Source organism: Bombyx mandarina, chromosome 11, assembly GCF_030267445.1.
Source record: "Bombyx mandarina strain Sakado chromosome 11, ASM3026744v2".
Taxonomy (NCBI): domain Eukaryota; kingdom Metazoa; phylum Arthropoda; class Insecta; order Lepidoptera; family Bombycidae; genus Bombyx; species Bombyx mandarina.
The window spans coordinates 19,579,978-19,724,156 of NC_143218.1; the positions used below are offsets into that span (position 1 = coordinate 19,579,978).

The 144,179-nt window shown below is 38.4% G+C and overlaps 1 protein-coding gene across 1 annotated transcript; it reads left to right on the top strand.

The window, feature by feature from the left end:
* Nucleotides 1–19,564: 19,564 nt before the first annotated feature.
* Nucleotides 19,565–79,263, top strand: LOC114251740 (uncharacterized). The gene is made up of 2 exons (XM_089731156.1): nt 19,565–19,689; nt 76,810–79,263. The coding sequence occupies exons 1-2, from the start codon at nt 19,612–19,614 to the stop codon at nt 77,710–77,712; spliced, it is 981 nt and encodes a 326-aa protein (XP_089587282.1). The 5' UTR covers nt 19,565–19,611; the 3' UTR covers nt 77,713–79,263.
* The last annotated feature ends 64,916 nt before the right edge of the window (nt 79,264–144,179 follow it).

Here is a 144,179-nt window from a genome sequence, read left to right on the forward strand (position 1 = left end):
TTTTTGTACTCGTCAAACCTTCAGTTTGGTTATCTCTTTAGGCTGTGTTGGAAGAGATTTCATTTTAAAATAATTTTAATTGTTATTAAAATTCTTAACGATTGTTATTGTGCACATTCATTTAAATAAATAAAAATGTACATGAAAAAATTTCAAGTAAAAAATTTCCAAATTCAAAATTCCTTAGCATACAAACACAACAATCAATACTCTTTGTAATCTCATTCACGTAGATCAACATCTACACAAAGGCTCTATTCACACGCGTAACTTTAATTTAAAGGTCGCAATTAACCCACACTTAACGAATTAATTAAATTAAACCCATAATAATTGACAGGTACGAATAATTGATAAATGTAGGGTTAACACTTAGACTGAGGCTATTTATTTTTATTCAAAATAATTCTGAAGATAGGTAGTGGATATGCCGCAAGATAGCATTACAGTTCTGGGGTCATTGATCGGGCGAGAGTGTTTTCTTTAACTTTTAGGTGGGCTCGTTGATCTAGTGGTTAGTGAACTGACACACCGCGGAGTTAGTTTCTGGACGAGGTCGGTACCTTTGTTGAAACTATCTGGAATGCTTGTTAATTTGTCGACTTTCGGTCCCCAAGATCCCCAGGATAAACAGGAGAAAATACTATCTTGAAGCCATTGAATCTGGAAGACTTGCTTGTTTCTTTATGATAATAAATCTACTTTTTTTTGCTTAGATGGTTGGACGAGCTCACAGCCCACCTGATGTTAAGTGGTTAGTGGAGCCTATGGACATCTACAACGTAAATGTGCCACCCACCTTGAGATATAAGTTCTAGGGTCTCAGTATAGTTACAACGGCTGCCCCACCCTTCAAACCGAAACGCATCACTGCTTCACGGCAGAAATAGACAGGGTGGTGGTACCTACCCGCGCGGACTCACAAGAGGTCCTACCACCAGTAACGTAACTTCACGTAAAGTAGGTATTTCTAGGCTGCTGAGTTCATTTATCCGATAGACTTGGTTCTTCATCACCTGTGCGAAATCCGTAGTGCACAGATCTGTACTACGTCGGTGTCTAGCTCAAGATACTCGAAGGATTTGCGATGGGTGGCGGATAGTTTTCAATGGCGGCGTCAGATCTTCTTCTATATGACATTAGTTACCCGTAAACATCTAATCCAAGTCTAAGTTTATGTTACAGCTAACCTGCTTTTGAAGCGGAGATGCTTGGTAGTGTTGTGAAGAAAATATGTAGCAAAAAGTGTCTCAACACATGTGGGGTCACAGCTCCTGATCAGCACTACCCAAAGTAGAAGTTTGATGGAGTAGGAAAGGAAGTTAAAAGTAATAAGTAACCGCTTAGATGTGTAGGGCATAGCATAGTACAATCCGATCTCTTCCCGTAGATATTGTAAAGGGCTAGTAGTAGCACATTGAAATTCGGCATTGGCATTAACTGGCAGGTGGGCACATTGTAAGCCCGCAGAAGTAGCTAGAATCTACTACTCACTACGCAGTGATGCATTTCAGTTAGTAAGCTAAGGAAACATGAGCTAATCGTTATACAACTGAGATCGCGACCATATGGTACAAAGTGTAGCGTTGTGATACTTGTGGGTTCCGGTAGCTTTGCACCAGCTGAACCAAGAGAACATTCATCCGTCTCAGACAAAAACTACTTGGAGTGGATGACGATAAGGTATACGGAGGAACTAAGGTCGTAAGCTCATGTCATATGGTTAGTATCCGGACAGACTTATTTTATCCAGTATTTGTATACTAAATCCTAGCTATGAACTATCAGGTGAAGGATAACATCATGTAATAAAAATCAAACCCGCAAAATTATTATTTGTGTAATTATTGGTGGTAGGACCTCTTGAGAGTCCGCACGGGTAGGTACCACCACCCTATCTATTTCTGCCGTGAAGCAGTAATACGTTTCGGTTTGAACGGTGGGGTAGCCGTTGTAACTATACTGAGACCTTAGAACTTATATCTCGAGGTGGGTAGCGCATTTACGCTGTAGATGTCTATGGGCTCCAGTAATCACTTAACACCAGGTGAGCTGTGAGTCCGTCCAACCATCTAAACAATGAAAAAAAAACCGATATCAGTAGACTTAAAAGTCCTCTGTTGTGCATTATCTTAAGTGATGATTACCTTTAAATGCACAGACTGCACATCCAGGAATGATAATAAGCTGTGTGTATATTCTATTTAATTTTCATAACATTAACATTTACTAATAACATTAGCAGCCCTGCATCGGATTGATGACTCGTCCAAACTCAGAGGTCATATGACGTTGCGAAATGTAATGAGTCTTATGTAATTTGGTTCTGTTATCATTTTTTTACAAGCTTGTTTACTCAATTTCTTTAACGAGCCGTTCTTTGTTGACATGTGTTATGAATCCATTTTTATAACCCACAAATGATGCTGAGAGTGTGTTAAATTTTCCAAATACTTTTTATTTCACTCAATTATTTTGTTTTTCTTACTGCTGATAGATAGCCTTGAGAGGTTATTTCAGCTAGTAAGAGGCTATTTCAGCTTAACCTTGACGTGTAGGTGAGCTCAAGGGACTCAAACCAGAGTGTCGCTAACACTGGTCCTAGCAAGAGCAGTACTTTGTAGAATCTACCACCGGATCGGAAGCGCGACCCACTGAGAAGATCCAGCGAGAAACTCAGTGGGCTGTGTCTATGGGTTAATCTCAATTGTTAGATCAACTCATGGACTCAGGGTCCGGTCTTTAAACTGTTGGTGATACATACTAGCGCGAACTCATAATATGCCTTACTTTCAGTCATTACGTAAATTGTATTTTTTTATTCCATGTCATTTTTCAATATCTAATTTCTTCATCATGGAAGTGATTCGAGACCATGAATGTTTTATAATTGATACTGGTCGTATTAGAAGGCAGGTACAGTTGCATCATTCGATATGAGTATGCCGGGCGTCTTACTTATTAGGCTTCGGAAAATAATATGAGATTGCTATTTCCATACATTTTTAAATCCAAGGACTTTTTGAAATCAAAAATACAAGTTTAACTTATTGATTTATACATATATTTAATTGTGAATCTAATTGTTCAAAAATCATCTTCTAAGCAATAAATAGAGAAAGGTCATCAAAACACCGTCGTCAATCAATGTTGTAATTTTAATCCGAAAATAATTAACCGACCACAATTTAAAACACCATACTTAATGGCTACCATAACGAATCAGAACAATAAAACATTAGAGCCGTCATAACAATAATTAAAATTAATTTACTATAAATTACGTGAGGCACCTTCGGAGGTTTCCGACGCCGTTCGACAGTTTCCGTGAGCGGTGGGCTTCCTTCAGGCGGTGCCACAAACTTTGATTGATGATTGCTTAAAAATTTCTTGTGGATTTTTTTATCTTTTTACAGTCGACTGTAATCACTCGTTATTAAAAATCTCCAGACGGGTTTTCTTTAAAATATTATATTATTCAAGGATTTTCTGTGAATAAGTGACGAGATTGGTCACCATTTCTTTTTTCTTGTGAGACAAAATGTTAATTGCTTTATTCGGGATTCCTTCAAACATTAAAATTTAAAGCAAAAATTTATATTTACAATAATATTACCCCCCTTACACCTGTTCGTGAATTTCAATGTAACATAGTCTTTCGTGGTCCAAATATTTTTAAAAGCGTTCTATCAAAGGAAAGTTAGCGCTTTAAAACCGAAAAGCTATGAATAATCGTAGATATGAAGAAAATGACACTTCGGTTTCCAATTATCCAATGTAGTTTAGAATCTTGTTACTCTGAGCACAAATAAGGTCACAGCCTATCTGACTGTAAGCGTTACCTAAAACAAATGTATACCTAACGTGAAAGCCATACAAATTGAAAATCTCTATTGTATTAGAAATAAAATTGAAATGGAGTTACTTCGCGGCAGAAATAGATAACATTGACGGAGAATTTCGAAGATATCGTACTCCTACTGCATAGGCTGAACTGATTACAATCTCACGAGCTCCTCTAGTTTTGGGAGAGAAAATTCATCCAAATTAGGGACATTTTAAACTTAACACTGGCCATACAAACTACCGAGATATACATTTTATATAAGCTAGTTAGATTACAACAAAACATTATTTGTTGTTAAAATTATATTTGTTTAATTATTATTAATGAATTTTTTGAAAAATGTATTAATCCACCAAATCGTTTTCTTGTTCTCATTTATAAGTTAACATTTCGATATCTAAGAATCAGTTTTATAATCCGTTCATCAGTAAAGCTACACTGTTCAAATGAAATCATCACTGGGAGCGAAATTCTTTAAAATACATTTACATATGCATAGAATACATTTAAACTTCGATTCATGCAACCTGACCTAAACTTTAATATGAGAGGGTAAAGTCGAATTTAGGTTGTATCGGGATCTCATATGTTGGTCGTTAGCTAGTCAATATTTCACAAAACTGGTGCATATAATCGTACGTTGCCAATTGGTCAACGACCTCAGATTTTAACGGTCTGTTTTTGTTTAAGAAAGGAATTCTTAATAAGTTATTATTGTTTTAGATTTATTATGACGCCGGGACGTCAACAATGCGTTTTACACGCCGCGTTTGTAACGCCCGTTTGTAACGCTCTTATTGTGACTAAAGTGATATTTGGAGCATGCAAATTTTAGAAGCACCGTAAAAACTATAACATCCTTGGTATTTTATTGTTCTATTGCTTTTTAAACAAAAATAAATTGAAGCGTAAGTGCTAAACCCATAAATCATGTAAGTTTATAAGCAATTTTAGGTAACATATAGATAATATCAATCTTCTTCTGTTAATCTGCATTCTAGATATGATAAAACTATTACTTGTTTATAAAGATTTCCAAATGCTATTAGAAAAATGAAATTAATGTCGAAAGTATCAAATTCCAAATAAAATTAAATTAAATTTACTTCATAACGCTACTTTATACTAGTTCTAAATAAGACGCGACGGCTCGACCTAATGACCCGATCTTTTTCTTCTGTTTGATGTTCACAAAGAAACGAGATCTGTCTGATCTTCGACGACCGAAGCGTGTCTTTCTTTTGTGCATTTTTTATCGAATGACTACAAGTAATCAAAGACATGACTTTTAGGGAAATTAAAGAGAATAATATCAAAACCACATACTGATTAATTGAGTTATGTTAAAGGACTCCAAATTAGATTCAGGAGTGATACGTAGTATTTTGAGCCCTAATAACACTAAAGTTAATTTTAACAAAGCCACCTTAAAAGTTATAACTAGGTATTACAGTACTTTACGAGTATACGATGATCCTCAATACTGACGAAAATAAAACACAAAACACAAAAACGCTTCCACGACATCTAAAGCTTTGCGAGCTCGTCAACATTTCCAATTAAATCCTCCCCGGGTACACTGCGGACCGAAATAACTGACGCGTGAAATTAATTAACGAAAATTCAAACAAACCAAAATACATTTCACTTTGCGAACAACGGGTTTGAGAATTACAGGGCTGTACCCAGCTAGAAGTCACAAGGGTTAAATATCACCTTTCCTTAAAATAGCATTTGTTGCGTATCCTGGATGACGACCTTGACGACGCTTCCCTGTCACTGGCTACTACATGACTTAGACCTTATGTGTGACGACAATAAACGATGATATTGCTCTGTGACGTCTCTCAACTAAGGTAGCCTCAAGTCACTAGCTGGTATACATATATAAATTGGGAAATAAAAGGATTATCGAAATAAATAAACAAATAAAATATCCGTCTCCAAATTAGGATTCCATATGTTATGGGTATCAAAGATTAACATACATTAAAATATATACATAGATAGATAATAAACACCAAGAAAAACAAAACAGAGAAAACAAAACTGTTCATCATACGAATGTTCGGTCGAAGCGAGAATCGAACCCACGACCCTTGGCGCAACGCTAACAACTGAAATAAAAGCTGCAAACGAATAATTTTGCTCACTTGGCGGGCTCGTTGCTAACTGTGAGCTCCGGGTTCAATTTCCAATCAGAGCTGGTATTCTAATTAATGACATCAGGTAGTCGGAGTCGGGATGTGCTTGTTGTTATGCCACATGTGTATCTTGTGCCGGTAGCAAAGGAAACAATCGTATTATGGGAGCCTTGACTCTGCAACGATACGTATGGTAAAAAATAATAATTCTACCATAATACTATAAAAAAATGTTACGAACGAAAAATACATATATAAACATCGTCTCCAATCTAGACCAGAATATGTACAATTTGAAAACGATTACGTGTTATATTAGCTGCATCTACATTACACCCAAAAAGACACTGATGTATTTTCCCAAACGCACCAAGAGGAGTACGACTTGAAGCTGCATAGAAATTTTTTTTCGTTAAAATTATAATAACAATAAGTACCTACATAATATGCTATGTAAATCCAAATTTGGGATAATACCGTTGTCTGTTCCGAGTGTGGCTCTGCGCGGGCGCGCTCATTGATTCTGTAATTTCAAAAGGCCTGTAATACGATGTGTAATTACGTTTTGATACGGCCGCGAGGTAATGTTCGCCTGTCAGCGCTCTGCCCCTTCGATGTATTCGATGCCAACAACTTCCCTCACACATCGGCGGCTGCGATTTATTTCATCGAGCTTTTTAAAACGAGGAACAAATATTATTAACTCATCACTGTCGATGAACAGACGGGCTCTTGTTGATCCACTATTCACCGGCTACCGGAAACCAAGAACAGTACCTAACTACGTTCGTTAAGGCCGCCACCCACCTCGAGACATAAACTAAAAGTCTCCATAGCATTGGATGCATCTATCTACCCTTCCTCTAAAAATAGACCCACCTTCTGTTTCTTGCAAGGTAAAATTTCGTGCCTGCTCACACGCCTTATAAACTGCAACTATTATTCAACCAATATTAATACGAGATGGTAATAATGTGTATAAGTAGTGTAGCGTATATTGAGGTTCCGGACTCTATATTTTAGAGCACGCTTACGACAATATTTGTAAAAACCTATACAACCCGCGTATAATTAAATGATTGACTTAATTTGTCTGATGAGTACTGCGATGTCGGATTTTCAAACGAGACTATGATCAATTGCTTTTGCTAAATTAAAGTAATAGCAAATAATAATTAAAATCATTATGTAGCTTAATTTATATGGAAAAAAATATACTATTGGAAATCATTTATTGAGTAAATTAAGTTTCCTACCATAAATCCATGACCTCAAAACAGGAGTAACTTAAAAGATACGCGGTTTAATTGTCTTTCAGTGTTCACAGCCAATTACAGATAGCGATCGTGTAATATGTTATCCTTTAAGACGAAATGTTAAAAAAATATTTTATAATTTAAACGTTAACTATAAACATGAAGCCAGTTATAAAAGTTAATGGCATCGGCGCATCGATTACCTCAATCGATGGCTGCTATTTACTTATTTATTTAACGATCAATTTGATTGAGATGTCAAAGTGTTTTATAATACTCAAAAAGGTAAAGCTATTTTTCTTTGTCAAGGCGTTTAATGTACTTCGTATTTTTCAAGGTAAACAAATTTGACATTTAAAAATAAAATGTTATTTATTTTCTATCGGTTGTATTTTTTTAGAACTAATACATAAGTACCTATTAATGTATAATGGAATTATAGAAAGAAGGAAATGTTACACATAAAAATATTCAAAAGTACACATGTGGTCTCTAACCAAGAAACCTGTAAAGTACTCGAATCGTGAAAAGTGTAAAACAAAACGAGATATTAACCCGTAAAAGTGACTTTATCCATGCAGATAAACTATCTACCAGTTTAGTTTTAGAGTAAATATAAAGGTACATATGTGTGTATTTGCGAAAATTGTCCGCGTGTCTGAGAAATAGCTCTAAGCGCTTTCACAGATTAATATTCTGTTTATTCAATCTACAATTTTAATTTATGCGTTTGTGGTCGCGGAAGACAATACCCGAAAATGAGAACGATCATGTTGACTCACCGCGGACGTCTGTCTCTCTACGAGGCTCTGACAGCGGTGCCCAACTAAGTTTAAAATCCCAACAGACTTTGGAATATTAGATCTAAATTCAATACACACAAATGAGAATGGAAGCTGGTACCCGGCACTGCCGATGCTTCATTTGAAGAATGGCCGTGAGCCGTCAGGTCCGTTTACCTTGTAGACTATTTGAAACTAAAACATACCTAAACGGATCGCGTGTTTGTAAGCCGTCTTCTTTTCAGAACAGCGTGAGTACTTAACACAATGCTTATAAATATACATATATGTACCAGCATACATATATGTATATTTATAAGCATTATGTTAATTATGTAGCTGTAAGAATTATCATCTCATCCCTGGACTTTTGTAAGTGCTTAACACTGAATCGATTGCAAACTTATCTGCCAACAATTTAAAAAAAACAGTGCTGTAAATTTTAAACATGGTGAATCAAAAAGAACTAATTGCATAGTTTACCTAATTTAATAAATATGTAATAATAATAAATAATAGTTTATTTAAATAAAAAACACAACACATCGCAAAATGTATTTTTCAATTCTCACGAACCGTTACCGACATTCTCGATTGCGTGATATGTGACAATTGTATTGAGACGGACTTCCCATCTGCCAGACTAAAGTAAAAACACAGAGTATTCAATTAATTCCAATACTATCAACAAAAATTCCTATCCTTTTAAAAACACATTCTCTGACTGACTTAAAAATTACCTTTTAAAAGCCCTTTCGTATGAACAGTCCCGTCACAAGAAAGTTTATTAGATAAGCATAAATTAATAAATTACTCTTTCATCTGCCGCTCACATGAAATTAACTTGACAAATAAAAACACTTTGTAGCATTCTTAAGTTAAATGCAATTAGTATTGCCTTATATAGATCAAGCAACCTTCGCAGGTCGGGCCTTAGCGATGGGAGCTCGCATCAAGCGACTTAACTTAAATAATGCTTTCATTAGATTTTATTTGAATTCAACGTAATGGTTTTGTTAAACATTCTGCAGAAAGGCTGCACGTGAATTTACGTGCTAATTAGTTATTTATTAAAAAGAATAGGCGCGATATTATTTTATTAGTAAATTGATAAACACTCGTTAGTTTTTTAAAGTCTATGAACAAGAAAACTGTAAATCTCAAACCATGGAACTTCTAGAACAATAACAATTTCTGAATATTAAAACAGGATTACCATCACGAAGTGGTACATTCTTGAAGTACAGAACAAAAAACTGCTCCACATCGTCTTAACGAGACTTCGCATGAACGAAACCAGCTTACCATTTAGCTATTAAAGCATTTACCATTTACGGGTCCGTCGTCCCGTACGTCTGGTTGTCAACCTCCGGACATATTGTCGTGGACATTACCTATTTATTGATAGCGTACATTCGTTTTTTGTAGTCAATAAAAAAGTATGTAGGAATTGATAGCATGTCGCTTAGGGCGAGCGCACGCTGTGCTGACTTCAGTGACTTATATGTTTTAGTCAATTATCTGGTTAAAGCCTTATTTGGTTTGTTGTTCAACATGAGTTTCACGCTCGTAGCCGTATGGGCTCCGTAAGTGAATTGTGACTATACTGCCTAATTATCCCACTTAACATCACGAATGACTGTTGTGATGAAAGTGACTCTCATTGGTAAGGTGAGTTGCTAAGTTTCTTGTCTAAGCATTTGAAAAGTAAATTTTTCTTTAAAACTAAAAATTACCAAGAAAAAAGTAAATTATGTATTAACTAATAAAAAAATGACTTTGAGGATACTTTACTGTACATTACAATAACACAAAAAAGGGTCATATTATAAAAGAAATAATAGGGTTCATCTTATCGATAAAACTGATTTCTTCCAGACAGAGGTTATAAGATTAAAACACAGATTATATCATTATTCTACATTGAAGCTGCGAGCATGAAGTCCACCTTACTTCAAATTCATTTTCAATTCAACGAATGAATGTGTCCGTCACATCGACCGGCTTGTTTGTCAACATTGTATGAATTATTATAGTTTGTAACCATCCTTCGGCTATAACTCACTCAACTATTATCCTGATAAATGTGTCATGGGAAACCGTGAAAAATAATACAATTTATTACTTAATGTCTTAAATGCCTCTGTCTTGTTGGTTGTTAAGGTTTGACTGATGTACGGTAGCCACCGGCCGTCCGGTCGTCTCATTAGACTATGCGATGTGAATAATTAATTGTTTTCATAAAATAGAATATCAATTCAATAGACACGAATAAGTTGACGGAGACAATACTTGTACTTTATTAGCCAGACTGATCCAAGCCGCTAGCATATTAATATAAAAATAACAAAATTTAATATTTGCCAGTAACAATTTTATAATGGTTATAGTTTAACAGATATAAATACAAAATATCCTTGAAAACCGTTAACGATTTATGAATATCTAATGGCAATTTTACAGTGACTCAATTCATTAGACGTTCTAAAGCAATTAAAAATTAATATAATTATAAATTGTATTTTCTTATAAATTGCGAAATAGCACAATCAACTAAAGCACGAGTATTACAGTAAAGGTGTTAAACTACAGTACAAAACGAGAAAGTTTCCATCTGGTCACATGTCCATCACAATGTAAAGCCATTCGACTCTACATAACCATGTAGAGCTAGCACTGCGATTGGATAAAGAGCCTATATTATTATTTTAATGTTTCTCAATTTGTATATAAGGAGTTAATATTCAAGGAAGCATGCTTTCACTTGAGTTACATGACGACCTATCGTGAGTACTTACTGGTGGTAAAACATTTTAATAATAAACAACGGTTTTTTGTGATTGATCACCTGGACCTCCAACTAGCTATGTTGCATATCCGTTTTAAGTTATTTAATTTAAAAATTCATTAATTATGCAAACCTCAGAATAATAAAAGCTCTTTTAATATTTGGAAACAATAATAGTTCTTATGCGTAACACTCGGGGCCAAATGTCTACGTGAACTTCCCAGAGACTGGACGCTACAAATTAGACACTGCCGACTTGTGTTTTTAGATCTTATAAAAGTAATTTTAATTAAATAAATAGTCTATGTATAAGCCGCGGTATAACATTGTTAATAGCACGGACGATTACTGTGAGTATTAAGTAAAAAAAAAGAAAAAATAATATAATATTCATAGCTTAGGTAGGTACTTGGTATTGATATTCGTCATACTCCATTCAACAAACATTAGATACAGTGTAACACCAAATAGTAAAACTAACCAAAGAGTGTGTTTTTCGAAGAAAAATGTATTTATCTTTTTGAATTCGATAAAAATGTAAAAGTCAAGTTACTTTCCTTATATTCACTGAACATATAGTCGTAAATCGAGCAGCACATGCAAAGCGGTGGCTATTCCGCGTCGCTCCAACTACAGCCTCTTCCATATATGAGATCGAATACGTTTTGTCGACGCTGCGTCGCTATTCCTTGCCAATTCTGCGCCGTCTTTGTCACATTCTGCTTCAGTATAAATTAAAAGAGATTTCTGCTCAACTCAATATCCGAAACACACTTTCAAAACTCTGATTACTATTGATATCTAGTTGTGCTCCGAAATCAATTATAATGACCTGACGGATTGACTCGGCGGTGCAGAAGTTAGTGGCTGTGATTGTTGCGTCGAGGGTCGTGGGTTTGATTCCGACATTAGACAAATATTCCCGTGACTAACAGCTTTGTTTGCTCTTTGTTCTTTGGTGTTTATAATTTATATATGCATATATATTTAAAAGTATAAAAATATGTATGTTAGTCTCTGATACCCATAACACAGGGAATGTTAATTTGGGGCCGGATGACCGTGCGTTATTTGTTTCCAGTTATTTTTATTATTATTATTATATCCTAACATTGGGTGTTAATTGCGTTTTTTTAAAACACCCATTTTTAATATATCTAGACAGAAAACAATTTACTCAGTGTTATTAACAAATCTGTGTTTTTAATGTTAAAATGTTTCTGTTCACAAAAGACTGAGGGCAGTCTTATTTCTGAAAGGACTAGGAAATCATAAAATAAAACAAAATGTACTAACGGTCGTTGTACAACGCAAGCGACGGTACAACGATACAACGACTGAAAACATAAGAATAATTACATTATATCATTACAATAATAAACAATTATTACACAATAAGAAAAGTCAAATATGGTACGACATATTTTCAAATGTTGACGATTTAAATAAACGGAGTATAATTTTTTCTAATGAAATGACTGAAGACCACATCTCAATTGATTGTAATATACATAAATGTGTAGTTTAACAAATAACAGTCACATGAAAATAATATAAGTACAAATCGCTATCTCCTCTGCATTGGGCCACTCTCAAAACACAGAGCGCACGTCAGACACACATCTTTCACCGCGTCGTAAATTGCGTATTGTTTAGTTCAATCACAACGGTATTAGTACCAAGTCACTTCCTTATTTTCTACTGAATTTCTCTTTTCATTGCTTAGTGTGAATGCAACCTTTTCTATAACACAAGATTGGACTAAAATTATAATTTTGATTCTTCAATATGAGATCACAGTTACACACGGGGCATTGTTATTTTATGTCGATCATGTAGCATGTAGCTATTGACAACGAGGCTAATGACTTCATTGAATGAGTCACGTCGGATAGTAAAATTTAATCAGCAAAATTAGAGATGTACTCGAGATGTACTTTAAAGTGCTGGATAGCTACAGCTCTATTATACAGACTTTATATTTTGATCTCAGGTTTTAACCTGTAAGGTTTCTTGTTGTGATGTCTTTATGCTCTGGTAGCTTTTTACTGTCGCTTAGGACGTCTGCCTACTTACACTTAATACATATAATCCTTTAATTACTTTACTACACGTTGAATGCTTACAGACAAGTATATAATACATCGCATTTAATTATAGTACTTAACAACATTAATGATTTTCTCTGAACGACTCATGCAATTTGGATGTTGAGGCCGCGCACGCATCAGAAACAGGTCCCACCTCCGGCCACGAGTTCGGATTACGGTGTAACAAACGGATGATAAATAACAACAATTTGTTTTATTTACGAAAATCTGATTTTATAAAAATCAATTCCTGAAATTGACGAAATATTTAACGGGCCTTTTTTCAAGTTATTTCGTTACTATAATTATGATAAGTTGTTTTATTTTATTAAGATATTTTTTACGTTAAATATATTTCGTAAGCTTTTGATAAAGTAGTCTATGATCTTAAAAGTGTCAGCTATGTATTGTGTATATATAAATGTACTATGTATTGTCAAAATTCGACTTCACTGATGAACACAGTACAAGTACATAATAACAAAGCTTTTGAGACGTTTAAAAGCTTGTGAGATGATAGGGCAACTACTTAAAAACATATCATTCCGTAAAAGTAGACAAGAGCCGTTAAAAAATCCAATATCATTTTATACAAACAAACCAAAAAATTAAGACGATATTTCATTAAAAGTCGAATTTCGAAAATTAAAAAACAAACCAACAATATTTATTTCAATCGATTTATATTCTCGTCCTTAATTTGTACGGGGATCGATTCAAGCTGTCACGATTGCGATTATTAATCGATATGATATTATCTGTGCAGACGATCATTCGGTACCCAAAATGAACCAACGGATGATTTATCAAAGTCTACCGTTGTGTTTGCAATATTTTTTAACTTAGCCGAAGGTTAAGGGCTAGGCTAAATTGATACAGTAAGTAAAGATTTAGATGTTTTACTTGAATACTGGACAGTTTGCAGAGAACTTTACCTTCGGCGAACAAAGAGTCAGATAACTCAAAAATCCAACAACACTATAACTTTACGATGATGAAATATCATTCCGCTGAACGCATAAAAATTTACAAATGTGTATTTGTTTATTTATTTAGACACACCAACAGCAATACACACAAAACATTCAAGCTTAAAATTAACATGTATATAATTAAGTACTGGTATGTAAGCCAATGTTGCAGTGTTGACCATGGGAACCCTCCTGCTCTGACCAAGTTCTGACCCTGGGTGGTGATCGGACGATGGGTGTGCAAGGTGAAGTCGTTTGGTGTCGTAGGGCCCTAAAAATATCCTTGGGCCCGCGGTCTACTCCCAGCATCTGGAGAAAAAAAGATTATGCCATTCACGTAGAGACCCCAAGGCTATATTATATATTAAGACACTTAGCATCAGGTGAACTATCTGTGAACCACTCAACCAACCATAAAAAATGTGCTGTGTAAATGATGGTTCACCTAATGTAAAGGGATAAAAATATCAATTTTCGGCATAGTTGTGTGACTCAATTTAATGTTAAATAAAAATATCTGTTACGAAAATTCGTATTACACTTGTTTCAATACAACATCGACTATAAACAACTAGAAGTTAACGTAATTTGAATAAAAAACCTAATTCTGTCAACACAAAGCACCTGTCAACAATCAAGATCACCGTCAATCTATTTACCACCCAGCTCTCCACCCAATTAGCTGCGAACATGTAAAATTTCAATTTGGCCCGTTGTTGCGGTCACGTAAATAATACCCCGAAATGTGGATGCAATTCATTACATGTCAAAACGTCATCCGCTCGTCGACGGGCAACATGCAAGATTATTCGTACTCTCTACTCTCTGGGAGAACATTCAACTACGTCACTTGTTGTCGGCTGTGTTGCCTGTAGGGCTGCGAAAAACACGACGCGTATTTCTGGCGACACTAAAAAACGAAAACTTTGATTAATGTCGTATCATACTGAAATTATTTATTATTAAAACAAATATTCTAATTTCAGTCACTCGTGCCATTTATTTGTTTCTGTAAAACGATTTGACCATATACTTTCCTTTTCATACAATTACGTGTCTAGAAAACATTTATTTAGTATAAATTATGTAAAATAATGACTATTGTTTGAGATATTGGTATTGTTTTTAATCAAAGAGTTGTTAAATTTGTTTTAGAAAAGTGTGTGGTATCTATTTAGTACATTTTCCTATTTACGAATATAAAAACGCTTTATGTTGTCTAGTGAGGCCGCCGGAGTGAGCGCATGCGTCATGCATGACGGCACATCGCGTTGTTGTTAGTTAGTCGCCACTGGTCGTCAACAGCCCAGTTAGTGCTGAGAATAAAAAAAAATAAGAACAAATCAGCCCAGTTTTCGTCAGCCCTACCTTAGTGCACTCAATCCTTCATCGGGAACCTTTGAGCGGATTGTTAAAAAAGTGATATGTTAACAGAGGCCGGTCACGCCACCTCGTTAGCCCATCGCAACATATTATTAAAGAACGTTTATTTAATTTTATGTATTTCAACGAAATATTTTTGAGAAATGAACGATTCTGCTTAACAAAATACACAAAACGCACACGCACATTTTTGAGGTCGTCGTTGCCTAAAGTTTGCATAAGGTGGCGGTGCACTCATGTAGACTGCTCTATTTTTATATATGAAACACGAACTTATCGGGTGTTCACGAATGACTTCAACGACGGAAGAGTAAAATTTTTTAATAAAAAAAATTGCTCAAATGGGTAAGCGCTTAATGTCCTATCTGATGTTAATTGGCTACCGGAGCTTAGAGATAGCATTAAACTTTCCTACGGTTTTAAATGGAATTTATTCTTGAAGGGGAAACTCAAGAAATATATTTGTAGATCGCCGTACGTATGTTATTTCTTATCTTTGGTGAAGTAGTTTTGAACTTTTGGTGAGAATTAAAGATATTTTACAAATCATTAGTCGAAATCTTTAAAAATTGCTTAATATAAATCCGTCAAGCAACAATTCAAAAATACATTCCTAATTGAAGATAACACTTGAGGTTTAAGCATTAAATTTTACCAACTTCAGAACGGCTGTTCGCATTTTCTGTTAATCAATTGTCAACTTTATGTAACGTTCTTGAGAGTTTTATAGAGTTGGACATATGACCTTATTTTTTTGTAATGTATAAATTAATAGAACATTTTAAGTATCAATTTGTGCATGTCACTAAATAAATAAAGGTGTATTTACATTAGTTCTGTTGTTAGAGTCGTGATGATTGGCCGTGTGATGTAACTAGTTATGAATGTTTGTTTATACACGTGTAGATTTTGAATTAATGTGGGTTTTTTTTTTTAACAGTAAGCCAGTTTAAAGATAGCTGCGTAGGCTTAGTTAGAATATAGTTCTTATAAAACCAATTTTAAGTATATATTTACTTTGAGGGCAAATGATATCCTGATCCGCCTATTGTTGAGCGATTACCGGACTAACAGCACGCAATACTTCGCTGGGTAGGGAAATTCAAACCGCTAACCTTGCCCCACGAAGATTACCCACTAGGTGGTAGGTACCCTTTAACATTTCTCGGCCCTTTCAACCCATGTATTTCATATTTCCACTGGAGGAGGACTATTGGAGCGGATGTCGCAATCATTCTCAACCTCTCGGCACAAAAAGTAGGTAGTTTAGTATGAATTTGCCTTTATACCACGACAAGTAGGCATAAATAAATTACTGAAACGTAAGCTTGCCTCAGGACTGAAAGGCCAATAGCCTAATAAAGACTGGGCGTCTTACCTACGTTTCTCTACGAACATTGTTGCAAAATCTATAAAGAAATCATCTCAACAGGATGGCATGATCCATTCTATTGACACTACAATCAAACAGGAATGCTTACATAGAGAACATTTGATTTTTCGTGCGTCAATTGGTACTCGAATCACGCAATCACACTTCAGATGCTGTTTAGAGCACACGAAATTTTTATAGGCATTACTACTATGATAACTCACTCGATACTCGATTGAGTATTATTTTCGCGCCGCGTTTGGGTTTTCGCTATACAAAATATGTAATATGCGATTACTAAGTCAAGTGTACTTTTCTTCATTTGTTGTTTAAATAAGTAAATGAACTCATGAATCACCTGACATTAAGTAGTTTTCAAACCCCATATGTATAACAGTATACGCAAAATATTTTAATGTCATGATTGATGCACACGCTGAAACACGTTCTTATCTCGCAGGCAGGTCTCCAATGAAATACGTAAGTAACAAGTGCTCACGAATAACCACCATGATGAAAGAACAATATTGTGTAATGAAATTCGAACCTGCAAAAACTGTAATTTACGCATTAACTTATGGTAGGGCGTTTTGTAATCCCACTGTAGTAAATATCACCACCACCACCACCCTGCCAATTTCTGTTGTGATGTGCGTTTCAGTTTTAAGTTTGGAGCAACCGTTTTACTATGGAACTGAACTCAAAGTGGGAGGCGGTATTTACGTCAATAGACTCCGGTTACCACTTAACCCCTGGTGAACCGTGAGCCCGTTCACTAATTTGATCAGTAAAAAAAATTACGAATAAGTTTGAAGCGTTTAAATTCAACTACCACTCACATTTTAGTTCACATGGTACTGGTAGCACATGCTATGTTAACACAAACATTGCCATTAAGACATCTTGTAAGACTGTTATTTTAATACAACACTTTAAGTTTGATTTGATTTACATTCAAGGCTCTCCAAGAGCACATGCAAAGACTGCGTGTTTAGCTCTACATGAGCCCCGGGTTCGTTTATGAAATGTAAAATTATATTTTTACAGAAATATTCCAAAAAAATATTCTATTTCAATAGCTTCTACCGCGTGGATATTTTTGTTAGGTTATCCAATGGTACGAATCTAATTTTGCCGTTTGAAAGATGTAAACGCGAGATTATCTAGTGAATGTGGTTACAGAGGTTCCGATTTTGCTGGACTTTGCCTTGATAAAATAGGTCCGTTAGATGAGCATCAAATATGTGGTGGAAACATGGTTACAGCTACCTGGCTGGTTCCACCTTGCAACATGACTGAGTGGCACGTAAAATGGCACCGGGGTCACTCATCACGGGTCGATTTCTTTTGAGATGCAACAATCTTCGGTACATTAGAAGTATTTTTCATATATTTCCATTTTACAATGAAGCTTTTTTTTTTTATTGCTTAGATGGGTGGACGAAAAATTACATTTGTTTCTATAAGGTTACACTTTACATTGACGGAGCCAAAACTCTTACAACTCTTACAAGGGGGCGTCAATTGTGAGCAGTTTTTAGTGGAATCTGTATACCCTTACAAGAATGTACCACAGGGTGACCTATTTATCCCGTATGGCTTACAACACTCGTAATGACTATTAAAACCGACAGACCGATTAAGATAGTTCCGCACGTTTTAAAGATATGTTAACCACTTAACAACAGGTAGTCTATGTGTCCGTCGCTTATATTTGAAAATTATTGAAAAGGTACATGCAACTCTTTAAAGATAAAGAACAACTTTTCAACACACGAAATTGTTCTTCCATATCAAATTTAAAATTCTAGAAATTTGTTTTAAGTAATAGATTTTGTTAAAATCGTGTCGACATACGAAATGTCAAGTGAGGAACAACTGCTAATACATTTTTGATTGTGATTCTAGACAAAATAAATAAAGCATTCAGAGCTAAGAATTCAAAGGTGATTCTTTTGAATCCATTCTAATTTAGATTCTATATTTATTTTGCTAATTCAATCGAGATTAATTTTAATTTACGCAATATTTTTATTAAATATTTTGAATCAAAAATACACAATGCGGTCGACATGTAGGGTCCAGTAAGGAGTCAGGAGCTGCAGGCGCTTCCACTCGACCATTTGATAATATTCTGGCTATATACATATTAGCGGACAAGCTTACGGCTCGCTTGGTGTTAAGCTCGTACCGGAACTCATAATCCCAACAATGATCCCGTCTCCGACGCTTAGACGTGATGCATAAATCTTAATTGTTTCAAATTTCGATTAGGTATGAATCTTTCAAAGTGGAATGCATTACTGCTGTGCTGCGGAAACGCATCAGACACAGACATCAGTAACAGTAATGCACAAAACACGCAATGTACGTTAAACACTAAGAATTCGTGTAATTTGTCGTCTTCATTTTCGTTACTTTAAAACCATTGATTTTTCGATGAATTTAAAAGTTGAATCCCGCTTATTAATCGATACAGCATTCAGTTTTGATAAGAGCATTAATTTAAATGTGCTCTTGCGGTAGGTAGGCTATAACGCTGTGTCTGGGTTATAATATATGGCTGTTCGTCGCCGGCAGGTGTTACTATAAAAAGGTTGAAATGATAATAAGTTCTCTGGTTATGTTCACACCGGGTATTAGAAGTGTTCTAATTAAACTCATTGCTTCTGAAGGTAGACTAGGACGTGGTGCCCCTGATGGTAGATGGTAACGGTTACTCATAAAGATCAGCAATACCAAGAGCGCAACAATAGGCTACCCACTCTTGCCAGTTTTCCAAACCGGATCTGAAGAAGAGCGTATCATAGCGTTCAGGAAACGCTATAGAGAAGAGTTCACAGCACGGTCGGAAACTATGTGGTCCCAAATGTAAATCCCAAAATATGTATGTAAATTCTTATAATTTAAAATGTAAATTAAAGTGCATATTTCAAAATAATTGTAATGCTTAATAATAATATTTTTAATAATTACAGATGAATCAACAATGCAAAGTGTGTGGAGAGCCCGCGGCAGGCTTTCATTTTGGAGCTTTCACGTGTGAAGGATGCAAGGTGAGAGCTTTAATATTTTATATCTTTTTTCAATGCATTATTCAGTTCATTTATAAATATTATTAAAAAATAAATGTAATAAATCCTTGAATTTATTTAAATATTCCATTGTCTTGCAACTACAATGAGACTTAGACTCTGTCAATTATTGTAATTACACATTTATTTTTATTACATTTAACTGAGCTGAATATCATCACTCGATGTTTCGGTATACAGCTGTATCGACTATTGTACTAAGGAGAGTGTTCTTAAAATATTTTATAATCTTATCTCAACGCGTCACATGATCGATGAGGACCCGATTAACATATATACGTGTGAACATAGCGATTGCAATAGGATATTGACTTATTTAATGTTGTTAAAAAAATACAAGTGTGCTCATTTGCGATATTTCAATCACAGTAGTAAACAGTAACAGTAGTAGTAACATAAAGAGTGTTGAACATTCATTTTGAGCTTAAAAATATATTTTTAGCACATCATAATTATTTTATTATTTACTGGAATAATTAGACATATTCTATCACAATACATAGTATTCTGAATAATGTCGATATTTAACATTACCAGACCGTGTATAAGAAAATATACCTATTATTTGTTCAATAAGCCATAACAAGTTATTTTTTGTTGTTAACATTAACTACAATATTGTGGACTCATAAAATGAGACGGACAAGCATATTACATTTCTCCCATGAAAGACGTTTAAGATCTCCATGGAGGCTAACTGATGACTATACAGTTAGGTAATGAGCGTCAGGGAGGAGAGGGCCGCGCCGCGGCGATGGGCGCATCGTATGCAATTTGGGCGTCAGAATCAATTTGCGACTTTTTTGTCGCACTGCGATGTCGGTCCATTAAATTTGCTGGCCTCGCGCTACGTAGGGGTGGTACCGTAGCCCATTATTTGTTTGTGAGAAAATTATAAAAAAATTGAAACGTAGGATTTAATGATTTTAAAGTCTTGTTGTAGTTGCAGACAAGGGGCCTGGCTCTGCCTCTGGCATTGCTGACGTCCATGGGCAATACCAAGGTTATCGATACGAATGAATACCATATCGATACTGGTTATTTGATATTTTGACTTCTGTTTTCAAATAAAGTGAATTTGAAAGTGTTAAAGCAGGAATTGATTATAAATTATCAATCTTTCATTAAAAATAAGTCAAATAAGAAAACTAAAGAGAAAGGTAGTGGTAGGACGTCTTGGAAGTCCGCACCGGTAGGTACCACCGCCCTGTCTATTTCTGCCCTGAAGCAGTGATGGGTTTCGGTTTGAAGGGCGGGGCAGCTGTTGTACTGTTAAAAGTGAAACCTTACAAATAATTTCCCAAAGGTGGGTGGCGGCATTTACGTTGTAGATGTCAATGGGCACCGGTAACCACCTAACACCAGATGAACCGTGAGCTCGTGCATCCTACTAAACAATTAAAAAAATTACAATTACGGTAATTATTTACACAACTTCAGATAATAATCCGAAAATGTCGTATGTAGCTAATAAAATGTGCCATCACAATGAACTTAATGAATCCGACAAGTACATTACGCCCTCTTTTATTTATATTCTGGCATCCCTGACAGCTTGTACCCATGAAGCGTTCTTTAGTCGTAGCAGTCGGACGACGGAATATGTAAAGAAACGAAATTCACTTTGTTTCACGATGTCGTACGGAATTACAGTAATTAAGAGAATTTCGTACGATTTTGAGACTTGCTCGAACATATACTTTTTGGGTCGTTGTAGTGTGAAATTACCGGGAGTAAGTACTGTGAATCGGGTTGATATAGACGGCGATAAGTCCGTCGCTCTCTGAGAGGTTTGAGGTGCAAGTTTCAACTGCATTGCGCTTGTGACTGTACCATATTTTAAACGAATCCTGCTTCACGACATCAATACTCAGTACAGTCCCTTCGTGACGAAGACGTCGTCGTGGGCTAATGGATAAGACGTCCGGTGCATTCGTGTTAAGCGATGCGCCGGTGTTTGAATCTCAGGCGGGTACCAATTTTTCTAATGAAATACGTACTCAACAAATGTTCACGATTGACTTCCACGGTGAAGGAATAACATCGCGTAACAAAAATGAAACCCGCAAAATTATAATTTGCATAATTACTGGTAGTTAGGACCTCTTGTGAGTCCGTGCGGGTGGGTACCACCACCCTGTCTATTTCTGCCGTGAAGCAGTAATGCGTTTCGGTTTGAAGAGTAGGGCAGCCGTTGTAACTATACTTGAAACTTTAGAACTTATATCTCAAGGTGGGTGGCGCATTTACGTTGTGGATGTCTATGGGCTCTAGTAACCACTTAATACCAGGTGGGCTGTGAGCTCGTCCACCCATCTAAGTAATAAAAAATTAAAAAAGACGGTGACATTTTACAATTGGTTCTATAGTGTCAGTAGAAAAAGAGCACCACCTGAGTTTTTCCCATGTGTATCGTAAAAACGACTATGGAATTTACCCAAGAGCCTGAGTTAGCGCACGAGTCCTGACAAAACTGAAATAGGCACCGAGCTACCAGCAATCACTGAACAACCAGCATGTCTACGCATTCTGAACTAGGCGGAACATACGAAAGTAATTCTTATTTCCATGATAACGAGAGCCCCCGCCGCGAGACCCCGCCTGTCCCGGTCATCGTTACAGTATTCATTGACTCTCGTATAAATTGTCATTTGTTATAAATCTACGTATGAGACTTAACAACAAGTTATTAATGTGTGAGATAACACGTGTGGTGCAGGAGCTTGGGATCGTAGCTTGAAGCGCGGTCTGATGCTCCGTGATGTTACAGGCGAGCACTCTGATGTTTTATCCGTGTAGATATAGTGCGACTAGATGAGGCCGTTGATATAAGGCCATTACTAAAACTCGCAAACTATTGTACATATATCTGCTATTGCGATTACATGTGCGCAGTAACAAGAGTAACGAAGACTTACGAAATTTTACAGATTAAATACATACTTTGGAGGAGTATTCACGGAAGATTTCAGATAATAATATGTCTTAAATAGTCCCACATAATAATATGTTGAACTATTTTTTACTGTAAAATAAAATTCACGATCTACCTGATGAGAAGTTGTGATCGCCACCCTTCTATTGTTTTTTTTATTGCCCTTGTAGGCAGACGAGCATACGGCCCACCTGATGGTGAGTGGTTACCATGGCCCATGGATTTTGGCAATGCCAGGAGTAGAGCCAAGCCGCTGCCCACTTCAGATCGTTTCAATATTCTGCTTTAAAAGAGAGAGAAAAAGATAACAGAAAAGTATCCGAGCTCCTTGACTACACAAAACAAGGCGTAGAAAATAGGAATTTATGTGACTGCATGTCGTAAAACATAATTATCGATCCAGAATATAAATCAAGAGATTATTAGTGGGCCCACAATGAGAGCCTTGTCGTCGTAGCTTTACGGTCGATGCGACAAGAACTGTTAGGAACCCGATCAATGAACTATACGAATTGTCCTACTTTAAGTGTACTTTTACTGTATTATATGTTTTCGATGGTGTAATGTGTGATGAAAATCGAGTCCTTAAGTCACAAGTTTCTTCAATAGCAAATGTTAGCGACTATAAACTATTAGTTATAACAGATGTACGAACGACTTGTGAGCGTTGATGAACCGTTAATGCACCACATTGATTCTGCAAAGCACTGCTCTTGCCAGTGCTAGCAACACTCCCGGTATTAGCCCCGTGAGTTCACCTATACGTCCAAGATAAGCTGAAATGCCTCTCAAGGCTATTAGCATAGGTAAGGGAAAAATATATAACTATATAATTACAGAATATTAACTGAACCGACAGGTAGACCCGTGCGACCACGTCGCCGTGGTCTCTCGCATGGAGACCTTCACAATACAATTAATACATATAATAAAATATCGCGTTTTCATTAAACACGTTAATAATGAAATATAAAAAAAAAAATTTTTTGTCGTATAATACTTTTTTAAATTAACGAAGGTCATAATTAAATGCGATGTCTCAATTTGCAAATTAAGCTGTTTTTAAATATATTGCGTCTAAGTCATTAATGCAAAAACTTAAATTTATTTTGTATTACTAAATTATTCATTTCGAATATTTTTGTTTTGTAAAAAATGTATTTCTATAGTAAATACGAACAGATAAGTACCTGCAAGAGATTACTCGAAGCGTAACGCCGTCTGTGGTGGCAAGCACATCCTTCACTAGTTTGAGATTTACTGTTCGTTGCTGCGTGTTCTAGTTTCAACTTATTTTGTTCTCATTAAAATCAATTTTTAATACTTATCTCTAAATTGTATATTTTTGTCTCAAGAATGCAAAGGTCAATCGAGAGTCCGAGGTATCATTGAAACATTAAAAATTGAGCTTTTTTAGCTAATAAAGTTTTGTCCAGTTATTATTAACTTTTGATCGTGCATATAATGTTGTGATCGTATAGTAGCTAGCACCGCGCTACCTATATCAGCCGCGAATCTTCATGTGTTTCAGTATGAATGGTAGTGTGTGTTGCGTGAGCTCCACGAAGCACTTAACATCAGGGGTGCACTGAGACCGTAGGTTCACTTTTTTGCCCTTATAGGCAGACTTGCGTACGGCCTACCTGATGGTGAGTGTTTATCGTCGCCCATGGACTTCAGAATGCCAGGGACAGAGCCAAGCCGCTGCTTACCGTTAAGTACTCTCCACAAGCCTTCTTTGAAGAATAATATGTCGTAGCGCTCGGGAAACACCGTGGAGGGGAACTCATTCCAAAGCCGGATGGTAAGTTTACGACATAAAGAATCGACTGAGTATTGTTGCATCACATGTCCGGGCGAAGTTATTTGTCGCCTGCCGCGCCTGCACATTCCTGTTGCTGTTCCAAATAGTTCTTGTCCAGTAAGTACCCCGACGGGCGGACGACGTTGCAACTCACTTAAAAACCAGATAGCCAACTAAATTATGGATTGCCCGCAAACTGAGATCTAATTTACTTACCAACATTTACCGAAACTGATTACACGATTAACATAATTAAGTATTTATTCAAATCAGTAAAACAAACATACCTAGTTCTGAGACGCGTGGGCGTTTCATTAATATGTTAATATCTCCCTTATTTTAGAGTTTCATATTTCGTTAAATTTATTATTATTTCATATTTCATTACTATTTTAATTTAGTACTGTTACAAAGGGCGGTACATGATATTAGGTATTTTTATTATCGATTTGATTTTCAGAGATAATTACTTAATTTTATTAGAAAATTAAAATGTGAATTTTAAAAACACGTACGATATCAGCGCTTATACACCGGGCTAATGATATTCTGTCTGCAGATAAAAAATACAGCTATCTTTTTACAAAAAAAAACAGAGCGCGAGTTTCCAAAATAGTTCTAAATGACATTTGAATGCTAAATGCAGATGGGCTCATTCTAAAATTACTCGAACCAGTTATTGAATACTAGTGTCACGCTAGGTGTCATCGCCTTGTTTAATTCTGCCTTAGAACAGTAATGCGTTTCAGTTTGGGCAGTCGTTGATTGTAAAACTGAGATCTTAGAGCTATTGTCTCAAGGTGAGTGGTGGCATTTACGTTGTAGATGTCTATGGGCTCCGCTAATCTAACTAGGTGGGCCGTGAGCTCGTCAATCCATCCAAGCAATAAAAATAATTGTTTCAAATTAGAAGACGCTCTTTAATATTACGTTGTCACGTTGTACACATTGTTTATTTGTTAATTCAAAACATTGCCGTGCATTCGGTATTTAGCAAATTTACGTAACAGAGAAAAACAAAGCAATAGATGTGTTTTCTTACTATAACACCACTCCGACATTTAAGCCCATGACCCTATCCATGATAGAAGACCAGCGCGCCATAAAAGTGTTCAGTCAATCATCTAGTTCGGCGGTACGACGCCGGATCACCAAGCTTGACATCATTTAACTTGCTTTACTAATTAACCGTAGGTGTTTTATATTTGGTAGTTACAAGTTGCGAGCGACGATTTACGACACTTATAAAAACTTAATTTGGGTGAAGAGTACACATAAATTATAATTACAGTGAACTTACAAACGTTTCATCGGAGTTACGAGCTTAGCTTGGAATTCTGTAGAGATGTTAGTTAGGCGTGATATATGGGCGCAGCCGACACGGAATAAATTTAACGTTTTCTAATTAATATCGTGGACTTTTTTGTGTTCATTAATTCTAAATTGTACGTATCTAGGCGTTATTATGTGCGTTAGTGAAATTCACGAAAATTTTATTGCGTCTTTAGCGGTCTCTGTAATTAGCGTCAACATTAGTTGTGGGGCGTCATGTGAGCCCGCACTGCCTGCTTACGTAACCTAGGGGTGATACGTTTCGGCTTGAAGGGTGGGACAGAGATATGGAGACTTCACCCTAATTAGCTGAATGTCGATTTTCTTTAGCAAAACTGAGCTTAAAGAAATGTATTCTGTATTTCCACATAACACATGTTATACGTGTGTTTATTAACATATTTTTTTAAATTTTAATAACTTTACATTTAGGTTAAGCTGTGAACATAAGTTTATTGACACACAAACTAGTATGAAATGATACATATTAATTTCATATGTAAAACACGGCACGTGTTCTGAATTGTAATTTCGAAGGGCCGTTATCAATATTCATTTAATTCGAATAGACATTCAGAACGATACTTTGATTAATTAATCGATTTTACGAAAATTACAACTATTGCTATGAATATTTTTTCCAAATACCTCGTTTCTCCGCAGATTTGGAAGTGAAGAGCATCACAGACTTATAATATCTTTTGAAATGAAATATGTTTTGATCGATGGGACAGCTAACAGAATCGTTTTTAGAAAAATAAACTTCGACCACATGTTTCAAGATGGATGTTTGCCTTTATACACTGGTGTAAAAGCGCTCTGTTAAGCACTTAATATGAGGCGGGCTGTGAGCTTGTTCACGGATTTGATCCAGCAAACGCTAAAATTTAAAATAACGCATCAATAGTGTTGATTGTGTGAGCAGTTTACGTCCATTATAATGCCAGGCAATAAATTAAGTTCAAATATCCGTTGTTTTTCTCGAAATGTAATTGTAATATGGCTAGGCTTAGAACGAGTAGAATAAATTTCTCCGGGGTCGAGTGGTGTGGTGGTCATCTGAGCGGACATCTGAGCGTTCAGTGGGTCCGCTCGAAGAGGTTTCAAGAAGAAGCCCGGGTTTGGGCGAGTTCTCCTCAAGTCTGATGGATGGCGTTAATTAATAATGATCTCTCGAGTACAACTAACGTTTCAGTGTTACGATAACGATTAATAGTTTTCGATAAGATAAGTGCAATTAATTTGTTAACAGATACGATGATGTCTTCGAAATTGCTTTCCATTCGAGTCTAACGCTATTAATAATGTCAATATGTCGCCAACAGGTTACCGACTGTTACAGCAACACTTGTAAATCTAATTAGCATTAAGAACATTTCGACTTTTAAAGAGTGACTCGTTTATTATTATTTTGTTAAGAGGATCGCACACGACAATACTTTTATTATTTCATACCTAATGTTGTGTGTTAGTCTTATTGCAGTTTTCATGAACTCGGGTAACCACTTAAAGTCATTGGGGCGTGAGTCTGCCGGTCTCACAATTCACGACTCATATCGCGCTCCTCTTAACACATTCATAATTTCCTACTTCGTTAAATTATTTTTGGAATTTCAAAGCAACGATCAGTACAGCATTAAATAAAAATTAACTTAATTTATACACGCGGCGTCGGTCGCCGTATGTATTTTAATGACTTTTAATGCACGTACGCCACATGAATTATTCATTTAACCATTTTGGCACACGAACATACATGCATACTCGTTTTCCGTTATATTTGTACTTTACATCGGTTTTGTACATAGAAATTATTGTTTTAATGTGTTCTGAGCAAACAATGTCATTGACACTTTGTTTGTAGAAATCATTTAGTTTAGTAGGCTTTTGCATCAATAGGTCTTCGAGTGCGGTCGGGTCGAACCCGCCAAGCAGATCGTTTGCGTACTGAGGAAGATTTAAAGCTGTTAGCAGTTTAGTCTGGTACCATATGAACTGGTACATACGTATACACCTAACTAGTTTTCACACCGTTCACTCAATGTTAAGCCGTACTTCTAAATCTCAATGGCTTCGTATAATAACGATCCAACCCTTCACACTAGAATGCACAATTGGTTAGCGCCTGATATTTGGCCAGACGATAGCTAATATTTGACAGCACCAATCCCGTCCCGGGACAGCTCAATCATTGAAAGGGAGAAAGTAGAAATGAAGGAAGACCGCGAGGTTTAATTAACCGTTAAAAGTGTCGAATTATTATACATACCTAGTTTTAAAGATCAATCCGAAAGCGTGTCTCAGCTCATCACATCCGACATCACTGTATTGATCTGAAGCGGTGCACATAGTTCACGCGAGCCAACGGTGAAAGTTCACACGCTCAATAAATAACATAGAAACGGTGTCCGTCGGTCAGTCCAGTGCTTACCACGAACTTTCATTTCCATTGTGTCACTCGATGGGTGGACAGGGCGATATCGATTTTGATTATCGATTATACTGCTATGCTATTTTGTGTGTCGTGATCTTATTTATATTTTTCTTATAGAAAATTTTATCGGGATTATGTAGTACGTTTTTCTCTTTAGCGTGTAGCGATCTAGAGCTCAATTTGATAAGTTCTAATATGGATATGAGGAATAAAATTTTACTCGTTCGAGATCATAGAACCTGCGAACCTAGAACTGAATAATCGATTTTATAAGCTTAAGTATGCAGGTTAGATTTCAAGCGAATACCGGAAACCAAGGACGCGGTTATTAATGCGATATATTGAAATAACATTTTTTCGGAATTTTAGACCAGCATTCACGATTACGTTATGGCAAAAAAAAATGGTTTAATAATGATGACATTTCGTGCAAACTCAGATCTTAACATAGCTCAGGCGCCAACAGCCACTCGAGTGTCTCCAAACACATTTCATACTCGCGAACTGTCAAATTGGTACACGAACTAAATGTTAATAACAGGAAAACGAAAGCAAAACCGCGGCTGCAAGCATATCTAGATGATCGAGCGTCTTCTGTAACGGGAGTCCTGATCATTAAGTCCATTGTTCGATGTCAAAGAGACTCTACCCGCGCGCGGCCGCGAGCTACGTTCCATACGACATACAAACATTTAGTTAGACGGAACGACGCGAATGATGGGAATATGTTACAATAATAGCTTCCATATCTTCCATGTTATATTTTCGCCATGCAGCACTGCTAGTTTTCAGCCTGAACGGTTAGAAAAACTTTATGTAGCTGTAACTAGTGTATCATTTGCTGTATCGTCTATGAACTACGGTAGGAGCCTCGTTGAGTCCGCCGCATTGCCGGAATATTTGAGGAACATTGACCATAAATACCCTAAGATCTCATGGTACATATAAAAATCGTCAGCCGATTCTACACCATTCATTACGTACGCTGAGATGTTTAATTACGTCTCAGCTATTTAATATGTTTCAAGTTTCTGGCTTAATGCAATGTCTTTAGTTAAATCTATACTAATATTATAAAGAGGAAAGATTTGTTTGTTTGTTTGTTTGTTTCGAATAGGCTCCGAAACTACTGGACCGATTTGAAAAATTCTTTTTCCATTAGAAGCCGACATTGTCCCTGATGAACATAGGATACTTTTTTTAATTTTTTCTAATTTTTTTTTTTGGTTTAATGTGTGTTTTCATGTTTCCGAAGCGAAGCGAGGGCGGGTCGCTAGTCATAATATATTTTTTAAAATATGACTAATATTTATTTTAATGTCAATCAAATCAAATACAAAAATATGAGAATAGATTCGATAGTCGGCACCTTAGATCCATACGTCTAGCCAATCAGTATCCTTGTTAAAAATTATAATCAATTCTATCACTTTTGTTGCTTCGATGTGTCACTTGTTGAAAATTAATGAAATGTTAAAATTGATTTGTATAAGTAATGCAAGGGTTCTTCATATTATGCGGTTACGCTACCTACTTGGTTTAAGATTTAAACTTCTAACAAGACCTTATTAGAATTTAAATAACTGGTGGTAGTAGGTGGTGGTATGACCACTTGTGAGTCCGCACGGGTAGGTACTACCACCCTGCCTATTTTTGCCGTAAAGCAGTAATGCGGTTCGGCTTGAAGGGTGGGGCAGCCGTTGTAACTATACTGAGACCTTAGAGCTTATATCTCAAGGTGGGTGGCGCATTTACGTTGTAGAGTCTATGGGCTTCAGTAACCACTTAACACCAGGTGGGCTGTGAGCTCGTCCACCCATCCAAGTAATAAAAAAAAATTAATTAAATAACTAAAACTACAAGCTTTCCATTTAGAAAATGAAATTTAATGAATGAATGAATGATTGATTTATTTATTTCAGACAACAACAACAAGTCCATATGTGTTAATGATGATGTCAAAAACTGTAAATCGATCAGATAATGTGAGATCGGCTGCAGCTCGGATGGCGACCTGTTGGTGAGCTGAGTGACGCGGCGCAACCTAGGAGTACTTGTTTTGTTTCTTTCTGTCATGTTAAAAACCAACTATCAATTATAAAGACGATATGTTTTCACTATTTCTAAATTACGTCGTGTTTATTATTAAAGATGGCAATCATATTAATTTTCAAAAATAGTTTAAAAACCTATTTTAATTTTAAGAGTCCCCAGCTCTCATCTATTGGGATTACGAAGCTTGTACGTTCAAATAAACACTTAATCAGGAGAGATGTAAAGAGAAATAATTACAGGAATTAAAAAAATATATAGGTAAATACAGTTTACGTAATCAAAAAATACAGAACCCTAAAACTACTACGCGCATGAAAATCAGTGAGTGTATGTATGACATTTGACGCCCACGCGTGATCTTTGTAAATCATGTGAGGTAAACGCACACATTCAAATCAAATCATCCGTGACCACTATAATATTATTATGAAGCTATTTTAAACGTCGAATTTTATTATTGCCTCTCGAGCCATCCAGTATGCCAACCAGCTTTTTTTTATTGCTTAGATGGGTGGACGAGCTCACAGCCCACCTGGTGTTAAGTGGTTACTGGAGCCCATAGACATCCACAACGTAAATGCGCCACCCACTTTGAGATATAAGCTCTAAGGTCTCAGTATAGTTACAACGGCTGCCCCACCCTTCAAACCGAAACGCATTACTGCTTCACGGCAGAAATAGGCAGGGTGGTGGTACCCAGCCGCGCGGATTCACAAGAAGTCCTACCACCAGTAATTATGCAAATTATTATTTTGCGGGTTTCATTTTTATTACACGATATTATTCCTTCCTCGTGGAAGTCAATCGTGACGTGAGTCATTTGTTGAGTACGTATTTCATTAGAAAAATTGGTACCCGCCTGCGGGATTCGAACACCGGTGCATCGCTTCAACACGAATGCACCGGACGTCTTATCCGTTAGGCCACGACGACAAAGTCGATTATATGCAACACTCTTCAGCTGAAAGACACGATTACTTCGTGGTAGAAATGGTCGGTGCTGCCTGTGGAGGTTAAGAACTGACCGTCATGTCATAAGTAGTTAGGTAAATTAATATTTTGTTATTGTTTCTTCATCGGGCAAGTTATTTGTGAGTACGTACTAATTTACCTAACTTACATATTTCGAAAGAAATTTCTAGCTACTTATATTGCCCTTGTACGAAGACGAGGATACGGCTCAGTTGATTGTCATTGGTTACCGTCGTATGGACGTCAGCAATGCCAGGGACAGAGCCAAGCCGCTGCCTACCGTTAAGTACTCTCCACACTCTTTTGAAGAAGGATATGTCATAGCGCTCCGGAAACACCGTAGAGGGGAGCTCATTCCAAAGCTGGATGGTACGTAACAAAAAAGACTGAATGAACGCAGTGGCTCCAGATAGTATGGATGAACTCTGCTCTTAAAAAACATAAAGATTTTAAAGAAAAGAAAATAAAAACAGTTTTTTTTAATTCTGTGTACAGTAAGATAGCTTTTTTAGCAACACGATGTTATAACCTTTATTTAGGTACTCAGATATAATGTACATACTTAATATAATAATAATATATGTGTTGTACGTTCTACTTGAGATATTATATGTGATTAGTTCGCGGCACAAATAGGTCTCCTGCCCATTGCAGCGGTGAGCACGCCCTGCCATCATCACAGGAACTAATGCTACTCTCGACGTCGGTGGTCCCTCCACCTCCACCTCCGGTGACTCGTGTTTTCGAATCGACATGATAACGGATTTGTTTTATGAATATTATTATTGTTTGTTGTTTGAAAGCTCTGTTTTTATTGTTTTAAAATCTTCTGTTTTATGCTTATGACATATGTAGTTTTATTGTTTGTACTATATAGTAATATCGTTGTGAATTAATGTGATGAAAATAGTATCACTGTTTTATTTAGTCATAATGTCGACCGTTGAATAAGCTTACAATTCATCCCGTATGAAGTGGTTACCAAGCCTATAGGCATCGCTACGTGAACGGCATCAACTACCTTGAGACATGAGGTCTAAAGTCTCAATTGATGACGTCTACTTTATATCATTATCACGAATTAAGGACGTCTTCATAAAGTGACGGTCCCATTCTTGAATAGGAACGCATAACTGCTCCAATAAGCAGGGACGCCTGATCACGTATTGCTTGTTTGCAGTTCACAAAACACGTTGTTGGATCGTTCTATCGTCGTAGCGGGCTGTGTAAAATTAACATATAAATAAAATATAAATCACTAAAATCGACAGTAAAACATTAAATTCCCTCAAACGTCTGATTAATGAAAATTATTAATCCAGTCATTATCATTCATCATCATTATTCATTGGGTGTCAATTTGTTTCATTTCATTTGCTTGAGGATCAATTGCCTGATTGGTATTTTGTACATATTGTAACGCGCTGGGGTTCAGGATTAATAAAAAATCTACCGAAGTACAAGTTAATACTGTATTAGCACTTAGAATACTTAAAACACTTCACAAACACTTTAAAATTCTCGATTCGCTTCTTCCGCTTCGCTTCCGGTGATTAGCAATAGGCAGCGGCTTGGCTCTGCTCCTGGCATTGCTGAAGTCCATGGGCGACGGTAACCACTTACCATCAGGTGGGCCGTACGCTCGTCTGCCTACAAAGGCAATAAAAAGAAAATCCTTCGCTACTTCGCTTCGAGTAGTTCCGATTACTAACTGACTGCGTGCCATCTCCGCAACGCTTTTAGAGTCGAGACGAAATCCCTAGAATCGTCGAAAATATTCCACAAAAGTCGAGTATTGTGTGTTTCCGCTATCTGACAATAGATGGCGTTGTACTTCTCGAGCGTTCTAGATCCTTTGATATTCGTTCGACTATTCGGCGATAGATGGCGTTACTCTTACCGGCGTAACAATATATTGCATTGGTCATAGGTATTGATGTAAAATGTTATAGTTACTCATATCTACACATATATTTATTTCTTCGTATGGTATATTATATATGTACTTACGTATGTATATACTAATTGCAATCGGTATACATACCGCGTATAAGTTCACTCCTTAGATGATTCTTGTCCTCCTGATTATTAGGTATGTAGAAGAGATCGCTCTCGGTGGTAAGAGTGCCCTTTGAACTTTTTGCATTGAATGATTTTGTATTTCTTTCATTATTTAATATTGACGTACAATAAAGCAACCTCTATTCTATTCTTCTCTAAAATCGATTCTTTAATGTGCGAACCGAATCAATTTTTATATTTACTTTTATGACATATTTCACCTACAGTCTAAGTAAATAATTAATGAACAAAATTGTCATTCAACATGATAAATCATTTGAAAATTGGCAAAAATCTGTGAATATTCTTTAAAATACAATTAACAAAACTGTGTTACTTTAGGCAAAATTTATCGCATTTATGTGATAATAAGACGTATTCATTAAGACATTCTTTCGGAGTTTTATCTTAATATTGAAGTCAGAAATATGTTGGATGCGGAACCCAACCAGTCCGACAATATGTCAGGTACGAAAAGGAAGGCACATCCTCTCTTGTGATTAAAGTGTTCAAATATATGCCAGTAAAAGGTTAATGTGCCAAAACTATTCTCAAGAACGGTGTTTGGTGTCGTAGCCGTTGACAAACACAATGTCATAGACATGCTGAAGGTCACCGGCCACAATTTCTTACGGAAAGCTAATAAAAAGAACGTTATCGTTTTCATTCGAAAGTAAATTATTAATTTAATATAATAACCTCAATAAGGCGAATGTTAAATGATGTTTATATTAACCTTTCGCGTGCGAGACTCGCAAAAAGCGAATTGATATTCTAACGACGCTTCTTACGACATTGCACTGTGTTAGCTAATTTTAGTACTCGACAATATGTGGTTTACACTTTAGCAGAATAATGGAGACGAGAGCTCACTACATTATGATGAGATACAATATACTAACAATGGTAGATTTAAAGTATCAGGAGCACTAAAAGCGGTTGCTTCCAAACAATCGGCATTAAATAATTTAGGTTTCCAAATACTGAGGGAAGTTTCGAGAGAATCAGAATAAAAGAAAAAGAAAAATGCTTGTTTCCAAACTCAAAATAGAGACAGTATTAAAAAACATAAGAATGACTTTCTACTAATACAAATATTGTATTATTTACAAATTTAATATTAATTAGTTCATCATCATCATCATCATTCTCCTGCCCTTCTCCCAGTCACCTGGGGTCGATGCAACATATTTTCTCCTTCCATACTCCTCTATCAAATATTATACCATTTCTTCGCTCACTCCCGTTACGCATGTCGTTCTTTGTTTTTTCACTATTTTTTCTTTAATACTAGTTAGTTATTTTAAGTATATAGTTAGTTACATGCTTTAGGTTTTTATTTACCGTTGCTATTGATTGTCTATGGAATTGGTTGATTAGGAAGTTGAAAACGATAGTAGACTTCATATTTGATGGAACTGTGGAAACTCGTTTCTTATTAATGTAATGTGACTTATGATAAGATAAAAAATTCAATTAAGTATAGTTAAATAGTAATCACCGTCATTTACAGATTAGCTATGGTAATATTGAAATTAATACGAATACCAATTTATTCCGAAACTAAATAATTCTCTTAAATTTTCACATCAAATTAAACTAGTAATCGTTTTGGAAAAATCAACAAGATATAAAATATAATCAGTATCAGTGATATATTATCATAACAGTTGTACCGTATTTATGTAAACACTCGTAAAACTAATTGCTTTTAGTTGGGTGTAGTGGTCGACGGCCACCAGGCGGTTCGGGTCCACGGCTCCCTCCACTGACTACTTGCACTATTCTTTCATATCATAGGAAACAATGTTGATTTTAATTCAAAAATATGTTCTAACTTCGTGATACCGTGACAATAAGACACACAGAAAATGAAACGGGAGAGTTACATAATAATACTTTTTCTAATCATCTCAAATCTTATCGTTATGTGTTGGTTGTATTATTGTATTGATGGTAGTTTTATTAATTCATAATATTTAAGCAGACACGCTTATACTTTAACGATATCATTATACTTACAATTAAACTTGAGACCAGCCGTAATGTTACAGTCAGCAAGCACATACATACAAGTGAACGTTGAATATCTTTAGGGAAAATATTCTAATAGAGTTGAACCTGTGACCTCTGACACACTAAGATGTGACTTGGTCCGCGAATACGTTTCTAGATATTAATGAGAGTATCTTCGAGATACGAAGATTGGGCTTATAATAGATTTTCGAACTAGTACGATCATAAATTAATAGATAATAATTATACGTTTTAATTTATAAATACATAGTAATATATCTACCGTTTTCATGGCGCGGTGGAATCACTTCGTGACAATTTAAACTTAGAGCTGACTGTAGGAGAATTGAAAAGAGGATATGGCATTCCCGTTGAATTGATTTGGCTAGAAGTGGTTTTTTTTATTTATTTTTTTATTGCCTAGGTGTGTGGACGAGCTCACAGCCCACCTGGTGTTAAGTGGTTACTGGAACCCATAGACATCTACAACGTAAATACGCCACACACCTTGAGATATAAGTTCTAAGGTCTCAGTATAGTTACAACGGCTGCCCCACCCTTCAAGCCGAAACGCATTACAGCTTCACGGCAGAAATAGGCGGGGCGGTGGTACCTACCCGTGCGGACTCACAAGAGGTCCTACCACCAATAATTACGCAAATTATAATTTTACGGGTTTGATTTTTATTACACGATGTTATTCCTTCACCGTGGAAGTCAATCGTGAACATTTGTTAAGTACGTATTTTATTAGAAAAATTGGTACCCGCCCGCGGGATTCGAACACCGGTGCATCGCTATATACGAATGCAGCGGACGTCTTATCCTTTAGGATACGACGACTTCAAAATATTATGGTGTATTGTAGCTGCGTGGTAGTAGGCACGGTGTATTATGCTACCTGCTATTCTAACCAGTGCAGAGATCCACTGAAACGCTCTGGGCACAATTAAACCTGCAAATGCAGATAAAGGTACTGCTGTGGCTTTTTAAATTTAGGAGTCCTCAATAGAGCGAAGCGGTACTTTATGTGTGGACATAGATTTGTGTTTACGAAACATTACCCGCCTCGCATAAAACAGATATGGGAGATATCTGGACCGTGGCTCCCAAAAACTATCTACTTCTATTTGATTCAGTACAGAAGAAGGCTGATCGGATTGTCGATAATCTCGTCCACACGGACTTTTTAGATCCTCGGCGACTTTGGTTCTCCCTGAGATTTATACCATATTGTCAGCAACAATCGTAGCAGAGTTATTCCATTCTATCTGGTATCACTTCATTCGCGCTGGTTTTCAGGAGATTTTTTCCGCCACATATCTCTTTTCTTCAAATAAACTCATTTTTTATTTCCGTATTTTCTAAGTGCAATGAAATGTCCTTTTTCTAATGACATTTTGAGGAGAGTTTTTAGCGGTAGGCATGTGAACATGAACACGAACAATCAGAGCAAAAGATGAGACAGTCTGCCGGGCGTGCCGTCACGGTTAACCCGTGACTCTAATGAGTCACATATCTACTTTATCGGAATATAATTTGGAAATCATCGAAATATTTCTAATCTAATTTTATTTCTGTTAATATTTATACTTGCAATCAAAATTAATTTTGTTAATTAACAACAAGAAACCAGTGACTAATGTGTACATATTATTTATAATTATAAATTGCGTGTTCACCATACATCTCATATCAATTGATAGGAAATAAATTAAGTAGGTTTATAGGAGTCAAATTTATTTAAAATTTAAATATTACTTTATTAGATTTAAAAAAAATGGCATTGAGCTACGGCTTAGCCCTGTGTTACGGATGCTGGAAATACAAATGAGAACCAGTCCACTCCGACACTGAAACTGAAAGAAAACCTGTCTCAACAGGAACCTTCTAATATTGTCCGGCCTCTGGTTTAACGCTGTACTACTCTTCTAATATTTGAAGGGCATTTTGTCTGTATATAGGCTTCGTCTTACACTGGCGGTTTCTCCTTACAAAGGTTAACGGAGACCAAAAACATCACAATGAGACGTGACGTTGAGCTCTGTTTGGTGTTCTCGATTAGTAGACTAAACCAAAACTAGTTTTACGGTTTAATCTCGCAATTTCGTCGGAATTTTTATTATATTAATTAATCTTAATGATAATACCAACTGTTTTAGAAATATTTTCAAAGCGAACTGTGACAGAAATAGGCAAAGCAGTAGTGCTAACTGGGAAATACTCATACAGAAACGGTTCCGTGATTTAAAATGACAAATACTAACGTACTAAAGGACAAATCAACCGTATAAAAACAGTAACTTAACTATTGCACTTCAGTAAAATAAGAACTTTACATACATACATACTAGATACTAAATACATATCTACCAAATAGCATTCATATAAAGACACAGGGGTAGATATAGATAATAAAATATGCCATCGACTTCTAAAATCTTCTAAAGGTACATTTAGGTAAATGATCGTTTTATCTCCATACAGACACCGGCGCGTGCGTACGTACGTATATACCACTATTTCTATGTGTGTAGCATTTGATATCAGCTGTCTACATTATTACAAGATAAATAGGAATAGGATGGAAGTCATTTTATGATAACACACATCAATGTTATATTTATTAACGACTATTCATGTATTATTTAAAACAATAAGGTTCCATTACAGATGTATTCGCTCCATTAGCTAGACTATTTGACTGTCATTATTTAAATTTAATTGTAAGTGTGGGGCTTTTTAAGTAATAATAGATTGCGTTGTAATATATTTATTGCCATACGATTTTACTGTAAATTTAGATCCTTGATAAAATAATTTTTGTGTAAGTCGAATTGTGTTTAGGAGTGTATTATGTTCTGAACAGACTCACCGTACGTACACCAATGATACACTGTAATATTGTAGATAAATTAACTGAATTATTTTGCAGATTATACTATTTTAAGAAAATCAAAAATGTAAATTCTCATCTTCACACAAACTAAACACATAACAAAAAAAAAACGAATAAGATAAAAGCCAACCTGTCAATAACATTATCATCGACATTGTTTTGAGTCGCTTAACGTATTCAAATGGCACATAATTCTGACACTCCAGAACTAAACGTACATAAATTAATCATTTACAATCAAACGACCATAAAATTTTTGAAGAAAGCAAAATCTCATCGGTATTATCGTTTTATCTAAACGACGCTTGAGGCGGGTGGTCCGATTAGAGCCAGGGGACTGTCTTGTCCGGACCTCGTTTACATATTCCACTATATCGCGCATAAATTGTCATTACGACAATGATTCGGTGCGCCGTATCGATATCTGGTCTCGATTCTATCGATTCTTATACTCGGTCGGACGCCTCGTAACTATCGTGCATTGGGACATCTATTTATGCGTAATTTACTTTTTTCAAAGGTTCGAGTGGAGGCATCGCTTTACTCGTTCGTCCGTCACTTTATTGAAGTTTATCGGTTTATAGGAGGACATTAACAGCGCAGGTTATGGGTCACGGCGCACGGCATACTAACTTTGAATCAGACTCTTGTTACCCGTATAGTCGTTTAAAATTAATATTACAATGTGTATTAAAATTTATTCAACTTTTATTCTCTTCGTATTTTTATATAGACCACATTTACTGAACACACGTCGGTGGCTAGCTTCTGTTGAACAGGATAAGAAATAATCTTAAGAGTATCGAATAATAGTCGTCTCGATAAAAATAGCACCTTTGACGACATTCTCATAGAGTTGACAATGATGTCAAAGCACAAATACTTCTACGATATTGAGATGATAATGTCCTGAAACTAATATTATCTAATAGGAAATCAATATTATCTCATAGATTGTTTATGACGTGCGCAATGTAGAGCATATTGTATGTCAGCATCGCGATAGAGGATCTGAAGGCACCTGCGCTACAATGCTACCCGCCTCAGGTTTCGATTCCTTCCTTATATTCTTCTTAATAAAGTTTTTATGGCTTTCTAATTTTTTTGTTTTTACTTTTTTCGCCATCCACAACTACCGTGGTTCTGAAATACGTATAAAAATAAAAGTTTATACAATTGGTACTATTGATTTCAAAATAGCCTAATGAAGAAACCAAACCAGAGATTTTGACGTGTATGCAAAAATTTCAATCAAAAACTTTAATTAATATTATAAAAAAAAATCTCATACGGACTCTGGGCTCTGTAGCACAAATACCTACTATCATTTTAGAGATATACATAATTTTTGGCAAGTTGCACCTACTCAAGAATTAAGCTTTACCTTGAATTATCAATTGTTTTCGTTAAAAATTTAGTAGATACTACTACATTTTGGATTTATGCTTATTTATTGCCTCTATAGGTAAACGAGCATATGGTCCACCTGATGGTAAGTGGTCACCTTCGCCCATGGACATCAGTAATACCAGGGACTCAATTAAGTCACTGCCCACGAAAGTATAAGCCAGCAACCCAACAAGCAGCACAGCACCATTGGATGGAGTATTTCGTTGTCGAGACATCCCTACGAACGTTTTGTACATCAAAATGCAAACTAGGCGCTTCGGTGACTTTCAAGTAAAAACTATGTCTGATACTCAGTACATTGACCCATTAATCCACTTAACAACTTACATAATGTCACCGCAACCAGAATAACAAATGAGAATTTATTTATTTGTAACACGGCATGTGTGATCGTCGTCTTTAATTATCACACTTGCAGCTCGTGCTTCGGGATATTGCATCGTCTTAACACTTAGTTTTACAGTTCACTTTTATTTGTATGAATGGTTACTTAAGATGTTTTAATGTTAGCTGCTCTGTACCTTTTTAAGTTTAGTGAGTATTATTTGAATCGAATGTCACGTAAATTGTTTTCGTATCATTTGTTTAATGTCAATTTCGATATGGTCTATTTTCCTTCTCATTTATTCTCACTTATGCCCTTTTGGTTTATGATGATAAAAGTTCAGTTAAATTGTGGCGTTTATGTGTATCTGCTTGTTGAATCATCAATGTTAAAGTTAGACGCTAGAGGTGCGTGTTAAGTTTAGTGAATCGATAGACCAAGATACAATCAAAACATACTTAAATAAGTAAATTATGGTTATTTTTCTTTCCTTTCCTACATGTGCGCATTTAAGAATGCAAATGGTTGGAATTAGTCTATTTTTGATGTCCATAAATTTCCATATTGTTAATAGTAGAATGAAACGCTGTTTTCAAAATTTGTATTTGCTGGACTAATTAAGATTGTAAAATATGGAGCAGTTATGTTAATCTTGTTTTGTATGTAACGATAAGAATCATGAATTTGTAGGACTAGTATCTGCTTCACTATTAATTATTTGTCTGGCTCCATTATTAAGTTTCACGAGCGTATTTGTACTTATTGTATTCTGTAGCACTTAATTTTATAGTAGTTTCTTTTTATTACCCTTGTTGGCAGACGAGTATACGGCCCACCTGATGGTGAGTGGTTACCGTCACCCATGGACTTCAGCAATGCCAGGGGCAGAGCCAAGCCGCTGCCTACCGTTAAGTACTCTCCACAAGTCTCTTTTGAAGAAGGATATGTCATAGCGCTCGAGAAACACCGTAGAGGGGAACTCATTGCAAAGTCGGATGGTGCGTGGCAAAAAAGATATTTGTAAACGCACTGTGGAGAGCGCAGGGGTTCTAGGTAGTATGGAAGAACTCTACTCCGGTGGCTGGCGGTGCGATGGTAAAAACGAGATGATGATATCGTCTCAAACAATTTCTCAGAGCACTCACCATGGAACATAGGGTACAAAATACAGAAAGAACGCAAATCCCTCCGCAGACCCAGAGGTTCCAAATGATCTGTGAGAATGGGATTATCTCTCTCTCTCCTCTGTATAGAGTCACATGGAAGTAGCTGGTATTTGGGAGCCCCAGCTTAGAGGCCAGACTTGTGCTTTATAAAGTCTTTGTACAGGCGTGAAGTAGTTTCGCTCTGTTTCACCAAAATCAACTTAAACTTTAATTTAAACAATTTTACGACTTTGTGCTTATTTCATTGCCATTTTGATAAGTACACACATTATCTAATAAAGTTACTTTAAGCAGCTTTACGACAAGTGGTAATCCTTATTCAGTTCTGACAGTGATCCGCTTAAATAAACAAATTTCACCACCCTGTCATAGCTACATGAATGATGCATGATCTAATTACCCCAAGCAGTATTCAAAACTCGTTCAGTATGCACAAGTAGTGTAGTAACGACATTGATCCGATCCAAGCATGAAAAATCGCAACTTGATTCAATTATAAAATCGATCACATCCGAATACGATTTAAAACCAATGTCTCGATTTTGCACAACCGTATGAATCGATTACGAGTCCAATCACACGTCCTATTGTTTGGTCGTGTAACAACTTAACGGGGTTGGAGTTTTGACATTCTTACATTTTTATGTCAATATCAAACTTATGGTTTCAATTAACTAGTTTACTTGTCCTTATCCCGGGCGGCCATGGCGGGTCTTGAGTAGAATAGAAATTAAAGTTATGTCGAGCAATTTCTAGATACTCTTCGACCGATGATGAGTGTCACCCCACATGCTAGTCTTTAAGTTACGTTAATACGTTTTCCAAGTAACGCGCAATACATACATAGGGACGATAAATAAAATACATTTTTATATAAAATCCATTAGTGTCCATATATCATTTATTTGGACCTGTGGTAATAATTAAATAAAATTTTGCAAAGTATACGAATGTATATTAAAGTAAACGACTAGAGCTCATTGAATAAAAACCTCGATTAGCTTTTAACCAATGTAAGCCAATATATACCATTATTATGTACTGAATTATTGAAGACTTGCGCGATTGAATTGAGAAGGACAGCGTTGGGAGCGAGCCGGGACGTCCGCTACAACTTGTAGCGCGATTCGTACTTTGTAGAGTTGCTAGAATACTTGCTAATAGTTGATACTGATTCTGTTTTGTACGCTATATAAATTGTCGTATAATAAGAGCTACGAATATTTAAATATATCTATAAGCGGTTCATAGTAGTTTGAAGTCGTCGTGGCCTAAAGGATAAGACGTCCGGTGCATTCGTATCTAGCGATGCACCGGTGTTCGAATCCCGCAGGCGGGTACCAATTTTTCTAATGAAATACGTACTCAAAAAATGTTCACGATTGACTTCCACGGTGAAGGAATAACATCGTGTTATAAAAAACAAACCCGCAAAATTATAATTTGCGTAATTACTGGTGGTAGGACCTCTTGTGTGTCCGCACGGGTAGGTACCACTGCCCCGCCTATTTCTGCCGTGAAGCAGTAATGCGTTTCGGTTTGAAGGGTGGGGCAGCCGTTGTGACTATACTGAGACCTTAGAACTATATCTCAAGGTGTGTGGCGCATTTACGTTGTAGATGTCTATGGGCTCCAGTAACCACTTTACACCAGGTGGGCTGTGAGCTCGTCCACACATCTAAGCAATAAAAAAAAAGTAGTGTACAATTAAATGTATGTAGTTGAGTTTTGCAATTCAGCAGATGATATTTTTTTTTTATTACTTAGACTGGTGGACGAGCTCACAGCCCATCTGGTGTTAAGTGGTTACTGGAGCCCATAGACATCTACAGTGTAAAAGTGCCACCCACCTTGAGATATAAGTTATAAGGTCTCAGGTATAGTTACAAGGCTTGCCCTACCCTTTAAACCGAAACGCATTACTGCTTCACGGCAGAAATAGGCAGGGTGGTGGTAGCTACCCGCGCAGACTCACAAGTGGTCTTATCTCCAGTAAATCAAAGTATCTAACATAACTCTATCTCGGCGTGACTCTGAAAGCACAGTTAAGTCTTAAGCGGTGTGTGCTTAAATCACTAAATCATCGGACCTAATACTCGTTTACATCGCAGATACAAAACAACCCCAGAGTACGTTGAAGCCAGCGCCGTACTCACTGATAGCCTTTTGTCTTGGCCGTGGCCACTCGTCACACACTTTTTTTTTTTTTTTTTATTGCTTAGATGGTTGGACGAGCTCACAGCCCACCTGGTGTTAAGTGGTAACTGGAGCCCATAGACATCCACAACGTAAATGCGCCACCCACCTTGAGATACAAGTTCTAAGGTCTCATTTATAGTAACGACGGCTGCCCCACCCTTCAAACCGAAACGCATTACTGCTTCACGGCAGAAATAGGCATTTTATTGTTATATCCTCAAGATCACGATTAACGTAAAATCTGCACTAAAAGATCGTGATTCTTTTATTGAAAAAATACGTTTTTTTTTAAACTTATTGAAATGCTTCAGCTGTAGTTTAAAAGATCAAAAATCACATCGTGTAATTTTAAATGAAGGCTGGCGAGATGATCACCATAATGTACAGTCGAGCGTCGGGCCGGTGCAGCGGTGCAGCGGCTGTGGATGAGAAGATCGTATCTGATCTCGCATTTCACGAGCGTCTCCCGTTCTCGGAGAGCAACGGTTTATTTTGATTTTAAGAAAGTTGTACAGAGATGTTTTTTCGTGAACTGCGCAAGATCTGTGATAGTTTTCATTAAAATCTAAAAGTGTGCATCAAGCGTTTGCTATTTGGCATAATTATACTATTCACTAGTACTTGCTACTTCAAATACTTATTGTATTAGTTCACATTTTGTAAAACACTAATCTATGACAAAGATAGATGAAAGATAAATAATAAAGATACTTAAGCGAAAACGGTTTAGATCTAATTTACAGTACACGCGTCGTTCGTATTTACTATGGTCAAATAAATTTTATCATCTCTATAGAGTTCAAACACGTGTCGGTCGATCTGTGATCAAATTCAATTGGGCACCGGAACCGGCGCGACGTTAAATTTGTCAAACGATATCCGAGCGTCTAGTGCGTGTTGGCACGGCTGTCGGTATCGTGGGTTCGAATTAATCGATTGTTTGTATAACGAAAGATTTTTCTGTGTAAATGGGTGAAAAAGCTCACTGTCTACATGTTGTTAGGTGGTTCCTGGAACCCGTAGACATCATAACGTGATTACTGTCCACAGGGTAGAACAGTTCTAAAATATGGTGAAGGCGACTGAATGTCTGAAGGTATGCGGTACTTACGTTCTAATGTTTATCAGTCGAGAGTTGGTGTACCGAATCACAGCAGTTAAAAGTAACTGCCTGAAAGATTTTGATCTGATTTTGGAATGGTGAAATTATTTAGATCCAGAAGCAATGGTGACCACTTACGATTATGGTCACGTCCTTACCGTTCCATCAGATCCAAAAACTCTTGCATTAGACGCCCTAAGCTCTCACGATAGGAGCAGGCTTAGGGACCCCGGTAACCGTACTCGTCGAACTCGACAAAGAGTTCGACGTGCAACCTAACCCATGCACCAGCCCGCTGAGTTTCTCGCCGGATCTTCTCAGCGAGTCGCAATTCCGACCCTTCGGTAGATTCATTCGCGAAGCAATTGCTCTTGAGTTGTTAAGTCTCCATCGGAGGCGCTCGGGCAGCTGATAGCAAATCCCACCACTCCTGGATAAGCCTTTGCTCGTCCACCTGTCCTGGCGAAACTGGAAGGGCCTGTGGGCCACCAGTGATGCCTAGTTCATAAAAAAAAACGATTATAGCTGTGTCTAGTGGAATATCCAAAGTTCTATTAGAAAGCTCAGCTAAGAAGCACGAGCTCGTATTACTTGCACAAACACGTCGCACGTGTGTTTACTATTTACACCACTTTATAAACCGTTATAGTTTGCAAATACCCCGGTGTAGACAATGGGTCTACGTGTCTACGTGTCTCGTGATCTTAATTATTCATGTTATTGACTTAACGCATATTTTGTGGAATCGAAGTCAACTTAACTGCTGTTAGCATCGCTTGTTGTCTGTGGACATCAATTTTATTAATAAATATTATAAATTGTGAATGGAAATTGCATTCTACATTTTCCGTGTACTAATTCTATTAATTAGATACTAACTTGCTTAGTAATAGTCCAATTTTATACAACTCTATCTAAATATAGAAAATATGTGAATATAAGAGATGTCAGCCGCTGAGAAAAACAGCGGTGCCAATACAAAGTAAAGCTCAAAACATTATGATGTTACGTAACACTTACATTAATACCCTTTTCTGAACTTCTAACCCGAAGGTGAACAAGCAACGCGACCTTTCTACTTGAAATAAAAAGATCGACGGGCCGCCCGTGCGGGGGTCGCGGCGGGGTGCAGCGGGGGGGAGCGGTGGACTCTGCGCGAAATGCCAAATCAATCACACATTCGTCACACGTTTGTTTTGTAACGTTTAACTTGTTATACTGATATTCAAATCATAAGGTGTCTGGCTATTTCGGCCTGTGCTAAGAAAAGACATCAACGCGTGCACATTGTATACGTACATATTTTAGTTGGCATAGTCAATCCGAATTGTTTTCACGAGTGCTCATGACTAGCCAGTTGTGCTGACATTATTAAAGCGCGCCGATAAGTGGACCACCAATGAATTAATTTAAAACAAAGTTTCACTAAATTTCCCCGATGAATGAGTTCGTCGACTATCGAGAAGATGTCCGTTATTAATAACTAAAATATTGAACTAATTAATCATAATAGTTTGTTGGATCCGTTGTGACTGCTCCGACAGAACGTTTAATGTTGCCGCCGGCTTCGACCCGCGACGCGAGCTTTACAAACATTAATGACTCAATCAATTCTTTATTGGGCGTCATTAAAAGAAATTATTTCGCGTGTTCTATGATTATAAATATTTCAATATTAATCAAAAACTCAAATTAAATAATTATAAATATTTCTTATAATTAGGTAAAAGTCAGTATCGGCGAGATTAAAGCAAACTAGGTACTATATCGGAATCAAAAGTCGATGTATATAACCAGTTAAACCATTATTGAGTGGAGCGGCATGTGTGTACAAGTGTTTGATTTATTTCTCTGTACTCTGTGGTACTTTAAGGTATATACATGTATGTAATATATGTATATTATATAGTATTCTTTGATTATTGATGAGCGACCACCATCATCCACCCTAGCACTAGCACTCTCAACAGGATTGCTTCAGTAGTTGTCGTGACACATCCTTTGTACCAAGCACTTAGTAACGGATGCCGCAGCCGACGGAGACCCCGTGGTGAAGTGTCCCACTAATCACGAGATCATGATTGTATTGTAAAGCTGCTCATAGCCTTCATCGTGCTTGCTCGTTCGGTGGCTTTACGGCAGGAACAAGCGGACTGCGGCTCATACCCGCGCCAGCTCGCAATGCACCCAATCACAAATTGAATATGATGGGTGACAGGTAGTCAGTCAACTAGTGACAGTCGTTGGCTAGTTACCCGGGCCGGGTGACCGGGCGACTGTATGTCAGGAAGCAAAAAATTTGTGTTTAATTAAACGTTTTTTGGTGTTCACAGTTAATGTTAATGAGATCGATGTTAATTATTTAATCTACTTCGTTATTGCAGTAATAATTTTAATGTATAATGCTTTGTATTAATTGTTGATATTCGTAAACCGGTGTTTGAATTGTGAGTCTGTTTCTTCTGTTCTTGTCAAATTTGTCCAGACAGAGAGAGCAGTGCGGAGACTGGAGGTGAGCGTAATGCGCTTTTATAGAGCCCCCCTAAACCTACATCAGGGTGGCGAGTCCGCTGGCATTCTTCGTTTAAATTTCTCTCTCTGCACGGAATGTACTCTCTTTTCACTTCATCGCTCTTATTTTATATTCGCCATTAGTGATTTTGTGAGATGCAATCATTTGATTTTCATGTTAGTACAAGACCAATTGCTCGAGCTGTATGACGCGGACAGATTCCATCTCCAAGATTCTTCTCCATCCTTTACCGTTCAATATAAAAAAAAGTATAAAGAATATTTTGCAAACTTATTTTTTAGATGTCTTCCTTTGTATGTATTAAAACCCTAATCTTTAAACAAATTTAGCTTTTAAACTTGCGTGGCTCCAGCGCTCGGAGTGGTTGTTAAAGTCTGCAATAAATAAGGCTCACACATGTACCTTATCAAAAATTTCATACCGTTATATCTTCGGTGTATAACTAACCGAATCGGCGAGTGGATCCCACGACCCCGGACGCATATCACCGCGCTGTACAACTATATTTCCTAATTCAGCCCAATGTGAAATCTATCCAGTTTGAAATAACACCTATAATCGACTCAGCAAAAAACCGCATCCATTGAGAACCGTAGTCTAGCACTGGAATAACACAACACCTACGTCGAAGTTTGTGTGTAGTGAATGAGAGTAGATTGCAGTTTAATTTAAAACGTATTTAGTGAAGATAAGGTGTGGTTTCGGTTGTGTGTAGTTTTGAGTGTGAGTGCATTGACCAATATTAGTAGTGTACTGGAAGATGGGAGGTCGCGGTCGAGTCGACAGGTGACGCGTCGCGATGCGCCTCTGTTGCGCGTGTGTGTGTGAATGTCAGAGTTTATTTATTAGTCTGTGCGCACAATGAGTACAAATATCTTTAATTTAAATAGTAAAGTACCAGTACCTCATAGGCGGGTCAAATATTCGTGACGAAGATCTACGAATGCTCGCACTTTAAACTTTATTAGTCATTTATTGACAACATCAATGGCAAGAACTAAAGCTTGCGGATCGGTATTCTTCAAATTTAAATATAAACACAGTTTCGCTCGATCCAAATGCTATGAATTTTAATTAACGTAATAAATTTATTTTACAGTCCATTTTAAATATTTTAATAACACTAACTTATCAGTAAGACTAGCTGTCATGTTTCAATAAAATAATAATTTGCGAAATTTCACTATTCAAGATTATAATCTGAACGTAAAAAGTAACACTAATTTTTCACGAGGTGCTAATTGTGATCTTGATGAATTTAATTAAAGTTCAATGATATCAAACGAATACCGGTCCACTCCGACATGATAACGTGAGCGCGGTGCTCCTCATTATTTAAGATCAATATTTAAATCATATTGTCATTCTGCTGTTATCCTACTCTGCAAACTGAAATATAAGGTTTTAATATGTCAGAAGTAGACAGTATAGTGGAATCGAGCCACTGAGGCCAACACATATTAGGCTGTAAGAGCACATCTGGATGAATAGTAACTGGGAACAAGCCACGTACGGTCGTCAGACCCCAAATTAGGATTCTCTGTGTTATACGAACCAGAGTCTGACATGCACACTTATATTCGTTTAAATATAGACATGTATAGATAATAAATACTCAGACGAAGAGCAAACAAACCTGTTCATCACACGAATGTTTTCCCGATGTGGGAATCGAACCCACAAACAACCTTCAGTGCAACGGTCAGGGCCGCTAACCACCGCACTCAACCCTTTTCAAAGCACAACACTTCCCAAAAAAGGCTCCCATCTCAGGTTCTTGCTATGTCTAGTCATTTTGACGTACACGACATACTCTGAATTAATAAGAAACAATGCTACCAACCCATAACTCGGTGTACCCTAAGCTCGGCGTGTGACAGTGCGCACGAGTGGACCGAGCTGCAGGTGGATGTGTGCTGGTGTGCGTGAGGTCAATGTATTCGTACAGCGTGCGGGTGTGTGCGCATGTAGATTGTGTCTTGTTTTATTCTAATGTTGTGCACGGAGACGAAGATCTTTGCATTTCATTCATTTGACGTAGGATTTTATCACTTTACTTCGACAAATGCAAGACATACTCACAAGCATTCATATCAATTACATAGTTTGAGCATATTCTGTTTTCGTTAATGGGTACAATGTGATGTCCTAATTGTTGTCCGACTAATATAAATCTATACACTTTTCAGTGAAATAACTTCCTTAAATTTTATTTTATTGTCAGATCACACCCACTCAAATTTAATTCCGCGAAATATGATCACGAGCGCTAACGTTAACAAATAGTCGATTTGCAATGCTTAGAACTTATTAACGGTATTAATGGGTATCTTTAGGCACCGCTAGAGTAACGTCCTTATGAAAGGTACTCAATAATAATTTCGCGATGTAAGAAAAGCATACCATCTTACAATAAGCACGGCGCCTTCAATGAGTCTCCTGTGACGTTACAAAACACGTTACACTGTGGGATGAGGCTCATATAAGACAATTAAGTTTTGTTCTCAACTTTGACAGCCTTAATTAGAGGAAAAAATCCCCTGAAAAAAAGAGAAGAGTATTTTACAAAAACAATAATAGCAGCATTTCCCAAATGTCAAATAATACCGTGTGAATAAGTTACTGTATCGTATACAAACCATTTCATCTAAATAACAAAATGTCACATTGTGAAACAACAATTGCAAGTAAAGTGACACACTGTAAGTCTTGTAACATCTCAATATAAAACGCAAACTAACAGTAACGATTACTTTGTGTTTTTTGCGCAACCAGTTGTTATAGATCTGTTCTCGCCTTTACGTCGGCTCTATTATTGAGATCTGAAGTGAGGAGGGTGATTCTTAGAATAGTTTCGCGAGCACACATTTTTGAATCTCACATACTTCAATTTTATTTTGGTTTCGGAAAATCATAATGAAAACTACAATATACCTATATATATTTTTATGTAATAATATGCAGATGAAAAAGAACCATTACACATGTTAGGTTACATAGAGGGATCTCTAAACCTCAGTTAAGCACCAGACCGTTCCATGAGACTAAAGGTAAGATCACTCGTTGTCTGTGCCATTACAATAATAATATCTAATATTATTGTGGGCTTCATGATGCGTGCTAATGTAAAAATCAGTAATTTCCTTTCTTTATTACCTTTTTAAATTTTTTTGAGTAAGTGACAGAGATATATTGAACTAATGCTAGGTCCTACTAGCTGGGTGATGGTAGACCGCGTTCCCCCGACCGCTCTGGGGGAAGGTGTAACGCGGCGCCATCAAAGCGGGCTCTCGGCCCGCTGAACGAGGGAACCGGTAGTCGTGTCGCTGGCGGCCACCGGTCCGGCGTCCGTGTGACGGTGGGATGGATGTAATGTGCTCTGCGTCAACCCTGTCCCGCCGTTTCAATAGCCCCGACTGGGCTCCGGCCCGGTCCGAGGTAGGGCGCCGGCTGTGAGCGGCAGGAGTTTTTAGTGAGGTTCAACTCCCACATACCCCACCTGCCACGCGGGTGGGGATCCGGCGATTTTCTCCTGTGGAAAAAAAAAAAAAAAAAATGTCCTACTAGCTGTTGTAGTAGTAATTTAGTTGAAACAGTGTTGGGTGAAACAGTGTAAATCGTAAATGTTTTTCGTTTATGTACGTACGTAAACCATGTTTCAAAACAACTCTACAGAGTAGGAGAATCATCGAAAAAAGAGGGGAACCGCATATCATTATAATATCAAAGAGAACAGTAGAAAAGAAACAATTATTGTCAAACTGATTCTTGAGGAATCGACCTCGTGATACAATTGTTAATAATCAGTAACATTGAACAAATAACAGTGATCCGTACGTAACGGTGTTAAGCTACGTTTTTGTACAACACTTTCACTTGTAAGTTCCCACGATCGTCTGTCATTAAAGCTTTTTTGTTTTCGCGCTTTATGATTGCTTCGAACTTTTCGGAGTTGTAGCGGATAGTATTAATTGGAGCAATTGATGTTATTACGAGTTGTAAAATGTTTTTGTAATTGTTGTTTTATTATTAAGTAGTCGATAGACAAACGAAACGGCAATACGATTTGTGAAATAACGAACGGGAGATGATTTTGTAATTTTATGTCTTGGATTATGGTTTGCTAATCGGGTATACGATGACTCTATGCTGTAAACGAGAAGCATACATAACAATCAGAATTTAACAAACCAAGAGTACAGGATGCAGCTTCATAAAGCACGCTCGAGTATCGCGTTCATACACATCACTCAAGGACACGAAACCTCAAACCCTGCAGGACCTGCTATCCTGCGAGTATCCGCCTGCTGCTGACACACTACTGTCGTGCTCTTTGTACACAAATACGAAAGTACTTACGACAAACCATAGCCATCACAAACGTGAATGTCACCACCTTCATTGAGACGTGAGGTCTATTTTCAATTGCAAAGTATAACGGCCGTCCTTTCCTTTAATCCACATTACTTCTGGAAGCAAAATCAGGCGGGAAATATGTTTAATGTACGTAAATGAGCGTAACTTTTGTGATTTATTTGTTTTGTGTTCAGAAAGATCCAACGATCAGAACAACTTTTGAGGAAGGGGGGAAGAAGCCCAATTTTAGAGGAAGAGGAAGAGGTAGACCTAAGAAAAATTGATGGATTGCGTGAAAGACGATATGTGTAAGAGAGAGTGAGTGAAGAAATGGTGAGAGAAAGAGTCAGGAGTACGGAAGGACAGAACATGTTGCGCCGACCTCAGGTGACTGGAGAAGGGCAGAAGAATGACGATGAAGTCCAACGATTAGAAAATGATAAAATATATCAAGTGATCAATTTCTCAAGTAAAACTAAATATATTAAAATAAAAACGAATGCACATAAATCTATATGCAAATAAATAATAAACATCTTACAACAAATTAATTTCCATCATTTAGCAAAATACATATTAGAAATTTTAGATTATACATTATCGTTACCTTTAATTTGTTCATTTCGCCTTTTCGCAATTACAAATATTATTAAAACACAACAAATTGTTCACAACGATTGCACTCCCCTAAATATTTGAAATCATTCACAATAATTCAACTATGCTAACATTAAATAAATAGGAAAAAAGTAAATGAACCAAAATTAAAGCTTAATAAAAAGCAAGCAAGAAAACAATAAAAACAGTTAATAGTGACTTGAATCAAACTCAAAGACAACAAACTATAAAAAACTAGATAGTCGAATAATAATAGAAATGTCGATGAATATTTTGCTACCATCGATTCAACTATATAGAGTTGTTGCAATGCTCACGACGGGGGCAAGCGTTTGACCAGAGACGACCTAGAGACTGCTCTACAAGATTTCATCGCACCATCAGCGTACTCGACGAATGGCTTCACTGAGCCCTGATGTTGCCGATATCCATGAGCATAGGTAAGTATGCCAAAAGAGGGGAAGCACACGAGTCGGGTTTTAAAAATTTATAATTGTAAATATCACCCGAAATCCCTAAATATAACCGGAAAAACAGCCTGTAACTATTTTAGAGAACTTATCTACCTAACAATGCATCTACAACATTGCGGACATGAAGCCTTTATATCGAAACAACAGCAGAGGTGTCGCATATATTTAATTAAATAGATAAATGTATAGATGACAAGGGTTCATTTATTTTACTTAAAACTTCTAGAAAAGTAAACATTGATGTCAATTTGAAAGGTCATATTATTATTTAATCGTGGACACACGCTTGCCTGTCGTTAACTTTTATAAAAACCCGTCGGCTCTAAAAAGGGGAACACCGAAAAAAAGTAAACGTTAAACGAACGGTAACCGTCGCTGTACCGACGGATACATGTTATAATTGTGTATCGAACGACCGCTAATACATTGTAATTACACCATACACGGTCATTAATGCTGTGCTTTATAATTTAGTTTAATATACTACTAATAGAGAGATAGAGCCATGGGAACTTTGGTAAAGCACCGGCTTGCCAACCAACAGTTGCTCTTTTTCTATACCGGATTTTGTTGATCAACTTAAACATTTTTGGCCCATAGCTTAGACGTTAGACATTTATAGTACTTATATATAACACGTACATTTTATTGGTTAAATTTTATGACATGATATTATGCTCTTGTCGTAGAATTATTAAAAAAAGTGAAAAAATCCGTCTAATATGTATATCAGACTACAACCGCTCCTAAAGTTGGACCTTTTAGACACCGGGCCATGGCATTCATCCGGCAGGCCATCAGTTTTATTTTCCTGAATTACTTTGTCAATATTGGCCTAGAAAATTTACTCCAAAAAACATACAAGATAATTATAATCCCCCACACAGATACAGATATTCACACACAATCAATCCCAAGAAATTTCATCACGTAGACTCGACATTTAAATTATTAGGCTTCCGACTCAAAAAGTATATAATTATGCCCGACAAAAATATCATTAACACTAGACAATGATCGTCAGATTAAAATGAGGATGCTGTCATTATAATGATGTTTAATCATTAAATACGATCGGGTGGCGACGTCATATATAATTTATCATTAGTGTATCTCGGTGGAGATAGAATCTGTGAAATGTAATGGGTGTTGGTAGCGGCTACTGAAATATTCGATGCCTTGAGCGATTCGTGATTTGTGAGACGTTTTAATAATATCATGACCAGCTACACGACCGACGTGAGCAGAATTACGTCTTCCATTTAGTGTTTTGGTGTTATGCCTTTTCCACCTCATGTCAATTGTTTAACGTGATACTTGGGGTCGACATTTCGAGCGATGTCCAGTTTCGGAGTCATCTGGAAGGCAAAGCCAAGTTGGCGTCCAAAATGCTGGGAGTCCTCAACAGAGCGAAGCGGTACTTCACGCCTGGACAAAGGCTTTTGCTTTATAAAGCACAAGTCCGGCCTCGCGTGGAGTACTGTTCCCATCTCTGGGCCGGGGCCCCCCTAATACCAGCTTCTTCCATTTGACTCCATACAGAGGAGGGCCGTTCGGATTGTCGATAATCCCATTCTCACGGATCGTTTGGAACCTCTGGGTCTGCGGAGGGACTTCGGTTCCCTCTGTATTTTGTACCGTTGTTCCATGGGGAGTGCTCTGAGGAATTGTTCGAGATGATACCAACGTCTCGTTTTTACCAAAAAAAACCTGACCCAAAATAGAATCTTGAATCATTAAAATGAGGTCCCAAAAGTTTTGAAAGTGTACCTAGACCTACACTTTAAGACTATTCAGCTAAGCTTCGTCTATGACATTGACAAATGTCACAAAGTTGTCAACCGTGAGCACTCGTGAATCGCAACTTCACATTCTGTACAGATGAGTTCATGGCTACCACACTTATTTGGATGAGTTGCAGAAAAGTAAAGATATGTAATACATTGTCGAAGCTGTTGATTCTGCTCGCGAAGCTATGTCGAGTCCATGGACCGCTACCCAGAATAGCACGCCGCCCCGCACTACAGCGCAGACATTTTACATTAACAATTATAGTTTTTCGCAATTAACAAGGAATACTTGACAAGCCATAATGATGCTAAATGTGCATAACTAATAATAGCTATTTTAAAATCCATTTCGTTAAGAGCTAACTTAAACGATAACGTCGAACGTTCATCTATCATCATAATATCAATTTTATTATCTCAGTTTAATTATTTATTGATGATTTTAATATCAGCTGTTGATCTTACATAAAATTGTTGGATCGCTTTGATGTGCCGCCTTTATAATGGGCAGATAAACTAACATTAAAGTGTGTAGTAACTTTACATTTCGTAGTCGTCCAATGGAGCCCTGACGCCCGAACTCTACCCAACAGTATTCACTTACAAAGCGGCTTTGAGCGTACTGGACCGATCTTGTTGTGAGGATTTAACGTTGTAGAACAAACAAGCGGCCGGGGCCAGTCGGCGGCACGCTGCGACTCTAGTCACATCATAATGTGTCAGTGTTATGGTTTTTTTTTATGATTGAAAGATTACTGGTGGCCCGAAGGCCTTTCCAGTTTCACCAGGACAGGTGGGCGAGCAAAGGCTCAGCCAGGAGGGGTGGGATTTGCTAACAGCTGCCCAGTTATAGTAACGGGTACCTCGTAACTATTTAGTTTCGTAGAGCAATCTCGAGGTAGTATTTTTTCCAAGTAGGTTCCAGGATGCTCGTCAAAACTAGCGTCGCGTATAAACCTCCATCCTATTGGTGATTAACACTGTTCAGCCTCCCTGTTCCCCGAACACCAATAGTGACTTCAGTGCTTTGTAGGATGGCTTGGAAGATATGAGAATTATACCCAATTACTGTACGGAAAATAAAAATGCACACCAATAGGGAGCGCTAAATTAGACCGAAAAAGTGTTTTTAATTATGAAGTGTTCCCAAATACGGTAGTAAGTAAAGTAAATAAATTGTATGTTACGAAATAAAACACAGCAGATTTGAAAAGACGATTTGACGATACAGGTTCGGCGCGGAGCAGTGAGGTGGGTTTTAATTTCAAATCATCATTCGTAAAACATCAGGTAAATTTGAATGTTAATGTGAATATGCTGAAGGAACAAAAAATAAACTAATATTATTTAGTTGTATTGAATCACATGTTTCATTACGGTAAGTGGTCCCGGCGGTTGTTACTTTATAATATCCAATTAACGATAAGACACGCTCGAATTTCAATAGACGAACTGACAAGCCGAAAAATCATAATAAATGTTTTATATTTTATACGTTGGAAACTATTACTTGCGGACGTATTGTGGGCTAAGCTATGAGCGATGAACAGGAATATCCAAATCAGTTATGCACAAGCAAATACGTAAAGTAATGTCGCAAGGAGCATTTTTTCCGCATCTGCTCCTGCCTATAATTATTGATATTAATCTCGAACAACAGATATATATTTGACATTCCGAAATAATGTCATAAAAAATTAAATGACACCTCACAGATAACTTATATAAAATTAAAAAAAATAAGATTTTCGAGAATCGTTCCAAAAAGTAGGTTGAAATGCATAGGCATTGTTGTGTGGTCAACAATAACTCGAAAAGGTTTTATTTATTGAAACGTTTGGTTTAAAGATTGGAAAGTAGATAGAGCTTAAATAGACATTGGATCGCTTTCGCTTATGACTTAGGCGCACTCGCTGAAGTTCGTAGGTAGCCCGCACTCGGCGCGCATGATTGATATTAAATTCGTAACGAATTGTAAAGTGATTTTCTGACAGCCAATATTTATTAGAAAGAATTCACTTGGATGTGTTTTTCAATTTTTCCCATTATTACAACCGATGGTTAATTAATATTGCTATATTATCTTTGCAATTTCAATTTATTAATTCAAGAACATCAGTACAAATATTTTTTTAGGATATATGTCACGTTTTTAGTTTTTATAAATTGAAATGATTTATAATAGATATTACGTCACGTCAACGACAATCACAAGTAATGTTTTATCTTTTTTTATGTTATTGCTTAGATGTTAATATCATGTATATTATTATCTTATCGATTACTATACTGAGCTGGGCGGAGTACTGTCGTACTGGAGGAGTGTGACCCACGACGTACAGTACTGGGGAGGTAGGAAGCATCGGCTTGACGTGAAGCGAAATTAATGCAAACATACATTTTCATAAATAACATATTTTAAATAAACAAACATAAATAAGCATAATAATAAGCATTTTTAAGCAAACATAAATAACATATTTTTTTATCATTAATTGACCACGATCTCGTTCGTTTGCGCAATACACTAACTCTTATGCAAACAACCGTGAATGAAGTGTACCGCAATAAGTTCGCACGTTACCGAATGACCGTGCGGCTGTTGCGAAACCTGCAGTTTTATTTTCTTTATACCTCGAATAGAACTTTAAATTAATATTTTTATAATAAGGTACTTCGTTCCTATCCGATGTCCCACGACACCACACATTTTTTTTTATAAGTGACAAATCTGTTTATACAATACAACTGAGACTCTAGCCTCTATCGTCATGTCACGTGGATCTGTGTCTGTGGGCCCCGGCACCGAACACTTCAATAAACGTACAACTCGTTCACCCATCCAGAGAAATCAAAACGAGTTTGTTGTTCAAATGTTTTAATTCCGTATCAGTTATACACATATCTAGTTAATAGTATAAGTAAGTACATCTTTGAATGAGTAAGAAAGTATATAAGTATTATCTATGTACAGATTCATTACGACCTGTGCATACTCTGCTTGACTGCCTTTTTGTATTACATATTAATATTATTTAAAAAGTCACACAAGTGTCGCCCCGCTAAAGTGTCCTTTCTTGATAAATGTCAGCATAATAATATGTATATCGACCTTTATCTGGATCTACTAATATGTATATGTAATATATCTGAATCATAATCTCGACTCCGTTCGTTTCGTTGATAATGTAAAGTTTTTTTTTTTTTTTTTTGTTGCCCTTGTAGGCAGACGAGCATACGGCCCACCTGATGGTGAGTGGTTACCGTCGCCCATGGACTTCAGCAATGCCAGGGGCAGAGCCAAACCGCTGCCTACCGTTTAATACTCTCCATAAGTCTCGTTTGAAGAAGGACATGTCATAGCGCTCGGGAAACACCGTGGAGGGGAGCTCATTCCATAGCCGGATGGTACGTGGCAAAAAAGACCTCTGGAAACGCACTGTGGATGACCGCAGTGGCTCCAGGTAGTATGGATGAACTCTACTCCGGTGGCGGGCGGTGCGATGGTAAAAACGAGATGCCGGTATCATCTCGAACAATTCCTCAGAGCACTCCCCATGGAACATACGGTACAAAATACAGAGGGAACCGAAGTCCCTCTGCAGACCCAGAGGCTCCAAACGATCCGTGAGAATGGGATTATCGACAATCCGAACGGCCCTCCTCTGTATGGAGTCAAATGGAAGAAGCTGGTATTTGGGAGCCCCGGCCCAGAGATGGGAGCAGTACTCCACGCGAGGCCGGACTTGTGCTTTATAAAGCAAAAGCCTTTGTCCAGGCGTGAAGTACCGCTTCGCTCTGTTGAGGACTCCCAGCATTTTGGACGCCAACTTGGCTTTGCCTTCCAAATGACTCCGAAACTGGACATCGCTCGAAATGTCGACCCCAAGTATCCCAATACTCTCGGAAGGTTGCAGGGATACTCCTTGGAATTGCGGCGCCATGACAAAGGGGTCCTTCTTCGCAGTGAACGCGCAAACTTGTGTCTTTAACGGGTTGAATTGAACCAAGTTCAATTCAACCCATTTGGAAAACTCTAAGTGATTGTTCATGTAATGAGGACAGTCTTGTGGCCTCAATTGTCGTTACAATAAATTCAATTTCAATTGTTATCCATTAAAAGGAAACTTTGATAAACTACTAGTTTTAAGAACAAATAAATCTATTTGAATACTGGTTAATTGACGTTATTACCAAAACGTAATTGCTATGAATAGAGTCGTGTTGTTGCTAAGCAGCGGCCGCGGGTGAACGCTACTCGTCTTCTGCGCCTCGAGCCATACTTTCGAACTTAAACTCCTTTTAATTTTAAAATGACTTACGGCATATTAATTGTACGTAAGTAGTTATGTCCGCCCGTGACTTGTTATTTATAGTTTTTTGTGTGAGAAAGAAGAAAGGTGTAATATTTTTCTGTGTTGAGCTCTAGATATTTCTGTATCACACCAAGTAAGCAAGAATATTGATCAGTCGTGCTATGTCCTCTAGCTACTCTATTAAGTATAAGGCTAATATTAAGCTGCTAGGCTTGTCGACCAGCACTCCGTTGAACCATGAGGCACAGCTTTATTTATTTCCAAAGGTAAAATAACTTGAAGATAATCCGTAATTCCAGGAGGATACAGGGACAGTTTGAAAACATCGTACTTACCTTCCACATCTCCCCGCTATCAATAAAAACACAAAGAACCAACTTAAACTGAAATAGACTTACAAATTATTCAACTCTACGATAATAATCAAAATTATGATCCAATTACTTTGAAATGATAAAAGTGACGTCGAGTAGAATAAAAGTGATTTTGTGGGCAGAAGTGAAATAATCTAATTAAATATCTAAATCGGGCGAGGCTCGATGGGCACCGTTATCTCGGACTGAATATCTAGCGTTACTGTGGGCTGTGGCGCGCTCAGAGCAGAGCTAATGCAGAGGCGACACTTACGAGCGACGTGATGGCGAATACGATGCTGTCAAGCTCAAACAGGGTTCGTCGTGTCGTCGAAGAGTTTTCATGATTGTCAGCTTATCGAGAAGATATTAACATTATTAATGACAAGAACGATGTTTGGGCGATAATTACATAGTTGCTTAGGTAAGCAGCTATTAGGTGATATTTTGTACAAATATTGTCGCACAGATATGTACCGTCCTGCCTATTTCTGCCACGATATAATTTTGCGTTCTAGTTGGAAAACCATCATCCATCATCCATCATCAGTCAACATCTACTATTGAACTAAGACTTCTATCTCATATCTCGAGTTGGAGACAATATACATATTTGTTGGGTTACATAACCACTCAATACCTCGTTAAGCCACGTGCGCAATAATAAATAAAAATACGCTATCTCTCTTCGCTCCGCTCACGACTGTGACAGCGCACTAGGTTGGCATGGAGTAACCTTTAACAAACTTTAGATAACGCTTTACTTATGGTGTGCTTATGGTGTCGATTAATGACCTCAACTGTGCACCGGTATTTTTATGGGACGTACTTTTGTGTATCTGTATGTACGAGTGTATGTATATAGTTGGCCCATTGCTCTCGAACGCTGTGTCGTAATATACGCGTTCGTACATTTTACATTTTGTGTGTGTATTTGTAATATTGAGAGCTTGAGACTTTGATCTCATATCACAAACTAGATGGTGGCTTCACATGGTGATGCGGAACGTTTTTCAGACGAAGTTTGTGAAGAGCGAGTGCTCTGACCGCTACGTACCGCCGAGGACTATGTCTGCTGCGGAGTAGGGGCAAAACCCCACATAGATTGCATTACTGAAGTTCATAAGCGAAGATGATCACTCATCATAAGGTGGGCAGTATGCTCATGTTGTTTGATAGTCTCTCATTCTGGAAGCGACCTCTAATATACATTAGTTACTGTGAAACAACTTCAACTTCGTCGAATTAGGCCGTAGCCGTAAAGTTAATCTAGTCTAGAATAGTCGTTATACACATATTTCGGAAAGTTAAAAAATAATAGTAGGTCTTCAGAATATAATAATAAAATGATTCTAGAATTAAAATGAGTAAAACATTGGAGACATTGTCGAACAGTGCATAGGATGAGTTCAGATCCAACAATTATTGTAATTCCAAAATAAATAGAAATCAAATACAGGAATGACCTGTATTTACATATTACACTTGATTGAGTGAGAGGTCAGTGCGAGAGGTGATCGCCCTCGGTCTCCCGACCCGACCCCACAATAAACCCACAAATTCCATTACCTCCTGATAAGGCACGATAAATTTGTAGTATTGAACTCAGAGCCGTAAATCTCCCATACTCTTAATAATACAAAAGCCGATGTTTACTTTCTCAATGACAAATTGTCGTGAAGCTAATTTCGATTCTATACAACTTGAGATTAGGAGTTTAAATATTATTAATTTCATATTATACATATGTTTTGTTTAACGGTTAAAAAAAGCTTTACAATTCAAATTCTCATTTGCTTAAACAGTCAGTCAGATCAGTCTAAATCTGTTTTCTATTATCTATTTCTTTAATCAATTATATTTTTGTTTTTAAATCCATCAATTTCAATATACATATAATAAAATCTAGGAAATCAATATTCTGCAGTTTGCCCAGTAGTCTGTTCATTGAAGGAAAGTAATAAAAATAGGAATGCTTAATTAAACTAAGTTAAAACTAAATGACAGTAATAGAAAATAAACCAGCGGTTTTGGGTATTATTTTTTGCCTTACAGAGTTACAGAGTTTCGTTAGGTTTGTGTTGTTATAATTTTTATAGGAAACAATAATTTTAAGAAAGATGTAGTCGTCGTGGCCTAACGGATAAGACGTCCGGTGCATTCGTGTTGAGCGATGCACCGGTGTTCGAATCCCGCAGGCGGGTACCAATTTTTCAAATGAAATACGTACTCAACAAATGTTCACGATTGACTTCCACGGTGAAGGAATAACATCGTGTAATAAAAATGAAACCCGCAAAATTATAATTTGCGTAATTACTGGTGGTAGGACCTCTTGTGAGTCCGCGCGGGTGGGTACCACCACCCTGCCTATTTCTGCCGTGAAGCAGTAATGCGTTTCGGTTTGAAGGGTGGGGCAGCCGTCGTTACTATACTTGAGACCTTAGAACTTGTATCTCAAGGTGGGTGGCGCATTTACGTTGTGGATGTCTATGGGCTCCAGTAACCACTTAACATCAGGTGGGCTGTGAGCTCGTCCACCCATCTAAGCAATAAAAAAAAAAAAAAAAAAAAAAAAAGATTAACTGACTTTCTGTCACGTTTTTACCTTGAGGCCACGAAACCGATTGTGGGGCGCCTCCCAGAGCACTCTCTGTAGCGCCGTCGATTTACTGGCAGAGAATTCGTTAGACACTTGGTCCACCACTGTACTTTTGTGTATAAAAATAATGAAATAAAAAACAGCATGGAAACAGTTTGAACTTTGAGAAAAAATACAATCTACATTTGATTCCAGTGCTCGAGTACGCTATATAAGCGTAGTAGACACGGATAAAACTGCGGGTGGCAAGCTAGTACAGAATAAGAAATTTAAGCTATTATTAATTGTTGGTGCTGCTGGTAGATAATAAAGAAGTTATTTAGTAAGTAATGTGTAATTGAAAGAGATATTTTACTACTTTAAAATTTATGTTATTTCTTGATAAAGCACATGAAATAAGTAATATTATTGTTTCTTGGTATATTAAATTAGGCAAAATACCAAAACTAGGTCTCTATAAGCTTAAATGAAAAAATACGCATTTTTCTGCTTTTGGGCTGTGTACATTTCCCATAGTGTCACTCGACCAGTCTACAATGACCTAACAATAAAAATGGCCACCACAAGTGTATTACGAAATAAAAGGTCCGTGACACAAGTCACTGACGCACGCGATAATAGATTTTATCGTAATCGGTATTATATCGATAATGTTATACGATTTCTCGATTTATTATTGTGATTCAAGATTACAGTTACTCTGTGGAGATACTAATGTATTCGATTTTGGGAATGTTATTAATTTGGTAATGTGGTTTTAGAATCGATTAGATACGTCTTTGTTATCGTATGCCGCATCTGTCGATAATGCGTTTGGAGAAACTGAAAATAAAATTTGAGTTTTTATTAACTCAATGATTACTTTAAGCCTTAAATATTGTTTGTGCGTACATGTGTACTTCATCATATTGTTTTTTTTTGTAATCTTGTTTTATGAATAGGTATTTTATACTTCAACTTATTTGGAGAAAATCTAGAATTGTTACGAATTTCAAATAATACAAAGAACACTCACTTTATCGCTTCTTCGCTTCTAATAACGAATTCAGAGACGAATAGAGTTCTTAATTATTCTACATACCTACATCGTTATTATTATTTTTTTATATAGAGAAATGAAATTCCCAAACATAAATATTGTACTTTTCATTTATTCGCATCCGTCACAATAATATGTATCGCTGTGAATTATGACTTGTACCACATAGCTACAGATATTTTATCGACTCGTGCCGGTCGCAGATAAAACGTATATAAATATAAAATGTGAAGGCATAAAGGAGCTGAATTAATTAACAGAGTTCTGTTGGTCGCGCTCCACCATTTCACTGACACACGACAAATTCTTTAATGTTATCTGCTTATACAATACGGAACCAAGAATACAACTACGGTAAAAAAATAATTATATCACTGTGAATGAAATTAATTTTAATTATAAATAAAAATAACTTAATCATTGATAAACGATTTTTGAGTAAAAAAAATTGTAACCGACTCTGCATGTTAAAAATATGTTACACGATAATTTTGTTTACATCTGGAATAACACACGCCTGTAAGCACTTCTGATGATTGATTGATAGACCTGTATTTTATTGTATAAATTATAACTATACAAGCAACAGTAATTTTAAATACATATGTAACATGTATATATCTTTTTTATGAAATTAATGATAGATCGCCTTTATCTGACAATATACGTTTGCACAAAACCCGCGACATCTTACAGTTACCCTATTTTTAGAATTTAAAATTCCAAATTTATATTATATTTATAAAACAATAAATTTTGTACACCCAAATTAAATACATATACATACGTTTAGTTTACAAAATAAGAATACTACACAATGCTAGTACACACAGGAAGGCAATACCCTCCGTATGTATAGTAAGTGATATTAAGAAACCTTAGATCTGTAAATTACTAACTACTCTTTCAAGAAAGGACCGGGAAAAGTTCAATGATATGTAATCATGATTCAATGATCACACTTGATAACAATATTCTCGTTGACCGATTTCAGCCACGGCGACCACCTCAACTCCGTTTCTAATTGCCTCGGTGTGCTCGTGTGTGGCTAACATAGCCACTGATGCTATTCCTAAACTGTAGTGCACATTGCGGATAGGTGAGTCCAGCAATATAATAGTTGTTAGAGATAACACAAGGCGGGCGTACTCTCAGTTCATTGCGTCGAAATCTATTTCAGAGGAGCGTTTCCCCTCAAGTTTTTTTACTTTGGTTTTCACCAAAGATTTCCATTTCCGTCGTCAATCGGCTGTTTGCTCCCATTCAGAAGGCTCAATGTCGCACTTCTTTATGTGATTAAGCACATCTTGTCAGTGTCTTTTGACCGTTGATATTTAAGCACATCACTTTTGTCTTTCTCACACTAATCTTCGGATCAAAACTACAGCAGGATTTGTGAAAAGCGGTCATAAGTTACTGCAAGCATTCTGGGAAATAGGTCACGAAGCATAAATCATATGCATAGATAATCTTTCTGATCAGTGCGTGAGACACATTCGTACGAGTCTTGAGTATGGGTACATTAAAAAGTTTACCATCATTTCGGAAATGGATACGGATTCCTTCAGGGGCTGTCTATAATAGTTCCTAGCTAACTTTTTTTTTATTTTATTTTATTGCTTAGATGGGTGGACGAGCTCACAGCCCACCTGGTGTTAAGTGGTTACTGGAGCCCATAGACATCCACAACGTAAATGCGCCACCCACCTTGAGATACAACTTCTAAAGTTTCCCGTATAGTTACAACGGCTGCCCCACCCTTCAAACCGAAACGCATTACTGCTTCACGGCAGAAATAGGCAGGGTGGTGGTACCCACCCGCGCGGACTCACAAGAGGTCCTAACTAACTAAATTAAATATACTTTATTTTAATACAACGAATGAATGTTTGGTGTGCACGGTATGACAGCGTCCCTCCCACGCGCCGCGCTCTCGTCACACTCGCGTTCATTATGTTTATGGCTGTTTATTCTCTGGTGCGCCGACATCAGTCCGGAGCACACGGATGGCAACATTTAGGTTATTCTACTAATTTGCATTTATCAGCAATAAAAGCTTACTACGGATCACCCGTTGATGATATCACCGTATCAACATGATTTTTTGACAGCTGATTTAATTAGTTTCACTGGAATAAAATAAAATATCGAATCGATTTACGGCCCACCTGGTAGTAAATAGTTACCGCTGCGCACAAACGCCTCGAAAACGACTCTGAACTTATGTGGGCTGATAGAAAATCAAGAACCACAACCGTACCGTAGCAATACAAACTCTTAATCATCTACAGCAATAAGGCTTCGAGGTGCTTGGAGTTACCAATTGTCTCTTTTAAAATAATACTTAAAGTATTTTAGGGTGTATAGCGGTGTCCCAATCTTGCAGTAGTCCATGGGCGAAAATGAATGTGACTTTATTTGAGTTTCAGTTTTTGTTTATTTACTGCATCGCATTACTTATTGCTCACGACCTATCTGATGCTAAGTGGTTCCCGGAACCTATATCCATACATTAGGTGCATTTTGTGTAGTATCTTTCGTATCGCTTTAATCGCTCAAAAGGCCTGGCCTCGCGTCACCGTGAGTGCGCAACACTAACATTTCAACCGAATTAGATAAATGAAAGTATCGACTATAAACCAACAAAGCCACACTTTAAATACCTGAATCGATCATACAATAAAGACGTACTACGAGTACTACAACACATTGTCTGGTGTCGGTGCTGGCGGCTGACGACAGATCCGTCGTTCCGTGGGTACAGTGACACGTACGAGCACGACACTGCTGCGTCTCATTACATATCAGAACTTCTTGTTTTTTCCTACCTATGCTGATAGCCTTGAGAGGCTATTTCAGCGTAGCCCTAGTAGGTGAGCTCACGGGGTTCAAACCTTGCCTAGGACGTTGCTAACACGAACCCTAGCAAGAGCCGTGCTGCGCAGAATCTACCACCGGATCGCAAACGCGACACACTGAGAAGATCCGGCGAGAAACTCAGTGGCCTGTGTCTGTGAGTTAATTTACTCGTCTAGCCCGAGGTATGTACCTAAAAGCACCGTTAGTGGATCGGGAGGAACCAAAATGACGTGTTTTGGGCTACCCGACCCGGACGACAAAACTGTCATAGTTTCAATTTAGGAGCGTATTTTAATCCTACAATTTTAGCGACTAGTAACATAGTTTTGTGCCACAATTTCAGACTATCAGTGCTATATTTTTAATAAAATTGTATAATTTTTCATTTTTGCAGAACTGTATTATCTTTATAAAGGTCTAATACCGAAGCTGTCTAGTATTGGCATTAACATCTAGTCGCAACTGTAATGTTGGTTACGCTATGAATAGTTAAATATTTCGTTTTACGCCGGAAACTGGAAACACGGGGCTTGTAATGATTATTAAAATTTATTTGCGAACTGTTCGTTTTCACGCGAGGCCAAACATTGTAAGCTTTCCACATGTGATGCCAAAAATTGTATCAAAATAACATATTTAGAATAAAAGAGCATGCTAGCTCACGGTACGAATGCTTATGCCATCAAATCTGAATCGCAACTGACTGAGAAGATCCGGTAAGAGATTTAGCGACTTGTGGTTTGGCTACTGCCGCTTGGGGGTTGCTGCTGCTTGAGCCAGGATAAGGGCTGTAGTTATCAGCAACGATAAGGAAGTAGTCGTATCGTCTCGCTGACCTGAGTAGCGTTCTGAAGTGGTCCTACGTGGATCCTACGTGCGGGACGGGCCTGCCACATGCGCATTAGTCATGACATGCGATTTTTTTTAAAGTGTCGCTTTACCACGAAGGGACAGTTTAGTAGGTAACGCATATTCATGTGAAACCCGAAGGTTATGGTCATCCAAGATGACTCCCAAGTAGTTGAGTTCCTGACCCAGGCTGCAACTTGTCGAAGAGTGGAATCGGCCGGGAGGAGGTGATATCCCTGTGGCTCAAACGAAAGGAAATTCCTCTCGATCCTCTCTTTGGAAGATCACCGTCATTCTTTTTGGTGGGTTAACTTTGATGACTTAGTATGATATAATGTCACAACATTCACCGAATTACAATCGTTATTTTCTTTGCATTTCTCTTATTAAATGTAAAACTGACAAGGGACACTTAAAACATTTTATAACTCGATACTACCTCTACGATATGTACTCTACATAATTATGTTAATACCAATTCGTATCTAAAATCTATGAGAATCAAAGAGTCGATTCACTTTTGTGTATACAGAGAGCCTAGCCAGGTTAATGACTCGGTTTAACTGTTTTAGAACATAAAACACAGGTCACGATAAGATTACAAATTTAATTAAGAACTGAACCGTATTATTAAACAAAATATGGATTAGTTTAAAAATCGTTTTTTTATTTTGCAATTCAATAAAGTCCGCCTTCGAAATATTAATTGAAGTCATTAATTTTATTAAATTAAATGGTCATTGAACTTCACGTTATAAATATTAAATTAGTAATTAAAATATAGGATATTTTGTTAATTAATATGCTCTTTGTTTGATCTTAGATTATGTATGTTGAGTGACATAATTTTAAGTTGTTTTAGTGGTGCGCATACCCAATGTCTGTTCAATAACTAACAAACCGCATAAACGCAATGCAATGCAATGGTACACTGTGACACAGAAGAGTTTTCGCACGCTAAACGATTCCTTTGAAGTGTGTAATAAAAACAACTCGTCAAAAACGGATATATTCAAATTCCCACACGTCATTAATATAAATGTTTTGACATGAGCGGTGCAGGTGATTCGTCACTGTGTGGCTTGTGTGGCTCGTGTGGCTCAGTTCTTACTGAAGCTCTGTCGCTTCGCTAGTTGTTCGCCCGTCAATGCTCAGAGTCATTGCAATTTAAATATTTATAAAAAGAGAGAGCTAATTAGATATCTACTGTAAATATGTTTATACCATTATTTAGGTGTGATAAATACAGGATTAAATTATAAATATATCCATGTCAATACTCATACTCCGTGTCAATCCCTACAACGACAAGATAAAAAATGCAATTTTCAGGTTAATATGTAATATTGTTTGATATTCGTTACCAAGTAACAAAGAAACTTTAAAGTCTAGATTTCATTTTAAATAGTCACAGTAGGAAATCATACAACACAAGCTCTTCGGGCCCCCGCGTGTGTGCCTCTATTGTTCAAACACGAGGCTAGTACAGTAGATAGTGCGAGAGTGGGTTAGAAATAATGCGTAGCTTCCTGAGTGTATCGTTTTTCTGCTCTAGTGCGAATAAACTCACACTAACTGTTATTTTACTCAGAAACGTTTGATCTAAAGCCGGCGCAGGACTTCACAGAAACACACAAAATAAGGAAATACAAAACTAAAACGTCACTTAGAGATCTGTATTGAGATCAATTTGACGTTGACTAACAGTTTCGAGAGCTCGTGAGTCATCGTAGATGTTGATTCCGGTAGTATACCTGATTTGTTTCCACTCTGCGGGCTGTACGTTGTACTTTTCCTTACCTCTTCGCTGGTAGCCTAAGGGGCTATTCCAGGGTAGGTGAGCTTACGGGCTCAACCTGAAATAATTTGCTAGCACTAGCCCTAGCAAAAACAGTGCTTCGCAGAATCTACCACCGGATTGGAAACACGACCCACTGAGAAGATCCGGCGAGAAACTCAGTGGGCTGTGTCTATGGGTTAGTTCGTTAGGACGGCGACCGGTGCTTGAGAGGCCTAAAAGCACCGAGAATGAATCCCGGGGATTTGTACGTGAGCACACGCGGGTAGGTATCACTATACTAACCGTTTTTACCACGAGTCGGTAACGGATTCCGGTTTGAGAAGTGGACATCGTCAGCCTGTATCTCTCCACTGCTGGATGTAGGCCTTTCCCATTGTCCGCCACAATAAACGGTCCTCCGCCTTCCGCACCAAGTCTTTTCCAGCATATCGCCGTAAATCATCAGTCCACCGGGCAGGGCGCTCCCAACGCTGCGCTTAGAATTGAAGTGGAAATGAGAAGTGGACACCAGTTTTTTAATATAATTGAAACTAAGACTTCATGTCTCAAGGTGGGTAGCGGTCCCAGCAGTGTATTGTCTATGGAACCCGCCCATTAGTAAGCATTTAACAATAGTTGGGCCGTGAGCTCGTCTGGAGACCGTCGGTAAAGCAAAGCAGTTAAGATTTTGGGTCTCGCCTCAAGTGGATAACTGATAATTTATCTATTCCGTGGACGGAACTAATATTGTTTATTTTAAAAAACTTATGTTAACAACTTATGTTCTTTTGATGAGTTAGTTCAACGATGGCAGTCCGTTATTATTGTCAATGGCATGGCCGTCGTTTTTAAATACACTTTTTTGTCCATCAGCTCAAGCTAATAAAATTTCCCCCAAATGAGTTCACGACCTATTTGCTAAGCCACCTGCTTTGAATAAACAACAGGTTTCCAAAATCCGCTCATCATAATTCATAAAAAAACATTCAATTCATAAAACCACACACATATTAACATGAAGCAGTGAATTTTCACATAAATTCTGACACATTCCTCGCGGAACACCACGCCCTGATAGCGATCTCACAAAAATACTATAATAAACCTCTACGTTGCGAGCACACGTGTGATGGTCGGGGGTCAGGCCCGTGGGCGGGGGTCATGCGCCGACGGATTCTAGCAACCTACTTACTGTACATCTATGTATGTACTAATCGCAATTCATTAGTATTGTGACAAATACACTGTGGTGCGGTGGACGACTTCGAGCAAACGCGTCGTCACTGCCTGCGTCTATTCGTTGCTGTACAGCAGAAAGGACTGGAAGCGGCAATATTGTCTGTCTGTAATAAGCATTTGCTTTAATCATGTTCTTTGTTTTAAACAAATGTTATTCGAGCATCAGAATTTACAATTGCTCTATGAGGAAAAAGAACAAGTTGTTTAAAAAAACTTTCTATTCCTTTATGCATTCTACTTTCCAGCTATTCCTTCAGTCGTGATATCCACTCATCTTCTTTAATTGGCGGTCCTAATATAGATTGAATAAATTGCGGTCTGTTTGTCTATCAGTTTCCAGTTTATAGCGGCTAAATTTATTTAGTTGTATTTTCTGAGAACACGTAAAGGTTAATAGATTAATAGATAAATTTTTATACTCAATTTGAGCTTTTATTTAGTATTTATTTCGTTCAAATCTATCGAAAAAAGAACCAATTTAAAAATACTTATACAGACACGGGCACACGATCGTAAAAAAAAACTTGTATAAAAATATGCCTCATAAAATCGAATTCCCATATGCATCTAAATTAGATTAGAAATGCGGCGAATCTTTGATTTGATTCATTAACCACTAAGTAGCTTATCAGATTCTCGATCTATCGTTATACATATTATACTCTTGTATAACGCTAACTCGGAATTCCTCGAGTTTTCTTTTACATTTCACAGCGTATTCTCCCTATTCTAGGAATGTTATAAATTTTGAAGACCACTGCTAAACACCAAAACTTGGGAGTGTTTTACTAAAAAGTACTAACTCTTATTTTTATTGTTATATCATTTGAAAATACCGTGTGACTTCTGGCACAAGAACCACTTCGGATGGTGCCGCGTCCCGCCGCCGATCTGGGCCGCATATACAGCGCGTTTATCTTCTTATGTCAGTCTCGCACCTCTCTGGAGTGCTTCAATGAATATTCAAATAAACATAATAAATTACATGTGCACAGCGAGTACAGACACACCAGAACATTACTATCTGTAAACGTCCATCTTGTTACGCAATCGTGTAATAAATTTTATGTAATCACTTGAAATAATCAGATTCCATACATTAGTACAGAGAGCGGACCGGAGCTTGTGCAATTGTCGTTTTGGACTCGTTACATATAGGTAGGGCTTGCAAAAACTGAGCCCTGCATAAATGGATCTCTAAGCCGAATATTGCCTCAGTCGTATTCTGCACACACACCTCAGAGTCACAGATTCAAAACTAGAAATGCTGGTTTATAGGGCATGCTTGGCAGAAGGTTCATTAAACAACAAGACAGACCATAATCGTTAAGGGTATATGAAGTTAAAGCTCTCGTGTGATGTTCAAACTGGCGATGACAGAGTCCAAAATTTTATATGTCAAGAACTAGCCGAGGGACGCGAAACGTACTTTTTTATTGCCCTTGTAGGTAGACGAGCATACCTACTCCCTATCTGATGGTGAGTGATCACCGTTGTTCATAGACGTCAGTGATTCCAAGGACACAGCCAAACTGCCGCCTACCATTACGTACATATGTATGTATGCATATATGTAAATCTCTTTGCGACAAAATTTTAACACCACAGCTTCTCGGCTCTCCTCTCTTTATACTAAAATTATCAAAAGAATCAGTGAGATCAATAATTTTACAGATTGTTTGTCCTTTGGACAGAAAATCCGGCAAAATTAATTTGTCACTATGTGGAATGTCTATTACTGTTTGTTTAGGTGGGCCGTTTTATCTAAAACTCAGTCAAAGCTGAATCAGTAAATTCTGATTTGTATCTATTTGTATAATAGTTCATTTTTGCTGTACTTTAATTGCTAAAAACTTGATACTAGCTGAGGAATGAGACTTCCGGTAATTGGAGTGACATGTTATCACACTAAAGATTCAATGTAAATAAATAAATATACAAATGTATTTTTTTTTATCATAGCTGACAAACACTATTGTAGTACATTGGGTGTGGTAAGCGGATAGCGAGACCTCATATACACCACACACCACCGCTATTATCAAAAATTGGTGCATTTTCCGGAATTTATATTTTATGATACGATATTTTCCCTTTATCGTACGAGGCGTTAACTGACATAAAGTAAGCTTTTAAACAAAGCTGCCCTGCCCAGCTGGAGGACCGCTTGGCACCGAGTGCGCCGGACTCATCACAACATCGGCTTCACTGGGTGTACAGTGTGACCACCAGAGTCGCTATGTATCTTACCTATCTCTCTCGTAGCGTAGTCATGAATAACAAGCAAGAAAACGGCCCAGCTACTATTAGCTAACTATCTTTATATGTGCATTGAAGAGAACTAGAAGCGGAGTAGCGCATCATAAAGTAGAAATTACAGTAATGATGTAGGTAGTTAAACAAATAAAGGTATGTAGGCTGTGGCGAGCGACGCTACCAGGCGCACGCACCGCCCGCGGCTGTCGGTTATCATTTAACTTGGGGACGCAGCTCTGTCACGAGACTAGCGATAAGCGATTATGTTCATTCAAAACTTAATTTGAATAAATTGAAGTAACTTCAATGAGCAGACTGCACGTTCACCTTATGTACTTAAAATAATTGTAACTTTAATAGCTTTAAACGTTATGAGCCACTTCGTTCATCTCACACACTGATTTACTTAATAAAATTACTTGAATAGAAACATAAGTAAAAATATTGTGTGGGATACTATATTTATGTATGTTAAACCATTTCTTACTGCTACAGTTTTTATGAATTATACATTGTCTTATTTAATTCTGTTGTTGTCTTATTAAAAAAAGATAAAAAATGCTTTCTATTAATTAGCATTTTTGAATAAGAATATTTTTATTAATACTGTTTGGAATTCTAATCCGCTTTCCGTGTCTCTCATCACCGGAACGTTAGTGTGAGCGCTCGATAGCGGATCACAGCGTGAGAACGAGCCGCGACCTCAACACTTGCACTCGTACCCCGCTATCGATCGTGCGCTATTGTCTCACCTACAGACTGATAACATTCACTAAACTTGCTGTATCTATGACGCTTACAGTAAATTAGGACACACGTAAGTTGATTCTTAACTAATAAATTTTCAAATAAAGCATATCATAGCCGGAAGTATTTTGGCTGTGTCAATTTCTTTCAAAGTCAGACTTAATTCGTAATATTAAGACGTAATTTTATTCGTTCGTAATATTCCACAAGCTAATGGTGTATACCTTATAGTGAGTGACAACAAACGCTCATTAAAGCCATGTCAAGGGCACAGCTGCGACACTGCCAGACGCGGAGGACTCTTTTTTTAAATCTCTGGGTATCATAAAAAAGTGCTTATTTACTAATATCACAATTCAATATATTCTTCACTCTTGGTTCCTTCTAATTATAATTGAATGAGTGATTGGTAATAGTAAAGTGACGTGCCGTAGCCCGCACAGTAATCCACACGAACCTTCCGTTCCACGCTTATAAATTCTCGGCCCAGAAGCGAACTATCATTAAAGAAATTTATTATGATCGGTTTATAAATTACGAAAAAATTGTAATAATCAACGATAAATCTCGCCTAATCTCAATAAAGCGCGTCACCAGAGAGCCAGCGAGCCAGTGTCGCTCCGTGGGAACCGTCGCCCACACTACTTCATATAAATTCTATACATTTGTCATTCTCTTGTGTTTGTAAAGATTTGCCGAGAGATTGTATCCCATTCATATTTCACTTTGGAAACTTTTTACATATTATATTTTAAGTGTAATATTTATGTGCTTGCCTCGCTTGAGGTCAGGTTGCTTTCAATGTTTTTAGCCTTTAAAATATTAGTACCGTATCATGTTTTATATCCGTAAAGTTCACGAATAGCTATGAATTCAAAACCGAGTCAACGTCGAAAGACTAAAGTTAACGTATATTTTAGCAAAATTAATAAGATAGATTAAAAAAATACCTTTGAAGCTTAACCAGCGCGATTATTTAAGATCGTCGCAAGCCGCTATACTAACATTCGCTATAAGCGGATAGAAGCGCGCTTATAACGCAAGCTCATCGTAATAGTCCCTAACTATTTGTACCGGCGCTGGTCGCGCTGGAACAGACACCTCATTGATTATGCGAGCTGCGAGCCGGATTAAAGGCGAGCCATAAATAAGCCGCAACGAGCCGATCAAGAATCTTATTAAATTTAATGAATCGAAACGAACACCCCGTGTAATTAAACAGGCTGTTTTACTTCAGTTTCATGTCTTTGTGTACCTGAGTGACCGAGTGTCGGTGCTCACATTGTTCAACGCTCGTTTTAAATATTATATGGATTAATGTCTCATTTTCTTACTATTTATTATGTAATTAAAATTTTCATTATCTGCACTTGCGCCCGTACATATGTGTGAATACCCTTTGAGATCGGTCCCACTAATCACACTATAATCTATTTGTTTTAAATAGGCTCCAGTTTGTCAATTTTGAAAGTTGTTTAACGTTACATAAATATATTATGTTAATAATGTTCATTGACGCACGGCGTCTGTGCAGGGTGCACTAACGGCTTCAAAGGAACAATTTCGGAAAGCGAAGGCGATGAATTTTTAATTTGGTATTGGTAAAAATGTAATTTATTTTATTAGTGTATTCTGGAATGCACTCCGTTCATAAATATCCAAAACTCATTCCGTTTCTGTTTAACGCAGCAAATGAATAATGATTTAAAATTGTTTAGTTTTTGGGATCAGTTCACTTAAATTGAAACGGCATTACTCAAGCAATGGAGCAATGTTCATAGACCTTAAATCGCAGCAAATACTTACACCTACATATACATATTATTATGTACTATTTACATTTTATGAATTTAATAAAATCCGATCCACCCATTAAGGCGCTACTAAACGTAAACATTTATCTTCGTCTCCTCACAAGATGCAAACTCTTCAGCTAGCTTACCATATAAGTGCAAATACACAGAAATTAAGGACGATTATAGAATTAATCTCATTCTCAAAGCATTAGCGTCGTCCGCTGAATGCGTTCTCCTGGTGACTGCTGACTGGACGATTGACACTGAAAGGCTCCACATTAAGACGTTCCTGCGGGGTCGCGTCACGTGTCGCGTCACGAGTCGCGTCACGCGTCGCCTGTGAGTTATGTGACGCGCCCGTTCCACTCATTAAGCAATTTTGATGTCACTCGTTTGCATGTAAGAGACAGAACGTGCTCGAATTGTTTTAATGCTGTTGAACTATTCGCTAGAGTTCAGCGAATGGAAGATTAGCTTTTACTATTAATTGAGAATCTCATGAGCTTTTTAAAGTTTTGTATTAACTATGAGCTATGAGTGGTGGTGACCATTCACCATTAAGTGACTGTATCCTGCGACATGCCCTGCAGCTAAGTGTAGTAAACTGACAACAGCAGTACAAAGATGAAATAAGAGATATAATTTTGCTTTAAGTTTAATACCCTGAGTGTTGTGTTGGAGCTCGCCTTTCTACCAAAGATTGGAGCAGACCGTACCATAACTAGTACACACGGAGCTTACACCAAATCACCTAACTATGTAACGCATGTTCCGGATCAACTTCCACGATTTAAAAGGATTCAATTATATTACACATGACATGACAGCAGGCACGCGTTACGTTGTGTCTTCCACCTGACATTCCTAATCTAGTATATATGTACGTGTAAAGTTGTCGCACAAAAACAAGTATCGTGAGTCCCGTTACAGTTCGGCTCTATAACAATGGACATGAATTCATTTTTGGCGCATCTAAGTCTGATCTTTGCGAGTCCGCGTGTGACCGATCGTCACGTCGATCTGCCACTCAATTAGGAAGCGATGTGTAACGCGCGCCCTCGCCCGCCGGGAACCTTCCTATCTACGGTTTCTAATCTCGTGACTCACCGCCTTCGTCAAATTGTGGGTGACGGACTGCTAGAATGTTCGCGATGGCCTATCAGAGAATTTTACTTTAAAATTTATCCTTATGGGACGATGCGGACGGGTACCCTAACCGGGAAAAAACGTCCGTAACGTAAGATTTTTATTTTTTTTAATAACACGATAGTATTTGGTCAGTTTGTTTGTCACAATGTAATCTCAGGATGAACATTAGTCACCGTCAGTCAATACAACGCTGTACGGCGTGACCTGGTGTTCACTGGTCATCCAAACGCTCTGACATCACAAAGCCCTGAATGCCACTAATAACCCAGCACTTTGCGTTAAGTGGAACTTATGAGGGTTCATGATTATTTCGCGGTAGAAATAGTTAAAATAATGAAAAGTACGTTTTACCGATGCTTGCTTCGGTGGGACAGAAACCTTATACGATCAGTAGTTCATTAAGTTGCCCAGGCGGTGAGTCACGTTCGCGTCGCGTCTTCATCTCGTGTCGAGACGCAGCTGGGGCACGCTCTGCAATATATTTTTTTCGTTTAGGTATGTCAACGAGCTCACAGCTAAACTGATGTTAACGGATCACCGAAGTCCACGGGCACGCAGACCCATAGTAATGTCAGTGCGAATGCCATCATTCAACTTGAGACTCAGAGGTCTTGAGGTCGAAGTAACAGTTGTATAGCGACTGTTTACCGCTATCAACCATCCCTCAAACTGGAACTGGTAGCATTCTGTATTCCTTCATCGTGAATGTCATCATGCGCATTAGGCCGATACATGTTTGAACACCGGCACCGTCGCAATTACAAACGTTAGATTCAGAGTTTGAGTGCATGTGGCCTTGTCGTTGCTCTTGTCTACATCTAGCAGTTATCGTTCGCGGAATACTAAGCCGTTACAGTTATAACATAATAATGTCCAGCGGCGCGTTGGATATAACTCATTTCGATGGTTTTAATTAAAAAGTTCTCAAATGTTTCACATTGTGAATGTAATTGGATAGGTAAATGTGAACATTCATATTCAAATCGTTTCGCGCAAATCAACGCGATAGCAATAAATGCAAATTGCGTCCCGAAATATTGTTGTAATCTCAAGTAATGAGGCTTCGTTATTTAGTGCCGAGAACGCACCGGCGCCCGTATCTCCGGGCAGCTCCACCACAATCACATATTTTACGCTTTTGTACGAGTTTAATTGAGTAAGAAGAGACTGGAAACCGCTCGCAGCGGGAGGACATCCAAATTTATTTAAAATTCGCGAAAGACTCCCATTATTTACGTGATGAGTCGGCCGCAGCCCAGAGCCCGATGTTAAGTGTGAGATACGGCCTTATTCGCTCTGACCCAGATGTTGGCCCGACTCTTTATGATCACTTTTTTGAGATATTTAATTTTTAATTCCGCGCGGGACGAATCGGTTCGACCCCCATATGATTTTTTCAAGTGTATCGCGCATCAATTACTCGCGGCTTGCGGAACTTTGTCGATATTTTATTCTCAATTAATGCGCACTTGTAACACGAAATTGGCTTCGCTGTTTTCTTACGAAAACTGTACGCCCTTTTATAATATCCGCTGGTAGCGTGTCAGACTTTATGACGTTACACAACAGTACATTATGAGGATGTTTTATTGAGGTGATGTTTTTCTTTGTTGCAGTCGTTCTTCGGGCGCACGTACAACAACCTGTCTTCGATCTCCGAGTGCAAGAACAACGGCGAATGCGTCATCAACAAGAAGAACAGGACGGCGTGCAAGGCGTGCCGCTTACGGAAGTGCCTTCTAGTCGGAATGTCCAAGTCCGGCTCTCGGTACGGCAGGAGGTCCAACTGGTTCAAAATCCACTGCCTTCTCCAAGAGCAACAGCATCAACAGATGCAGCACATACAAAATAGAAAATCTCCACCGACTTTCAACACCTCCATGAATGCATCTTTCTTGCCCACAAACTTGCTTCCGGCTGCCGCCCTCGCAGAATATTACAAAAATTCAGAAAAGAATCCCTTCACAGAAGATGTGATGCGGCAGAGTGTTTCACCTTCAGATTCCGGAGCATCTTCCGCGGACCCCGAAGATGACAACAGTTCAAGAAGCACTAGCGGCTTGAGCATCTTCCGACCGGCATCGTCACCGCTGAGCGATAAAGATGTCAGATTACAGGCTATTAGGAATCAAAGTAAAGATGTCAAAAAACGAAAACCAGCCTTGCCCTCTCCGTTCAGTTCTATGTCAGCATCACCAAGCTTTTCACCAAGACCTTTCCTTCCAGTGATGCAAAGACCGATTCCACCGGCGGCCACCACGTGGTCGAACAGAAATGGTGGCGACTTGCTCCTACACTCGCCAGCCGTCGCGGGGGTGGCAATAGATCAAGACCAACCGATTGATCTATCCATCAAATCGACCGCAGTGCTAATTAGGAGCCCCAAAAACGACGAAGTGAGCGACTCAGAGCCCGAACTGAGCATCGACTTGAGCGAATCAAGCAAAGACATGATGAAGAATCCTCTGGACCTTTCTCTTGTTCCCAAAAGGACTGAAGAGCTTCCTTTAACTGGTTGAGCTACTCTAACCGGGAACCCGATGTCATCATAATGATGTGTACATAGTTAGCTTCTTATCGTATAATATAGAATACTCTGCCATACAGTATTTAAGATCTGTACATTCCTTCTCTTCCTACCTGACGTGTTTTACGATACTCAAGTCTCTGATTAAGTTGTAGACAGTTGACGGCATTGTGCTTACGAGTAACATGTCCTGAAATTTTCCTTTAAGTAGATAGGTTTCACAAGCTGCACCATGCTAAACTAATTACTGTACCATTTGTAATTGTACAACAACAAGTAGCAAGTGCTCTTGCGGTCGTTATTGTGATTCCGTTAGACATACATACATATTTATGTAAATATGAGTAAGTGAATTTGTGAAAACTTGAAATACTCTCGTTAATAAATAAATACTATCATTTTAACCAAACAAGCCAATGCTCACATCGCCCGGGAGGTTAATATGAATTAAAAGAAACCATTGGGATATGGCGAGTTTTGATATGTAAATTAAAATTATGTATTTTATAAAATCTTTATTAAAAACGAGAGAATTTCAAGAGCACTAAATAAATAGAATAAGTGTCATGTAATGTGCCAGTGTTAAGTGCCAGTTTTTACCAGATTTTAGTTATTTAAAAATGGGATTAAGGCCAGTTGTAATGAAGCTCAAAATTAAATGTACAAAAATAATTGTTATGAATATATTATGATGTAAAAATTAATTTCATTAGCGGAATTATAAGTATTTATTTTTAGTGTAGGCCAGTTTTAATCAGTCATTAAGTTTTATAATTTATGATTACTTCTGGATGAGGTTTTTAACACGATTTTAAACATGGCTCCTGAATTAAAGAGTCTCAAAGAGTCGGTTGTTGAATTTCATGTGACATTCTCAGATTTAGTTTAATCGTATTGCTTGCTGCCTGCGTTGCGTTGCGTTGCGTGTTATAATATTGTTGTTTGTTGCTAGTATAGTTGTTGGAGATTTTTATTCATTCCTTTGAAATGTTCAGGCCAATACTAGATACGTAACATGTGAATTTTTAATAGGTAGATCTAAGACTAGGACCATTTCAAGTTATATTCAGAAAAAATTAAAACTACTAAAACTAAAGTAAATTTTAGAATTTTGTAACAATTATGTGAAAGTAATTATTTCAAGATTAGAGGACAAAAATATTTATTAGATAATATTTTTGGTTGCAATAGATTTACGTCTTTGAATTTGAATTGAAAACTTCATGCTTTTGCAGAAGAATATAATATATACATACTAACTATATATACGATCGATGAGCTATGGACCTTATCCTATTGAAAGAACATATATGTGCCAAAAATTGTTTGAGAAATATTTAGGTTCTGATTTCTACGTGGGTTCAGTCAAGGCTTAAGCACAAGCTCAAGTAATGTCATATTATAAATGGTGAGTCTGAGATAGTTAATTAATTGTTGTTACTGTGTGATATGATATTTTTATAACCGTTTACATTTTTATGTTTTTTTTTAATAAGTAAATATTAATATATTTTGGAAAAATAAATAGTTGTGAATTCATTTTTATTGCGTTGTTTTATTTGACTACGACATACATCATTATTATCTGGCAATCTTCTCTATTTATCCACTGTCAGACACACACTTTCACAAAACACACACACAAACAGCTGAATTCAGATATATTTTTCTTTAAGTTTGTTTGAAGACCTTTCGACAGTGTTTGGAGCCTCTAGGAGAGATGTTTGTTTATAAATCCAAAACTAAGATGAAGTTCTAGTGAGAACGCATGGGAATAAACAAAGTAAACTCTGATTAACAATTCAGATGTTCCTCTCACAGAAGATAATTCCAAACGCAACCAAAAATAAAAACGAACACCCTAAATATTCATGAATTCCTGTTTGATTTGAGCGCTTCCTACCATCGCGTTCCCATCCGAGCATTTTTACAGAATTATTCATGAGCTTGTTGTTGAGCTTGCACCACTCTCCACTAATTTCAACTCTCAATCGTTGAGTCTAAATATTATTTTGTCCAGCAAGAGTTTCGTTTGGTGCTGCCGTTGTGATATGCAGTGCTGCTACCGTGAACTACTGTTTCCTTGATTCAATTCAATGCCAGATCCAATACGAGTGAGTTAACGTTATTTAAATTTGAATAATGACTAGTGATGATTTTTTTTTACTTAGACAGGCGGACAAGCTTACGGCTCACCTGGTGTTACATGGTCACCGGAGTCTACAGATATTATGCCCGTTAATGCCACCATCTACCTTGAGACATGAGTTCTAAGTCTGAGTTTATATAGTACAACGGCTGCCCCACCCTTCAAACCGAAACGCATTACTGCTTCACGGCAGAAATAGACAGGGTGGTGATGCCTACCCGCGCGGGCTTACGAGATGCATTAGATTACATTATTGCTAGTTTTTTTTTTTTATTGCCCTTGTAGGCAGACGAGCATACGGCCTACCTGATGGTGAGTGGTTACTGTCGCCCATGGACTTCAGCAATGCCAGGGGCAGAGCCAAGCCGCTGCCTACCGCTTAATACTCTCCACAAGCCTCAATGTATTGCATCACAAGATTTTACGTAAATTATAATTTTTGCGGGTCTTACTTTTATTAGACGATGTTATTCCTTCACCCTGGAGGTCATCCGTGAAAATTCTTTAAGTACCTGCCAGCGAAATTCGTCTACCGGCACAGTCGCATCGCTCGCATACGAATACAACAGGCATCTCTTACGGCCTGGCCACGGGGATCGGCGGTGCGAACAGCGAAGCGGTGGACGAGGCGACCATTCGCGCAGCACCGTTTGCAGGCCACGGGTACTCACGCTCGCCGCCGCGACTAGTAAGGAAGTCCGACAGCGAAATGTCTATATCGAAATTATCTCGATATTGCTTACAAATTAAAATTAATAGTTTTTTGGTTCAGGACCTATTATTTGGAAAAGATTGTGAAGTACATGATTTGAATAAGAATCGGAGTATACCTATAGATGGAGAATTCCACAAGAAATACGAGAAATACTTTGGGTGGCTAGACTTCCAAATAGCTGGTCTAGCTAGTATTTCAGCTATATATTTTTTTTATTGCTTAGATGAGTGGACGAGCTTACAGCCCACCTTGTGTTAAGTGGTTACTGAACCCCATAGACATCCACAACGTAAATGCGCCACCCACCTTGAGATATAAGTTCTAAGGTCTCAAGTATAGTTACAATGGCTGTCCCACCCTTCAAACCGAAACGCATTACTACTTCACGGCAGAAATAGGCAGGGTGGTGGTACCCACCCGCGCGGACTCACAAGAGGTCCTACCACCAGTAATTACGCAAATTATAATTTTGAGGGTTTCATTTTTATTACACGATGTTATTCCTTCACCGTGGAAATCAATCGTGAACATTAAAATTTGTTGAGTACGTATTTCATTACAAAAATTGGTACCCGCCTGATATTCGACTACCGGTGCATCGCTCAACACCGGACGTCTTATCCGTTCGGCCACGACGAGTTTAAAAATATAAAAAAAAAATTAATAAAAAATATAAAAATTTCGGCGTTCATTTTTCGCGGCGAAAACAACTAAACTCATTTAATCACTGCACTATTCGCCGCGACTACCGCTCGACTCCGTGGCTTGCGCCGTCCTTATTCATGCATTTGTTTTGCTCGCCCGCCGCATTGTAAGTCGCCCGCGCGATTCGCTTGGTACATTCCGCCGGTCGCTTCGCCGGTCGCCGGTGCGCGTGGCTTGTTAGGTACATTTCTATGCTCTTATTTTAGTCGCTAGACGCTTCGCCGTTCGCACCGCGCGAATATTCGTATCGGCGAATGTCCCGTGGCCAGGCTGTTAGGCCGTGACTTCATCTGTGGACACAAGACGCACAGAGGGATTGTTCGTATTTGTAAATCCATAACGATTAGATCGAAATGTGCAGGAGTAAGTTTTTTATATTACGCACATAATTGAGATTTGTATCCAACGTTTACAATTTTCAATCAGCCAACTACAAATTGGGATATTTACTACCATGTACCGACACGAAAAAAAAAAAACATTCAATTAAAACCAACAACATAATGTTCAGATATGTTTAATAATTTACTGTAATCTTTAAAATATGTTTCAAAAAAGTGGTCCCTAATTTGTGACACTCTGCGCTCCACTTACTTTTTATGGAGTCGGAATAATAAATCCTTAACAATCTAATTGATGTAATTATATTTCACTGTTCCAATTCTGACGCCAACAATCCGTGTACAAATTCGAGTTTTAAGTGTAAGACTTAAAGTATATTTTCTTTTGTAAGTCATTAGGTTTTCGTCATCCAATTTAATTGGAGTTATGTGGTAGTGCAAAGTAACAAATCATCATTTTTTGGCGAGAACCTTTCATCCCCGAGCTGCGACCGGCGCGGCGTTGCGGCGCTGAAAGAAATGTAACTCGTTAACTCACATAATGAGAACTATGCATTCTTTTGCCGTACGTACTGGTTGTAACAAAATTATAATGTTCCGACTATGTATTGAATTCATTTATTAATCGTAGTATTTTTTCTTACCATTAAATTGTGTTATCTGATAGATATTTTTTTATAAAATGTTTTATTTCCACCATCATAAGATGTACATAAATATTATTTTATTAAAGTACAAATAAATAAAATTATTTTCTTTTTTAATATCACTTCTAAGTAGTTCGTTACATTTGTGACCTCACTTGCAAATACAACCACCTGTAAATCGGTCTCCTTTATCGAATCGATCGATCTCGATGGAAATAATAATTAATACTGTAAAACTAGTCACCATTAGTTAAATTCTCTACTCTACATATCAACTAGTATATACTTGTATAATAATACGGATATTTGCACGACGACAGTAAAGAAAAAATTGTGCAAGTCAGTTCCAACGCGCATCCCGAGGTTACTCTGTAAATGCAATTGAATGCTATAGAATAGACAGACAGACTGTACAACAAACTTGGGGGATAAATAAAGGCATCAGTAATAATACTCTAATACTACATTTTTGGTACCTGCCCGCGGGATTTGTACACCAGCAGTCGCGTGGCTCGATACCAATGTACCGGGAGACTTATCCTTTAGACCACGATTACTTACTTATGCTCAGCTTTATTCACATTTATTTATACTGATTCCAAATAATATTATGCACAAATCACATTACATAAATAATACACAATTATCCTACCATATCTTATTATCTTCAGGTACAAAATATGTATATTACTATGCTAAGAAAAGTTTTAAAAAATAATTCGTTTAGATAGAGATAATATGAGCTGTTAAATTAAAATTCACTTTAAATAATATAATAATAAAATGAATAAAACTGTTATTTTAAGCTTAATTTCATATTAGTATAGTTCAATATGTCAGTTTAAAAACATAGAAATACGACAAAAGTACATATAGTTCGAACACTCGTCTTCCCCATATTGCTGTATACCATCTTGTCGCTCAGAAGCTTCACAACGATTCTAAAGAAGTTTCACTTAAAAAATTATTTACAAGTCACTTTTATTCAGCTTCTGACTGTACGAACATCTTTAATTTAAAGTACTGAGCTCGAATAAGTAAGCAGTGTGCGCTAATTGAAGCAGCACGCCGGCACCTGACACGCCCTCGTTACACGTGACAGCTGATTTATCGAAACGTCACCGCACACAAACCAGAGCAACTTACAAATTCAATTGAGTTTTTATTGTGACCGTACTTCGAGGACACGATACGTTGAATCCTTCACATTTACTGAAAAACAAATATGAGCCGACCTCAGCTGGATGAACATCACGGTTTGTCGCAGCTGAGTTGCAGCGACCTACTTATACTTTAGAGCTAGTTTTTACCGTGACCAATTCTTTTTGCACTCGTTTGTCACACGAGCTCGGGGCCCACTTGGGGGACTCTAAAGACAGCGGGAGCTAAATATCACCATCAAATTTTACCTTCAGTAAAAGTTTCAATTTGATGGTATGTCTGGCTATCTACTGGCCAAGTCATTGGTAACCAGAAACGCCTCACTCCTTTTAGTTGGTGGTACCTTTTTATGCAGGACACAATGCATATTAGTACGCCCGTTGACTCCACACGGAAGAGAGCTCTAGAGATTGATCTTCTGGTAGCAGAAAAAAATACTCCCACTACTTTGTACCGTACGTACGTTTTGTAAGGGCACCAGTAAGGGTGCTCTGAGAAAATTATTGTCCTGTCTCATCCTTTATACCACACTAGAGCAGGGATCAGCCCCGCTGCGCACATCCACAGTAGATAGTAAGAGGCCACGTACTACATACCACCAAGCTTTAGTAAGTATTTCCGACTGGGTGTGAGCCGAGTACTGTAGTATTTCCTTGTTTTACCAGGCTTCAAGGATGCTGAACGGTTAGCTGAGGCTGGCTACATTGGGCTTAACTTTCTAAGTCTAGCATTACTGAATTCCCAGAGCGATGGTCACTATTTCCCACCAGGCGAGTTATAGGTTATTCTGTCCTCGATAGCAGTAAAAATCTAAAGTTACTTGGACCAGTGTGAATGAGCACTTCCCAACATCAAATTAATTCAATCAATACAAAAAATGATCTTTACCTTCACGTAAAATGAATATCTTCTTTAGCAAAATAAAAGAGGATATTTGAAGAAGAATTTATAATCGAATGCAGTTATCGGTTCCGCGAGGGAGGCGATCAAGTTATAAACATGTAAAACGATATTAATATTAATTTAATATTTTTCGATACTTGAAACAGATAAAATTTACAATAAATCCCAAAATATTATTATTGTCTGTAGTCGATCGCGGGACACTTGAAAATTATTAAACGCGGCGGCTCTGGCCCGATGTCGTTAGCATATTGTACTAAACGATTAATATTGTTTGTCTCAGCTTGGACTCGGATACATGAGACGATCAGAACGTTGCCTCAAACTTGTGACGTCACGACGAGATCACATATTGATTAGAACATCTGTCTGGTCTGTGTTGGTTTAGTTCTAACAGAAGATTCAACGTCGTGGCCTTGTCCAATGCATCACGAGTTTCTAGTCAGATTCCTAAGTGGACTCACAATATCTTTATGAAATTGTTTATGTTCTCGTATGCGTGTTGCGTGAACAATTATCATCACAGATATCGTACCTGCGAATTAAGTTGATCGGATCGCAAGAAATTGGGCACCATCAATGGCAAGGATACACTGTATCTTCAGACTACATTGATAGTAGCACAAAATATAATGTCCTCTCTTCACAGAGCACGGCCGACTCGTGAAGAGTTGACTACGCAAAGATCGCAGGATCACCTCCAACCAACTTCCAACCACCAAATCTAGTCATTCGAGAAATACAAATATTGGAAAGCGAATCTATTTCTGGTAAAATAAATAACTTAACAAATTAATATATCAACCAGGAAAAAATCACAGGAAAAATTTTTTTAATATCTGTCTTTAAAATTATTCAAAATAGTATTCTTATTAAAAATTATAATATTATATTGAAATAAATTTTAAATACGATATATTTTGACTTGATATGTCAAATTTAATGATTATCTTAAAAATCCTAAGAAACTACTTGATTTGATTCGAAACATCAACACTTCTTAATGAACCGACCCATTGTGCATCTCGCATCGTATTGAATTATGTCTTCTATATTTCGTATTTATTAAAAACATCATTTGGTATTTACAAAAACTAGTTTTTTCACGAGAACAACTAAAGATTAAAATTTTAATAACATGGTACTTTGGTCCACCACTTTGGACACGAGTCAAGCTATTGATCAACGCAGGGCGCTTTTTTAACGATGGACTAGAAAATAATTTATTGTAAGAATCCTTTGTTTTTGAACGTTATATTATGGAGTGGACACTAACGAATACTTATATATATACCTACCCATATATAATAAGTGTCAAAATAGACAGACATTGAGCCCCTCTTACAAAGAGCAAACATACTTGTTTGTCACAATAATGCTGACGCACACACCCGATGTCGAGATCGAACCCGCGATCCAACGGTCCAACGGTCAAAGGCGGTAACTACTGTGTCACCGCGTCGTTTAATGCTTCTCATACTCGTACAACCACAAACGCATAAACGTTTCATTTGACACATTTGAACGTGTACAGTTCGTACCACGATTTGAATACAACTTCTGTTGTACACATGCACAGAGCATTCATAAGCACGTGTCGCTATGTTGTGATTCGCTAACTAATAAGCTTAAATAAATCATTAGTCAATTCTATACAACAAAATGTCCACAGGGGGCTCGCTAACCTATTTACATTTTCGATTCGAGCACTATCCTATATTCAGTCAGTAGGTAATTATGACAGAATGTATGATTCATTTTCTCAAATATTGCTTATAAAACCAACTAGCCAAATTAGACTTCATAAAATACATATATAATATGCTTATAAAACCAACTAGCCAAATTAGACTTCATAAAGATTTTGTTTACGATAAGAGATGTCAAGATTAACTTTACAGATTAATAATAATTATGGGCAGCATCTTGCTTTCGGAAGACATCTTTTCCAGTACTTCAGGCAGTCCCGAAATTATATAGCGCTTATATTTTGCCTAGACCATTATAATACATGTTATTATAACAATTCTTGGAGCTCAATCTTCTTAAATCAAACTTGTCGTGCTTAGGCTCGTCATCCGCTCACTGGAGCCCATGGACACCACAACGCCGTCGTTTTAATTTCAGCAGAAACGCATAAGATTTTCAATGCTTTAATTTTCATAGGTTTTTCTGAATTTGTTTTTTTTTTAATCTGTATTATTTACGATTACATTAAAATAAATTGAAATATATTACACCGAATTCTTCGTTTTATAGTTTTTTAATTTGATCATGTTACAACGTAATTTAGTTATTTGGAGGCTAATGAGGTTACCTGCTGAGATTAAGCAATCGCCTCATGGTGTACAATAATCGTTCTAATTATACATAGCTTGTAGAATACCTTTGTTTTTTATATTTTAGTGACGCTAAATTACAAAATTATAATCTGAACTTTTGACTTTTAGCTCCTAAATTATAGAATTTATAAATCGTTTCTTTTTTCTAATATCTTAATATTACGTGATATCTCTTCATTCTAGAGTAGTTCAATTAAAGAGTCCACGGTTTAATGAGCAAACTTTCTAGTGTACTTACATCGAGGTGTCCTTTTCATGATTCCTATACAGCCAATCTTCTACAGGCGCTGAATTTGGGGTTAAATTGCCGATTTGTACTGAAAAATTGAAATACATTTTTTTCTATTTAACATATTTATTTAATCAAAATATCTACCGTTATTATATATATATTGCTGCCATCTAATAGTAAGATCATTTATAACTTTGCGATAGAACTCTTGTGATCTAGATTCTACAAGCTGTGTAAAAGCATTATGTACTGCCTCCTGAGAAAAAACTTTTTATCACGTAGAAAGTCGTCCAAATCACGAAAAAAATAGCAGTCCGTTGGAGCAAGATCTGGCGAATACGGAAAGGGATGAATGGTTTCTATTGCAGTTCCTGTAGAGTTACCAGGTGACGCGCCGTCTCTATACGGGGGTGGTGCGATCAATGGTTCTATACGGGGCGCCCGTGTGGGGCAAGTCCCTGGCCGTGGGGGTAGCGAAGCTGCTGCAACGGCCGCAACGCACCATCGCGGTCAGGGTCATCCGTGGCTATCGCACCATCTCCTTCGAGGCGGCGTGTGTACTGGCTGGGACGCCGCCTTGGGTCCTGGAGGCGGAGGCGCTCGCCGCTGACTATCAGTAGCGGGCTGACCTTCGTGCCCGGGGCGTGGCACGTCCCAGCCCCAGTGTGGTTAGAGCGCGGAGGGCCCAATCTCGGCGGTCCGTGCTGGAATAATGGTCCAGACGGCTGGCCGATCCTTCGGCTGGGCGTTGGACCGTCGAGGCGATTCGCCCGGTTCTTGTGAACTGGGTGAATCGTGACAGAGGACGCCTAACTTTCCGGCTCACGCAGGTGCTCACTGGGCATGGTTGCTTCGGTGAGTTCCTGCACCGGATCGGAGCCGAGCCGACGGCAGAGTACCACCATTGTGGTTGCGACTTGGACACGGCGGAACACACGTTCGTCGCCTGCCCTGCGTGGGAGGGGTGGCGCCGTGTCCTCGTCGCAAAAATAGGAAACGACTTGTCGTTGCCGAGTGTTGTGGCATCGATGCTCGGTGACGACGAGTCGTGGAAGGCGATGCTCGACTTCTGCGAGTGCACCATCTCGCAGAAGGAGGCGGCGCGGCGCGTGAGAGACGCACAATCCCGCCGCCGTCGAGTGGGGGCCAGGGAGGCGGATCTCGCCCAAGTCCTGGCCCTCTAAGTGTTTCGGGTGACCCAGCGGGGTATTCCGTAGGATAGACCATTCTAACCGGCGCCATCTAGGCGGGCTTCGGATAGCCTGCCGACCATGCCCCGCCCTCCATCCCCAGTGAAGGGTGAAGGGCGGAAGTCAGGCGATTTCCTTCTAACAAAAAAAAAAAAAAAAAAAAAAAAAAAAATTTTTGACATCTGCCGTTATTGCTTGACCAGATCGGAGAACCCTATAGTGAATAACGCCATGTTGAGACCACCAAAAAGTTACCATATTACCTTTTTATTGGTACACTTTGCTATGGAAAATTTGCTGCGTTTGATCTGGGGTTAGCCATTGCATTTTTCGCTTACGGTTATCGTAAAGAATCCACTTTTAATCAAATGTCACAATTCGACCCAATATTTATTCATTTCTGCATCGATTTAACAAGGCAACACAAGTTTCAACACGCGCTTCTTTCTGCAGATCAGTCAAATCACGAGGCACCCATTTTTCATATCTTTTCATTTTGTTGTTTTGACGCAAATGAGTCAATATTGTTGGTAAGGTTACGTTAAACCATGCTTCTAATTCCTGGGTAGTTTGGCTCGGATTGGCTTCCGCCACCAATTTCAATTCATTGTTATTCACATGTGCGGGCGGTCTTCCTCGTGGTTCGTTCTTCAAATCAAAATTTCCATCACGGAAGCGTTTAAACCAAAATCGCACGGTGCGTTCATTAGCCGTCCCCGCTCCAAACGCGAGCTGTTTCTGCAGCGTTAGTTTCGCGTCAGAGCTCGTATTAAAAAATCACTCGAAGCTGATGGTGGTTAAACGGCATTCATGGAGAGGTCCTTACTCGGGACTGCTGCAGCTTGTCGCAATGCACCTTAAAATTTAATTAGAGGCTTAAAACTTTTATATTATAAGTTTATTTATAAAATTGCCATACAAAATTATAAAATTATATTATTTTTGATAATCGTAAGCGGCCATTGTGTTGCTGGGACCCTGGTTTAGCACCCAGGCAATGCCTCAAAACGAAAACCTACCCCTAAAAAGTCATGATCACTCATTGGTAATCTAGTGTCAGTGTAATTATAATAGCTTCATATTGAACGACACCAGCATTACTGCGGATGGAAAGCTAATCTAGCTAATCTTTGGCCAGCCTTTGTTAATCGCTCATCCCCGCTACTCCTACACGACAACCCTCGACCTTATACAAAACAACAGAGGGTCTCTAAACTACAAGATTTAGAGTTGGAAATTTTGCGACATCAACCGTAATCACCTCAGATCAGAATCAGACCTTGGTGGGGAAAAAATCGATATCCGAGAGGCAATACAAAATGCCTTTGAAGTGTGTTGGCTCCCGTACACCTGACTTCTTCAAGCAGGGTATTGAAATATATTCACTGGCAGAGATGCATTTATACAGAACCCATATGTGGAATACAACCGAGGCTTGCATCACCAGACTGATGTCGACAGCCACTTAGCAACGTCCCTGGCCTTGTAATAACGCCGCGGTCCTCGCTGCCTCGCTCCACTAGATAAACCATCATTTTGGGCAACAATTTTAACTATTTCACATTACCAGCGCTTTGTGAAAATTAGTTCAACTAAACTTTTTTTCAAATACCTACCGCTCAATCAATTCAAGATTATCGGATAAGGTCCACTCGTGACGGTCATTTGCTATATTTTAGCATATAAATGTGAATTTCTGTGTGAACATTTTACAAATCAACCTATACATTCTCAGTTGTCTATTGCACTTTTTCATTCATCATTAGAATTATTCAAACTAAGTATACACACACCGCTAGCATCTACAATCACCATTGGATGCATGTTTGGACATATGTTTTTTTTGAAATATAGATTTATGTTTCGCTTTGGTTTCATTGTCACTACGTATGTTCACGGTTCGATTCAAAATGTTGCATGGATGATGATTGCTTGATACTTATCCTCTAAATAGTAAATAAAAACTAGATATTTTAGCATAACGCATCAGTGCTCGTGCTGACCTAGGCTAATGTGGTGCGGGTTGGAGCATCCTGCGAATAAAATACGCCGGTTTTACAAGTTTTTATGTGTTTATTATTTATGTTTAATTAATTGTTAATTCCATGCAAATTAACAAAGAATATATGGCTTGCTGATAAGTAGTTATATGATAGAACAGTTCAACCTGTCAAATACAAAAGAGATATAGATGTGAAGATGAATACAGTGTTAAAGTTGTCGATCGATACGGACATAATGTTATGTGAGCAGCACACGGCACTGCGGGGCCGGCCGGGAGTGCGGGCGCGGGCCCCGCAGTGCCACTCGCCTCCGCAGTGTTGGCACTCGGCTAATGGCGTATAGCACCTCAAGAGATCTGGTGCGGTAACCTCGAATGAGTCCGACCGATGCAGCAGCTCCGCAAGCCTCACGGCTAAAGGCTGGCCCTATAAAGTTCCCACGTAGAGACTATGCGTGCTGGGTCGTCCTGCCCCCCATGGCCGCTATAGCGGAGAGCATTCAAAGTCTCTGTGAGTTTTTTTATCTGGAACAATTATTTACAATCTACTATTATATTTTTTTTAATACGTAATTTCTATACTGAACAAAACCAGAAACAAGCACGTTCTCGTATCCCATGATCAGGCCTTAGAAAACGTCGTCATATCTCTCAGCACTGGAAGTCGTCCTTTAGTCTGTCACTGATCTGATAACATCAGCCTTACAAGCATATCACGATCGCAGCGCCACCTAGTACTAACCATTTATCGGAAACGACATTGACGTTATACAAAGAGCAGTAAGTAGATTGCAAATAAAAATACCTTTTTTATTTTTTATTTAAAAGCTAATTTTTTTAAATTAATCAGATTATGATTTTCTTACATATGTTTCGATAGTATGCACATACGTTAATAAAATAAAATATGATTTTAATTTCCATCCGTATTCATAATTATACTGAACTAACTGAAAAATCGAAACAATTTTTCAGTTTCGTTAAAACAAGATATCAACTTAAACAACGCAGTTTCTAAATCTATTTAGTAGTCACATTAAATATAAACAATTAATTATCTCTTTTTAATATAACTTGAGATTGTGTCCCACGAAGCTCTAAAGAAAAATATTAGTTCAATGCTTTAATTTATAGAGCGCACACGCCGCACTGTTTTGTCGTTGCTAATTTAAGTATGTGCGTGATGGTCGCGTCGCATCGCATCGCATCGCATCGCTTGGTGCTGGCTGCCGAGCTATTACCTGTTCTTGTGAGTTGAGTTCTTCTGTTCTGGATCTATGTTTAGAATTTGTTAACTTGTTCGTGGACACCGTAATAATCAGCTTATTTGAGATTATCGCAGCATAAATTTGTTGACGCGAATAAAGTGGATAAAAAGATCACCGTTGAACAAAAATAAGTACCTGCAAAGATATATATTATGTTTATACAGAACTGGATGGCCACTGAAAAATATTTGACGATTTTAAATATAAGTAGTATGTAAGATTAATATAAAGTGTGATGACGGACTGGGACGTGAATCTACTGTGTGCCGCTGATGACAGGATGGAATGATCCTGATTACATGCGCTCGGTATTCGCTCGGTAGTCGGTACACACGGACCGAACTGTACTGAAGACATGTCGTCTACAGCCGGATGTAATGAGCGCCGCGCGATGCTATCGGTAAATGTTAAGGTCAATGATTACTGTCATAGTCTTAGTATAATGCAGCCATTATCTATTTGTTTTATTATTGTCTATTTGCATATCCATAATTATTAGTCTGATGTAAGATTGTCTGTCAACCAAAATCTAAGTATTATTCTTTTCGAATGGTCGAGGCCTAACTGAATGGTGTATTTGAGAAATGGTGGCACGACAAACATTAAGACCTTGGGGCATACATTATTGCAGCTACATATTCGATATTAATTTTTCCATTTAAAATTAATCTTATACCTTTAAACGAGCAATTCTTGTATATTAATATATATATAATCTGAATCTCGGAAACGGCTCCAACGATTTTCATAAAATTTAGTATACAGGGGGTTTCGGGGGCGATAGATCGATCTAGCTACGATTTATTTTCAGAAAATGTTGTTTTATTCGTATTTTTAATAACCAACTCTTCCCGACATCTATTGGCGAATAATAATACTATTTTTCTTAATTGAGGGCAACTAACCAAGATGGCGTTATCAACAAAAAACCGAGCAAAGCTCGGTCATCATCTAGTGATACTAATATGTAAGTTAGGCACACTTTTAAGAACATTTTTTTATATTTGTAAATACTACTTAAGTGAAATAAATTTATCAAAATCTTATTAAGCAAATATATACAAGTTCAGAACTCGATTACATTATTCTATTTTTCTTAATTTTAGAAGCAAAATAATAACGTGATCGTTTAGGAGAAAGTATATAGTATTTAAATAAGGCAAGTGTGTGTCGGACCACACACACACACACGCAGCGAGCGGTTCTGTAGATCTGCAATTCACAGAGCTGTTAACAATGTTCGTTTCTTTCACACTATGAAAATGTTTCCGAATTATTCACATTGTAATCAATTATAAGTATATTTCCCGGCCACATATCTAATACTAAAGAATCGAAACATATCTAGCTTGGTGTATTTTATAGCATCACGTAATGTGATTGTTGCGGAGCTCGTTAGTGGAGATAATAGTGAATATCTAACGACGAGCCCGCTCCTTATAAGGGTTCCATTAGGTCGCGCCGCCGCCGCTTCCTTCGCCGACCTTCACATTTCACTTCATATTTACTTATCTAACATCAGTATTACATTCAAATCACTAAGCATGTGGCTTCAAAAAGAGACCATCCTGTTTGTGGTTTTCAAATATTAAGAACGAACTCATATTTCAAGGTGTGTGCTATCTATCATTCATGATGATGGTGAATCCATGTGTTCCAGAAGCCACTTTAGATCTGATGGAGCATGAGCTCGACTGACTATCACTACGCAATTAAAAAATCCCAAGGAGAGCAATTTTGTTTAACTGCTTCGACAGGTGTACTAGCTCACGGCCCACCCGATGTTAAGTGTTTACCGGAGCCGATAGACATCAACAACGTAAATGCCTCAACGTAAACTTTGAGACATAAGTTTTAAGTTTCAGTACTACATATAATAAAACGGATACACCGTCCTTGAAACCGGAACGCATTACTGCTTCGCGGCGGTAATAGGAGGAGTGCTGGTACCTACCAACAGTCAGCGTTTCTGTCAGTAGTCACAACAATTTCTATGAAACTTGAGACGTCCAGGCTTTCTTTGGGGCTCCTACTTCATGGAAGCCATCTTAACACGTTTGAGAGTCCTTAGATAATATGTGATTAATTCGATTCTTCTCGCAAACTCGCATTAAAAGATCGACTTTTATAAATAACACCAGAGACCCGCCCTCGCTTCGCTTCGGATACATTCAATTTTATTATTGACTAGCGACCCGCCCTCGCTTCGCTTCGGAAACATTAAAACACACATGAAACAAAAAAAAAAATAAAAAAAAGTAGCCTATGTTCATCAGGGACAATGTCGGCTTCTAATGGAAAAAGAATTTTTCAAATCGGTCCAGTAGTTTCGGAGCCTATTCGAAACAAACAAACAAACAAATCTTTCCCCTTTATAATATTAGTATAGATTAATTAAATACATAATGGCATACGACTGACTTAATCATAAATTTAATTAAAAGTTAATTAAGTTACATTTTATACAATCCATGATCCAAATTAAATACTACTAATAAGTTGATTAAAATTAAGAAATAAGATCAAGAATATCGTGATCTTATTGCGCAGAGTGCTAAACCCGACGTGATCATGACATGATCTATGCTATTGCATTAATAAATAAATAAAAGGTTCCCCTCTAGGGGACACGTGGCGTCTGTTGTTATTAACGGTCCGCAGATGTAGGGAGGGACCATGGACGCAAGGATGTTTTAGGTCCTAACCTACCAAATGAGTTCCCTTCCACTATTTGTACAGACTACTGATCTCCGCCCGGGGTCGGTAGTGCTGACACCACACCCAGGCTCGCGGTGGCCAGCCTCGAGTTCGCCCGACCGACAAGTCGTCGAGGCGATCAGCAACGTTAGATTCCGCGATACGGTTGCCTGTCAGGCCGCACGGGCGATGTCGCTGGTGTTCCGGTATACCCTGCTGGGTCAGGACCGGCCTGTTGAATCGGAACGCGATACACCGCGTTACGTCCAGCGATGACAGTGACGACGGCAATGCGGGCCGTATCGTTGGTCGCAGCCGCCGCCGCGTCGACCGATACTCCTGGTGCCAGTGCTCTAGAGTAACGCAAGCATGCAGGCAGTCTTGGCCCCCTGAGTTCGCCTTGTGACCATCACCGAGAAGAGACTACCTTCTCACAGGGGTAGGAGCTAGACGAGTATCTTCATCCGACCCTCGGCTTGGCAATGGTGTCGAAAGGTAAGAAGAAGACCTCTCTCTTACCGCCGTCTCTCCCTCTTCTGTCGCCTCCTTCTGCGAGATAGTGGACTTGCAGAAGTCGAGCATTGCCTGCCAGGACTTTTCAGCGACAGGTCCAGTCCTATTCTCGCGACAAGAACGCGGTGCTGCTCTGCTCTCGCGGGGCAGTACGCAAGCGTGTGCTCCGCCTTGTCCTCGTCAAAGCCAATACCTCATTTATTTAATTTTAACACTACAATAACCTGGAAAAACAAAGAAAGAACATTTAAAGTCTGTTTTTATATTATTACTAGCTGACCCGGCAAACATTGTTTTATACATATAAGATTTCTAGGGAATTTCTAGTGTAGGAAAAAAAGCTAACTTATTGTAAGTGTGTAAGGATGTGGTAAATGAGTGAAAGAGGTATGTAGTGCTGTGAACGATGAGGGAATATATAATAAAAATAACAAAACCTCATTCAACCACATAATACCTCATTATAACAAAAAAAAATGTCCAAATAAAAAAAATATGTTAGGGGTGGACAACCCTAATCACTTAGGGGTATGAAAAATAGATAGTAGCCGATTCTCAGGCTTACTGAATATGTATAAAAAAATTCATGAGAATCGGTCAAGCGGTTTCGGAGGAGTATGGGAACGAACATTGTGACACGAGAATTTTATATATTAGATTATAAAATAATTTTGTTAACAATCCATAGTAGAAATGAATTTCATAAGTTCGTATTTTTTATCTCTGTCACCGCTGCTTTAATGACATTCCACATTCATTCGAAATATCTTTTAAACAACGCGAGCGCGACTTAATTCCTATCGAAGGAAGTCCACTTTCTTTAGGTACAACTATTTATGTTGGCTTTTATTTTGAAGCATGTCCGCTCTAGAAACTAGAAGATGTATTCGGTGGTCGTAGGTGAGTGAGCTACTACGAGTGTACTGACATTGAGTATGTACTCGTAAAAAGCATGCGTTGCACACATTTTGTCTTCGGCTCAAAACCTGTTCAGAATGGCGGAAGACGAAACCAAGGCACGCCGATTAATTATACTTATCAAAGATTAGTTAGGTCACACAGAAAGGTCAGCGCTTATTATAATATTATTTATGAAATCATCCCGTGAACTGAATTACAATTAGTTCCGGGTTTGATATTTCATATATATTTTTTTATCTTTATAAATATTTTTGGATACTCTTGTTCTACATAAAGTGGCTATAACAAAAAAATGAACATTTCTTCCTCAAATTTACATATGTGTATTATGTAAAGTTCATATTTTTAATTTACATAACGTATCAAAATTGCAAATTTATTGGTATCAGATACAGCTCTAGTTTGTCATCTAAGAGATCATAGTCTAAGGGAACTAATTCCCGAATGAATGTATATTGAAAAACTAATCTATGCGACAACAATAATTGCGTAGTGAGACTCAATAGATGAATGTAATTAGAAGTCAATCGACGGACGCTGACTTCATTAGGTACTCTGTGACTGATGATGTTTAGACTATGAGATATTGATGGTAATACTCCTTATTGGAAAATTTACTGATATTTCAAGTTTTATTGATAATATTACTACTGTTCACTGCCAATCATTTGTTTTTTCTTGCTCAAAAACTGCCGTTTCAAATTTTAAGAATACATAATACAATTTAAAATTTATAAACTATGTTTGATGATATATTTAGAGATGGCTTCATAGCTAGAGTATGTCGGAGCTAAGCAAATGATAATTCACAAATAAATGTTAAGTTAATGTAAATAATAAAATGGTCCTAGGTAGTTTGGAGAATGTTCTAAAGGGTGGGACAGCCGTTCTACTACTTACAACACAACTACGATACATCGGATACTAAGACCTCTTGTCTCAAGGTGGTGGTCATTTACGTAATGGTGCCTGTGGGTCCAAGTAACCACTGAACACAAGGTGACTCGTAAACTGTTTATCCGTCTAACTAATAAAAACCGACTCAAGGATTTTTTTTAAACCAAACTGACAATTATATAAGAAGTTAATGAATGAATTTATAAGAAACGACCAACCACTGTAACAGATGCTGCGCCATTTTGAGAAGACGGCACGACATGAGAACCCTCTCATCGTAGCCGCTGGAAACTACATACCCGACCCAGTAGACCGAATGATAAACCGTCGATGTCGCCCAAAGCACGTCATTACGGATCCTCCTGATCCATTAACGGTGCTTGTAGGCACCACAAGCACCGGTCACCGTCCTCGTCGAACCCGTCGCTTGAGACGAAGGGCTCGACGAGCGAACTAACCCATAGACACAGCCCACTGAGTTTCTCGCCGGATCTTCTCAGTTATCATTTTAATTTATCACGATATAGATTATTATAAATAAAGTTTAGTGTGAGTATTTAACTCTTTATTTGTTTACATTTACAAGGCATCGTACAAAAGTTTATAAATTAACTTACAATATTATGTATATTGATCGTCACCAATCAACAGTTTGAAATACATAATATGTACCTACGTTTACGTATATTTGTAGCCCGTACACTTTGCTCCGCTGTTAAATAAATATTCAAATTTTAATGACACGATATATATGTATGTTAGGTTTATTTGTAACATTTTGTAGTCAAGTTTCCCGTACAGTGTAATCGCTAGTGATTGAACTGTCACAGGTGATTTGGTGTGTCTAAGAATGACCTAAAAATGTTTAATGCAGAATACGCAGTTCGTACGTATGTATGTATAAGTCCATGACGTCATGAATGAGAAGCAAGCAGAAACAGAAACATTCTGAAGCCGACAATAACAGTGTACATCTCGTGACCTATCTTACAATTCACCAAACCACTACAGTTACAATATTATATTAGATAATTTGTGATTAATTCTCAAATCTATGTTGTTTATTTTAATTACTTTGGATAACTTAATATCAGACTAAATAGCCATTGAAGTCCATAGAAATCACAACGAGAAAAGCCTAATCTAATGCTAATCTAGGCACTCTGAGACTTACTCCTTTTTGTCTTCATGAAGGATCGAGGGTGCATCAGGTCCAACAATACAATAAGAAGAGGATAACTCTCAGAATAAATAAGAACCAGTTCGAAGTGTATAATGTCTTAAATTGAATTTGATTAATAATAAATTAATTTGTTATTGTGCGGATCAATTTTAATAAAACCAACATATTAATATCATACAGAACAAATTAAAAACAAATCTAAAATACGAACTTAAGTTAACACACAACCTTTGACTTCAAACATCACTTACGTGCTGCGTACGGACCCCGGGCGGACAATCAGCTGTTATCGTAATGTGATCGCTGCAACCAATTTGCGAAAGGAACGGTCACCTTTCCGTATTCACTTGAGGCTGATCGCATTCTTCACTTACGACCTTTATATTTGAGTCAAAACTAAAAATGTCCTCGAACCATAGAGTATATAGCTAATGTAGACATGACTGTATGAATACATAACGACATACATTTACATACTTAGGAAATTGAATCTTAATTTTAAATGCTCAGGTGAAAAATTGATGTTTTGGTTCAACGTAATCAATCATGGTAATAAATAATGATCTTGGGGTAGAATAGTCGCTACCACGAAGAAATTCGTCAAGATCGTTGTGAATGCCATCTCTAGTCTATGGGTCATAGGTAGTTTAGCAGATACTTACTGACAATAAAGCAGCAAGTGACTACCTACTATTATGTTCTATGGGAAGCTGCAATATTTCGGCGCATTTCATCACATAAGGCGAGCGTGCTTCGTGTCGAGTAGGGCCGCCGACAAGATCAGACAAAAACTGACAAACGACGGACAATTAGCTGATAAATTGTTTAATTAATTACAGGAATTCAGTGCTCCACATAGTGGTTTTTGCGAGGTGTGTTTATTTCATGTTTTGTGAACTTGCAGGCTTTAATTATCTTGTGAACATAACAAACACACAAAACGTAATAATCTAAAATTAAATGTTAATTTAAAAAATTAGGCTATTTTCTGTGCCAACTATGAACACCCTTGATCAGTTATCTTGAATCGATAGATGTGTGAAACTATGTTGCGTTCGACACTTCGCTGAAAAGCCATTGCTAAAAAGTACTTAAATAAACATTAATAAATCTTGAAGCCACTAATATAACTGATACGGCATCTACGGTATATTTTTATTTAAAAAAATTCTCTTGACTGTCTTTTTATTATGTAATACATGTATTATTAGTGTTTTATTATCAGCTTAAAATTAATTATTTTTAAGCAATCTGTGTATCGCTGTATGGCTGTGTCGGAAAAATATAATTTTCAACGAAAGTTGTAGTATTATTTTTACATTGCTCCACATTACACACCTAATGAACACTTGACGCTACCTCAAAAACCTGTAAAAGGTCACATTTTCATCGAAACTGATGATATCTCGAAACATCGACCTGTGATTGAGAAGCCGACATTATTCCGCCGAGCAACGAGTTTAGCTGTACCCATACTTCTTGTCAATTTTTTATTTATTCAATAATAATTTACATTTAACTTTTTTTTGCTTAGACGGGTGGACGAACTGACGGACTACTTGGTTTTAAATGGTTACTGGAGTCCTTAGACATCTTAAACGTAAATGCCTTGAGACAAGAATTGTGAGGTCTCAGTTTTAACAGTAGGTACAACGGCTGCCCCGCCCTTCAAACTGAAAAGCATACTGCTTCACGGCAGAAATAGGCAGGGTGGTGGTACCTACCCGTGCGGACTCACAAGAGGTCCTACCACCAGTAATTATGCAAATTATAGTTTTGCGGGTTTAGTCGGTTGTGAACAAGTCTTTCTATAACAAAATGGTATCTGCCGGCGGGATTCGAACACCGGTTCGCTTGATACGAATGCACCAGGCGTCTTATCCATTAGGTCACGACGACTTCCAAAGCTGTTGATTATTTTGTTTTTTTGCAATTGGTTTATGTAACTAGGTGAATTTATATTTGCAAATATTAAATTATGAAGATAAAAAAGTTGAAAAATATTTTTATTCAGAGAATTTACTATTTAGTTACTTTAACAAAATGTGAGCAAATTCAGAAGAATAATTCACTTACCTAATTTAATTTCCGAAAAGAAAAAAAAAAACTTTAAATTTTGTTGTACATTAATTTCCCTCAGATACCCCGCCGCCCCGCCGCTCCACCGCCCCGCCGTCCCGCATTGAATACCGATCATACTTTAGTACAAGCAAGGACCGAAATCGTCGGTGCGACAAGCGCCTTAAAATACAACGACCATCGGAAACCATTACGAGCAAAAAACTAGAGCACTCATGAACATTAATAAGAGTTTCACTGGAACCGACGACAAACATTTTTATTGACAAATTGTTTTGCCTTCATCGTACGTTTCAACGTTCGGCTTATTCAATTGTTTGCTTTTTGTTTGGTTTTAAACTTCAATTGGATTTATTGAGGTTATTATGATGACATCTCGTCATTTTGTTAAATGTAGCGTGGGACATTGTTTTATTTTATTTTATTCTAATTTTAATTTGACGAAAGTACTGTCCCTGCTCATTTATTTTTTATTTTTGAATAAAGTTGATCTAAAGTTTCTTTAAATTTAATAACGCAGCTGGTTTACCTTCAATAATTTTCTTCACATGGTCATTTTTCTTTCATTCAATCTTCCCATAGACAACTCTCTAAAATAAGCAATGCTGAGAACCATGTGCCGAACTGCGTGCGTGAGCGCGGTGCATATCCACGACAACCTACCATTACCTACAGTGTAAAGAGAGTCGACAGGTTTATCAAAATCAATAACTCTCCCATCGAACACGGAAAGCGTTCAACAGTTAAACCCCGTTATTCTCGTTCAATAAGAAACTTGTCAAATTCAATTTCTCATCTTCTCGTCCCGAAAAAAGTACTCGTGAATCCATTTTTCCCGAAATTAAGGTGAAGCGAAGTGAAACCGGTCGCCGGCCATGTACGGCGGCCCCGCGCTCGCGCCGCGCAAATGATTCGAAATTGTTTCCGCGAGCGTCCGACCTCACAAAAAACACGTGTCACAGCAATAAATCATTCGCATTCAGCTTACTCGATTTAACGTAGGAATCGATCGGAGGCGGCCGCAGCTCGCAGCTCGCAGCTCGCAGCTCGCGGAGAGAGTTGTAACCAAGAATGTCGTCCGAATGTTTTTGTGCCTTTTGTAGCGTCCAACTTCGTTTTTAATGTCGCCTACTGATGTGGAGACTACAGAAACTCAATTTTAGTGAAAATGTAAAAAAAACCTTTACATTATCTTCAAAATTTAATCTTCGATTTGTCACATGTTCATATTCTTTTTAAAAGCAAGCCTATAGTGCGCTGGCGATAGTAAAATCATTCGTGCCCGCAGTGCTAGAGGTAGAAGTAATTCTTAACTAATAATGCTCTAAACATGTCATTAAAGATACTCCTAATCCATTAACGGTGCTTTTAGGTACCTCAAGCACCGGTCACCGTCCTCGCCGAACCCGGCACTTGCGACGAAGGGCTCGACGAGTAAATGAACCCATAGACACAGCCCACAGAGTTTCTCGCCAGATCATCTCAGTGCCGCATGTTTCCGATCTGGTGGTAGGTTCTGCGAAGCGCTGCTCTTGCTAAGGCCAGTGTTAACAGCACTACGATGTGAGCCCCGTGAGCTCACCTACCTGGCAAGGAGAAGCTGAAATAGCTTCTCAAGACTATCAGAATCGGTAGGAAAAAAAAACAAAAATATCGCAATTTTTCTCTTTCTTGAAAGTTAACGGTAACGAGAGACATATTCGTGTTTGCTTGTTGATGATTTGTTATCATAGATAATTGAATGCGAATAAAGGATGGATTGGCACCCAATTCCGGACGATCAACTTTAAAAAAAAACTTTTCAACTACGCTCTGATAGATTTTATTAGATATTTTAAGAAATTGCATGAAAGATAACACTGTTAATTACCATAAAATGTCAGTTACTTCTAAACCAGAACACAATTAACAGTAATAACAATTCTTCAGATCCAAAATGTGACAGAGAAGGTGAAACAATATGGTTCATGTCGACAAAAAAATATGCTATCACATTTCAAAACGCCGCGCACCGTCGCGACACAGCACACAACAGGGACAGCCCAAAAGCGTCGCTCGTAAATAACAAACGCATCGCACAAACGGAGAGGAGACCAACAAAAAAGCAACAAGTTTGTAATTAAAGTGGACACCGGCTCCCAACCTCGTGCCTCGGACTCACCGACCACAGAACAGACAGACTCATTGTATTCTGTATAAAATTGAGCCATAAATATTGTAAACGTAATTTCCGATTGTGAAATTTCGTTCAGAATTATTTGCATGTCGACCCACTGGGATGTCACCTTAAACGTATAATGTGCGTTGTTTATATGAGCCGACGCGTGCGCTTCAAAAATTTCCAAAATGGCCGTCTGACTCTTGCAGTAACCGAACAAATTATTGTCATTTTCTCTATTTAGTTATTGAAAGTTAAGGTAGAACGTTAAATTAATAAATAATAATATGTACCTTAGTTAATTAATATAGTTCTTACATTAATGCACACTATTGGACAGGATACATACCGAATTTTATTTTATGACATATACTTATACGTATAACCACTATGAGTTGAAAGTCTCGCGGAGTCCGCGTGTGACCACACACAAGGTAGACGCAACTTTACAATTAATTTTAATTGTTAGGTTTTAAGTCAAAGCCTTGTTTTATTTATTGGGGACATTCTTTCGTAACGCGAATTGTATTTCAGAGTACCTGGGTTGAATCATATTACTTTATATTTATTACGTTGAATAAGACGCCATACTAGAATATTCGTTACTTTTTTAAGATCGAGGAAAACTTATCGAAAATATTATAATTGTGTAACTAATTTAGTCGAAGACAATCGATATAGACCATTGCCGACCTTCAAGCATAAATATCGCTATTTCAGAGTGTAAACTATATCTCAGAGCAGGTAGGTAATAGTTACACTTCGGTCTTCGGTCAAGAAGTACTATCGTGCAATTAAAAGGGAATCTCTGAATTTAAAAACTTGTGGAATCACTGGCGGTAAGGCGTGTGAGTTGACGCGGGTAAGGATCACTATCCTGCCTATTATTACCGCGAAGTCTATCTATTTATAATAGTAATAAAGAGTAAAGAGATGGACTCAAGATTATAGGCCACCTTGTGAAATATTTTACTTGAGGTCAGTATTTACATAGAAAAGTTGAGGGAGAGATTTGCACTATAGACGAATCACCCGATACTACCAGAGCGGCGTCTTTCTTATTAGACTACGGCCGCCTTAAGATATGTTCTACATCAATAAATATTCTATAATATGTTGTCTATAATAGTGTTGTAAATATTCTATAATATTATAGAGCACATTGCCGTTACTATCGAGTGTGGTGAATATTTAGCACATGTCTTCCTAAATTAATGCTATCAAGTTATTTACAACACTAGCGAAGAAGCAAAGAGCAGATATTCTAATCATATAAGTAATGTGTTTCACACAAAGTTGGGATACGTCTGACCTGTGGCGTGTCTGGAAGCAATTCTAGTGCTATCTCCGGTGTGGGAACGTCGCCGCGTCGCCTTGGCGCGGTCTATTTGTTAACGCGATCAATTCATTCGGTTTGTACGAATATTCGCTGTGTGAGCTCACCTTACGAGCACAAGAACTTGCTTTTTCAAATAAACTTACAATTTATATCAGTGATTTGTATGTATTGATACTGACATTGACATATTACATTATTATTGTACACAGGAACTGTGTAAATAGAGATTGTATATTTTTATCGACGTAGATGTAGAGACGAGATCATAGCCCACTTGATGTTTAAACATGAGCATACGAGTATGTATAGCCTAGCCCACCTAGCATCACATGCTTCTGATCCACGGGGCCACAGGTTTAATGCTGGGCAGTGGAGGAGTGCTACTATTATTATATGACTCTACATACTACCATATTTCTGAATTGAAATGAGTCTAATGTAAAGCTGTTTTACGGATACACACAATTGATAGCCTGCTAACAATGGTTGAATATTATATTGTTTATAGTGCTGCGGTTGAAACTACTTGCTCAACTATCCGTATTAAGTATCAAAAATTTGTTTTGTATTCATTTTAAGTGATCTACACCGCTTTTGATAATATTATCATTATGATAACGATTACTTTAATATCGTTTAAAGAATTATTTACTATCTGGCACTTATAGTACTTAGCCATATGTAACCATGACATTGAATACGCTATAAAATACACAAACAGGCTTAGAGATAGTTTCACACAAGTGCAGTTGTGGTTCAATTTTGATTAAGAGACGATGAAGACGGGTAGCTGGGAGCTGTGTGCCGGTCACGACGCGGCCGGGGCCGGGGCTGGTCGCTGCGCTGTGCCGCGGGTTGTAATGTTGCGCGCCGATAATCGCCACTCGCTACCGTTCTAACAACTGAACCCGACATCATTTATTTATTACGTTCAAACCTTATTTAATGTTTTCTTTCGATCCTAGATCAACATCCGCCTTAGCCAAATGCCGTTTTGCATTTCTCACATTTGCATCTGCTAGATTGTCATGCTTTTGTCATCTTTCTTCATTTCTTCGATTGATTTGAGGCTTATCTTTTGTTTTCAATTTACTTTTTATTTATTAACTTCTTTACTGTTAAAGTCTTCATTGTTAGTTTTCAAATTTTTTTCTTTCTTTTTTTCTTCTTTTTCTCTACAAATTTTTTTCGCTTTTTTTTTGCTTCGCAAATTTAAGTTGTTTCGTACTAAATTTCGTTAATCGGTTCAAAATTTTTTGTGACTATCGACATGATCATTAGCTCTCAGACGTCAATTACTGGCAATAGGCTATTGCCTATACTATACGCAAGGCCTCCCTCAAGCCTTGGGGGAGGCCTTGCCTGGTGGGCTTGCTTGGCCCGATCTTGAGTTGCGATTTTAATCAGGCCATCGTTCCACCTCGCTGGAAGACTCTCCAGCCTTGCGTTTCCGGTGTGCAATAATCATTCGTAAACTTTATGACCCCAGCGAACATCAATTCTTTGAGCAATATGGCCAGCCTTCTGGCCCTACAACGTCCCAGTCCTTTGGATTATGTCAGTTAAGACTGTTCTGCTGCGAATCTCCTCATGCATGATTCGATCTCCTAAGGAAACTACGAGTATAGCTAGCTACATTCGGCATCATCATCATCACTACTGTCGCCATATTTATAATCATCATCGATTTCGTCATATTTAATATAAATATGTATATGTATGTATTATACATAACCAAACTAATGTGTTGATATTAGATTCGGTAAATGTTTTAACCGACTCTAAAAAAGGAGGAGGTTCTCAATTCGACTGTTTTTTTTTATGTTTATTACCTCATAACTGTTGACTGGGTGAATCGATTTTGATGATTATTTTTTTATTAGAAAGCTGACGCTTCCCATGTGGTCCCATTGCAATTTAGTCCAGTTCTGATAATGGTATCCATGAACCATATAAATCTTAAATTTGCATTAAGTACATGCGCGACAAATAGATGAATAACTCAATAACTCAATATCACGCCAACCGATTTCAATGATTATAAATTATTGCTTATAGTATATAATAATATTATTTTGTTTTGGAATATCTTATTTTTCTGAAGTCAGTTTTTGTTAAAGCATGTCTATTTACGGTTATTGTAACTTGTTAAGTATCACCGTTGGTTTCATAATAAATAAATTTAGGCCGCCACTTCTGAGTGCTTTTAATATAGCTGATATCCACGAGAATCCGCCCGAATGGGCAGTAGAATACTCGTCCACCTACTAAGAGAATAAAAAATACTTCTATTATTAATGAGGGCTAGGCATACAGCCAGGTCGAGAGGGAGAGTTGGATTGAATATATACGTCCGAACCCCATGCGTGGTAAAACCGGTAGAGGTAAGAGGTTCGAGTGCGGCCTAGCAGTCAATACTGCGACGTGCGAAAGACCCGGAGACGTCTGACAGACAAAGACATCAGTGAAAAGGACTATACATTGGCCGTCACGGTCGGTGTCCCATCCGACCGCCCAGGTGGTATCGTTGATATTCTGGAATATCTCACCCGAATCTCGCGTAGCCTCTATCACGCCGGTTGCTGTAAACAAAACCGTCGAAAGAAGCCACCTTCTACGGAGATAAGCCACGTTGTGACTGCGACAAATTAGCAATCTGCTCTGCAGAGCAGCCGAAGCGGAGTGTTCCTGTCAGCTAGGTGTCACACGAGTCCATTTGATTACTCCACACAAGTATCGTGAGTCAACATTAGTATTCAATGAACGTTGACGGTAAATTATAAACTAGATTAGATCTATATCAACGTCCAGCGCGCGTCCCCCCTACAAGGAGGCCGCTGTATTTGGATTCCCTCCGTTTGGATATTACTCACATTCTCGAAATACAACTGCCATAATCGTAAAACTATTAAATGAATATTATTTCTAATGTGAATTGTATATTCATTAATATTTATTTACGATCTTAAATTGAACATGTTCGTTTTACATTTGGAAAATGTTATTTATACCGTTTCCAGGAAGGTTTTTGTTCAAAGTTGCTGCGCATCATTATTTTAGGTGTTATTATATACCCAATGTAATTAGTTGGTTTCGGAAACATGGAGTGATCATGTTCAAATGAAACGTTAAGCCTGAAATCTGAATACACTACAATCTCATTGTCTTGAATCGCATGCAATATCAATAACATCAAAGTATTACGATGTGGCTAGTGTTAGAGCTGATAAAAGTATATTCAACGACATGGACAATTAGGCTTTGGAGCTGATAAAGATAAGCACGCTTAGCTTTATTACAAAGTATCTAAATTTTCTGATCCAGATCTGAAATTTGTTAAGTCAAATATTGAGATTTCAATGACAAGGAAGAATTGCCGGTTGAAAATAACCGTACAATAAAGTGCACCGAATAACTTAAATTACGTACAGACATCTTTACATATTGTGTGTTCGATAGACGCACGCGCGTCATGCGCTGTATAAGGTGCTGTCAGTGGGCCGCGTTGATTTATTGCGAGCCACCGAACTCGCATCAACCGACTAGGCGACTGTTGCGTTCCACTTGTAACTATAATTTTATTCTTTTATGATATCAGTATTATTCCGCAATGCCGTTGCGATGGTCGCCCGCAACATTAACATTTGCTAAATCTTCTAATAGCGGAATACAGTGATACGACTTGATGCTGTTTTCTTTCTTGTTATTGTTAATGATAGTGACAAAAGATATGGTGAAATAGTAATAAATAAGTAGAGAATATTTATAACTTCTCGGAACTCTATATTTTACTGCCTTTGATGCCTCATTCTACCGCAGAAAGAAGTATTAACTGAACCTGCGACTAGTCGTAGGTTCCCGTCGTTCCTTAGAGAACTAAGTGAGTTCGATCCTAACTAACATTGAAATCCATCAACCACCTTTCGTACCCATAACACAAGAAGAGATCAAAACTTATGTAATTATTACAATATTTAGCACTTCTACCACCATAATAAATTGGCACAAACTTCCGTAGGAAGTGTTCTCACTCTGGGTTGAAAAGAGGAAACTATCCTAAAGTTGCTTACACGTCGGTGGCGCCTTGCTGGTGTCTGTTTTATGGGTGCTGAAGCATTTCTGCACTACTGAGAGGATCCTATCGCTGGGCCAATCCTTTCACTTCCACAACGTACCTCAACCTACCTAGGAAGTCGTCGTGGCCTAACGGATAAGACGTCCGGTGCATTCGTGTTGAGCGATGCACCGATGTTCGAATCTCAGGCGGGTACCAATTTTTCTAATGAAATACGTACTCAACAAATGTTCACGATTGACTTCCACGGTGAAGGAATAACATCGTGTAATAAAAATGAAACCCGCAAAATTATAATTTGCGTAATTACTGGTGGTAGGACCTCTTGTGAGTCCGCGCGGATAGGTACCACCGCCCTGCCTATTTCTGCCGTAAAGCAGTAATGCGTTTCGGTTTGAAGGGTGGGGCAGCCGTTGTAACTATACTGAGACCTTAGAACTTATATCTCAAGGTGGGTGGCGCATTTACGTTGTGGATGTCTATGGGCTCCAGTAACCACTTAACACCAGGTGGGCTGTGAGCTCGTCTACCCATCTAAGCAATAAAAAAAAAATACAGACGTTTGTACCTTCTCAGCTGGCCGCCAGATGTGCTAAGAATCAATAACAAAATCAGAGATACGTTTACGGTGTTTATTACCCCTTGATTCGCATGTCTCACCGGCCTAGCTTAGTGATGAGTGATTTCTTTATGTTCAGCCCTTCAAGTGCATGTCATAAATCTCGTGTTCGCGTGACGACCTCATTTATAATTAAACTTTACCGAAATGTCAAACAATACATCACATCGAGCCCGCACTCGCTCGCTCGGCCCGCTGCAGCAGTACGGAGATTAAAACTCGTAAACAAGTCCGCGACGTGCGACTTACGACGTGCCTCCACCGTCCTTCTGCAAATTATTCATGGGACCTTCAGCTTTTCGAGTTAATACATCAACTTTTTTGTGAAACAATCTTACTTAATCGCATAATCATAAACACAAACCGTGAAATGGTAAAAAACACGATATTGTTTCCAAATAAATGCTCTACGAGAAAAATTAAAACAACGCAAAGAAAAAGACAACAGTAAGATAATACGTGAGCTCATTAGACTTAACACTTAATGCTCTATTTTAATTTTACAATACCGCCAAACAAAAATGTCATAAATGAATAACTGAATTTGATACAAATGTAAGAAGTCCCAAAGAGATAATGCCGTTCGACTAATTTGGTTTTGTTTTTTGGTGTCAACTAATAGCGGTCCCGTTTGGGCCCGACGTCTGAGGCGGCTCGCGTTCTCGCACCCATAATGACGTTTAATTGAAACGTGTACTCGTAGTGATCAGCGGCGAGCGAGGCGCGGCTCTACTTACCTGTACATACAAACGAAGCACTGTAGTGCTGGAGACCGGTACTGCTGCGCTCACGTTTCTCATCACAGAAGAACAAACGTCCTGTTGTTATACGGTGGTCACGGTCAATACACGAAAAGAACTATCCAATTTATGCAGCTTACATGACGTGTCGATCTCTGACGGCGCTACTTAATTTAATACCCGTTAATATTTCAAGGATATAAATATCTCAAGAACATCTTAAGGAATAAAATCAGTGAATACCAGAACGCTATTGTCTCGTCGTGTTCATAGCAGTAGACGCACGGGGTCGGCGCAGCACGCGCCTACGTCTCGTTGACAGGTTCACAGCCAATGGGCTTTCTGGCGCCATCTAGGCTCACTGTAAGTATCATGAAATACGTCTGAAGTTAGAAGCTACGAGGACTCCTACAACAAACTCCACAGTATTTTGTTGTTTCTTAATTTTATAATTCAGATTCAGAAGACTCAGAGGTTCAGAATAGTAAAATTGGATTAAGTCCCTTGCAAAACAACTCAATATTTCATAGAAGCAAGTAGCTAGGGCCTCCTAGACTAGGGTTGGGCAATTTGTCGCGTGCGAGTCGGAGCGGACGGTGATGGAATGTCGCCGCTCGGAAATCGCCAAACTGCAAAATAACGAGCTTTATTTAAATACTGCAAATTGCTGATATAAATTTTATTCATTTAGTTTGAAATATGCGGTTGAGTGGAACAGCGTATCTGTTGCAGTGAAATATATGGATCGATCGTGATTCTTCGAGACCACTATTCACGTACTTCACATTCTACTAGATAAACTGGATTTATATACCTAGTACGAGTATTAGCGTAGTTTTAGTGCGGCGGACTAAGAAGCGATAGGTTCGAATCCAAGAATGGTAAGTGTGCTCATTTATTATTAAGTTTAATTTAAATTTACTATTCATAATACAACCCAGAATTAGGTAACAAGCGATCCCTTTTTACTAGCACAGACAGACCAACATGCGCACGATCCATCTCATATTAAACGGCTAGCGGAGATCACAGATACTACATCCTGAATGGCGGCGCGTCTTTTAAAGCAGCTCTAAGTCTGCTTTGCGTTTTCTTGATAGCAGAACGAATGAGATGAATAGATACAAATATCAAAAATGTTCTTTTCTATTCAAATTTAGGTAATAAAGTTTTAGTGTCCAAATGAATAATCCCACCAGTAACTAAGTATGTAGTGTTTGCAAAAAGTACTTTATGTACAACATTGTATACTCTAAAAGAATATAACAAAATATGTATTCTGACAATTACGTGCAATAAAAACGTCACAGAGTATAAAGCTGTGTGAAATACAAGAACTGAATCATTTCACTTCATAAAGTATCAATAAAACGATCGTTGTCAATTTGGAGATGCGGAACTCGCTGCAAGAGTACCGCAGAGAGACGCTATGTGGGGGCAAGCGTTCGCCGACGTATTTGTAAATTCAATTCTCTGTATACAAACAAGATGATGATATATATTATAAATAATATAAATTTGATTGTATTCATTACTGATCGAATATTTCAACAAAATAATTTGTTAAAATGTTAATCTATTTTTATCTTGAGAAGAGTTGAAGGCTTGTTATGGGAATGTTTGCATATGTGTCTGTTTTTAGAAATCATCTTGTTTACCATGCTGATGAAATTCATTTAAAATGTTACATGATACATGAATAATTTTCAGAGATGCATTAAATATATATAATACTATAACCAAGATCCATTAAAATACAGAATGAGAATATGGATGAAAATGTGCTTTGTATATACATAGTTTAGATCCAAATAAAAAATGTGGCTCAACTTGCTACATGATCTAGCGTAAGACGAACGTTTGGTAAGTACGGGTTCGTACATATTTCATTAGAAAAATTCGAGCACCGGTACAGTCGCATCGCATCGCATCGCATCGCTAGATGAGAATGTGGCGAGAGACATCCTTTAGGCTACGATAATTTCGCAATAGTTGTTTTTTTTTCTTACCTATCCATCAAGATATCAAGCCTTGAGAGGCTGAATCAGCGGTTACCCTTGTGTGTAGGTGAGCTCCCGCGGCTCAAAACCGAGGTGTTGCTAACACTGGCCCTAGCAAGAGCAGTACTTCGCAGAATCTAACAGCCTGGCCACGGGACATTCGCCGATACGAATATTCGCGCGGTGCGAACGGCGAAGCGTCTAGCGACTAAAACAAGCGCATAGAAATGTACCTAACAAGCCACGCGCACCGGCGACCGGCGAAGCGACCGGCGGAATGTACCGAGCGAATCGCGCGGGCGACTTACGATGCGGCGGGCGAGCAAAACAAATGCATGAATAAGGACGGCGCAAGCCACGGAGTCGAGCGGTAGTCGCGGCGAATAGTGCAGTGATTAAATGAGTTTAGTTGTTTTCGCCGCGAAAAATGAACGCCGAAATTTTTATATTTTATATTTTTTATTAATTTTTTTTTTTATATTTTTAAACTCGTCGTGGCCGAACGGATAAGACGTCCGGTGTTGAGCGATGCACCGGTAGTCGAATATCAGGCGGGTACCAATTTTTGTAATGAAATACGTACTCAACAAATTTTAATGTTCACGATTGATTTCCACGGTGAAGGAATAACATCGTGTAATAAAAATGAAACCCTCAAAATTATAATTTGCGTAATTACTGGGGGTATGACCTCTTGTGAGTCCGCGCGGGTGGGTACCACCACCCTGCCTGTTTCTGCCGTGAAGTAGTAATGCGTTTCGGTTTGAAGGGTGAGGCAGCCATTATAACTATACTTGAGACCTTAGAACTTATATCTCAAGGTGGGTGGCGCATTTACGTTGTGGATGTCTATGAGCTCCAGTAACCACTTAACACAAGGTGGGCTGTGAGCTCGTCCACCCATCTAAGCAATAAAAAAAATTAGTTGAAATACTAGCTAGACCAGCTATTTGGAAGTCTAGCCACTCAAAGTATTTCTCGTACTTCTTGTGGAATTCTCCATCTATAGGTATACTCCGATTCTTATTCAAATCATGTACTTCACAATCTTTTCCAAATAGTAGGTCCTGAACCAAAAAACTATTAATTTGTAAGCAATATCGAGATAATTTCGATATAGACATTTCGCTGTCGGACTTCCTTACTAGTCGCGGCGGCGAACGTGAGTACCCGTGGCCTGCAAACGGTGCTGCGCGAATGGTCGCCTCGCCCACCGCTTCGCTGTTCGCACCGCCGATCCCCGTGGCCAGGCCGTAACACTGGAAACGCGACCACTGAGAAGATTCGACGAGAAACTCAGTAGGCTGTATCGTTGTTGCGGACGACGACTCGTACAGAAGGTAGCGATAACAGCGATACGAGGTACCACGAGTATGTCCAGTAGTGACACGTCACACGTCGCAACGAAGTGATCAAACATTGCGTGGTGGCAAAGCACAGCTGCTCGGTCATGTCCACACAATAAACATGAATACAACAAAACCGATAGAGCACAACTTTGTAAGGAGCTTGGCGAAGCTGAGGACATTGATAACTTTATCGTCTTCTATTGTTCATGAAATTATATGACGTGCCGTTTGCAAAAGTAATACTGCTTTATTTTTTGTTCAAAAAATGACATTGCGAACAAAGTAAATGGATTTGGTCTGCGTGGGTCGATCAGATTTTAAACGTACTCGTGATTCGCGTCGTTATTAATCGCAATACGATAATGTACATAGTCCAGCTCTTGAATATTGATTGTAGGGCACGTTCGGAGGTGGCTCGAGTCGATGCCACCGTTGGCTGTTATAGTCATGAAATAACCATAAAATCGTTCTAGTTTGAAGTCGCGGGCTTAAATATCCATCAAGCAATTAGAAACCAAAAAAATTAATATATTTCTATGTAAGCACATGTATTTTACTGAATTCAAATAGTTACTGCATTTTTTGAAGTTATACTTCTTTAGGCGCGTTATGAAAAATTCATAAGAGTGAAATTTTGCGATGCGCGCGCACCGTGACACAAAATTAACAGAATGAAGTTGCCCACTAAATCGCTCATTACAATACGACCGACGTCACTTGGCGAGTCTGAATATAGCCGCAGGTGAACTTTCCGAACCGTACCGAGAATTACCGAATTTATAAGATGTCAAGAAAAGGGATGTCCAATATGCGTGTTTGAGAATGTTGTTTTATCGAATTTTTTTTTAAATTGATTAAAATTTAAATAAAAAAAAGAAATAAATTTAATAAAAATAAAGTATTTCTTCTTACGCGCGTACATAAGTACACGCACCCTTTTTTTTCATTACGAACACCTAAAGTGTGACCTGATACATAATGGTTTCGTGATGCATCAGTAATAACAAAGTTGTAAATAAATTCGAGAAGTCTTGTTTTCATAAACTAAAACATCAAAAAGTAAACATTTACTATTACAATCTGTGACTTAGAAAACTTAGACAAAGCTTTATTCCTAAGAAGAACGGGCGAAATAATAAAAAAATATTAGAATTAAATAACGGAGATTAGGACTAAATACTAAGTTAACATTAAGTACATTAATGCATGAATATATCTGACGCTACTGCGTAGGTGCTAACCGTACAAGCACTCGACAAGTTATGTATTCCTGGTACATGTAACAATGAAGACGTGCTTACTGCCGCCGGCTGCTCGCCTTCACATAACTGTACCAACTTATTTTATTACTTCTCTTCTCTTCACTTTGCGACTTTGATTGTAAATAAAGTTGTCTTTTAATTGTCTAGCCACCGTGTCTCTCTGTCTCTCCTAAACCCTTCCGTTCATTCCAACATCATATTCCAGTCCGCGGTCTACCTACACTCGCCTGTACCTATAACGTTACAGCGACATCAATTAAGTACATACCTGTACATAAGTACAAACGAAGAACTATTGAGTACACGGAGCTGCATTATGCAGGAATAGTACAGTAAGGTCCGTAGGCACTTATAAACGTCATCTGTCGGATAGTACTCACACCTACCAAAAAAATAGATGCTGCTTGCTAGATGCTGCAGATGCTTGAACAATCCACTCTGTTTCTCGCCAGATGCTCCCAGTGGGTCACGACCGCGGGATTCCGTTCCACTGATGGTTCAGCAAAGCACTGCTAGGTCTGGTCGTATCAGGTTGAGCCCCGTGTGCTCAGCTACCACCCCGCGCGTCCTTATCAACGATTAAGTGAGGATAAAAAATATAGAAAGGTTGCTCGGATCTACCCATTAAGTCGAAATATGAAAAACGTTTATTTCAATAACACGAGGTATGCGAGTGAGCTCCTCATTGCAACTCGATTGCATTTTAATCGCGCTCAAACAGGAATTCGCGCTCATTCATCATTTATGTTAAACTTTCGAAATTAATACAAAAACATCGATTATTATACAGTCGCCGGCTCTGTTTGGACAACCCTTATTATTTATTTACAGTTTTAACATTATCAATAAAACTAACATATGCTGTTGATACCCACAAGACTACCAAGATAAAACCATACTATTTTATTGTACAATTCATAAAGATTTTATAATTATTTTTGAAATACCTAGTCTTGCCATAAATAATAAGACAAAGGAAAAAAAAAAATCTATTGCAAATAACATTTATTAGTTTTACAATGCGTTAGTTTAATACATAAATATAAAACAATTTTAAGTATAAAAAGCTTATTCGAAGTGGTCTCCATTGGCTGCAATACAGTCCTTTAAACGTTGAGGCCAGTTATCAATAGAAGCACGCACTCTTTCCATGGGAAAATTGTTCACTGTCAATCGTACGGATTGTTTTAGGGACTCCAAATTATCATGGTGCTTAGAGCAAGCCGTACTCTCTAAAACTGACCATAAATCATAATCCAGCGGATTAAGATCGGGACTAGACGACGGCCAGTCTTCAGCTCTGATGAAGTCCGAAACGTTCGTTTCCAACCAAGACTGCGTAGACCGAGCTTTATGACCTGGCACCGAGTCTTGCTGGAAGGACCATTCTTGATTATTGAACATGGTGTTGTTAATGGGCTTCACTACCTTCTCAAGAATGGTATCTTGATACACTTGTGCCGATGTTTTGATATCTCTTTCACAAAAGTATGGCTCAGTCACGCCTTCATAGCTAAAACCCCACCAAACCATCACTGAAGTCGGAAAGTGCCCACGTTGCACTCTGTCGACTAATTGGGAAGCTTCCTTAGAGCTTTGAGCATAAATACAGTCAATTTGTTTGTTAAAATGTTGCTGAATTGTAAAATTTTCTCACCTGTAAACAAATTTTTTCTATGACCTCCCTTTGCGTACCGCTTCAGTAGTTGTTTCGATTTTACCACCCTTTTCTCTCTCTTAAATTATCAGTTAAGAAATGACCAGTACGTCTCTTATAGGCTGCAAGTGCTAAGTCATCTTTTAAAATACGCGACATGGTTCTAGGTGCTATCTTCATCTCCCGTGATAAAATCTTTTGCTTTCGGACAGGATTTCTTCGAATTCTTTCCCTTACTGCGTTGACCACCTTTTTCGTATAGACACTACGTGGACGGCCAGATCTTTTTCTGTCACAAACAGAGGAGATCTCATTGCATCTATTAATTGCCCGGTACACAAACATTTTACTAATACCAAGCGTATGGAGAGTTTTAAAAATTGCATTTGGCTCCAGACCTACTTTGTGTAATGCAATCACAGCGATTCGGTTCTCTTTATCACCCCACTCCATTTTAATATCCCAAAATATTGTACAATGTATTGGCGCCAAAATGAGAAAACTCAATGACCAATCATATAAAAATGACAGATTCCAAATTCAAACGTAATATTTTGTTTATTTTTAATTGTAACAGTATTTATGGCCAGACTAAGTATTCTGAGGATTACTATATTTAAAACTTTTTCTTAAACTTTATCTTTTCTTAATCACGTACTGAAAGACATACAACAAAGAAAAGTACTGAACCAACCTGGCAGGCGGGTGTGGTGGCTGCCACCGCCCTGATGCGTCGCTCCTCGCTGGGGCACGCTGCACCCGTTGATGCAACATTACGTGACCATTCCGTAAAAGCAGGTCAGTTTTCTACATACGAAATTAAGTTTCGAGAGGCATTTATCAAAAGTTTTTAAAATGTTTAGTAATTGGGAAATTGCATTGTGTATTGTATGCAGATATAAACTACCCCATAAAACCTAGTGTCAAAAGAAGACTGAAAAAGAATGCATGTGACTGACTGACGGTTGATGTATTTCAATGAGAAATACAGTTGTATTTAAACGTATGATGCCTTTCATAAAACATCGACGATGTAACAACAATGAGCTGACCGAGCACTCACCACTTTTTCGGTCAAAATTTCTCATACACTATGTATGCTACACATACACACAGACGGATAGACTAAATCGACAAATTCCAAACAGTTCAGTACAACTAAGTCATCTGTGTCAACCGGCTGCTGTGTGTAGTTGAATATTAAACACACTCTTGTCAAAGATTCATTAATAATTTCTCATGAATTATGTTCACAGAATGTACAAAATGTAAAACGGCGTTTTACATTTTGTAAATATTTTACTACTCATTAACCTGTGAGGATCTCATCGAGAGGCCCGCTCTCCAAGTCTGAACATACAACTGCTTGTGTTACATCAATAGCAGACAGGGTGCCGCCGCTAACTAGATAACCGACTCAGACAACGTAACTGTCTTCCTCATCCACTCTACGTACTTTTAGACTCTCCAAGCATAGACCACCATTCGACGTGCAAACTAACCTATAGATACAGCCCACTGAGTTTTTCACCGGATATTCTCATTGGGCTGTGATTCCGGTCCGGTGGTATATTCAACAAGGCACTGCTCTTTCTAGGGCTAGTGCTGGCAAATATTTTCAGGCTTCACCCCTGAGTAGCTGGAATAACCGCTTAGGCTTTTCAGCCTTAGGTAAACTTGGTAACCGTAGAAGATTAGGTAGGAAAATAAAGGCTAACTATATACAGTATATAATATATACACAGCGAGCTCACAATAATTGAGCTAAGCTGAAAGGCTGGTCTCGCCCAAGTCGTCGAGTGTACCGCGTTGCTAGAGCCGCGCCATATATTCCGGGTGACACGCTGGTGCTGCTTGCTCGGCGGTGCTCCCCGGGCCGGGCGCGGCGCTGTCCTACGTATGATTTGTAACGGACGCTCCCGGCGCGCTACGTGCTCGCGCGCACGACCAGCCCGCTTAGTGCACGAGCGGGGAGCTCGCCGCCTGTACGAACGCCTTTATATCTATTTATTGTCACATCACGCCGATCATAAATACGCAAACAGTGAACAGGTGAGCGAGCGGCATCAACGCAACTGGCTGACCGGACTGGACGTTAACAAAAATATATATTGTTATTAGACTGTGTAAAGCTAATATCAATACATCTCGCGCTACGTTTAATAGATGAAGTAAAATTTAAAACTTAAATTTTAATCCTTTCGCATATAGGACGTGCTTAATATTGTACATCCACGATCAACATTTTTATAACAATAAAAAAACATAATTAATAGAAAACAAAAATAGTTAAATAATTCATTGAAAATAACATGAAAAAAATAAAATAAACTGTAAAAAATACATAAACAAAAATAACAATTTCATTATTGATTAACGATAGTGTCGAAACTATATAGTTCAGTAATATAATCGCTGTCGGCTCTGTTATTGCTTTGCCCGCTCAGCTCGTGAACGTATACTGGGTGTCGGCAGATGCATGGCGGAGGGTCGCGGACGTGTGCTCCGTGTGCCTGGTTGCCGCAGACAGGTGCCCTACCTTCCCTCCTCCGTTATATCTGAACATATGTAATGAACGGACTATTGAATTAGCTTCTCATCTGACTGCTATTCACAATATGCTGTACAATTTTGGGTGACCATTTAAAAAATATAATATATTTGATTTAAATAATTATTTTTGAAATCTACTCCATTATAAAGGAATTATTTTAAAGACACCGTATAACAATTTTATGGACACTAAAGTCTAGAGTTCCAAAATAAATTATTGTGATTTTTCGTTCAAGAAGTCTATTATTAGACATTATCATGCTAGGCGTGTCCAATAGAAAGTGATAATGTAAGTAATGCGCAAGTGTGACACAATTATCCTTTACTGAATGTTATTTTATTGTTCGACGCAGTCACCTTTCAGGTCTATACACTACGTTTATATTTTTTCTAAACCTAAAATTTCTTTTTTTTTTAATGTCTTCTTCCCAATCCCTTAGAAAATCGTGTACCACGATGACTACTGCGTCATTATCTTCACATGTATGGCTCTGATATGTCCCTTTACCCGCGGAAATAGGTAGAAATCACTAGGAGCTAGGTCCTGCGAATATAGAGATATGATATAGAGATATATAGAGAGAGAGAAAATAGAGGTAAATTCCATCAATTGGATGCCAGCTTCTTGAATGGCAGCCATCGCAACGGTGTCCTTGTGCGCGGGGGCGTTATCTTGGTGAAACAAAACAACATTAGCAAGTTTTTTTGGAACGAAGTTCCTTACGGCAGGCTTGGAGGGGATAGGAATTTTGCTGCGAGACCGAACAAAAAAAAATGTGATAGTAAAACCGTAAGAAAAAATCCGTGGAAAAAAGTGCGTGGAATAAAACCGTTAAATGAGACGTCGTCGTGGCCTAAAGGATAAGACGTCCGATGCATTCGTATCTAGCGATGCACCGGTGTTCGAATCTCGCAGGCGGGTACCAATTTTTCTAATGAAATACGTACTCAACAAATGTTCACGATTGACTTCCACGGTGAAGGAATAACATCGTGCAATAAAAATCAAACCCGCAAAATTATAATTTGCGTAATTACTGGTGGTAGGACCTCTTGTGAGTCCGCACGGGTAGGTACCACCGCCCCGCCTATTTCTGCCGTGAAGCAGGAATGCGTTTCGGTTTGAAGGGTGGGGCAGCCGTTGTAACTATACTGAGACCTTAGAACTATATCTCAAGGTGTGTGCATTTACGTTGTAGATGTCTATGGGCTCCAGTAACCACTTAGCACCAGGTGAGCTGTGAGCGCGTCCACACATCTAAGCAATAAAAAAAACTGGCTCTGCCAGAAAAAACAGCCCACCATCTTACTGGCGGATGGAATCTTCTATAGAAATATTCATTACTCGCGCTATGAAACAAACAGTAGCACGACGATCCGCTATGACAGTGTTTACAACTTTTTAATAATTTGTTCAGTCACTACCTGTGTAGGGCATCCGGTGCGAAGGTCCGACCGGACATTTTACTCCGCTTGCTAATCATGGGATAAAGTTTCAGATCATATATTATGACGATTCGTGTGAGCACCTGTCCATACGGGGTCTCTTATGCCCAAGTACCAATGCACGGTGTTTTTTTCTTAGATGACTAGACGAACTCATGGCCCATCTGGTGTCAAGTAGTTAGTTACTGAAGCCCATAGATATCTACAACGGAAATGCCGCCACTCACCTCGAAACATGAGTTCTAAATTTTAACAGTATAACGACTGTCCCACACTTCAAACCGAAGCGAATTAATGCTTCACGGCAGAAATAGGCACAATATTTTCTATTAATAATTAGAGTAGAAGTCTAAAGTAATATTTTGTTCAAATAAAGTATTAGATTCAGTCTTCCAACTATTACTTAGCACGCAACTAATCAACCCGCTGGGTTCAATATGGATAAAAGCTATCGATTAGATCCTAATCTCGTATACGATTCACTTTGAAAGCCACTCAATGTTCTTGTTATCAAAAACGAGTAGTAGTTAGTGGTGGCTGGCGTCGTTCAGAGCTTATTGAATTGATATTCCGTTATCCTATGTCTCTACGTTTTATTCTAATCTGCTTTATGATAAGCACGATATACTTTAGAGTAGAGTTGCTAAGGATTTACTTCACGATTATATTGTATGGCTTTGAATTAAGAATTATAAAACAAATGTACACTCATGAATGGAATCCTTACGCGTTCCCTTGTGCGAGATTTATCCTCAAATGTCGCTCGAGCCTTGCTCGTGCATTTTTTTCACAAAAAAGGCATTGATCCAATTCTGCAGCGATGTCCACCTAAAGCGTAAAGGTTAAATAAATTCGTACCGAAATGTGCAATATATTTTAAAGGTTTCGTAAAGAAGAACGAAGAGGCGTCGTGAAAGTTCCGTACGTTATTGTTTGTTACGGCTTGTTTATTGTAAACCGAGAGGTCGCAACAGCGCGGTGCTCACGCGCATACTTTATGCGAACATGGAGTCATCCCGTTGTGAAACTGAGCCGATCTCGTTGCAGTCGTGTAGCTACTGAAGCGTGCCTCATCTTGAGACATCCTTATTATTCTGAATTTATTCTCTTATTGTCAGGAAAGCACACGCTTCAAAAAAATTAACCCAAATTCATACTTTCATTTTTTGTTCATATAATAACAGCGCCACTTTAGCGATAAATAAGTTGATAATTATGGTAATAGGTACATATTTAATTACTTACCTATCATCGTTATTTTGTGTTTATTTTGAAATTGTCACTGTGGTGACGGTGGTACCAAACAGAAGTAAAATAGTAAGTTGACGCGTGACCCGCGGTCCGCCGCTGCGTCCGTCGGCTGCCTTCGCCTAGACCGTGGCCTTGCCGAACAGAAACACTTACTTGAATGAACATCAATAAGGGCTCTATATATTAGTTTAAAATTCTTCAAAACGATATTTTGTATTAAGTCATATGTGCAAATCGGGTTTGTAAAATATAACGGAACATCTGCAATTTTTATTTTCCGTCTGGACGAGGGATAATTATCAATTAACCTTACCTTGTATAGTTTAATCTCATAAAATTGATATGTAATAGTTTGAATATGCTAGTCAACAAATCAAAATGCTATAAATCACCTGTGCGTTATGTCAATTACCGCCTGAGACCACTGAGGGGTGCAGCACAGCGTGTACTGATGAGCGCCGTGTGTGGTCCGTCCAGACTGGACGTGAGACAAAACGTTAATGATATTCTTAATCTGTGTTTATGTAATTATTTAGAACACACTCCAGGAACTTCTTAAGTAGCTAACACATTTCACTGGTGATCCAAGAGTTCGCTATGCTTCGTTCCTCATCACTATAGTTGATGTCACGATGTCAATTATCGTACGTACTTTTTGTAAGTAAAATAAATAAAAATATATTTTTCTCTGGCATCTATGGTCTGATCTTAATGATATTCTCTCCGGCTACATTACAGATGTGTATGTGATCCTAACCTCCCCAAACGACGACTACTAATGCCCCTTGTTAATCCATACTAGCCACATGTTAACCTTAATACGGGTGAAAGAGCAAGCTTCAGAACTACGGTGGGTACCAATACAATTTTATTTGGTGCTAATCCTTGGTGTCGGCTTAAAAGGAAGAACAGCCGTTGTTGGAATGAAATAGGGATCTAATCCTTGGTGTTCCAAGGTACACAGCAGCTTCTATGATCTGACGTCTGTAAGTCTGGTAACCACCACCCAAGATCGGGTGGACCGTAAGTTCTGCTACCTTTAAAGTAATTAAAAAAGTTGAAGACACAGACAAAGCTTCTGCATAATTTTGTCAACAATGGATTTACAATTAAACTATCTGTGAATTAATAAACCGGATCATATGAATGAACCCCCGTTATATAGACAGCACCAGAACGCACAGCTTCTTTTAACTATAATAATCAATTCTATAAGTACATATAAGGTAGTTGCTAATGATTCGAAATACTTAGCAGTGTGATGTAACAGATGGGAACTCTTGAATAAACCTAGAGAGTTTGTCTCAGAGCGCAGCGGGCGGCGGATGATACTACTCTGTTGAAGGGCTAGCTTCTTGTTACTTGTACATGATTCATTATCTAGGCTAGTTTTTAGAAAGTGCCATATAGGATATAAATAATTTGCGTATATTATAAAATCAGTGAAACAAAGTAGACTGTTAGTAATGTACTTATTCATCAGATGTTCTTGTATTACTTGAAACAATATATCTAATCTTGAAAAATATATTAAGTATCCAAATATGTACACTATATAATATATATTTCCATTTAGATACTTAATATTATTATGTTTATTTGATTGTGAGGGACTGTGGCAATATAATAGGATCCATTTGTGTCATCAACAGGTCTTTTATTTTCCGAAAAATAAATCCATCCCAAAAACTTTGGAATGAATCTACCTGATTGATATTTCTACAACATTAAAACACATACTTTTTTCTCTAACATGGTCCAAGAGATCTTAGTCATAGGCTGTTGCTTATGTCGCTTTGATATTGACGATTTCTACTAATGAAATCATGTTTCAAAATCTAAATGACAAGCCAAAAACATTTCAACCTCCTAGTGCATTTAGTGTTGACACATTATTGTGTGAGCGCATTGTCGTATGACTACCGCCTGCATAATGGTCGGTGTATTAACCACACTTTGTTCTGTTTGCTCGAGCTTACTGAGCCTACTGTTTGAAGCTTCAATTAGACGCAGCTTGTGAGTTTATCAACTTAACATTGCGCTATGCAGAATTGTTCTCGTCCATCTGTTGATAAATGCCTAAGCTCATAAATATAAATGTGACCATCCGAATAATTGAATTATTATATAATTATACAAGAACACTTATTCCCCCGTCTAATGCCAACATATTATTATGCAGCTGAGCCGTGCAGCACGGTGCCCTATCTACCGGACCCGCACTATGACTCGTAATCACAAGAGAGCATCTTAAAATTGCAAATTTCTTCCATGGATTTTCTTCATTTAATCTATGCTACGAAGAAAACCTGAAACAAAACACTTTAAGTGAAACAAGTTCAAGACCGGACAAAGAATACTTTAAATAAGTCGCTTGAACTTTTCCAGAGTCAGCGAGTAACAATAAATAATAAATTAAACTTTGAAAATTGTAGCTCATTTTACCAGTCACAGTCATAATTCTATTATGTCTCTTTTCCTCTCTCTTTTCCTTATCGCACGACTTGATCACATTGGCCAAATTTAAAATCCAGGATGACAAGCTTAAATTAATGATCATTTTTTAGTTACGGAGTTAGTATAGTATTTTATCGAATATGAGTAAAACTATGCCCTTACTATCAGGATTTAAAAAGTTGTTTCATTTACACCTGTGCCTATTGAATGTTAAATGACAATCAAAGGCACATATGAACCACGCGTCCGAGCTGAGCACGTGTCAGGGTGCTATTGCTTAAAATTATATACGTCTTCTTGTTATCAATGGTTTGGCAATTTATTTAGAAATTATACTACAAAAATACAATTATTGTACCAGCTAAATGTCTTGTTATTTATGAGGCATTGGAAATGCATTTTTGTTAAATGCTCATCTACAGGTTTCTGTTATTGAGGTCAACAAACTACTAATCAGACAGCTAGCGTCACTGCATTCAAACGGATCCCGTATGAATGGCTACAGACAACCAGTCGTCTATGTAGTCATTCATTCAGCCCAGGAATCTGCAGAGATTTCCTCTCGAAACTAATTACGAAAGTGCTAATATGATAGGCGTCGCGGATTCAGCTCTGGGCATGTATCTGTTTTAAGTTTCTCTGACAATCATACTCACCGTTGCCAGTCTCCTAGCAATATGCATAGTATATACAGTCAAAACCGTTTACTGCGATATCGTTTAGAACAACATGCCGGTTATAATAACCTAGAACAAAGGTCCCGGCTGAATGCTATATGACCGCCTTATTAAAAATATTGCTTTATACGACATTGCTAATAACGACATACTTCATAAAACGACCACATTTAACTAATATTTCGGAGAATTAGATCTGTTAGAACGACCGGCTAAGCTGTATTGTAAACAATTTGAATAGGTATCCACATTTGTCTTCAATGGCTATTAAAATCAGGAAAGAAAACAATAGGATTTAGTGTAGTGTAGGGTCTTTTCTAATTCTTAGAAACAAAACACGTGCATGCAGTAGAGTCAAAGCCCGCTTCTTCATATCTCTTCAGTTAGTTTGTTACTTATCTATACAAAAGACGCACCAAAACTTTGTGGAGTTATTCGTGAAACTTTCAAAATGTCGCAAAGAAAAAGAAAACAAATTAATATTGAAGAAAAATCGCGTATTATATCCAAGCTAGAGAGAGGAATTTCAAACAAAGACTTAGAGCAAAGGAATATGGTGTATCACACTCGACAATTCCACAAAAAAATAGTATGCATTGTACTTATGTGTAATAAACAAAACGTACATAGTTGAATAAATATATTTTTCCAATACCTAATTCCTTATAGATTTGTTTGTACTTGCACGATACACATTAAATATCACCGGTTGTTACGACTATCGGTTTATACGACTGAATATGAGCAGTCCCTTCGATGTCGTTATAACAGATTTTGACTGTAATATTAAATTGTTAATGTCAATGTTGGTGACTACAAAAGGCAATTCTTCTGTCTCAATTAAAGATTTAAAACCATTTAAATATTCCTTTCTTAAATATACCTTTCTTACGTATTCATAGTACATGTATGATTTTCAAACGTATCAAGTAATGTCGGCGGAAAAACAATGTATGTATGTATTCGCTAGTATAAGTAAGTGTGGTGACAACGGCAGGGTGACCAAGATTTACAATAATTACAGGCGGACCCGGCGGGGGGCGGCCGCGGCCACTGGGAAACTAAAAATTAAAATTAAACGCTCGTAAACCAGTGATTAGTATCTCCCTCTTCGTACTGAGATCCTTATCCAGTACCAGCTTAAATACCCCGCCTTCATACTTTAATAATTGATAAATGATTCTATAAAATTATTTTAATTTTCCCTTATTACGTATTAAATGTCTTTATATTCATTTAACGGTTGCAATATATCACCGTTAATGTTTTTTTTTGTTAGACAAATGAAATCAATTATTTTGGAATACATTAATTATTTTAGTAAGTAATAAAAGTTTTTTATGATAGTTAACTTTGAACAGAAGAAATTATTTTTAACAATCATCGGATTTTTAAATTGAAAATATTTTTTTTGTCATATAATATTCAAGTCTAAAATCCGACCTTACTAAGTATTTGGAGGAACACAATAAAGAGAAAATCTTCCACTAAGATAGTTGTCAGGACAGGACCTGTGGGCTACATTTTGGTTTAGCTATCGATATTACGTCATATTTGACTGATCGGAACACGACTCAATGCATCTCAGCCCAGCTAATGGTAGCCCGAAAATAGCCCGAAAACCTTCCGGGCTTTGCCGTGAGAAATGGGCGAGCACGATCTCAGACAGGAAGCGCCTTCGAAGAAGACCTAACAGCCCAAAAGCAACCACCTCGTGAATCTGCTACCGGATCGCGACCCACTGAGAAGATCCAGCGAGAAACTCAGCGGCCCGATGTTATGAGTTAGGTTTCACCATTGATACAGCAGTGAAAATCAACGTTCCACACAAACTAAGGCACTCCGTCGACTATCCTGCAAAATCTGGATTGAAGGGACCGAAGGGCATCTATTATATTACACTTGCATTGGTCATTATGAGACAGACGCATGTTTTATAAATTGTCACCTTATTACAACGGAACAGTTTAGTCTGCTTGCAGGTATGGTATGGGATAAAGTCTGCAGAGGACAAACGTGGTGCTGTTACTGACAAACTTTATGTGGGGACGAAATTTTATAGACCTATAGCTATGTCTAGGATGACTTCCTGATACTCGTACTTAAGCTTTCGAACCCAGGACAGAATGTCCAAAGTAGGTGTCCGGGGGGTTGGTTCGAATGTTAGAGTCCAGAAATTTTATAAATGCAAATTAAAATTAAATTGTCGTTAGTGCTAAATATCTTCAGTTGTACATATGACAACTGTCGCTACAGGTACAGTTAAGATGACGCACCGCGGTGGTGACTCTGCACGAGTTCAAACTATCGTTGTGCCTATAGGGTACACTCTTGACTGAGCCGGTAGTGGAGGCGGTACGCATGGTAAATTAGTCTCTTCCACTTGTTGCTTCAAGACGTTGGCAGCATTCACTCTGTGGTGTTCGCGGGCTGCACTGCCGGGTGCCGGGTGCCGGGAGCCGGGAGCCGGGTGCCGGGAACCGGGTGCCGGGTGCCGGGTACCGGGTGCCGGGTAGGTAAGTATACTTGTTACTAAATTATCAACGAAAATTTTGTTGTTACTCTCAGATTGTAAGCGCACTTATTACCCGGCTATAAATCATCGTCAGTCGCGGTCCCTACAATTTCCCTAAATTAACGTGAATATCATGGGCGCATCTCGCCGCAACGTATGCGCATTTAATCTGAAACGCCTCAATGAGGAAATTTCATTTTAAATTTTAATTGCATTAAAACACTTAAAAGTACGCTAAATACTTGTACAAGTCTGCCTTAGAACAATCGGTACCGCTTATAGTAATGTACATAGCAACGCCTGCTATAATAGTGCAGGATCCCTGGTGCCCCTGGATCTTTGACCTCTTTATAAATGTAGATAGTTCTATTATTTTTCGTTTGGTTGTAAGTTGAAGCTCCACACCACTAGAAGTATGTTTAACTGACGTACACAAATAAAGCAAATGGTGAGATGGATCCTGAGCACTTGATGCACTTCGGTAAATTAGGTGCTCTTTGAACGTCTTACCATTTGTCGTTTCATTCGATATAATATCATAAAACGTCATATAATATGATGTACTGTGATGTGTGGCGAATTTAATTCATAATTTTCGTAGTTGTTTTTTTTAATTTTAGAACTTTTCCAAATGGTCTCTATAACAAATAAATCGACAGTAAATTCATTTGGTAATATCACAACGTTATATTTTTTTGCTGATTTAATGAGCTGAAGGAAATCGACAGTATGCAAGTGATCTCTGGAGCAGTAACAAGTGAGACGGGTATGTACATACATAATATGTCACACCAGCTAACGTGCTGGACAATTTATAATAACTTGGTCCAAATTTATTTCAGGAAATACCTATTGTAGTTTGAAAAAAGAACAATATGACGTTACCTTCACCGCGGCGCTGCGGCTTAGTGGCCAATTCCAATTTCTATTATTCACAAAGAGGTAAAATACTGTAGAATTTAGACCATACAATATTTTTTATGGAATTTTTCAAAACAACCATTTACAGATTGTTAGCTGGCGTGTTCAAATATACGAAGCATACACATACCCTTTGGCCTAATAGGCAACTTCAAGCGATGACTCACAATGCTCAACATAGGGTCTGGACTGAGAAACGCCCTCTGGGTGTGTCCTTGTTCCATAGTTCATGTAATCCGCTAACGAAGACACTTCATTACAGCCTCCGTCAATCTCACCCTCGATTAACTATTTAATTAATAGCAAGAGACCTGTATTTGTGAAACAAGGAGTCAGTCGGACGCGCCTGACATTTACGAGTCATCGATTACAATCATCTGTTCATTGTTTATGGGCCGAGTGTCCTTTAGTGCGGACGGTCGGTCCATCGTCCGTTCTCACTAGGTGACGCTCTCGTCGAATACATCATACTCACAACAAGCACAGAGCACTCTGTCATTATCGTGGATATTCATTTCAATAAATTGTTTGTGAAATATTGAAAGGTGAATGCGGCTGATCCCTTGAAGCGTGCGGCCTCTGTTGGCGGTGAAACAAGCTTCGTATTAATATTATGATACACAATGAATTAAAATAAAACTTCATTAAGTTAATTCTCGATCGATATCAACTTTAACATTTATATTATTTTTATAATGGTATAGATGCGTAAAAGGATATTTTACGACAGGAAATTCATGTGACATAATGAAAAATAAAATATTAATATTAAGATACAGTCGGTTAGCCATGGCCATGTGTCGCCACACCATACATACTACTCCATATAGACTATAGATTGCGAGACGTCGCCACGACATGCGTCGCCACGCTAGCAATCGGCATTACGTGCGGCTATAAATGTTTCACAGCAAAAATGTATCAAAAATATTTATTATATGTAGATGTAGGTGTATGAACATCACAACTAGAACAATTCTGCACCTACATATTTCGGAAACAGCTACAGTTTGAGAATTAAATAATTTATGAGGCGTTTCAAAAAAGTTAACGGAAATATAATACTGAAAAAATATCAAAACTTTTAAACAAATCCAAACAAAATCGTAAAGTGAATGGAATGAAAGTAACTAAAATGTTTTTGGAAGTACATTTCATGGCCTTTCGTGAATACAATCGAAGCACGAGCCCCAGAGCCCGTAAACAAGAATGTTATCGGGACCGATATTTATACGTTGAGCGTGGACGCCAACAACCGAAATACTCCGCGAACCTTTCGCACTGCGCCTTCCAGTCGACGCGACCACGCGGGCGGCGCGGCGCGGCCTGGGCTACACACAACCTCACTTTTAGCTAAAATGTTACGGATCCCGGTTCCTGTTCATAGACCGCCTTTATAGACCAAGTCTGGCTTGATCATTCTGAGTTGGTAGCCGTGACCCTTTGTGGTCTGCTGCTGAAACCGCTAAGATGTTTTCCACTATCTCGTGAAGACTTGGATCATTTAGATGAACAGCTGTTGCGCTTCACGACCGCTTAATGGCTCAGATGAGACCACGCAACACTTGACACACAACACTAAAATCAGTGAGCAATCTGCAGAGTTCATAAATGTACGTATAATAATTGATTAAGCCGCCGCGTTTCTAGGAGACCAGTGCGAAAGAGTATTTAAAATGTTGTCTCGACGTTTAAATAAAGAAGAGCACGATCTCACTCCGCCGCCGTCAACAGCTCGACCTGAGCCTGCGACCGATGCGGCCGGCTCCCGCGGCTGCATCACACTATGCGAAACTTTCTAGATCCTTCGTCTTATAATAGTTACAATTGTGTACGTCACATAACATTGAATGAAAGTTCAAATTCAAATTCAAAATAATTTATTTCAACTTAGATGTCAGTATGACACACTTGTTGAATGTCAAAATACAAATAACAATGTTAACTCTACCACCGGTTCCAAAAAAAGCCACAGTCCTGAGAAGAACCGGCGAAACAAACTCAGCGGGCTTTTTTTTCTTTTTGTTTTTTCTCAAATATTTTCTTTTTTTTAAATAAATAGAAATATTCACAATAAAAGAAAAAACAAGTCTAAAAAAATAATAATAATAATGAAAAATGAAAAGGCCAGGAGCGAGCGCTTCATTCCCACGTAGTGCCATCTAGTAAATAATCCTTGACTTTATAATATGCCTTGTTGCACAAACGTTCCTTAACAGTTTTCTTAAATCTATGAACAGGTAGTAGTTGAACGTTTAGTGGGATCTTGTTGAAAAGCTGTACACCCAGCCCCCTAAAAGAGTTGCTTATTTTCTTAATTCGAGCCGCCGGCAACGCAAGCCTATGTTTGTTCCTAGTGTTCACATTGTGCAAATCGCAGACTCTGGGGAATTCTTCAATGTTTTTACGCACGTACAATAAATTTTCAAAAATGTATTGGGACGCTAAAGTTAGAATTTTGATTTCCTTAAACTTGTCCCTCAAGGATTCCCTCGGGTGCATATTATAAATAGCACGAATAGAGAAAGATTCTTACAATTAAGTAATTGTGATAATATTGTGCAAGTAGCTACCCGGAAGCGTCTCTAATGATTTGTATAAAATTTTGCAATAATTAATAGCTAAATTTTAAAGCAAATCGGTTTGAAGATGTCCTCCGTCTTTAAGGCAACTTAAAAGTATTCTTCTTTTAATTTCACCGTGCTCGTCAAACTCGCCGAAGAGTTCCTCGGATGCTTGGCTCACAACAACGCAACAGAAATATGCACGTTAATTTATACCCAAATTCTAATATTATTTTTTTGTAACACGACACCTACAACGCAGCATCTTAAGATATATACGTCCAGTGTGTCGCTAGATGGTCAGTACATACACGATAGCAGATTCGATCAGTGAGTTGTGTCACCTATATCAACGGCTGCAAGCAACTCAATCTAAAAACGAACTTTTGAATTTCTATGAACATTTGAATCCTAATTAGTAAAATAAACTAAATGACGTTGGCGGATAGGTTGACAATAGGCACGTAACGACCATGCATAAATATAATGTGGCGGGTAGCCATCATACAACGCAAGATAATTGACAGATGCCTGAATCTCGCTTACGACATTTTCAAGATAAAGCGCATATATACAAGTTCCGAACAACAACATTCGGACCGTCGGTCTACCGAGCAATATCATCCGCTCGGTGGAAGATCTTCCCTTTGTCGTTTAAGCTTCCCCAAACTGGTGACCTGCGACGAGATGTGAACACGCAACCTTCTGATTCATCATCAGCGCATCAAGAACTTCGGCTACCACAATCCCCGCATTCTCGCAGATAAAAGCACGTCATTGACAGTCGTCCCACAGCACGCCAGCATCGCAGCCTCAACAGGACCATCGCAGCCGACTCATCGCGCTTCCTGGTCCTACGGCACGCAACTTCACTGCCTCATCACGCCGCTACAGTTCATCGCAGCCCACGACCGGATCATCAACGCTTGGGGTCACACATCTCCGGCGTGGCAGCTCTGCATCACATGGACTACGCACGACACGCACGCAACATTCAAGCTCAGTCTCGACTCACCGCAGACTTCGAGCAGCACTGGCGACAATCACGCAGCATTCAGCTCAGTTTCGACTCACTGCAAACTTCGAGCAGCACTGGTGACACGCACGCAGCATTCAAGCTCAGCCTCGACTCACCGCAGGCTTCGAGCAGCACTGGCCCTTGCAAGCTAATCTCAGCACGGACAACGCTAACTAAAAAATGACACGACCTCCAGTCTCGGAGGGGAGTGATGTGGCGGGTAGCCATCATACAACGCAAGATAATTGACAGATGCCTGAATCTCGCTTACGACATTTTCAAGATAAAGCGCATATATACAAGTTCCGAACAACAACATTCGGACCGTCGGTCTACCGAGCAATATCACCCGCTCGGTGGAAGATCTTCCCTTTGTCGTATTTCTCCCCAAATATAATAATACTCGTACAGCCTAAACCGCGTCTGAATTGCGTAGGAATTGTCCTAAAGGTTGGGAAACATAATATGCAGGGCGGTTCCTTCCAAAGACATACCTGACAAAAAGTACCTGATTGTACAGATGAATTCTGCTCCAGTGGTGGGTGGTGAGATACTTAAAGGCAGGTGAATGAATCATCTCGAAAACAATCCTCAGATTCCTGCCAACGAACGTAAAGGTTCCAAACGGTCCAAGAGAACATAATCATCAACCTTACGACATTCATCTGTGTGTACTCAAACTGAAGCTATAGAAGTTAAAGAAATCAACGTGATGTTTTAAATATTTTGGTTATTAGTTAAAACATTAGAGAATTTTAATTCATAGTAAGTGTGCGGCACCAGTAGAGCTCGGTCGTCGAAGGCTGCAGTTAAGGAGGCCACGTACCACGAGGAGTTCCGCAAATGCATTCAGTCGAAAAAGTATCGGAAATGGACAATTTTTTTTATTGCTTAGATGGGTGGACGAGCTCACAGCCCACCTGGTGTTAAGTGGTTACTGGAGCCCATAGACATCTACAACGTAAATGCGCCACCCACCTTGAGATATAAGTTCTAAGGTCTCAGTATAGTTACAACGACTATCCCACCTTTCAAACCGAAACGCATTACAGCTTCACGGCATAAATAGGCGGGGTGGTGGTACCTACCCGTGCGGACTCACATGAAATACGTACATAACAAATGTTCACGATTGACTTTAAATGATTTTTCATAGGTTCATTTTCATAGGTTTTTTCATAGGTTGAAAATGAAACCACCAGCTTATTGTAATTATTCATTTATTTAAGTACAAACAAGTACATAGAACAGAAAATAAACAATAAGTAAAGAGATTTAGTTGCGCTCCAGATAACAAAGAGTCGTCCTGCGGGGCGCGTCACCTCCTTCCTCCACTCGCAATAAGTTACACTCTCAGCGCCGCATAAATTCCGCGTTTTATTTGAGGAAGTACTCGTAAATTGTGTAAAAATTCGAACAGTGTAGGTACATGCCGTCGTCCCACGATATTATATTTCAATTTCGTGTTCGAGCAGATACTGGTTCCGCGAGGAGGACGTTTCGCGGAACGATAACTGGGCTGAGCAAATATAGTGCGGCCGGTGTTTGCTCGCTTTCAAAACAAACGCGTCGCGGAGGCTGCGCTCTGGACCTGACGTAACCAAACTTATTGCACTCCAAATTACAAATCAAACAGATTTGCGGACGCACAGGCATGTCGGAATTCGAAAGTCACCATCGAAGAAGCCTTCTGCTGTTTTACGAATACTTCACCACTCAGTCCGGTCGGATAAATGCAACCTTTTTTTTCTTTCAGGTATGCCTGAGGTTTATCAAATTAGGTACCAAGCTATTTTGGACTGAAACTCTATTATTAAAATGCATGGAGCAGAATTAATCTTCAAAGACTCTTGGCCTGACTAGTTATCGATTCAAACTAATTTATGAAGTGTTTTAAAATAATAGTGTAGTACGAGTATAATATAAATCTTTGTTAAAGGAAAATAATTTATAAGCTGTTAATGTACAATGTAAGGAACGCGACGCACCGCGATAGCCTACTGGGCGCGTAACTATTGCCGGGGGCCCGCCCGTTCACACCCCACGACGCTTACTTCGTTCTGTAAACAATTACAGCTTCGTCATCTGTGTTTTCTGTACAAAGTTTCTTTTGGATTTGTTCGAGAATTCGTTAGTTCGAGACTGTTCCCTCACTTTTCACTAAAACATTTGTATTAGGTACAACATGCAGGGTGATCACGCAGGCTCACGACGGACATTGTATTAGCATGCAGTACCACATGCCACAGCCATGGTTGTATCTATGCTCTGCAAATTGACACCCCACCTCCTTAAATTCTATAAACTATTGTGGGATGGTTCATGCACATGTTCATAATAATAAGGAATAATACCTAAACTAATTTACATTATCGATCATAAAAATAAAATTTACGCATTTTTTTTATTTTTACGTAAGTGAATGTTATTGGATGGATACGCACATATTTCGTTTTGTTCGAGAGCATGTTTAAGGGCAGAGAGCGTGCCGTGTGAACGGTCCGCGCGGATCGCGTGCGCGGGCCCACTAGACGGGCACAATCAAATTGGACACGCTGTTCACGGCGACTACTGAGCCGCCGCCCGCTTTGTTCGCGCCACGATCGCATCTAGCACTTACAAATTAATTTAGAAGAGGCATTGTGTCCGGCCGCGAGCGCCGATGACGCGGCTCCTCACCTGACGCGTTCATTGTCGGCCTCCGTTGATTGACATCGTTGGCAATCGGAAAGTCCCTATTGTGTGATATCAGCGAAAGAATTATATTCATATTTAGATATTAATTAATAATGATTGATGGTATTTTTTGCGTTGGTTATACTTTCCAAACGCCAGCCGCTCCATATCATAGTAGTATGCTTTGATTCGAAAACTTTTACTTTAGAAACCTTCTGTACGCTTTAGTGTTAATCTGCGTTACCATATACTCGTAATAGAGTCACTTCCCTCTCTCGGAGATCTGCCTCCACCTGCCTGCCTGCAGTCCAGCTGCATCTTGGCCACTCGACGGAGAGGCCGCACCTAATTGACCTGACCTAAACGGTGATGTGTATTCATGATATTTCTACACTATAGGTATATACGTACTATCGGCGAACGCCTTAGCAATTTTCTCTAAAATATGTGCTGGCCTTGGAAAGGTGAATTGTATAATCTAACTGAACGAAGAGTAGTCTGGTAGACTACCTCAATATGAGATTCTAATCGATCTACTTATAATTGCATTACCTGACTTATGCTAAGCAACCACCCAACAACAGGTCGCGCGGCGTGGCGCGTGCGGCTGGTACTGGTCGGTCGTGCTGATGCGTGCGATCTGTTTACGATCTCGTTAAATATTCGCTGATCGGTCGGAAGCGCTGTTCGTTGATCGTAAACTTTATATATCTTCCTTAAATTTGATCATAATCATCTTTATCACTTTTTTATTATTTTGATGATGGTTTTATGAAATGAATGCTCGTGTTGGAGCAGCTGGTGCCTCCAGGAATTTTACAAAGTACTTTAGATGTGAGGACACCATTTTGTTATCAATTCATATGATCATTAGTTTAAGCATTTTCTGAGCTAGTATTTACAACGTTTTTAAGCATTGCGGGTGTGGAGCATGCGGTTAGAGTGTTGGCGATAAACGAGCCACAGGCTCGCAACAGACTGTAGTTAAGAGTAATGAATTCGCACAGGTAATTTTTAAGTAGGTGAAATATATACCTTTGGTAAGTACCAACAATACCTAATGAGAATCAAGTAATCGGGAACCTAGACACACAAACACACGCACACACACACTTCGGCCCAATCATACACATTAGGGAGCAATCTGAATTTTCTTAGTCCCAATTATCAGTGAAGTCTTAAAATAGCAGCTGAAACGGACTTTAATGCTGTATTGACATTACTAATGTCATGAATAACGGTTACGTTTAAGCCAAGTGCCGTGTCCCGCGTGTCGGCGTGAACCAACATAAACGTTTATTGAAAAAACAATACTAAAATAAATGTGTTTTCAATCACGACTCATTATTGTTATCGAGAAAAATGATATCTTTAAAAGCATTTCAAATAACGTCATGTGCGAACTTTACAACTTTATTTTATCATCAAATAAAGTGTAAACATAAAGATAACGTTGTCGACGCAGCTTCAACGGGGAACTCCGGCTCTCGTTCCGACAACTACAAGACTTTGGTTCGTCCTAAAGGAAACACCGTCTTGTTTTACTTAATGAAATTTAGATAATTCGAGTGGCACCAACTAGCGACTTGAATGAACAATGCGATTAGTATTGTCATAAAGAGTAGGTATTCGAGACGACTAGCTCAGTAACGGTGTGCTGAGCACGGAGACATACTCCCCTAAAGGGAATGTGAGACGAACAAGCTCCGTCGCCCGGCGCCGCCTGCACTACTGTGTGCTGACTCGTGCGTACGTACCTACCTCACGCGCAGACAGCATTTTGATCGACTTCATTCAATATTTATAGTTATCTATGAACTTCATATTTTCATTTTAATCTTACCAAACTAATTTTCTAATAAGTGTTACAACCGCTTAGGCACTACCGCATGTTTAAAAGTGGAAGTATGGATATTCAGGCCCCAGCCTCTAGAAGCGTTGCTCTGCTGACGACGAGGAACCGGCTTCAGAAAAATCTCGAGTGCGCGCTCAACTTTCTTGGTTGGTGCGGTGAGCGCGGGACCGCACCCACTATTGATTTATTAGCGCACTTATGCCGCGCTGCACACGATACGCAAATCTTACGATTTGTCCTCTGACGATATATTTTCGCACTAAAATTTGAGAGAAGTATTGTAATTGGGAAATACTTTACGGTACCAAGCAGCGGTCAAATAGCATTTTTATTTAATAGCCTGAATTGAATAGCCTGAATGAAGATAACTATATCGTCCTAAAAACTGTATCGTCCTCATATTTAGGTCTGAGCCTAAGCATTACAAATAATATCACAGTGGCGAGTTGTTCGAGCACGAATTTTACTGTGACATCAGTAGGACTCCTTGCCTAGGACAATATACCTAAATCGCTCCAAATCGGCCGAGGCTCGACTCATACAATTAATTAATATTGCTGATTATAATTTGTGTTCATATTTTAATGCCAAACGTTCATAATTCAAAGTTTTCAGAAATTCACTGATGAATAGAAATTCTACTGTTGATGTGAAACATCTGTAGCCGCACGTAAAACCTCTCTGGTAAATTTCTGGCGTGGCGACGCACGCCGTGGCGACGCGTCGCCATGCGCAATCGACTGTGTGATTCTCTCCCACTCGATCCGGCGTTAAGCCATCTCTCTCGCTACACTGAGCTCGGATACCTATAGTGTATACTCCGTAGTGTATACAGTGTTGTTTACTACAGTACACATAACCTGTGTTTTACTTGAAAACAAATTATTTTTTCGTAATATTTTATTTTATCATTATGACATATTTAGTTCCTGTCACAATCTGTTCTTTTCTGCATATTACTTTTACAAAATGATGTCTATGTTTCACAACTGCCAGGCGTCCCGTGACGGCTCACATTTTTTTTAAACTAAAAAGTAAGAGGAAGTTTACCGGTGGCTGGGCGTATTACCAGCCAACACGGATAGGTGCCGCCACGGTGCGTCCGGCGTGCGGCGCGGGACACCTGGGGAACAACGCTATTGAGACTTCGACCTCACGTCTCGAGGTGGGGGATGCCGTTCATGTCGCGGTGTCTCCAGGCTCCGATAGTGACTGAGTCCTGCGAGGGCCCACGCTCACCCATGTGTCTAGATGATTATTTCGAGAGATTAATCATCCAATATGTAATGTCAGGTGGATCGTGCCCCGTCCAAATAAGGTCTCCTGAAGATGGCCCTTCGTGTCGCAAGTATCGGTATGCGGTCGAAAGTACTAATTGAGGCGCGTTCCCAAAACCGGTGCTTTTAGGGATCCTTGCACAATCCGTGCACAATCCGCGCGCAATCCGCACTAAGCTGTAACGTGACGCACGTGACGCATGCCATGGCGCCCGGGTACATTTGGACCTGCACTATGCCGCCAATGTTTATTTACTTTTTGGACTTTACAGTTTATGAGATTACTCTTTAAGAATTAATTTCATTTACAGTCCTCGATACGAAATTGTAATGAAATTCAAATTGTAACTATGTATAATCGTAATATTTTTCGTTGAAAGGATTTATCATGTAACAGCTAAACATCCATCGTGTATTAAGTAAGTTTAGTAAAATGTGTATTTAACTACATATATTAAACTCCAGATGGGGATAGCGCACTAAGCTGTGCCATTTTATTGTAATACAGTTAAAAATTTTAGTTTGGTCATTTATTTTAAGTATGTTCAGTTCTGTTAGGGCTGTCTAATCAGTTTTACTTATCCAGAATAGTACCTAATATAATAATATGTAACACAGTCGATATATAAAAAAGGGTGCGTGTACTTATATACGCGCGTAAGAAATTATACTTTATTTTTATTAAATTTATTTATTTCTTTTATTATTTAAATTTTAATCAATTTGAAAGAAAATCGATTAAACAACATCCTCAAACACGCATATTGGACATCCCTTTTCTTGACATCGTATAAGTTCGGTAATTCTCGGTACGGTTCGGAAAGTTCACCTGCGGCTATATTCAGACTCGCCAAGTTACGTCGGTCGTATTGTAATGAGCGATTTAGTGGGCAACTTCATTCTGTTAATTTTGTGTCACGGTGCGCGCGCATCGTAAAATTTCACTCTCATCAACTTTGCATAACGCGCCTAAAGAACGCCTTTAACGGCCGTCTGGTGTAGTGGTAAGTGACATGGTCACTACACAAGGGGGTCGCGGGTTCAAATCCCGCCAAGGGAAGATCTTTGTATGGTAAATATAAATGTCTTTTCCAGGGTTATGGATGTATATTAAATATATGTATGTGTATAATAAAAAATCTTACATTTATTTCCATTATCTGGTACCTGTAACACAAGTTCTTTACGAACTTATCACGGGACCAGTTAATGTGGCGTGATTGTTAGTAAATATTTATTTTATTTATTTATTATTTAAAGAAGTATAACTTCAATATTTTCCGAATCAAAATAAATGAAGGTATTTTATTTTATTTTATGTTGTGTATGTTGATACCTACTATCAATAATATAAGAGAGTCGTTTACTTACCGCCTTGGCCTGCTGAATACTCGAAGAGTAAAGTCGCGCGTCGGAGGACGTAGCGACCATAGCATTTGTTCTGCTGCTGTCGACTTTAGTGTTCGTCAGTCTGTCGCACCTGCGTCTTCCTACCAGTTCAATCGAATCTTGTTAGCTCACATGAAGCAATAAAAACACGCAGAATTAGCATCACAACACAGTTTGAACAAACACAGTAGGAAACCATGAAAAAGAACATTTTGAAATGAAATATACATAGATTTTGAAATAATAGGGCAGGACAGCCTTTCGGATTTACTATGAGACTACAGAATCGAGAAATTCTCGTATCAAATGTAAAACCAGTACCTAGTTAGGGCGGTCGGTCAATCCGCGCCAGCTTCTCGCAAACAACACAATATAAATCTGCTGAAGGTTTTATGTAACGACACGTGAATACATGTCTCGCGCAATAACGTTTTACGATACACCGATTATCTCACTGATGTCTAAATAAATCGAGCCGAAACAATTTCACTCGGGGTTTTTTACTTTAAATTATATTATCCTCTTTCAGAACTTTTTAATTTGGAATACCGTATAAGATGACGTCACATGGTTAGGAATGAACCGTGCTATCTTTATGTGATTTACAAGTATATGACGCGTGGATCAAACTCACAGACGATAATCCGATTCTCTAATTTGAACTTAGTCTTTGACTTTCAGATTGAATAGTGACATGAACTTCACTCCCATTGAGAGCAGTGTCAGATCCGTCAGCCCTTGATGTCGGCCATGTGATGATGTGTGATGTGACATTAGAACCACATTGTAGGTAGCAGTTGCGGCTCCGTGATAAAAAAACCGTTCGCTCCAGATCAGATCAGACCAATCATGATGTACATAGAAAAAAGATGTGTGGTGTCGTGGGACACCATATAGGAACGAAGTTCCTTATCATAAAAATATTAATTTTAAGTTCTATTCGAGGTATAAAGAAAATAAAACTGCAAGTTTCGCAACAACCCACGGTCATTCGGTAACGTGCGAGCTTATTGTGGTACACTTCATTCACGGTTGTTTGCATATTGCGCAAACGACCGCTCTGAGATCGTGGTCAATGAATAATAAAAAAATATGTTATTTTTTGTACGTTATTACAAAGTTAAGTCGTACACTGTGTGCATTACTAATAAAAATCTTACGTTACGGACGTTTTTTTCCGGTTAGGGTACCCTTCGGCATCGTCCCATAAGGAACTTCGTTCCAAAAATTGTAGATAAATGCAGCGGTTTCTGCTAGTACAGAAGAAGAGTGCTCCGGTGGAGGTCTTTGCAGGTAAAAGGAAATAACAGTAGATGATTATATGGTATAATTTCACAGAAAATTTCTTAACAAATACATAATACAATACAATACAATACAATACAATACAATACAATAAGATAATACAATAAGGATCACACAAGGACATTCAAAGAATCTCGATAGGTCCAGGGGAAAAATACTTATTTGTCGCATCCGGACACGAAAAAGAAGCGAAAGCGCGCCATCTAGTGGATGCGAGCCGCAACTACTCGTCACACATCGGCTCACTTCGGGTGGTGTGCTTCGGCAGAGTCGAGGTGTCATCGTTCGAGTGAAGCCGAAACGTTCGTTGTCTGATATCATGCCATTCTGTGGCATATTTATATTTTAATGTCAGTAATGTCACAGTATACTCGTAATTCACATTTTCCGAGGTTTTCGTGACTCGCCGGCAATATTCACGACATCTCCGTTTAATTTCACGTCTATTTTAGTAATCAAGCTATTTTCTTCCTTGACTAGTTTACGGTAGTCCAGGGCGGACCCTAATTTTCAGTATTAGTACTGAAAATATACCTTTTAACTTTTCGTTAGTCCGACTATTATTATTTTTTATGTCCCAAGCAGATCGGTGTTCGGTGCCAATATATATGTATAAAATTCTGTTTAAAAACCAAGTCTCAATTATTAAATGGCAGGCATCGAGTACGTTCCGGCCTTTACCTGAGCAAACGACGACAATAATTTGCGCGGTTCGAGTAGCAAGCAGCACCTAGTCTGGAGGCGGCGGAGAGCGGCGGAGGGCGGCGCTCGGAGTCGCGGCGTGTCCTCATTATCATGAGCATTTATGGACGAAAAAATGATCGCCGTAAACGAACGCGCCTCACGTAACAGCTTTTTGAAGGAAAACCTATTAAATTTTATGAGTCTTTTCCATACTCGCCCTGCTCCAATTTTTTGCGGTCGCGAATTTATTCCTCACTGTGATATAGAAGCTGGATGTGCCATTAAAGCGAAATTTACTCTTCTTTAGTCGATAGCGGCTGTTTCATGTGCCTGCGTTCACTGGATATAATTTACATTGCTTATGGTGAGTTGCATCTCAATTCAAATTACAGAGATAGCGATGTGTATGAACGTTCTAAGATCCAACATTGAAATCCGTAATACGATACTACGATAAAAAATATCACCTTAATTTTGTATGGCAACCAAAGCTTATCGTCAGACGGGCACATATCACAAAATACTAATAAGATATAACATCGATTTGAAGCCGGTAATTATCAGAGTGATGTCGATTATATCTCTCAGGCGTTTCATTAATTTACGAAAGCCATGACCGGCTTAATTGATTGTCATTCGTCTCGATGTCTGCATTCTGAGAATTTGTCCTGGTCCGGCAGTTATTATAATATATCATGTCATTTCGCGTACGCTTCCAGTCGATCTTGATCCTTGTACGCCGCGACCGCCGTCCGCAGATCTTGATCCTCGTAAAATTTTATGTGTCTCAGACAAAGAGAATTTTGTTAATTAAGCAGAGTGGCAGCGACCGCGCTGATAGATAAATGTTACATTTTTATCATTTTCTTCTGATCTGAAGAAGCTGAGTGCACACCTTCAAATTAGTGATATTATTCTCTGATGTCTCATTATATTATTAGGTTTATATGTCAGAGTATTAGCTGAACTTTATCAATACCTATTGAAAATTAATTGAATTTCAATAAGAACCAAATCTCTCAACCGTTACCAGTATAACTAATAATTAGTCATTCATGAACTAAACAAGAAATGATGAAAATATTCTCCTTTTTTGGCGGTCGATGGGCTAGGAGCAAGTTAACCGGCCTACCTACTGGGTTTTATGTGATTAACGGAATTCATAGACACGCAAACGTGAAGACCCCCACCGACCTTGAGACGCGCACTCCAACTCTTAGTAAAGTTATATAACGGTTGTCTCACTCCGCAAACTCGACCACGCGACTGCTTCGTGGCAGCTAGAGGAGCACAGGGGAGCACACTCTGTGGACGACACGACAGAGTGTGACCGGCGCCGGTGTTTCAAGTAAATCAATTACAATAAAGTGCACGCCGAGCACTAACGGACTAATTGCGCTTAGTGGACCAGACACACCCACCCTCCAACAGCAAAATGTGTCGTACAGTTTCCTACGGAAATGATGTACTCGTACTTGTCACACACTGATAGAAGTCTTAATGTCTTCACTAGTGTGACTGTTTCAAACACCACGGTGGGAAAAGACACGGACTGTAATGATAGATAATAATATATCGAATGTAACACAACACACAGCTGCAAAGAACTTACCGTAATTCAGTAAAAAAGTATTCTATGCTACAACATTCATGCCCAATATACAAATTGAAATTGTAAGGAGTGGTTCTATCTGCTCAAATAGAGCACACACAGAGTAGCGGTTCTTGTGCATTCAGCCTTAGAAGTATCTCTTACAATAACACAACGACAGGTTACGGCCAAAGGTTATCTCCGGTCAGATGATGAGCCGACTTTCACTTGCCAAGCCTTTTGCTTACAAACATACGACCACTTCACACAACCAAATTTCAATCTTGTGCACCAGGAATAGCAGCTAGTGATGTGTAAATAGAGTTTGGCAATTAAACCGTTTTCTGTGCAATACTTGATTTCAATTGTGAACTTTAATGCGTTAAAATAAAGTGGTTTTGTTTATTGCAAAAATTTAATTTAGAGTTTCTGTGTTATCGGCGTATACGTGTTTCGAATTTAATCGGTTTGTAGATTGGAATAACAGTAGGTCGGTAATCTCAGACTCTATCTTCCACTCTACATAGCAAATAGGCTTAATAAGTCACAAAGGTTTTCGTTTGCCGCACACATAAAGAGCAGACTTTTGTGCTATTTTTCAACCCAGTAGCTTCCAGAAGTTTCGAGACTTTTTATGTTACCCTAAATATTTAACTGCTATGACAGAAAAGTTATGAATTGTTCCGGGTTGCACCCAAAATATGCAAAGCTAAGGTAGAAAACTAATGGCTCGCTCGGTATTAAATGCTTACTGGCTCATAGAAGTCTTAAAATATTAATTGCACTATGTACAGACAATCCCATCCTTAGTCCAGATACGAAAAACCATAAGTTGCTTCGAAGCACAAAGAGGCAGCGCGGCGAGACCCTCCCGTGCGGACCCGTCACCCGCCCGAGTGCAGCTTGTTGTAGCTAGTATACTCGCGGGGAACAAATCCGGTGCTTTAATATTTAATATTAAGATTTCATTCAAGCAACTCAATATGTTCAATTTCAGTCAGATAAATTTACATCGGAGCACGCAGCAATCAATCAGGAAATATATTTGCGATAAGAACAAATTCTCACATTTCCTGTCAACGTGTCGTTGACTCTGATCATAAAGTAGTGCAATAAAACTGAGAGACATAGAGGCGAGGTTGTCCGGACAAATAGGACGTACCGACATAATGCAAACAAACAGTGGGTCTGGTTTTTACCGGCGCGGTGAGCGCGGTGAGTGCGGCGAGCGCGTGCGTCCGCGGGCGGCCGATTCAATTCCAATTAGATGTACTATTAATTCCGTACTATATTACGCTTGCGGTTTCGGTAGGCGGCAGAAACCTGTCTATGGCGTTATTAATTGCCCCACTCTTGAATTTATGGTCATTTGATGCTCGCCACCTTTTATGAGCTTTCATTGCATTTTTATGTGCCTTGTTGTGTTCGCCGGGTGATGAGGAAAAGTATATTTTGTGGAGGAAAACGAGTTTTGTTGGAAGAGTAATATATGTATATATATGTACATATCTAGCATTAAGGACGTATAGTTTTTTTTTTTGGAAACCAATGGTTTTTTTAACTCTAATAGAATTAGATCTATGAAGTCTGAACGATATAAGGTTTGTTGATCTATTTTAACTAACAAATAAAGTTTATTGATCTACAGCCACTCAATAATTCGCGACCGCACACTGACCATATTATGTAGGTACACATATACGGAACTAACCGGCCGATGACAAAATTCACCAAATTAACTATCGCTGCATATTAGTTATATACAGACATACGAGTATGTGTGATATCTGTGACTGAATTACAATATAGATAAACCAGTAACTCTATGTGAATGTCGAAAACCAATGGCACAACTTACTTGTTAATGAAGTTCAAATATTTGTAATCATTTAAAGACCTCTTAATGTATGTATATCCCAAATTTCTCTAATACATCACTTTTAGTTTCAACAACAAATTGTAACATTTTGATTCCAATAATAAAGTATTGAAGTATTGCATTTGGAACGCGCCTCCGAGCCCACTTAGCCGGTACCGTACGTACTCGTTCAAAGGATTCTGCATCAACGTGAAGACAATGACAGCAGCGGAGTGCGTAGAAAGCTATCCCCGCTATTCAGGGCCGCCGATGTGTATCTTCAATGGGCGCTGTCCCGCCGCCGCTCTACTGGTGACGATCGGTATGCGCGCCTCTACGCTCCATGCCAACTCTACCATAGAGCATACAGAACCAGGTGATCAATTAATAATAATAATAATAATAATAATAATCACTACTGAGCATAAAGCTAAATAAATGAACAAATAAAAATTAATAAAAGTACCTCCCGACACTACTGCTAGGATCTCGTCACCAATTAGGGCGGTAACTGCATTCCCGCGATAAAAATTTTTGGCCAGCCCATACCATGGGCTTCGAAGGCTAAGTACTTAAGCGTCGCTCTGAACAGAGGGATGACATTCGGGATACATATTAAGTCAGTACGCGACCGAGCCGCGTTCAGACTCGGTCGACTCTACCCTATGATCTGTAAGCGAAGTAAATTGTCTGTTCATAACAAGGTGACACTCTACAAAACTTGCATACCGCTGTGCATTGCTTCCGTCATGAACTATGCAAGTGTAATGTTCGCTCACGCGGCCCGTACACATATTAACTCTCTCCAGGTCATCCAATCCCGTTTTTGCAGGATAGCCGTCGGAGCAATGCCACGGAGTAATATCTTCGAGATAAAAAGAGCGACCGGTTGGCGGTGTATCGCGTCCCGACCCGGCAGGCTAGTTCTGGTCCAGCGGGGTATTCCGGAACACAAGCGAACCATCTGGGCGGCCTGACGGACTGCCGTACCGAGACGGCTGACACTTCAGAGCCTTCGATTCGCCTCAAAAGCTCCGTCGGCCGGGCGTCCTTGGCGTGAGCTGCGCCGTCTGGTTGTAGGGTTGACCGCGGTAACCCACTTACCTCATTCGGGTTTTGACCTCGAAGGGGATCGAACGCTTAGGCGAAGAGTGCAGGTGAGTTGTTTAGTGGGTAGGCTCCTGAAAATATCTTTGGGCACGTGGTCTCGCAGTCGCGGAACAGTCCCACATACTCGTAGGAGGTTCGCCCCACGGCCCGAAAAAGAAAGGGCGGAAA

Excerpts from the sequence above, each read along its gene's own strand:
- LOC114251740 (XM_089731156.1), top strand. The coding sequence starts at position 19,612 with ATGAATCAACAATGCAAAGTGTGTGGAGAGCCCGCGGCAGGCTTTCAT. Across the intron at positions 19,690-76,809 it reads TCACGTGTGAAGGATGCAAG|TCGTTCTTCGGGCGCACGTA; the intron begins GTGAGAGCTTTA and ends TCTTTGTTGCAG.